This window comes from Dipodomys spectabilis, unplaced genomic scaffold (assembly GCF_019054845.1).
Source record: "Dipodomys spectabilis isolate Male_0828 unplaced genomic scaffold, ASM1905484v1 ptg000436l, whole genome shotgun sequence".
Lineage (NCBI taxonomy): Eukaryota > Metazoa > Chordata > Mammalia > Rodentia > Heteromyidae > Dipodomys > Dipodomys spectabilis.
This window is the reverse complement of record NW_024871113.1, coordinates 238669-341345: the sequence shown is the minus strand read 5'-3', so window position 1 is coordinate 341345 and position 102677 is coordinate 238669. Positions and strand designations below refer to the sequence as shown.

The 102677-nt window shown below is 41.3% G+C and overlaps 1 protein-coding gene and 1 non-coding gene across 2 annotated transcripts; one reads left to right on the top strand and one right to left on the bottom strand.

The window, feature by feature from the left end:
* The first annotated feature begins 26601 nt into the window (after window positions 1-26601).
* Window positions 26602-69262, top strand: Hpse (heparanase). Its single transcript, XM_042668465.1, has 12 exons — window positions 26602-26925; window positions 34593-34738; window positions 37321-37446; window positions 46727-46900; window positions 48077-48245; window positions 48776-48823; window positions 49577-49670; window positions 50198-50304; window positions 52108-52222; window positions 54739-54857; window positions 56202-56348; window positions 68913-69262. The coding sequence occupies exons 1-12, from the start codon at window positions 26696-26698 to the stop codon at window positions 69070-69072; spliced, it is 1635 nt and encodes a 544-aa protein (XP_042524399.1). The 5' UTR covers window positions 26602-26695; the 3' UTR covers window positions 69073-69262.
* A 19962-nt stretch (window positions 69263-89224) lies between these two features.
* Window positions 89225-89289, bottom strand: Trnaa-ugc. Its single transcript has one exon. It is a non-coding gene; the product is annotated as a tRNA-Ala (tRNA).
* Window positions 89290-102677: the final 13388 nt, after the last annotated feature.

The following is a 102677-nucleotide window of genomic DNA, read 5'->3' as shown; positions in this document are numbered from 1 at the left end:
CCTGAGTTCTTGAGCATCTGGCGAGAAGCTGGTTATTTAATGATTCAATTTCTGACTTTGCCAATAGTTTTCCATTTTCCTTTTTTAACTAGGTGGATTCCTGTGTTCTGCAGTGATTTCATGGCCAACTCGGTAGATGTGAGACAGCCGTGCTGTTCTGCTGGTGTGGGGTAGCACAGGAAGGTCTTGCCAGTGTCTTCCCACTCAGTACCATAGGCTACGCTGCACTTGTTGCACTTAACGCTTCTTCTCAGCATGCATCTTGGTAAAGTGCTATTGTCCAAGAGAAAATTGAGAACATCCTTCAACTAGACAGCAATAGAATTTTGGTACAGTATTCAATTGACTATGAATTGACTATGGCATCCCTGGCATCCTTCAGACAGTGGTTCTTGACCAGGTCAGGTGCATGTTGAGCACAGGACTGCTGAGCAGGTTCTTACTGCAGCCGTGCACGGTGCACAGGATGTTGATCCACATGGGACAGCCCCTCACGGCTGGATCAGCTCCTGGTTCATGGGCAGCAGCCTCTCAGTCATGGCCCTTCGGACAGTCAGGCCACCATGGCTCCTCCATGGCTCCATACTTACTATTTCTTTCTTTTTTTTTTTTTTTTTTTGGTTGGTCGTGGGGCTTGAACTCTAGGCCTGGGAACTGTCCCTCAGCTCTTCAGCTCAAGGCAACTGTTCTACCACTTGAGTCATAGCACCACTTCCGGTTTTCTAGTGGTTTATTGGAGATAAGAGTTTCATGGACTTTCCTGCCCAGGCTAGCTTTGAACCTGGATCCTCAGATCTCAGCCTCCTGAGTAGCTAGGATTACAGTCGTGAGCCACCAGCACCAGGCTTCCATACCTACTTTTTCTGTTTGCAATATTTTTGTTTTGTTTATGTGTCAATCTTGGGCATGAACTCAGAGACTGGATGCTGTTCCTGGACTTTTTTTGCTTAAAGCTAACACTCTACCACTTGAGCCACAGGTCCATTTCAGGCTTTTTGATGGTTAATTGGAGATAAGAGTCACACTGAGTTTCCTAGCTTCAAACCCCAATCCTCAGATCTCATCCTCCTAAGTAGCTAGGATTATAGGCATAAACCACCAAAGCCCTGCTTGTTCACAATATTTTAAATTGATCTTATATCTAATGAGATTTTTTTCTCTTATCCTGTCAATGACAGGAAGTTCCTCATTAATTAAAACAAGAAGAAGAAAGATGCAACTACCTCCAACAGTTGGACATTTTCTCAAGCCTTAACTCTTGAAAATGGCAGCAAATACATTCTTACAATAAAGTTATGAAACTAGGCTCACAGCAACTTAAGTGTAAAATAGATATAATGCTATATGCTAAATGCTTTCCTTTTGTGGTAAGATATGATGTTAAGATCAGACAAAATTAGGAACAAATCCACAGGCAATTGACTATTCATTCTGTGCCAAATGTCATAATACTAGCTTGACTATGTATAAATTCCTAGGAGTTATTGTCTGCCCTAGAAATAAGGTGTTCAACATCATTTTGTAGAAATTTGTCAAGGCTATTTGGAAACTCGGTGAAAATATTTAGGTGCATTTTACTGACTCATTTCAATATTTTTAGCCTGATGCCAGGTACTGGTGGTAAATAAAGTGAAATATCCTTATTTCCTGTAGGAACAGTAAAGTACAAATACAGGAACTATGAGCCACTGATAAAATGTGACATGAAGAATGAAATATGAGTGCTCTGGGCACCAAGTGAGAGAAGCAGAAGAGTCTGAGGGGAACTGTGAGAGGTAGATGTTGAAGGACAAGAGAATCAGGCATGTTAAGGATGATAAAACATTTGCAGGAGATGGGCATGGGTGCTCTTTCAGCAAAGAATACAAAGGCAACCATGAGACACACCATCTGTACACTGGAATTCTTAGAGCAACAAGAAGCCACAAAGGCACACAGTTTGCATGGAGCCATCTCTGCTTTCTCATCTGGTGTCCCCTGTGATCAAGGAAAGGCATTTATGACATGGGTGTACTGATGTGATGGTAACATGGACACCGTCATATGAAATTTAAGCTCCCAATCTTTTTCCCCAGTCGCTCTGTGGTCCATTTATTATGCTGAGACAAATAGAAAGTGCATCTCATCTCTGCCCAAGGTAAAGTTCAATGCCAGTGTAAAGCATGAAAAATAGTTTGTTCTGTAATAACCCTGAGCTTTTTTTTGGGGGGGGGGGGGAGGGAAGGGTTGGTCGTGGGGCTTGAACCCTGGGCCTGGGCACTGTCTCTCAGCTCTTCAGCTCAAGGCAAGTGCTCTACCACTTGAGCCACAGCGCCACTTCCAGTTTTCTGATAATTAATTGGAGGTAAAAGTCTCATGGACTTTCCTGCCCGGGCTAGCTTTAAACCATGATCCTCAGAACTCAGCCTCCTGAATAGCAAGGATTACAGGCATGAGCCACCAGCGCCCAGCTTAACCTTGTGGAGGGAAGAGGTCTGGTATAAACTGAGCTCAGGTTCCATTTGTGCTGGGGCAGCTGGATGAGGAACAAGTGGAAAGACTAAATTTGTTAATTGGTGCTTATCTGGAGGAGATGCAAACTTCCTGCACTTAATGACAGGAGGTCAGTTAGAGAAAGGTGTCCAGGCTGAGAACAGATGTCATTTCCCTGAATGTTTGCATCCCAAAAGTCTCTCAGGTCTTTGACAGTTCTGTGTGGTAGAAGATCCACATCTCAAAGGGGAAGAGCAAGGATCTACAATTGCAAGCTTTTGCGCACTCTTTTATGTCTGAGGAAAGGTCAGAGACTTGTCACTAAATTTGACTGGAAATCTAGTAGCACCAAGCTTTCTCAGGAAGACTCTGGAAGAGAATTTGGAGTAATCCTAAGGGTTGATTCTTAGACTCATATTAGTGTCATTCATTCTAGTCTTTTAGCTGGAGTTGTGTGGAAGTGAGCAAAATCATTTGTGACAAGGGTTTGTGCCAGGCCTGGGACTTAAACCCAGGGCCTAGGTGCTGTCCCTGAGTTAATTTGCTCAAGACTAGTGCTTTACCACTTGAGCCATACCTCCACTTCTGGATTTTTCTGGTAGTTAATTGGTAATAAAAGTCTCACAAACTCCCCAGCTGGCTTTGAACCATGACCCTAACAAATTCAGTAATATAAAGCTAATCCTAATCAGAATAGTACAAAGTACTGCTAAGAAGTTTGTTCTTTTCTCCCTCCTGAGGGGCTAACTTCACAAGTTTAAATGAGCTCTATTGACTCATGGGTTTTTTTAGCTCCAAGCCATGGTTGATGTCAAACACATTATTTAAAATTGACTTTGGAGGTGAAACCAGTCTGACAAGGAAAGGTGAGAAAACATATGGGACTTCACACAGCCTCTTCATCTCCTGGGGTTACTGTGATTGTGAGTTCTTTTTTTATTATTTTATTTTTATTTATTTTATTTTTTTATTTTTTGGCAGTTGTGGGGCCTGAACTCTGGGCCTGGGTGCTGTCCCTCAGCTCTTCAGTTCAAGGCTAGTGCTCTACCACTTGAGCTACAGCGCCACTTCCAGCTTTTTCTGCTTATCTGGTGCCGAGGAATCAAACCCAAGGCCTCATGCATACAAAGCAAGCACTCTACCACTGAGCCACCTTTCCAGCCCGTGAATTCTTTTTATGATCATGGAAAAAATATTTGGAAAAGAGGATATGAATCTACTTTCTTTGGGTCATATTTTTAAATTTTTTTTCCCCAATATCACAGGAGACCTGAGTAGAAAGATCAGTTTGCAAAACTTGTCCTAGCTCTTGGCAGAGCTCTTAGGTATGTGTTTTGGGCTCCTGCAGCAGAGACACAACTTTAGGAACTCTAGTAACCTTGAAAAACTTCCTTGGGCCCTCACCTGGGCCTGAGCAGGTGCTGTTCAGAATGACCTCCAGAGGAGTTGAACTTTCATGGGCAACAGCCTGTACTTTAGTTGTCCGGGCCTGTGCAGACATACTAAATCTAAATTAAATGTTAATGATGGTGGCGTCTGTGTCATTCTGCTGGGGAAGCTAAAACACAGAGAAACGAGGCTCTAACAGCTGTCAGTAATCAGGTCACTGCCTTCCCTTGAGCCCTGGCTGCCAAGATTTATACTAACATCTACTATCATTAATGGTCCTGCTGCCCAAAATGCCCTCCTTTGCCAAGATGTTAGGCTAGAGAAACGTGATCTTTCAGACGTCCTTGAGAGAAACAAGAAAAGAGGGCACGAGTCCACACAGAAAGAAAAATAGACTGATCCCAAGTGAATACTGCCACAGGCAGAAAAGCAGGCTCAACAGCTCCTACAGCTGCCCTTCTGCTAGGTGGGCAGCTTGTACTTCAGGGGAGCCTGGTTCCCCTCAGACTTATGTGGTGGTGTTGTTGTCTGTCTCTGAGACAGGAGAAGATTCTAACCTGTTAACCCTTCTTGTCAATTCAACAATGAGGAAGAGTCTTTTCCCATTACTTATTCCCATTATGTAACTGGCAGCTTACAGATTTTTAATGGCTGGTGGTTTCATTCATAAATAATGGTTGATTGGAATTCAATGTCTGACACCAAGCACTGAGAAAGCTAAAACCACAAAAACCCATTCTAGATTGCCATTTTTCCATTGTGAACTTGGAGGTCTTTCCTGAATCAGAAGGTTGGGGCCTTGAGGCCCTAGCTGTTCTGTAGGTAATTGCAATGAAATTGTTCCACAGGTAACTCAAGTGGCTGAGAAGGAGATGAGCTCCACTCCATATTCCACTGACCAATTAGATCACTAGTTTCACATGTGGAAGTCTCAGATAAAAAGCTCTTCACGCTACTTAGACAATACCTTTAAGTCAGCAAGTTAAACAGGAGTGAACCGTTGGACTTGACATTTGAGGAGCAGGCATTGCTCCCCTCACAATGGAATGCTATGTAAGAGGTACATGAGAAAACCATGTCATGGTTGATCATGGAAAAAGAGAATAGTTGGGTACCAGTGGCTCACATCTGTAATCCTAACTACTCAGGAGGCTGAGAGCTGAGGATCACAAATTAAAGCTAGCCCACCAGGAAAGTGCATAAGACTTATTTCCAATTAACCACCAAAAAGCCAGAAGTGGGGTTGTGGCTCAAGTGACAGAGCATCAGACTTGAGTGGGAAAATAAAAAGGATCAGTGTACAGGCCTTGAGTTCAAGCCCCAGTAGTGACACAATAAATAATAAATAAGGTAAAGGGATGGGCTGCTTGTTTGCCTGCTCATTCTTAGGCGCATTCTCTGTTCCTGTCTTCTCTAAATTACATGGCCTAGTTTGGACATTGGCATTTTTCAGGCTCCATTGCCCACCAGGCACTCAGGTTTAGCCTATGAGGATCTCCACCACCCCCCCGCCCCCAACCCCGGGAGCTGCAGAGCCAGTCCTGAGGCTTGAACTCAGGGCCTGGGCTCTGTCCCTGAGCCTCTCTGTACTCAATGCTAGCACTCTACCACTTGAGCCACAGCACCACTTCCCACTTTTTCTGTTTATGTGGTACTGAGGAATTGAACTCAGGGCTTCATGCATGCTAAGCAAGTACTCTACCACTAAGTCATATTCCCAGCTCACGGATTATTTTAAATAAAAGCCCTTTGAGATTCTACAGATGCAGAAAGCATCATCTCTGGGAGCTTCTCTTACTGGATGAAAAATGGAAACTTAAGAAATGAAGTTGCCATACATCTCTTTGGAGAAAGTCTACTAGAAAGACGAGTTGAAAATCTCCACCAATTCCCTTTCAGAGAGAGTCATGACTAGGAAGATGACAGAAAGACAGTCATACCTGTGTCACAAACATCTCCAACTTTTTTGTTTTCCATTTATTCCCCTAAAATCCCAATTGTCTTTATTAAACCTTTTTGTCCTTAGTCCATCTATCTGGAAATCGATCATTGCAGATACAGGCAGTTAAGCTGGACACTGGAGAGAGTAGGCCTCACACCCAGCATCACAGTTACCCTTTTAACAGTCAGAGATGGGGCTGGGCACCACTTGCCTAGCATGCAGGAGGCCCTGGGTTCCTTGCCCAGCACCTCACTGGGGTGATGTGTCTACAAAATATAGATGGTCTCTCTGATTTCAGACTTCTAGTCTCTGGGATTGTGAGACTAAGTTTCTGTTGTTTTAAGCTCCACAGGGTGTGGTATATCCTTTCAGTTCAGCAGACATTCTTTGCAAGCTAATTTGATGGCATTGGCTGGGTTCTTCCCCACCCCCTCTTCTCAGAGGGGGTGATGCCCCTGCCTATCTCCATCTAACTCTGCTCCTCCCCACAGAGGAGGGAACTGAGACAGATGGTATTGGGACAAGAAGCAAAGCCCTCTTTGCCAGCTGTGTTTTCTCGACTTTCCTCTGAGATGCTCCTGTCTTGGGGGAACCTCTTCGATTCAGCTCTGCCATGGGATCAGGTGAGGTAGGAGCAGAACCTGGCAGAATTGTGCTCTGGCATGCTGGAAAAGGGGCCTAGGGCAAGCTCTCCAGAGACGCAGGGAGGGCAACTGGATGGGTCTCAGTGGAAGCTTATCCTCAGGCTGACCCAAGGGAGCTGTTCTAGAATATAAGCTTCAACGGTGTTCGCCCTCTGCAGAGGGGAGGACCAGCCTCTGTCCCTCCACCATTAGTCCGGTGTGGGATCACCAGAGGCAGGTAAAAGAAAGCACAGCCAAGTCCCTTGCTATTCTCCAGCACAGGAGCAGCCATGACATCAATCAATGCTCAGCAACAGAACAAGGACCAGCAAAGGCCAGGCAGCTCTGGGCCTGCACACCGCCACCTCAAGGAGCCTTACAGCTTGGCTCCACTCTGGGTGGATGGATAATGGAAGAACTGGAATTAGAAGTCCCTTCATCCTCAAGTGTCTTTCCAGCACCCTCTGCTGGAAAGGGCCAGTCCATTTTCACAGAGCATACGATAAAGGGTATTTTTCAATCTGAGTAGTCATAAACTGTAACCTGCTGCACCCACTAAGATCACATCTAGACACTAGACTGTTGTTGCCCTTGAGAATTTTTAATAATTATCAACACCTTAGCCCTGTCCTGACTCACTTTTTAGCTCAAGCCTGCAGTGCTGGCAAAATGCACAAAGTCAAGGTCTCATGGCCAGGACAAAACTCTGTAGAAAGCAGCGGTCCTGGGGTGGCACAAACAAGGAACACATTTCTATACAGTGCTTAAACCTGAGCCCTGAGGAGGCATTTGTGAGCACTCTTGATTTGTGCTGAGAAATGTAAGGGTCAACGCCAAATATGAAAGTACCACAAAGATCTGTTCAGGCAGTGAAAGCTACTCAATGTAGCTATGCAAACCATGGTGGTTGGATTTGGTCACAGTGGTCATGCTGGTGGTAACATTCCTGGAGTTCATGTTAAGATTGTCGAAGTCGTCAGTGTGTTTCTGTTGCCTTATACAAAAACAAGAATAAAAAACTAAATCCTAAATTTGGTGGATGCAAATATGATGTTAATAAATTTGCATGAAACCTATCTACCTTTCTGTATTCTGCTTTACATATTTTAAATATTAGAAAAAGTAGAGTGTGGCCCTCAGAGAGACCAAAGCAAGGAAGAGCACTGATCACAAAAGATCACTATAAGCACCTGCAGGAGGCCTGAAAACACAAACCAAAGGTGATGCAGGTTTCTCTGCCAACAGCTCAACCTGTAGAAAAGTCAAGCATAAAACAACAGGTAAGTCACAATGTCAATCATCACATGTCAAGTGAAAAGGGCACAATTAAAAGATGATGTAGGAGTAATTAAAAACTAAATTAGAGTTGAAAATGAAACAAAAGCTGTTTAGTTGGGTGCCCTGCCTTTAAAAAGTCATATGTGGAAGCCCAAACCCTCCTATTATATTTGAAGATGACAGTCTTTAAAAGCATAATCAATGTAAAATGAAGTCATTAGATTGAGTGCCAATGCAATATGACTGGTGTTTTGTTTTTTTGTTTTTAAAGAGAGATGAGAAAAGGCCACATGAGGACACAGGTAGAAGCCTTGGAGAAAACATCCCACCTGACTCGTCCATCTTGGATTTCTAGCCTCTAAGTGTGTGAAGAGTTCCTAGGTTAAGCCCCACAAGTATGGCAGCTATAGAAAAGACACAGATATTTATCAGTAGAGAATGCAATGAATAAATGAAAGTATTCAAACCAAAGGTGACAGTTGAGTCCATTGAATTTGTAATTATTATTCAAGAACAGTTTTTTTTCTATTTGTTATTATTGTTTTTCTTCTTGTCCCTTTGTAGGCAAGGCTCACCTTTAACTCCTTCTTTAAATGATAGGTAATACTAGGGATTGAACTCAGGAATTAGTGCTTTCTGGCGGGCTCTCTACCATTTGAACCATGTCTCTAGCCCTGCCCTTGAATTTTTTTATTTTTGCTTTTAATGCCAGTCTCAGGGCTTGAACTCAAGGACTGGCACTGTCCCTGAGCTTTTTTTCCTCAAGGCTAGCATTCTACCACTTGAACCACAGTTTCACTTATTGTTGTTGTTGTTGTTGTTATTATTATTATATTTGGCTGTTTAACTGGAGATAGGCGTCTCATGGCCTTTCCTGCCCAGGCTGGCTTTCTACTTTGATCCTGAGAGCTTAGCTTCCAGAGTATCTAGGATTACAGGCATGAGCCACTGGTACCCAGCTGGCCTTGAACTCTTGCTCTTCTAGCCTCAGCCTTCTAGTGATAGAGTTATAGGTATGTGCCTCCATGCCAAGTTTGTAACATTTTTATTTATAAAATGAACACCGATTTCAACTTCATTCAAACAGAAATGTGTATTCGCTACTAATCTAAATGTCATCTGTATTGCTTTGATAGGGTTTGGTGGTGAGCTAATCTTAGGGTGGAAGATGACAAGCAGATTAGATGCTCTGGATGATCTCTGAGGCACTGTGACATCATTGTCCTGGTGAGCATGGGCCTTCGAGTTATGGATGGAGATGATGAGCAGCCAACTACACAGCTACCACAACAAACAAACACACTGCTTCCCAGAATACCTTGCAGTTGGGTTCTAGACATGCAATGGCCTGATACTCAGGAGATGGATGAATGATTCTTATGCTACTTTTCACCCTTGTGACCTTGTACTTAAATCTCTCCTCATCTTAGTTTCCTTGCCTATAAAATGGGGATAATGACAGCATCTGATAGGAATGTTTTGTGTTTGTGTATGGGCTGTACGGGGCTTGAATTCAGAAGCTTTTGCTCTTAGTTAGCTTTTTTTTTTTTTTTTTGACAGTCCTGGGGCTTGAACTCAGGGCCTGGAAGCTGTCCCTGAGCCTCTATGTGTTCAAGGTTAGTGCTCTACACTTGAGCCACAGCACCCCTTCCAACTTTTTCTGAGTTGCTTTTGGAGATAAGGGTCTTACGGACTTTCCTGTCTGGGCTGGCTTAGAACTGTGCTCCTCAGATCTCAGCCTCCTGAGTAGCTAGGATTACAGGTGTAAGCCAACAGTGCCCAGTTTATTTGACTTTTTTTTTTTGCTCAAGGCTTGTGCTCTACCTGTTGAGCCATATCCTCACTTCTATCATCATCATCATCATCATCATCATCATCATCATCATCGGCAGTGCTGGGATTTGAACTTAAAGACTAGCACTTTCTAGGCAGGCACCTTGCCACTTGAGCCATGTCTTCAGTCCTGGGATTTTATAAACTAAGTGATATGAATGGCTTTAGGTGGTCTATGGTATCTGTAAGTGTTGAGGTGATGGTGGTTGTTGTGAAGATCAAGAGGGACCTTTCTTGTGATGTCCCCTAGATCCACTGGGGTTTTCTTTTTCCTTTTTTTTTTTTTAATTTTGAAGATGCTGTAGAGGAATTTCCATTGAGATGTCATGGTATTTATGGTGTTGGATCAAGGTTAAGAACATGTGTCTTTATGTCCATTACCCCAGGGAGATTCCCTGGGCAACAAATCGGCCACACATCTGGAGAACCACTAGAGGCTGAGCTTACAGGCCTCTCTTCAAGACCCCTCAGCAATTTTGTAGCTGCCTAATTAATGTTACAAAAATTTTCCCTCTGCTTCAAAACCTGTGAGGTGGTAGCCATTTCCCATGGCTGATTGCTCTGTGAGCTTCTGTGAGCTTCTTTCTGAGTTTCCCCATGTCCGTTGCAGACTCATGAAAATACACTGAGACATTTGTTTAGAAACAAGCTTCTGCAAGCAAGATAGGAGAGCTCTGTAAGTGTTGGCAAAGCCCAACCTAAAGACCAGGTAAATCTTCCTCAATTCAGTACTTTCTGTTAACTCAGACTCCAAGGGATATAGCCTGTCCTCACCTACTGGTCCTGTCATCCATCAGCAAAGAAAGAAGAGGGAAGGAACTTACAGTTCATTCACTGCTTTAGTCCATTCAGGCTATTATATAAATAACAAAGGGCTATAGGCCTGGAGGATTATAAACAACAGATATATATAGAGCTGGACATAGCTAATACAGTAAAAGCCCAACTGTTTGGATATGATTCGTTTAAAATTACCATTGCATTTTTTATCTTAAAAAGGTGTTTTTTTTAATGAAAGATTCTATGAGTAATATTTTGTAAATGGTTTTTACTGAATAGAAGTCGATTGGTTTACAAGCAAGAGACAGGCCTTGTGGTAGGATGAAAGAGGTTTCTATGTAAACTTAGTATACATATCGGATTCCAAGGTCAGAGGTATACCCATGTCACAGGGACAAAGCCTGAAGCAGGAACTGCCAGAAAGCAGCTGCTGTGTCTGCCATGCCTCTTAACCCTTTTCTGCCTTTGCTTTGCTGGGCATGGCTACTCCACCTTCCCTGTTTGGCAGGAGGGTTCACCAGCCAGTTGCAGTACACCAGTCCATCAGCCTCACACTCTCCTTAAAAGGACCTGGTGTTTCTATACCAGCAACCAACCTTCCTCGGGCTAAGTCCCATTTCCCAGAAGCAGTGATCAAACTTCAATGAGCAAGCTGTGCGCTGGTGGCTCACACCTGAAATCCTAGCTACTCAGGTAGCTGAGATCTGAGGATTGCCGTTTGAAGCCGGCCTGGGCACAAAAGTGCATGAGACTCTTATTTCCAACTAATCACCCCAAAGCAGAAGTGGAGCTGTGGCTCAAAGTGGCAGAGCACTAGCTTTGAGCACAAAAGCTCCCCTGAGTGCAAGCCCCATTACCACCAAAAAATTAAAATACTAAACTTAAGTTAGATTTCTTTTCTCGGTCAATTGATGGTGGCCAGGAAACAATACCCATCATACAGTACAAACTGACTGCACAGAACTAAATCTGAATGGGTCATGCAATAGTTCTTGGAGGCAGTGTAGGCAAACACATTCATGGAACACGGAAAATAGCATTAACTTCACATTTAAGAAATGACACCCTTTTAGTGAGGAAGCTAAGATCTGAGGATTGCAGTTCAAAACTAGACTGAGCAAGAAAACCTGTGAGATTCTTATCTCAAAAAAATGAAAAGAGCCAGAAGTGGAGCTCTGGCTCAAATGGTAGAACCGTAGCTAGTAGAACACTAGCTTTGAATCCAAAAGCTTAACAGCACCTGGGCCCTGAGTTCAAACTCCAGGACCAGCACCAAAAACAACAACAACAACAAAATGACACTCTTTGCATATGACATTGAAATGTTTCACAGTAGTTCAATGTTTTTAGTGTTTTCCAAGCAACATGATATAATGTCTCTGAGATTAGTTAGCAAAGCAACTAGAAAGTAAATTAAGGAGATAAAAACTGAAAACTAGATGTCTCTGGGAGATTAAATGATGCTCAGGATGCAATTGAACACTTTGAGGGGCTGGGAGGGTGGCTCAGTGGTAGAGCGCTTGCCTTGCATGCCTGAGGCCCTGGGTTCAATTCCTCAGCACCACATAAACAAAAAGAAAAAAGCCGGAAGTGGCGCTGTGGCTCAAGTGGTAGAGCACTAGCCTTGAGCTAAAGAGCTGAGGGACAGCGCCCAGGCCCAGAGTTCAGGCCCCAGGACCGGACCCAAAAAAAAAAAAAAATGAATACTTTGAAAGGTGTGTTCTTTATTTGAGCTGCCAGGGTACCACTTAAGGAATTCTCATTCTGGGAAATAACAGTATATAGGGGCCTAATGATGGAAAAATCACTAGGCTGCTTCCAAAAGTTCTGATTTACACCCAGGAAGTCCACAGAAGAATCTGGGTAGAACAAATAGCCAGATGAATAATGCAAAGAGGAGGAATTCATATCTGAGATATCCAGGGCTGGTGGTGAGTTTTAAAGTGTGCTTAGAGAATATGATAATAGCAAATTGATGGTACAAGCTCCTAACATGGTAGTGTCAGGATCTAGGGCTTCTGTGTCATATGAATTCACAGACGTAGTCATAGCTCAAGTTATGTTAGAACTTACAATGGCGAGCAAAGAAAAAAAGGCAAATAAGAAGCTTGGGTAAGAGGAACCAGTTCTTCCTATTTCTATTCTTCCTATTTCTATTTCACATACCTGTGCTCTCTGCTCTTTTGAGGCAAATGTCTTCCTCTGTCCCACATAGTCAGCAAAAAAGGCTTTTCTACATCTTCACAGGTGGCTTTTGTGCTTTCTTGCCTTTAAAAACTAGCATTCAAACAAGGTAAAAGTAGCTCACACCCATGAGACTGTGATCTGGCAGATGACTGTTCAAGGCTAGCCAAAACAGATGAAGTCTTCAAGACTATCTCCACTTAACCAGTGAAAAGCTGGGCTGGAGGTTGTGGCTGGAGTGATCGAGTGTCATCTGTGAGCAAGCACACAGAGCAAGCTAGCAGAGCAAACTTGAGGCCTTCAGTTCTTCAAGTCAATATCAGAAAATAATAGTAATAAGAAGCATTCAAATTCTTTAACAAATCTAATAATTTCTTAAGAAATTAGTCTTTTTAAGGCATGTAATTTGACTTGTAATGCTAAGCAATTTAAAAACTTACAATTTAATTCACCATAAATTCCTTTAAATATTTCAACTAGGGGCTGGGAAGGTGGCTCAGTGGTAGAGCGCTTGCCTTGCATGTCTGAGGCCCTGGGTTCGATTCCTCAGCACCCTATAAGCAAAAAGAAAAAAGTCGGGAGTGGTGCTGTGGCTCAAGTGGTAGAGCGCTAGCCTTGAGCTGAAGAGCTGAGGGACAGCGCCCAGGCCCAGAGTTCAGGCCCCACGACCGGACCAAAAAATATATATATATATATTTCAACTATAGCCATTTAAATAGTTTAAGTGTTTTAAGTAACTTAAATAATATTAATTATCTATTAATGAAGAAAATATATTTTAATAATAAAGTATATCTAATAAATCAATACAATTAATACATAAAATGATATATAATATAACATATTACTTTATATAGTAATTTGAATAAAGTAATAGTTGTAATTTGAATATAGCAGTAATTTAGTAATTTGAATAACTTACTGGTGCTCATGCCTGTAATCTTGGCTACTCAGGAGGTTGAGATCAGACCTGTAGGATCTGGGCAAAATTGTCTGGGAGAATTCATCTCCAGTTAACCAGCAATATGCCAAGGTGTGGTTCAAGTGATAGACTGCCAGCCATGAGCAAGAAAGCCAAGTAGGAGTGTGAGGCCCTGAGTTCAAGCCCTGGGTACCGGCACAGGAAAAAAAATCTAATAAATGCAACTTAAAACACTTGAATGTAAAATTATAAACTAAATCAATTGCTCAATTACACACATAATTGGGAATTACAAAGCTAAAATAGTGTGCTATGGGCCAAATTCTTTATAATGGTTTCATATCAAATATATACAGTTCCTTTAGCTCCAAAATATTTACGTACAGATGTGCTTTTTTAAATTTTTGTTTTTTGCTGTTATTATAAAGGTGATGTAGAGTTACATAAGTCAAGTAAAGAGTGCATTTCTTTTTGCACAATGTTAACTCTTCCCTCACCCTTTCCCAGTTTTTCCCTCCCGTCTTCACCCACAAGTTGCATAGTGAGTACCACTGCTGCATTTGTACACCCATTGTCTCTCCATTTCTGGGCCCCTTCTAACCCTCCCAAGACAGATAAATTAACAAACAAGATGGGAAAAAAAACAAAATCAGAAACAACAAAGAAAAAAAAAAAACCTTTTGGTTCCATTTCCTGGAGTTCATTCCGATACACGTATGATTCTTTTAACTATTCTGTATTTATTCTTTTCTGAGGTAGGGAGACTTTGCCCACCAGGGAAAAGAGTACCTTGCACCCTAGTCTTTGGGGCTGTTTCATAGATGTGTCAGGTTCCAGCCAGAACATCAGTCCCCAACTTCAGACCTTGAGGACAGCTTTCCTCACAACCCTGACCCAGATTGCATTCCTTTCTTTAATTACAATACTTCTGAATTACAATAGTTCTTAATGGTGTACCTTGGTGTCACTTCTAGGGCTGACTTATCCTTTGAGTGCCAATAAATAGGTTTTAATTTTTAATTTCTTTTATAATCAGAAGAAAATTTTAATACAATGAGCAAATAATACCAAATATAGCTTAGGTTATATTCATCTGAATATCAATTCAGTGGTAAGATATAGTCTCTGACACTTTTTTTCCCCACAAAGACAAAATTTCCCTGGGCCCAGGAAAGCCATCATATAACCCTGGTCCCCAGTGCCCACACCTCTAAGTGGGAGTCCATCAGGATCTAATTCTCAAAGCATCTTGCACAACTCTGACACCCACTAGACTGGTCCAAAATGCAAGGAAGACTGGTCCAAAATGCAAGGAATGCATTTACATTCCTTTGCTTTTCAGATGTTTATGTATCTGTATTTACAGAAGGCTGGGGGGTGGGGGTGCGTATTCTGGTGCTTGAACTCAGGGAGGGCCTTACCTCTTGCTTAGCTGTTTTTTAACTCAAGGCTGGTACCCATCACTTGGGCAATACCTCACCCGTCCACTTCTGCTTTTTGCTTGTTAGTTGGAGATAAGAGTTCCTCAGATTTTGTCTGCCCAGCCTAGCATTAAATTTCAATCCTCAGATCACATCCTCCTTAGTAGATAGGATTATTAGCATGAGCATGAGACAAACTACATTCTTTTGAAAATTTTGTTTTACCATCTTTAAGGGCATGCAGTCTTTACAGATGTTAAAGTACCATCCAATGAGAAAACTTTGGAGTCATTTTGTAAAGAAACATATTTCAGAGGCCAAATAAGCATATAAAAATCCTTCACTGGCTGGGAAGGTGGCTCAGTGGTAGAGCGCTTGCCTCGCATGCATGAGGCCCTGGGTTTGATTCCTCAGCATCACATAAGCAGAAAAAGCTGAAGTGGCACTGAGGCTCAAGTGGTAGAGGGCTATCCTTGAGCTGAAGAGCTGACAGACTGTGCCCTCCCACAGGAAAATATTTTTAGAGCTCTTTTTTTTTTTTAATTTAATTTTATTTTATTTGTGAACATACTGTACTATTTTTAAAAATGATGACTTGCTGAAGGTTCAGGTGATCATTAGCCTTTCTTCTAGCCTAGGCACTGTCCCCAAGCTTTTTTGCTTAAAGCTAGCATTCTACCATTGAGCCACAGTTCCACTTCTGACTTCTTTTTTGGTAGTTTGTTGGAAATCAGAGTCACAAGGTTTTCTTGCCTGGGCTGGCTTTAAATCTTGATCCTCAGATCTCAGCCTAGTGAAGCTAGGATTACAGGTGTGAGCCACCAGCACCTGGCTAACCATAACTTTTATAAATACTGGAAAAACAAAAAAAATGTGTGACTTTTATTGCAATCGGTACGTCTGACACTGAGCTACAATATTTCCAAGGCATGCCTGGACAGTGTTTAAAATAAATTATTTGTAAGGTACAGGTGACTCACATCTCTAATCCTAGCTACTCAGCAAGCTGAGATCTGGGGATTGCAATTCAAAGCCAACTTGAATAGGACAATCCAGAGACTCTTATCTTCAATTAACTACAAAAAGCTGGAAGTAGAGTTGTGGCTAAAGTAGTAGAGTGCCTTGAGTAGAAAAGCTAAGAGACAGTGCCCAGGCCCAGTGTTTGAGCCCTAGTACCAGCACCAAATAAAATAAAATAAAATAAATAAAAATAAAATAAATTATTTATCTTTATAATGTTGGCTGTATACCAGCTGAACTTTAGGGTGTTTTGTAGATTTTTAGTTTTTGCATATTTTTATAACTTACAAAAAAGTGGTGCATAAGGAATTAGAGAATAGATTACATGTTCACGGTTAACATAGTTTCCTATATTTTGGAGTTCTTAAGTGAAGAGGAAATGGTTCTGACATTTTAATAAACATGATTTCTTGTTGAATTAAATTTGACATAATGCATGACCACCTCAGATCCCATTAAAAAACAACAGAGGGTTGTCACCAGTGACTCACTCTTATAATTTGTCTGGGAATGTGGCTCAATGGTAGAGTGCTTGCCTAGCATGCATGAAGCCCTGGGTTTGATTCCTCAGTACCACATACACAGAAAAAAGCCTGAAGTGGCACTGTGGCTCAAGTGGTAGAGAACTTTGAGCTTTGAGCCACAGGAGGCTCAGAGACAGTGTCCAGGCCTTGAGTGCAATCCCCATGACAACCAAAAAAAAAAAAAAGGAAAAAAAGAAATAGAAAGAAAGAAAGAAGGAAGGAAAACAAGAAAGAAAGAAAAAGAAAGAAAGAAAGAAAGAAAGAAAGAAAGAAAGAAAGAAAGAAAGAAAGAAAGAAGGAAAGAAAGAAAGAAAGAAAGGGAAAAAAGATACTTAGGAGATTGAGATTGGGAGTATGTGATTCAAGACCAACAATAGCTGGTACTCAGGTGTGTGGCTTAATTTCAGCTGTGCAAAAACATAAATAGGAGGATCATGGTCCAGGCTGCCCTGGGCAAAAAAACAAGAACCTATCTCAAATATAACCAGAAAAAGCAGGACTGGAAGCATGTCTCAAAACAGTAGAGCATCTACCTAGCAAGCACGAAGTCTTGAGTTTAAACCAAGTACCCAGGCCCCGAGTTTAAGCACAAGTCATGATGCACACACACACACACACACACACACACACACACACACACACACACACACACACACACGCACACACACACACAAACGCATGTATGGTACAACTACAACCACTTTAAATAAATGTATTGCCAGTTTCATATCAACCCCATGATCCAGCAATCACACTCCTGACCATTTATTTGCCCCATAAAAGCATAAGCCTATAAAAAGACCCAGATAAGCTTGTTCTTAGCAACTTCCTTCCTAACAGCCCAAACAGGCAGCAGCCTCAAATGCTCCGTAATAGGAAAATGGATCTGCAAGCTAGTGTATGTTCATACAATAGAAACTACTTTGGAAAAAAATTGAACCCCAATACACACACACACACTGACTGAATTTCAAAAATATTATGTTGAGGAATATGTATTATGTATAGTATGCATTACATATTGTTTTTCTTTAAGTTCTAAAGCCAGATAAAGTAATTCTTGATGATAAATTCAGGAATGATTGCCTCAGAGGTAGGAGTCAGGGATTTACTAAGAAAATACTTGAAGGAAATTTCTGGAATGATGTTTAGGTTTTGGTATTGTTGTATTTAAGATTTGTGCATTTCAGGGGCTGGGAAGGTGGCTCAGTGGTAGAGCACTTGCCTTGCATGCCTGAGGCCCTGAGTTCGATTCCTCAGCACCACATAAGCAAAAAGAAAAAAGCCAGAAGTGGTGCTGTGGCTCAAGTGGTAGAGTGCTAGCCTTGAGCTGAAGAGCTGAGGGACAGCGCCCAAGCCCAGAGTTCAAGTCCCACGACCGGACCCCCCAAAAAATAAGAAATAAATAAAAAAAGATTTGTGCATTTCGCTGTGTATAAATTTTGCCTACAAAAAATGAATCACAAATGCCAGTCAATAATATATAAATATTGAAGTCCTAAAGGGTAGAGAATATTGACGTGTACCGTTTATAATGAAACGTTTCAAAAATCAAGCTAGTGGCCAAAGGATTTAAATAGATACTTCTTCATAGAAGATGATAGGTCTATGAAAATGTTGAGCATGAGAGAAATGCGAATTGAAAGCACAATGAGCTTTCATTTACCAATACTAGGAGATAAAGGGGTTCAAGACATGACACCCTCAAAAATACGGCTCTTGCATATACAGTATTTTCAGCCTAAGGCACTTGAGAAGAAACAGAGGCAGTAAAGACCTGCCCTCTTTTTCCTACCCAGAAACAGGTCACAAGAAGATATTGTCCTTGTTTAAGGAAAAAATGAAGCTTCTATCACCAAAGGCTGCTGCCAGCTCAGCTCCCTTCACTTGGTCCATCTTGGTTGTGTCAAAAGGTAGATACACTTTGGGGACTCATTACTTCTTTGGGTACATGTCTCATCTGGAGGACTCCCATATATAAAAGAAAATGTTATGTATGCTTTTCCCTGTTGCTCCATCTTCTAGTAGTTTAATTCTTAGGTCCAGCTCAGACAGCCAGAGACCACCATGGGGACAAGTGGTGAAATTAGTTCTCAGGCCTTAATCCATAACCTATTACCCATTAGAAGTACACTCCCTTTGCTGGGTGCTTTGATTCATGCTCTAATCCCAGCTAGTCAGGAGGCTGAGATCAGAGAAGTAGTTTGAAGCCAATCAAGGCATCCATGAGACTCTCATCTCCAATTAATCAGCAAAAGAAACAAAAGTGGAAATGTGGTTAAAGTAGTAGAGCACCAGCCTTAGGGAAAAGTCTAAGGAAAATATGAGGCCCTGAGTTCAAGAGTGTGTTTGTGTGTATATATGTGTGTGTGTACATGCAAGCATGCGTGTGCATGCACATGTGCACACATGTATGGAGCATGCCTTTCCTTCTCTTGTCAAAGGATCCAGATCAACTACGCACCATAATGACCCAGGTTGTGTGCCATGATATCTCTAAGGATAAACAGGCTGCTGCTCTGTGTGTTACATAGGAATACATTTCAGAAAAATGTCATATCCATGGCCACTGGATAATTACGAGCTCCAAGTATACCCCACCAATGGGATAAAAGGCCTACCCCTTCAGGGACAGCTTTCTCTAGGAGTGCCTTATTCTTGAAGAAAAGCTCCCACAAATCTTTGTCTGTGTGTGTAGGCTCACAGAACCTACAAGAACAGAAGGAAGTTGCCTCTTTTCCAATGGCCACATTGAAATAGTCACACAATAACAAGTGTTGGTAAAGATGTGGAGAAAGTTGAACCCTCCCATATTCCTGATGAAAATCTAAAATATGGTACAGACACTCTTTGAAACACTTTGGAAATTCCTCAATGTATTAAACACAGAGTTTTCCCACAACTCCCCAGTTTCTCTCCTAGGTCTATGCTCAAAAGAATGGAATATATGTTTCCATACAAAAACATGTCTATGAACATTTACATGAGCATTGTACTTAATAGCCCCAAAGAAGAAACAGCACAAGCACCCATCAACTAATAATGGACAAATACAAGGGACATATCCATATAAGGGAGTATTAGGAAGCTATAATGACTAATGAAGTAGCCATTTATACTGCAATACAGATGAATCTTAAAAACCTTGTGCTGAGTTAAAGAATCTGACACCAAAGGCTACATAGTCTAGGATTCCTTTTGTGTAAAAGATCCAGAATAGGCAGAAGTGGATGGCAATGGAGAGTGATTGTTTAATGAGTCCGGGGTTTCTTTGTGCTGTGATGAAAAAATGTGGACTGAGAAAGTAGTGATGGTAGCACATCTTGTGAATAACTAAAACAAACAACAAGAAACATAGGCCAGGTACCGGTAGCTCACGCCGGTAATCCTAACTACACAGGAGGCTGAGATCTGAGGATCTCGGTTCAAAGCCAGCCCCCGCAGGAAAGTCCGTGAGACTCTTATCTCCAATTAACCACCAGAAAACCAGAAGTGGCACTGTGGCTCAAGTGGTAGAGTGCTAGCCTTGAGCTGAAGAGCTGAGTGCCCAGGCCCAGAGTTGAGGGACAGTGCCCAGGCCCAGAGTTCAAGCCCCATGACCAATGAAAAAGAAAGACAGACAGAGAAAGGAGGGAGGGAGGGAAGGAGGGAGAGAGGGAGGGAGAGAAAAGAAGGAAAGGAAGAAAGAAAGAGAGAGAAAGAAAGAGAGAAAGAAAAATAAAGAAAGAAAAAGAAGGAAAGAAAGAAAGGAAGTAAGTTGGTGTTTTCATTTTAGAAGGGTAAATGTAAGGCAAGAGAGTTGTGTCTTTAGAAAAATGGAGGCAGGAGCTGGTGGCTCCTGCCTGTAATCCTAGCTACTCAGGAGCTGAGATCTGTGGATCACTGAAGCCAATATGGGCAGGAAAATCGTGGGACTCTTATCTCCAATTAACTAACAAAATGCCAGAAATGGAGCTGTGGCTGTAATGGAAGAGTGCTAGTCTTGAGTGAAAAAGCTAAGGGATGGTGCTCAGTCTTGCCCTGAGTTCCAGCTCCAGGACTGGCACAAAAACAATTCCATTGTTTGATGAATGGATATAAAGATATGGATTGACGGAACTGATGAATTGATTAATGGATTGATGAATGGATAAAAAGATATTTGAGTGAATGAACAAACAGAAAATAGTATAAAACATAAGTGGTGGTTATATGGGTGTCTGTTACAGAATTTGTTCTTTTAATTTTTTATATGTTTATAATTTTTGTAATAAAATGAAGAAAATGACTAATTATACAACTTTTAATATTATTTTACTGATATATCAGTAAATATATCAAAGTATATATATATATATCAAAATATATATATACTTTGATATATACAAAATATATCAAAGTATATATTTGTTTTAAAATAAAAAACAAGAAGATATCTAGACAGACAGTTAATACATACATGTCACTCTGCAAGACAGCTTGAGAGACCTAATCTATGGTTGTAAGTTCCCAGATTGGACATTGTGAGAGAAATTTCGGAAAAGCAAGTCTCAGAGAATCAGATGACAGCTGCATAATTCTTTATGGACTGGCATCCATGGTCACATGTGTCATTTTAGTTATACTCTTAATTAAACCACTATGAGCCTGACAAATATCCATGTGGAGGGAGGATAGATCACCTTTTTTCTACAGGAGTATGAAAAATAATACCTGCTTCCAGCATTTCATAATTAATCTGTGATAAGCCTTTTGCATTTGTCTTCCTGGGATAACTTTTAATCATCATCCTTAGTTTGCAGCATCCTGAGTAGGTAGGATTATAGGTGTGAAACACCAGTGCTCAGCTGCATTTCAAAAAAAATTTTAAAGTATTTTCATTATTAAATATTAAACATTTTAAAGAAAAAGTTTCTAAGAAACTTAAAAATATGTTTTTGAAAAAAATCTTTTAGGCTGGGTATGATAGCTCATGACTATAATCCTAGCTTGTGGAAAACAGGGGTAAGAGGATAATACTTTGAGGAAAGGCTCAGATACAGTGCAAAATTCTACCAGAAAAATTAATACAAATAGGGATGGGGCTATGGGTCAAGTGGTAGATGAAGGATTTGCCTCTCCCCTCTTGGCCCATTTTTTCCATGGGAATAAAAAGGATTGACCCCCACCCTGTTTTCCCAAGTGCGTACAGACATCAGACAAGCCACCAAAGATACATGGAGACTGCCTGCCCGACCTAAGCCTGGTTGTAAACATTCCATTGTGAGCCCAACTTCTCTAGACCTAAAGCTTTTTCATTTACTTCTGCCTCCTTGCTCAGATCTCATAAAACCCAACTCCCATCCTACCTCTTTGCAAAGTCTCCAAGCCCATGGGAAGGCTGTGCTATCTTAATAAACAGTCCTGGCCTGTGGAAGATCAAGTCCGGCCTGTTTCCTTCCTATCTCCTCCATTTTCCTAACAGTAGAGTACCGGCCTAGCAAGCAGGTGGCTCTGAGACCAGTCCCCAGCAGTGCCAAATAGTCATTCAATAATTTAATCAAAAACGTAAAACTACCTTCTACTTCCCCAGTAGAACTCCAAAGCACAAGAGCCATTCCTGCTTGCTGCTTCCAGTTACTTGGGTTGGCATCGTCCCCAAGAAAACTTTGAGTGGCTAGAGAAAGAAGTGATTTTGTGAGCGCCCTTTGGTAGCAGCACTTGGTAGATATTAGCTTCTCTTTTGCTTTTCTCTTGTCTTTCTTTCAGAGCAGTGAGTTTTTCTTGTTTTTCTTTTTCTTTGTCCCTTTTTCTTTCTTCTTCCTTTTTGCTTCTTTCTGTCTGTCTCTCTCTCTCTAATTTTTTTTTTTGATGTTGGTCATGGGCCTTAAATTCTGGGCTTGGGCTCTGTCCCTCAGCTCTTCAGCTCAAGGTGAGCACTCTACACTTGAACCACAGCACCACTTCCAGTTTTCTGGTGGTTAATTGGAGATAAAAGCCTGATGGATGTTCCTGCCCGGGCCAGCTTTGAACCATGGTCCTCAGATCTCAGTCTCCTGAGTAGCTAGGATTACAGGGGTGAGCCATTGTTGCTTGGCTTTTTTCTCTATTTTTTAAAGACAGCATTTCATTATGTACCCAGAATTACCTCTGACTCTTGCTCTTCCTGCCTCAGTCTCCAAAGTGAGATTACAGGCTTTCAGTACCACACTCAGCTTCTAGAGTACTGTTCAATCACCAAATAATGAAAACTTAAGTTGCCTTTAGTGAATCATAACCCAATAACGTAAAAAAAATGTAAAATTATTTACAAAACTATCAGTAATCATAGATGCCTAAAAGTTCAGCTCCCACCCCCCACTTAAGAAATTTCTACATTAGGAAAACTTTAATTTTTTAGACAAAGAAATGCAAAGATTATTTTTTTCTGGAAACTTTCAGAAATCAGTCTGTTGTTTTACAAAACCTTTATATGAATCAAGTGCCTATGGTTCATATCTGCAATCCTAGTTACTCAAGATCTTGAGATCTGAGGATTGAGGTTAGAAATCAGCCCTAGTACTAAGCATTCACACACACACACACACACACATACACACACACACACACACACACACACCCTTTGCATGAATTTCTTTTTTTTAATGATACCTTTCATCTTTATTTCATGAACACAGTATTTGCAATAGTTTTCACAGCCTCCAATTTCACTGTTGACTTAGCAACAAAATATCAATAGATATTTTGATATCAATAGATACTGTGAGATCAGTAGAGTATTTCTTCATGTAAGTTGAAGGAGTATATATACATTGAATAACAAACACTCCAGAAATCTATACATATGTACATTATCTACATATTAATTATATTGTAAATAGAAATGTTTTATAAGGAAAAAAATAAGAAAATGAGAAATCACAGTCTAATGCCACTACTGAAAACTTATCAGAGCTCCAGGTGGCAAGGTATCACATTATCTTTGATAAATTATTTACATGGACGGTCTTAATTCATCTGAAAACTTTTATATTTAAGTCATTTTCATCACCAATTTGTAAGTCACCCAAGCAGAATGGTACAGTAGAAAATCTCTGAACTTGGAATTAGAAAACTGTATTTATCTAATTATGATGATTAAATAGGGTAAAATATTTTTTTTTTTTGTCAGTCATGGGGCTTGAACTCTGGGCCTGGGCGCTGTCCCTGAGCTTTTCAGCTCAAGGTGAGCGTTCTACTGCTTGAGCCATAGCACCACTGTTGCTTTTCTAGTGGTTTATTGGAGCCAAGAGTCTCACAGACTTTCCTGCCTAGGCTGGCTTTGAACTGCAATCCTCAGATCTCGACCTCCTGAGTAGCTAGGATTACAGGCATGAGCCATGGACGCCCAGCTTAAAAACTTTTTAGTATCAGTTGATGATATATTTTGCATTGTACATGGAGTTAAGAGTGCCACATGTTCTATGTTAGCTAATTAAAAAATATAAAATATTTGTTGTTACCTCCACTTTACAGATAGAGAGACTAAAAGCTCTTTGGAGCTGACAAATGGGCCCAAGAGCCAAGACCCAAGGCTTATTAAGCATTATGATGCTAGGGAAAAGGTTTAACTTGATACATGGTAAGCTGTAACTTGCTGTAAAATGTAAAATATCCTATCATAAAGCGTCTCTAGATTTGGGCACCAGGGGCTCATGCTTGTAATCACAGCTACTTGGCCATACGTGGGAGACCTCTTCTCCTACAGTGGTGCACAACTGTCATGGGAAATGTAAATAGGTGGGTCATGATCAAGGGTGCTTGTTGAGACAAGAAGCAAGCCCTTTTCTCAAAAATAACCAATGCAAAAAAAAACAGTATTGAAGCATGGCTCAGCAGTAGTGTACCTTCATTCAAATCTCAGTATTATCTAAAAGTGTCCTTGAAATAACTATTTCTAGCCAAGTTCCTATATACTCTTCGCAGCTGTATGACTATAAAGTGCTTTTGCCCAACATAGTGGGTCAAACTTTAAGTCAGGAGCCAGAAAATTCTGGTCTCAGCTGAGAGCTGTTGCTCAACATGTGAGCAATTTATTTTTCTTTGCTTCCTCATTTAGGTTTCCCAGTTATCATATGAGTAATAGAATATAGACCATACTGGTCCACATTTCACAATATTTACAAATATTAAACTTAGAAAACTTACCGTGATTCAGTTTTAAAATCATCTAGATATTCCAAAGACATTGCCCTGATTTTTGTCCCATGAGAATTAGAGACAGGATATAAGATAGATGTACAATCCATGTCCTGAAAAGTTAAAAAAAAAAGTGCTTTGTCTTCTGTTTTCCTCTTCTACTCTGCTGCCTTATATTTGTGCTGTGTGTGTGTGTGTGTGAGAGAGAGAGAGACAGAGACAGAGACAGAGAAAGAGAAAGAGAGAGGTTGTATATCATTATTGCAAGATAGAAATCTGATACAAGTTGCAAAATTATGCATTTAATTTTAAGTTGCTTACAGACAGATTGATGCAAATTAAATTTTTCAAAACAATCCATTTTTTGTTTTATTGGTGGTGCAATCTAAGCATATGTGGGTCATTTGTTTACTCAACAGCTACTTATTGATGTCTTCTAAGTGCATAGTGTCAGACATGAGTTATGGCTAGCATTGTGCATAAGACAAACCCAACCTCCAGCAGTTGAGGCCAGTGCTGAGCAACATCACAACACTCACAAATGTGGTCAACCCTACTATGCTCAGTGTGTCTCCTGCCAGCAGGAGGTGCACAGAAAAGCTTCCTTCAGGAAATTGTCAGCAAGGACAGGCTGCCATCTGCTCGGGGATGTGCAAGTACATTCACATGTCAGTTCTGACACATGGACAAGTTATTGTCTCAAGACTTGGGGCTCTCTGTATGGAAGGAGGCAGCTCTGTACCTGACAGGGTTGCTGTGGAAATGAGATGGAGCACAGGTAAATGCCTGTCCCAGATGTGCATATATATATATATATATATATATATAGAGAGAGAGAGAGAGAGAGAGAGAGAGTACATATATGTACATATATGTATATAATGTGTCTGTCTGTATTTATATACACACACACATATATATGTATTAGGCACATATGTCCTCAGTTTTGATGTCCCAGGACTCAATACTCTAAGGCTCCACTAAGTACTGTTTTCAGGAGACACTGCTAAAGAATGTGTGTGTGTGTGTGTGTGTGTGTGTGTGTGTGTGTGTGAGTGTGTGTGTGTGTGTGTGAGTGCTGGTATTGGGACTGAAACTCAGGGCCTTGTGCTCTCCCTTAGCTTTTTCACTCAAGGCTGGTACTCTACCATTTGAGCTACAGCTCCACTTCTGGCTTTTTTGATGGTTAATTGGAGATCAGAATAGCTCGAATTTGTCTGCCCAGGTTTAACAACGGTCTCAGCTCCTTCTCCTTCTCCTTCTCCTCCTTCTCCTTCTCCTTCTCCTTCTCCTTCTTCTTCTTCTTCTTCTTCTTCCTTCTCCTCCTTCTCCCTTCTCCTCCTCCTCCTCCTTCTTCTCCTCCTCCTCCTCTTCTTCCTCCTCCTCCTTCTCCTTCTTCCTCTTCCTCCTCCTCCTCCTCTCCCTCCCCTTCCCCCTCCTCCTCCTCCTCCTTTTTTCTTCTTCTTCCCCACTCCCCCTGGGTAGCAGCACCACCTTCCCCCCCATCCTCTCCCCCCTCCTCCCCCCTCCCTAACCCCACTCCCCCACCGTAAAGTATTTTTTGGGGCGCTGATCTCTTTATAGCTGCAGTCTAAGCTACCTGACAACCACTTTCCCGGGCAGAGGGCTCAGGGTCCCCGCCCCGCCCCGCCCCTGCCCCCCCCCCCCCGGGGTTTTGACAGGCTCCTGTGACACAGTGTTTGAGGCCAGCTGCGAAGGGAAGCCCAGAACACTCCACCGGAGGCTTTCCTGCAGGGTCCGAACAGGCGTCTGGCGCCACCTAGACGGGACCGGGCCGAGGGTGGAACGCGCACCGCCGTGCGACCTGGGGGCGCGGAGACCGGAGCTGAGCGCGGCTCCCGGGGTGTCCGCGCCCCAGGCCTCCCGGGAGCTTGGACCTCGGCCACCTCCGCGCCCTTCGGAGGGGTGTGGACGTGACCGCCCCGCCGGGGAGGGGGAAGGCTGCGAGGAAATGGGAGTGACGCCAGGGGCAGGGCGGGGAGCGGGGAGGGGAGCGGAGGGGAGGGATGGAGGGCGCAACGGGAGGGGTGAGCGGGCGCCAGCCGCGGAGGACCGGACGGGAGGACAGGACCGGGGGACCGGAGGACGGGGCAGGAGGAAGTGCGGGATCTCCCCGGTGACCCGCGGGCGGAACCGCCAGGTGCGCCGGGATGCGTGTGTCCGCCCCGCCGGGGCTGCGGCTGCTGCTGCTCCTGGGTCCCCTGGGCCCGCTGGGTGCCCTCTGCGCCCCGGGCGCCCCGGCGGGACCCGCGCAGGCCGAGGACCTGGCGGAGCTGCAGTTCTCCACCGAGCGGCCGCTGCACCTGGTGAGCCCCGCGTTCCTGTCCTTCACCATCGACGCCAACCTGGCCACCGACCCGCGCTTCCTCACCTTCCTGGGGTAAGCTCGGGCCCCCGGGTCCCGTCCCCTCGCCGGTCCTCCCCACGCCGCGCCGGCCAGGCCGGCCACTCCTCCCTCTTCTGCACGGAGATAACTTTACCTCGAGTCTTAGGAGCCGCCACCTCCGGGCGCCCAGCCAGCCCTGCCCGAGCAGCCTTCCTCTTTCCCTGCCTCCATTCCAGCCCTCAGTGGCTGAGCTCCAACTTAGCACAGGTAGTAATACAAGGGATATTTGGAAAGGAGACCTGTCAACCCGCCTCAGCACTTCCTGAGGAGTAGGGGACCCGGGTAAGCCAAGGCTAGGACTTGCCTAAAATCGGGGATCAGGAGGATTTTACATTTATAAAGAAGAAGTATTATTCTTTTGCATATATATATATGTATATATATATATATATATATATATAGGACTTGCCTAAAATCATGGATCAGGAGGATTTTACATTTATAAAGAAGTATTATTCTTTTGTATATATATATATATATAGGACTTGCCTAAAATCGGGGATCAGGAGGATTTTACATTTATAAAGAAGTATTATTCTTTTGCGTATATATATATATGTATATATATGTGTATATATATATGTGTATATATATGTGTATATATATATATATACACACACACATATATATATATATATATATATATATATATATATATGTTGTGATTTAGGAGACTACAGCAGTAACTCACAGAACCCTAATAAAAAGATGTCTCCCAACTGGGTTATAATTTGTGTGTGTGTGTGTGTGTGTGTGTGTGTGTGTTAGAGAGACTCTAAGACTGACCAGGGGCTTCAGTACCAATCCCAGGTCATCGAGGCCACATAAACTTCCAAAGAGGATCATGTGTTTTGTTGTTTTAAGACAGGGTTTCATGATGCAGCCCAGGCTGGCCTTGAACTCTATCCTCCGGCTTCAGCACTCCAGTGCTGAGTGCTGGTATTACTGGTTTGTATCCCCATGTCCCACTGCTCTCCCACATCTGTACCAATCCATTACCCAGTGTCAGAGACCAGGACACCATCAAGTTCCCTTGCCAATTTCACAGGTAGCTTTATGGCAGTTAGACCCCCCCCTCCCCCACTTGACTCCTAAGGATGGTAAGCTGGGTGAGTTGGTTTTTACAGGCTGCGTGGCCACTCCAAGCCCTGGTGGAATAGGCTTCCTAGAACTTGCCACATTATGAGGACATGAGGGGATAATAAATACTTGGATAAATGTTCTACTTAGAATATTTGTGCTGATTTTCTTCCTGGGAAATGGTGTTTGCCAGTTTTCTGTTTCTTTCCACAGTAGCTAACTTTTCTCTTGTCTTCAGCCAGTGGCTGTCAAGAATTTCCTTGTAGGGAGGAGTCCTGTTTTTGCCTTTCCTAAGAAGCTGACTCCAGGCTTCAGCTGGCTGGGGGATGGGAAGACTGGTGACTTGTTGAACCACAAACCTCCAGATCTGAGAACCCCAGGGTAGGGCTGGGGCATAAGGGAAGTACATCACTAAAACCAGAAGGGTAAAGAAGAACTCAGAGGCCTCAAGTCCTCTGCATCAGCAGGCTGAGACTTACTCCCCACCCCCCTACCCCAAGGAGTAGTGGAGATTGCTCTTTAGAAAGACCCATCTCACAGAGAAACCCTGTGGTGTGACTTTCAGGGTCACCTGCTCAAGGAGCAGTCCTGCTCACCTCAATTAACTAGTACCCCCACACTGAACACACTGCCCTTCCTACATACCTACCTCACAGCTTTTGGTAGAGCTTTCAGTCATTTGTCCTTGCCTGTGGCAATGCGATAGATACACGGGAGTTTGATGAGGTTGGGTTTTTTGTTTTGTTGCTGCTGTTCATTTGTTCTCTGGTTTACAAAGCAATTCATTCTTTTACATACTGTTTCCTCCCCTCTGGGCTCTTCTGGTCCCTTCTGTAGAAGAGGCTGGCACCCTTTTCTGAGCTCAGACTCTACTCCCTCCTTAGGGTCTGAGGATCCCCTGTCCCCAGAGTGGTTATTGTCCTTCTCAGCATAGCCCAGCCATCTCCGACAATGATATTAACTAAAATGAATGTCTGTCCAGAGTAGAGAAGGGTAAGATGGGAGTTTTATCCCAGTTCCTCAAAAGTAGAGATGTGTGGGCTAGGATGGTAAGGGCTGAGTTGCTGAGCTTTGGAGTTTGGGACGATACAAACAGCTGGACCTTAAAGCCATGCCATTGCCAATCCTATCACAAGCTCCTTCCAGCTGGTGATTCCTCTAGGCCCTGCCACTATGGTCATCCTCATTTTAAGAGTGAAAACTAGCCAGGTTCTGGAGCCTCAGGCCTGTAATCCTAGTTACTCAGGAGGCTGAGATTTGAGGGTAAAGGTTCCAAGCCAGCCCAGGCAGGAAAGTCCACGAGACTCTTATTTCCAGTCTACAACAACAAAAGCCTGAAGTCAAGCTGTGGCAGAGTTCTAGCCTTGAGCAAAAAAACAAACTAAAACTCAGGGGCAGTGCCTAGGCCCAAAGTTCAAGCCCCAGATCATGTGTGCAACCTCCCCGCCCCCCAAGAGTGAAAAAACCCAAGCACCGGTGCAATTAAATAATTTGGCCATGGTCAAGCAGAAGCAGATCAAATTTTAATTACAGTGAAAACTGTACATGAAAAAGAAAAGAAAATTGGTATTTATTTATTTTTGTCGGTCGTGGGGCCTGAACTCTGGGCCTGGGTGTTGTCCTGAGCTCTTCAGCTCAAGGCTAGTGCTCTAACACTTGAGACACAGCACCACTTCCAGCCTTTTCTGTTTATGTGGTGCTGAGGAATCGAACCCAGGGCTTCATGCATGCAAGACAAGCACTCTACCACTGAGCCACCTTCCCAGCCCTGGTTTTTACTTTTTAAAGAAAATGGTGAAAAGCATATTAAGAAAGATTGTTGGAGAGCAAATTAAGAGACTGATATAATGAAGAGAACCATTCGTTTGAGGCAGGAAAACACAGCCCAAACCTATACAATAAGTCAAAGGAAGCTAAAGCAAATGTAACCAGAGCCTGGCTCTGGCTTCTCAGAATGTCAAACAGATTTATCACATGTTTGCAACCAGAGAACATAGGTGCACAAAACTTAAATGCCATTGATAGAACATTCTAGAACTGGAAAGAGCATTTTTTTTTTTTTTTGTCTGTCGTGGGGGCTGAACTCAGCCTGAGCGCTGTCCCTCAGCTCTTCAACTTAAGGCTAGCACCTTACCACTTGAGTCACAGTGTCACTTCCAGCTTTTTTTCTGCTTATGTGGTGCTGAGGAATCGAACCCAGAGCCTCATGCATGTGAGGCAAGCACTCTACCACTGAGCCAACTTGCCAGCCCCTGGAAAGAGCATCTTTTAAATTTCTCTTCCCAGACAGACTTAACAAACCAGTCAAAATACATTTTTAGCTGGCTTTATGCAGAACACCAAAGAGGCCCAAGTCCTAGAAATATTACATAAAAAAGAAATAAGATATGAGACTTATATGCAAGGCACTTGAATGTCCTAGAGGTCATATATTTACATAAAAAAGGTAAAACAAAATGGATGATAGTTAAAATATTTCATTTAACTCCATTTACCCAAAATATCATTTCATTTTGTAATCATCGTAAAAGCTTTAATGAGATATTTAAAGCTTCTATTTGCCTGGCTGGGAAGGTAGCTCAGTGGTAGAGTGATTGCCTGTCATGCATGAGGCCTTAGGTTTGATTCCTCAGCACCACATAAACAGAAAAAGCCAGAAGTGGCGCTGTGACTCAAGTGGTAGAGTGCTAGCCTTGAGCTGAAAATCGCAGGGACAGCACTCAGGTCCAGATTTCAGGCCCCACCACCAGCAAAAAAAAAAAAATTCTATTTCTCAAACCATGCCTCCAGAATCTGGTGTTTGGGATGCTCAGTTCAGATTGATTACTTCTCACATAGTCTGTGGTCACCTTGTTAGTGTGCAGCTCTGTGCTTGAGTTAAGGCATGCGCGCGCGCGCACACACACACACACACACACACATACACACAACCATAATTTACCCACACGAAGTAGAACAACACATTGAGAGTAGATAGAGACATTGTAAGTACTAAAGGGCAAAAAAGGAGCCAGACATCAATGGTTCATGCCTGTAATCCTAGCTATTCAGGAGACTGAGATCTGAGGATCACAGTTCAAAGCCAGCCCAAGCAGACAAATCCATGAGACTCTTGCCTCCAATTAGCTATCAAAAAGCCAGAAGTAGAACTAGCTCATGGTAGAGTGTTAACCTTGAGCAAAATATCTAAAGGAAAGTACCCAGATCTTGAGTTCAAGTCCTAGTACTGGGGCACTCTCTCTCTCTCTCTCTCTCACACACACACACACACACACACAGAGCAAAAATGATCTTGAAATTATCAGTATTAATAATATAGTTGTGCTTGCTTTTCCCAGGAATTTGCTTGCTTTTCTTCAGCAAAGTTCATTTCTTTTGGCCAGCATGAAAAATAATTATTAATAATAGCTTCCAATTATTAGATTCCCACATCTTCAGTGACAGTTACTTTTCATATTTTGCAAATGAAGATGTGTGTGTGTGTGAAAGAGAGAGACTTGAATTCAAGTCCTGTCCAACACTCTTGCTTAACTTTTTCCTTTAAGGCTAGCTATTCTGCCACCTGAGCCACACCTCCACTTTGCTATACATTTGGAAAAGCCCTTATTTTATTCATATTAAGGGCATGTGTTTTGTTTGTTGTTGCTAGTAGGATTTGAGCTCAGCGCCTTGAAGCAGGCACACTCTACCACTTGAGCCATGCCCTTGTCCTAAACATACAATTTGGTAACTGATGGTGTAAAGAGTCACACGTCTTCTACATGCCTACTTCTGGCAGAAATAACCTTGGCTGAAGAGAAACAGAGAACAGAACACTCACAAGTCTGACCCTTGAGGGGTGCTGCCCCCTCCTTTATTAAGTGCTCAGCAATTGCTTCCCTCCTTTCCACTGTACTCCCTGGAGTCTTTGGCTTGGTAGCCCTGCTCTGCCCCTTCGCAGAATATTCCTCCGCCCCCTCAATTTAGCTAAGCCCTTCTCTAAGACATCCCTGCTCTTATGGAACTTTTGGCTACAAGCTACACTTTCTTCCATTCCATTCCTTTCTCTGTTTCCCAGCACGCCTTCTAGACATTTGAATACAGATGGTCGCCATCTCCAGTTCTTCATCCCCACGTTATTTGGTCATCTGTAGTATGTTGTGATGGAGCTAGCGTGGACCAGATCATGAGTTGTGTGTGAATTTCTTCTTAATCTGTCCAGCAACATCATGCTAGGATCATGAAAAGAGATGTTGGGAATATTTACACCAGGGAAACTGGAAAACACTAAAATTCAGGGCCTTGTTCCTGGGAAGTGGTTCATTAGCATATGCTTTACTCCATCTTAGTCAGCTAAGGACATAAATATCTCCTCATTCTCTCTCCTCTCTCCTCTCTCTCTTTCTCTCTCTCTCCTTTTCTTTATCTTTAAGTACTGGTCCAAAAGGTTTCAATTAATAAATAATAAATCACCCTTTTCATTGCTCTCCCTCACCTTCCCTTCAAGTTACCTGATACCATTTTTAAATATTTGTCTGCACCCTCCCTCCTTGACCCCCAATTCTCTTGATCACAACTAACCTTCTGATATCTGAAAATTCAGATTCAATCCTCCCATTCTTGGAGCACAGCTTGCCCTGGCAGCTCCTTCGTTTCATGGGAGAAGCAAGTTCTCATCACAATTCTTGTCCTAAGGCTCTTCGCTGCATGGCCTCGTCCCCTCCCCACTTCTTCTGTATCTGATTTGGGTTTGTGGATTTATCACCCAAGTCCCTCCTGCTCTAATAACCCCAAGCCTCTGTCACGTTGTTATTCAAACTCCAACCCATAGTCTAACCATATTTTCTTCCTTTGAAATCTACAGGATGTCCCCCAAATGGAAATAACATTACTTCATGTTTACCCAAATTAATACACCATCCCTGCCTTTTGTGCCATAGATAAGCAACTTTCACACACAAAACATGAAAACACCTGCAGATTATTATTACTTTTTTTTCTCTAACAAACTGGAAATGGTTTTTGCTGCAGCTGCTATTATGCATTCTTTTGTGGCTGTAGGTATTTTCCCCTTTTCTTTTTTCTGTGTCTGACTGAAATACTGCCTTTGGTCAATTTTGTTTTTATAGAAAGTTTTACAGCTGTATTAAATCTGGCTTTTGTCAGAGGACATCAATATTGTAGTCTCACAACACAAAAATATTCCACTGCAAAAGACACAAACAAAAAGATCCTTAAAACCAAAACTTGGAAACACATGATTGCTTTTATGCAGCAGCAACCATAGCATGAAGTCTTAATTTGATTTTGTTCAGAAAACAATTCTTGTCTGACCTCCACTTGCCCTTTTATCAAGCTGGCCTCCCTAATCATTCACTTAACAACAAGTATTTATTACAGACGATCTGTATGCCAGGCATTTGTCTGAAGTAATGGAGAGTGTCCTATAAGTCACACAAGATTTGGATCTCGTGAAGGCTACATCAAGGGTGGTAATGGCTGGAACAGATAAACCAAGGAAGCTGACTTCAGAGAGGGGTGAATGCTCTCTCTGTAGGAAATAAACCAGGAGATTCAGAAGTGGTGGAGCCACTGGAGGTGATGGTGCTACTGGAGGTGATAATCTGTATCTCTAGCACCAGGCTATGGTCCTCAGGTACCTGACCCAGGCCATCTTTCAATGCTATAGTAACTTTTCCATGTATGATTCCCTTTTCTTGAGGAACATCAATCTCTTGCTTACAGTGACTAGCTACACAAATCTAAACAACTGTCCTCTATCATCAAACGTAAGTGAGATGCCAAGGACCAGAGTGCCGGCCAGCCAAAAGCAAGGAACAGGACCGGGCCTGAGTGACTCTCTGAGGAAGTTCCTCATGTCTGCTTTGGGGCAAGGTCTTAGGACCTATGGCGACTTACTCACTTTATATTCAGGATCCCCTAGTCTAGCTGTGTCGTCTGAGTTCCACACACACAGGGCCAAGGGCTGGGTGGAGACATCATCTTTGGTGTACTATTAGCATCTCACACTCTACAATGTTTAATTCCTTCTCCTCCTCTTTCATCCTTATCTGCAATGCATCACCTGTTCTTCATTTCAGTAAGTGATGTTACTATCTTCTAAGGTACTTCCTAAGTCTAACACTTGACTCCTTCTCCACATAGAATTATTTACCAAACCAATTTTTTCCACATGTTTTCCCATCCTTTCTAAGCAAGATAACTAAAAGTTAAGAGATACATTTACTTAAGAGAGGAGGTGCATTCCTGTAATCATATCCTTTGAGATTGTCATTTCAAGACCAATCTGAGCTATAAGATGAAACCTTGTTTCAAAAAACTGAAAATCGGGGCTGGGAAGGTGGCTCAGTGGTAGAGCACTTGCCTTGCATGCATGAGGCCCTGGGTTCAATTCCTCAGCACCACATAAGCAAAAAGAAAAAAAAAAGCCGGAAGTGGCTCTGTGGTTCAAGTGGTAGAGTGCTAGCCTTGAGCTGAAGAGCTGAGGGACAGCGCCCAGGCCCAGAGTTCAGGCCCCATGACTGGACCCAAAAAATTGAAAATCAATAATAGTGGTACATTCTATCTTGTCTTCCAAACAGTTCTCCAAAGCTTCGCACTTTGGCCAGAGGTTTGTCTCCTGCATACTTGAGATTTGGTGGCACCAAAACAGACTTTCTCATTTTTGATCCTAAGAAAGAACCAACCTTTGAAGAGAGAAGTTACTGGAAGTCTCAAGTCAACCAGGGTAAAACTTTTTAAAGATCATATTTTTTAGTTACTAGTGTCAATCTTAAAGGTTATAGATCATGCACACAATTAATAAGAGATAAAGGATTACCTCCCCCCCTCCCCCAACCCTTAAGCTGACTTGTGGAGAAGACCAAACAAAAAGAAGAAACTGTGGGCAGGTTTCCTTATTGATTTTTTTTATGACCATGAGACTTCACAGAAAAGCATGTTTGGCAGAAATGGAGTTATAAATAAATACAACAGAGGTTAGTGCTGAAGGACAGAGCTGCCAGGAAGGAGCATGTGGGTAGATAGACATCAAACTGAAGGGAGTATTTCTAGTTTCTGAGACTTTACTCATTATGCATATCACCTGAGGGAAGTTGGAATATTTCGGTCCCTAGACTCACCCTACCTTCTGACTTTAGCACGCTTGTCAGATGATTCTGATATTTGAAGTCTATGGGGGGCTGGAAATAGGGCTCAAGTTGGCCCAACTGCAAAGGCCTGAGTTCAAATTCTTAGGCCCCAAATTCAAATTCCCTTACCACCAAAGAAAAGTCTCTGAGCTTCATCTGAGAAACCTGTTCTTTGGTGTCAAGAGTATTTGTCCTAAAACTTTCAGGAATGTTAACAGACATTAAATAGTTAAATCAATAGCCAGACAATTATTAAATACACTGTAACATTGTTGACCTATAATGATAATTATATAATATGCATATTAACTGTAGGAATTATTTCCTCTATTATATATTTTCTTTTTATTTATTTTCTTCCGTTAGAAAGTACAGCAGCTACTCAGATGTTGGGCTGGAATTAGCAGAGTAGTAATTAGGAAATTTGGAAACAGGCAAGAGGGTTCTCTTTGAATAATACTTGGAATAGTTCATTACCACTTGGCATTTCCTCACTCATTGTATACTTCAAAATGTCTCTTGAGTTCCAACAGGAAATGGTCCTTTCCACATTTTTATTCATTATCCCGGTGGGGAGTGGAGGGTGGGGGGGAGGGACACTGGGATTAGCCCAGCTCCTCTGAAACATCCTTTGTTAGCACAGGGATGGAAGAGGCACTTGCCTGGTAGGGCCCTGCTTCCCAGGAAGGAAGTCATTGGCCAGTCAGCTGGCTTTGGCAGCCAGGGCCTGGATGCCCTGCTGCCTTGTGATAAGGAAATGCATACTTCCTGACAGGATAGTGGTGGGGTTTTCTAAGTGCACATTCTGTGGTCCCTCAATCCTGGATACTTCTGAATTTAAATACAGAAAAGCTAGCTAAGTGTGGTGGCTCAAGCCTACCTATTCAGGAAGTGAAGACCTGCAGGAAGAAAACCTTGAACAAGGTTCAAGGTCAGCCCAGGCAATAAGTTCATGAAACTTCATCTCAACCAATTAAAGAAAAAAGCTTTGCTCAGTGCTATCCTATCATCCCAGTGATGCAGAAAACAGAAACTGGAGGATCACAGTCTGGGCTCACCTGACACAAATGCAAGACCCTGTTTATAAAAAAAAAAATCATTAAATCATATGAGTAGTAGGGAATTGGGGTAAAATGGGAGATGATTGAGGATGAGCATGGTACAAGTAGTTTGCATGTATGAAAACAGAGCCTCTTGAAATTGTTTTAGGAAAGGAGAAAAGTTGTTTTAGCTAAGGAAAGTATAGAGGGGGTGAGATTGTTCTAGGTACTTCATATCCATATGTGGAAAGATAGCAATGAATCCCCCATTGTACCACTAATGTACATTAATAAAAATATTTTGAATTTAAGGAAAGAAAGATAGCAAGCAAAAAGGGCTAAAGGCATGGTTCTAGTGATACAGCAGTCCTGAGTTCGAACCCCAGTACCATAAAAATAAATAAAAAGAGAGGAGAGGAGAAGAGGAGGAGAAGGAGATGGAGATGGAAGAGAAGGAGGAGGAAAAGGAGGAGGAGAGGAAGAAGATTCTTGCCTGATCCTCATTTCAGTGAGAGAAAATCACCACAAGGCAGATATGATCTATCACACCCGTGTTGGCATTTGGGGATGTTGTTTTGTTTGCTAAATAGCCAAATTAGGCCTTGAACACACAATCTTCCTGTTTTATCCTCCCAAGTGCTGGGATTATAGGAAGGTACCACCTGACCCAGCTGTATTTTGAAAATAGACCATAAAAGAGCTGAACTGTTTCTTTCTTTCTGAATTACTAAATAAATGAAAATCATGGGGAGGGAAAGCGGGAGAAAACGAGGAAGAGGGTAATACTGTTCAACAAGAAATGTACTCATTTCCTTAGGTAACTGTAACCCCTCTGTACATCACCTTTACAATCAAATTTAAAAATTAATGAAAGTCGTGTCTGATATCCCACATCTGGTATATGGCCAATATTTCTTAGGAGAAAAACGACCTGCACTTTGATTTTTGGGGTGAGTGATTAGCTAAGCTTAGCACATGGAACAGAATAAATCTTTCTCTGACCTCATACTTAATAATCAGAACCTTACTTATTCTGCTTTGACCACATAGTAACTAAGCAAATGCGTTAAGTAAATATGTGTACAGGATTTCAGCTTCCTTGCTGTAGAAATGTTTTCACTTCTCTTTTCCACTTGCAGATATTTGTAAATTTGGATCCCTCCCCTATGAGGTGGAGAAAAGGCTACAGTTGGAGTGGCCCTTCCAGGAGCAGAGGCTGCTCAGAGAACAGTACCAGAAAGAGTTCAAGAACAGCACCTACTCAAGTAAGGAATGGGGCTGCCACAGGCCTTCCAGTCACAAAGAGCCTTGGGTTAGCTACACTTGGAGTGTACCTTGAGGCAGTTGTGCAAAACTCTCCAATGCAATATTGTCAGGAGTTCATGGGGGTGCTAAGAGAGGCCGAGGTACAGCTCAGTGGTAGAGCACACAGGTGTAGGCCTTGGGTTCAATAACCAGCATGGTAAAAAGAAGAGTAACTAGGAAATCTTGAGCACAGATCTTCTAGATTTTTCCATGTTTTCTAACTTTGCCTATTAGTTTCAGAATAAACATCTTCTAGAACTTGGCCTCTTAGTTTCAGAGTAAGCTGCAGCCATCAATCAATTATAAATGAGTGCTGGCCTTTACTACTCTCAAGAACTAGAGAGTCAAGCAGGAAGATATTCCTCATGTAAAAAGTCATTTGTACTTTGTCCATCCCCCCCCCAGAAGTAACTCAGAAAATCCCAGATTTGAAATCCTACCAAATCCAATTATGTGTTCATCAGATTAGGGATGTTTAGTTGGTAATGTCTGTGTAAATATACCAAAGTTTAAAGAACTCTGAAATCTGAAATGCACCTGATCCTAAGCATTTCAGATAAGAGCGAGTCATACTGTAAGTTGACAAACAGCCTTGGTCAGGGCAGCCTAAGTCATACCAGACAATTAGGAGGTAGAAATTAGGCCAGTTCATAACCTTGCAATGACCTGTGAATATTCAGATCTTGGCCACCAGGCACTTTTTCTTTCCTCTTTGGTTTTTACCAGGACTCACTCAACCAAGACATTTATTTCCACTCACCGAAAGATTTCCAGTCTTCCAAACAGAATGACATGTCCTACAGGGCTTTAATGCAAATGAAACAAGCATTCTAGAACTTTGAATTACATTTTTCTTTAAATGCTGATGTTTTATGACATTGCTCAGGGTCCCTGTTAAGGGAATGCTTGCTCAGATACTCTGAAACTGTCTTCTTTCATATGCTAGAAAAGACATTATCTTGACTTGGCTTATTTAGGTTAGTTTGTGTGTGTGTGTGTGTGTGTGTGTGTGTGTGTGTGTGTGTGGCTCTAGTATGGGGTTTGATCTCAGGGTGGGGTCCTGTCCCTTAACTTTGCTGCTCAGAGTTGGCACTCTCTATCACTAGAGCCACAGCTCCACTTCCAGCTATTTGGTGGCTAACTAAAGATCACAATCTCATGGACATTCCTGCTCAGGCTGGCTTTGAACTGCAATCCTCAGAACTCAATCCCCAAGTAGCTAGGATTAGGTGTGAGCCACCAGTACCTAGCTATAGTATAAGCGTACTTTATCATGCCCTGCTTTACTGAACTCCACAGGTATCAGCAATTTTTCCAAATTAAAGGTTTATTGTAACTCTGCATCAAACAAGTTTTCCAGCACCATTTTTTCAAGAATGTGTACTACTTGTGTTGCATTTTGGTTGTGTGTGTGTGTGTGTGTGTGTGTGTGTGTTCTGGTACTAGGACTTGAACTCAGGGCCTTGCACTATTGCTTGACTTTTTCACTCAAGGCCTGCACTCTACCATTTGAGCCATACATACCTCTACCTCTGGCTTTTTTCTGGTTAATTGGAGATAAGGATCTTTTAAATATATTTGCCCAGCTGGCTTTAAGCCATAATTCTCAGATCTCAACCTCCTGAGTAAGATTATAGCTGTGAATGAGCTACCAATGTCCTGTTACAGTTTGGTGATTCTTGAAATACATCAACTCTTTCATTATTCTACCAGTTGTGGTAATCTGTGATCATCTCTTTGATGTTACTATTATATTGGGGGAACTATTAAACTATAAACCATAGCAAACTTGGGGACTGGGAATGTGGCTTAGTGATAGACTACTTGCCTAGCTTGCATGAACATCTAAGACATTCATAGCTGAAGAGGGAAAGTCAGTGACTGCTTTCAAAAGTTCTCTTGTTAGGGATTAATGCAGGTAACTTTTAAGTTGAAGCCAATGTTCAGCCAGCCCTCGAGAATCTATTCTGACCATTTTGTAAGCAGAACAACTAAGTCTGGATGACAGCACATCCACTCTAGAAAGGTTCGAAAACAAAATTCTTTCAAAATATTGTTGCTTATTGACAGCATATCTGGTCACCCAAGAGGCTCTGATGCAAATGCATAATGAGATAATGTAGTTTTGGGGCCTGCTAACTTAGGATTCATTCTAAGCACTGCTAACAATATTCTTGACCAATGGGAGGGCATCAACAGTAAGTTGGGCACCTGTGGTTCCTAGTAATCCTAGCTGCCCAGGAGGCTGAGATTTGAAGAATGGCAGTTTAAGGCCAGCTTGGACAGAAAAGTCCACTATACTTCATGTAAAAGTTAACCTGCAGAAAGCAGGGCTGGAGGTATGACCCAAGTGGTAGATTGCCAGCTAACCAGCAAACTTGAATCCAAACCTCATTACTGACTCCTCAACCCCTAAAATATCAATATAGCATAAGAATTTAGAAGAAGTTGACTCCAACTGTCATGGAATACATGGAGGGAATTAAGACTTCAGTGAAAGAAATAAATGAAGATGTGGTAGAAATAGCAAGAGAAGCAGAAATAGCAGAGGTGACTGAATTGCTGTGGTTACACGATAAAACATAAATGGATGAAGAATTGTGTCTATGGAAGAGCAAAGAAAGTTGATTTCTTGAGATGGAATCTACTCTTAGTGAAGATGCTGTAATGACTATTGACATGACAGGGATAAATTTAGACTATTACATAAACTTAGTTGATAAAACAGCCTCAGGGGTTCAGAGGATATATTCCAATTATGGAAGAGGCTCCTTTCTGGGTAAAGTGCTGTCAAACAGCATTGCATGCTACAGAGAAATCTGTCTCCAATGGAAGAGTCAATTGATGAAGTCAGCTTTATTGTTTTATTTTAAGAAATTACCATAGTCTCTCAACCATATCCTGATTGGTCCACAGCCATCAACATCTCAGAAAGCCCTCCGACAGGAAAATATTTTTAAAAATGATGACTTGCTGAAGGTTCAGGTGATCATTAGCCTTTCTTCTAGCCTGGGCACTGTCCCCAAGCTTTTTTGCTTAAAGCTAGCATTCTACCATTGAGCCACAGTTCCACTTCTGACGACTTTTTTGGTAGTTTGTTGGAAATCAGAGTCACAAGGTTTTCTTGCCTGGGCTGGCTTTAAACCTTGATCCTCAGATCTCAGCCTAGTGAAGCTAGGATTACAGGTGTGAGCCACCAGCACCTGGCTAACCATAACTTTTATAAATACTGGAAAAACAAAAAAAAAAATGTGTGACTTTTATTGCAATCAGTACGTCTGACACTGAGCTACAATATTTCCAAGGCATGCCTGGACAGTGATTAAAATAAATTATTTGTAAGGTACAGGTGACTCACATCTCTAATCCTAGCTACTCAGCAAGCTGAGATCTGGGGATTGCAATTCAAAGCCAACTTGAATAGGACAATCCAGAGACTCTTATCTTCAATTAACTACAAAAAGCTGGAAGTAGAGTTGTGGCTAAAGTAGTAGAGTGCCTTGAGTACAAAAGCTAAGCCCAGTGTTTGAGCCCTAGTACCAGCACCAAAATAAAATAAAATAAAAATCAAATAAATTATTTATCTTTGTAATGTTGGCTGTATACCAGCTGAACTTTAGTGTATTTTGTAGATTTTTAGTTTTTGCATATTTTTATAACTTACAAAAAAGTGGTGCATAAGGAATTAGAGAATAGATTACATGTTCACGGTTAACATAGTTTCCTATATTTTGGAGTTCTTAAGTGAAGAGGAAATGGTTCTGACATTTAATAAACATGATTTCTTGTTGAATTAAATTTGACATAATGCATGACCACTTCAGATCCCATTAAAAAATAACAGAGGGTTGTCACCAGTGACTCACTCTTATAATTTGTCTGGGAATGTGGCTCAATGGAAGAGTGCTTGCCTAGCATGCATGAAGCCCTGGGTTTGATTCCTCAGTACCACATACACAGAAAAAAGCCTGAAGTGGCACTGTGGCTCAAGTGGTAGAGAACTTTGAGTTTTGAGCCACAGGAGCTCAGAGACAGTGTCCAGGCTTGAGTGCAATCCCCATGACAAGCAAAAAAAAAAAAAGGAAAAAAAGAAAAAGAAAGAAAGAATGAAAGAAAGAAAGAAAGAAGGAAAACAAGAGAGAAAGAAAAAGAAAGAAAGAAAGAAAGAAAGAAAGAAAGAAAGAAAGAAAGAAAGAAAGAAAGCAAGAAAGCAAGCAAGCAAGCAAGCAAGCAAGCAAGCAAGCAAGAAAGAAAGAAAGAAAGAAAGAAAGAAAGAAAGAAAAAGGAAGGAAGGAAGAAAGAAAGGGGAAAAAAGATACTTAGGAGATTGAGATTGGGAGTATGTGATTCAAGACCAACAATAGCTGGTACTCAAGTGTGTGGCTTAATTTCAGCTGTGCAAAAACATAAATAGGAGGATCATGGTCCAGGCTGCCCTGGGCAAAAAAACAAGAACCTATCTCCAATATAACCAGAAAAAGCAGGACTGGAAGCATGTCTCAAAACAGTAGAGCATCTACCTAGCAAGCACGAAGTCTTGAGTTTAAACCAAGTACCACAAAAAGTAAATGAAGTAAAAATGCAGAAATGACAAGAAGTATGAGAGATCTACAGTAGTAAGTTTTTATTTGTTATAATTTGTTAGGAGAAGATCCTCTAATATTAGATAATCAATGGATTCCTGATTTTGGGAGGGATGGAGTCATAGTCAACATTTTACTAGTTTATCTTCAGTTTCTACCTTATATGATCTTCTTGTTACCAGTATAGTAGGTTTCCAACAATTTTACTGGCCTCTGTTACTTAGACCTTCCTAGTTCCTACAGCAGGGAATGCTCTTCCTTTGCCAATAGTGCTCCTGGGTGATTTATAACTCCAGTCACTCCACTGGCAATGCTACAGTGTATAACAAATACAGATGTTTTCTTTATATTGGGAAACGTTTGATCTCTTGTTTTTGAAGTTCTCAGTTTCAATCTGTTTGAAAAGGAAACATAGTTAGAAATCTACCATGTTCAACCTGAGTACTTAGTCATTATAGATGACAAATGCTTAAGAAGTTAGTAAGTGCTTCCCTTGTAGTTCTGATCTGTGGCTAAGGTAGGGATGGCTGTGTCTTGGGGAGTATCATTCAGTGGAAAAGAGAATGAGAAAGAGAGACAGACAGATAGGCAAAGTCTTCTATAGCAAGAATGTGTTCAGTGCTTGGTTAGTGGCTTGTCTGCCTTCACACAGCGTCCTGGAAGATACAGGCAAGTTTTCTAATCCCAAGTTCTGTTGGGTGTTATGTTCTACTTGAGTAGAAGATGACAAAACCAGTTGTCCTGAGAACATACTCACACCATAAACCCGTTTGGGCAGGAAACAAAGTAAAATTACAGGTGTCATTCTGGATGTCACCGTGGACAATAGTGTTCCCTTATTAAACTATAATTATATCTAATAAGCTAATGCCATGCTTTCCTTTCTTCTACCTCTTTCTCATTACTCCTCCCCAACACTCAGTCCTTCTGGATACTAGAGCTTCTTCTAGGGAAAGAGTCTCTCCTATTTTATAAATTGCTATCTGGGTTATTTTCATGCCACGGATCTTTACTGGTGAGCAGTCAGAAAATAATTAAGAATAGGATAGCTGTGAGTTTCCTTAGTTTCTCCTACTTGGAGGAGAATGTAGGTTGGGTAGGTTTTCTTCTTAGTTTTATTTTATTTTGTGCCAGTGCTGGAAATTGAAACTAGGCCTTGGGCGCTGTCCCTTAACTTTTTGCTCAAGGCTAGTAGCACTCTACCAACTTGAGCCACATGTCCACTTCTGGCTTTTTGCTGGTTAATTGGAGAGGAGAGTCTCACAGACTGTCCTGCCCAGGCTGGCTTCGAATGGCAATCCTCACATCTCAGCCTCCTGAGTAGCGAGGATAGTAGATGTGAGCCATCCAAACAAGGCTTATTTTTATTTTTAAGAGTAGATTCAACTTCTGGGTAACATGGTGCACAGCTAGAATCTCAGCTTCTTAGGAGGCAGAGATAGGGGATAATGGTTTGAAGTCAGTCCAGGTAAAACTTAGAGATCTTATCTTAAAAAAAAAGTAGAGTTTGGGAAAGATGGGGGAGAATGTTGGAAGAGGTAGCTTTGATTAAGAGGCCTTATACTCATAATATGACTTGTCGAATTGAAACTTTTTTGGATAATATGTTAAATATTTTAAAAAGTTGGTTTGAACTCAGAAATACTTAGTTTTTATTCTTAGAGATGTTACTGTTTAAATTATGTTACAGGGTATGGATAATAGAATTTCAAGGTACATAAGTTCCAGTGCATTTGGAAGAATAAAAAATAGAGGAATAACGGAGGTGGAATTGTCTATATTGTCTAATATGCAAGCATTCTAGGCTTTCTGAAAATGCCACCATCTTTCCAAAAGGCTAGTATAACATCTGGAAGGGTTTTCATGGTGTACAACTGGTTTTTCCTTGTGTTCTTTCCACCTTAGTTTTCTGGGATAGATAAGTGCTTGCGCTCCTTCAACATTTTATCCATTGCTAGGGCCCTGTAGGGCTAAGGTGGTAGCTTGTAGTTGGGTGAGCTGGAGCCAGGGCTCAGGTGAGAACTTCCTGATCCAGGAAGCTTCTGCATGATTTTGTAGTGTTTAAGCTTATGACACTGTGTGACTAGGTAGCTGAATTACCACTTTATAATAAGCTCTGCTGATAACACTCTGATCAGAAGGCTGTGGCCTTAGTTTAAGCCTTTGCCTTACTGGGAATTTGTTTCCTCACAGGTGGGGGTTTGCAGTAGGCTCAGATACCTCCCAAGGCTATGTTGTTCTAAATTGTGGCTTTAAGACCCAAGCTTCTCAGACCCTGATGTGTGTCACTCCTGATGATTGGCCACAGCTCTGTGGAAGTGACACAGCAAAAGTCACATACAACACCTGAAGCAGCTTGCTGGGTGGTGCCGCTTCAGGAGGCTCTGTTGCCTGTTCTGAATCCGCCCTTCACTGCTGCAATCCTCCCGGGAATTTAGGCCAAAGTTAGAAACAAAACTGGAGCAAGCTTTCCAGATCAGTACAGTTTTGGGTTTATTTTGTACCTAGAAGCATTTGGGAGTGAATTTCAGTTTCACAAATGACTCTGAAATACACATGAAAATCATAGAGACTTACTATGCATAAGATTAGTGATTTAATCGTTATTTATTTATTTTGCCAGTCCTGGTGCTTGAACTCAGGGCCTAAGCACTGTTCCTGAGCTTCATTTGCTCAAGGCTAGCACTTTATCACTTGAGTCACAGTGCCACTTCAGCCTTTTCTGTTTATGTGGTACTGAGGAATCGAACCCAGGGCTTCATGCATGCTAGGCAAGCACTCTACCACTAAGCCACATTCCCAGCCCAAGATTTAAACACCACACTTAAAATTCTGTTGTTGCCACTGTGATCACAGACCAGCTTATGATTCGAAATCTGGGTACAGGCATTCCCAAACTTGTATCGTACTTAGTGTCACTGTAATTTATTTGTTCGTCTGTTTTGTGACAATGATGGGGCTTGTTCTCAGAGCTTGGGCACTGTCCCTTTGCTTTTTCACTCAAGGCTCATGCTCTACTCCTTGAGGCACTTCTCTACTTCCAGCTTTTTAGTAGTTAATTTGAGTCCCATGGACTTTCCTGTTCCAGCTGGCTTCCAACTGCTCCTTAGACCTCAGCCTCCTGAGTAGCTAGAATTGCAGCAGTAAGCTACCAGCGCCCAGCTAGTAATTTTATTTTTCACAGAATACTTGGATTAAAAGAAATATCTGAAGCTTGATTATTAAAACATTAGGTTTAAACAAATTAATAGTAATAGTCTTATCAAGCTCAACAGATGTGGATGTTTTCCCCTGGCAAACTTAAAAGGCCGTGAGATGCCCTATGAGTAGGATGGCCCTGTTAGATGTCAGATGAATACTTCTTCTGCATACTTCTGCATACTTCTTTGAGTATGCCGTATTCTCAACTATTAAGAATGCTATCCTGTCAAGACGTATTGTATTCATAAGCTGCTTTGTTGAATGGCAACTCCTTTGCATAACTACTTACAGATAATATTCAAAAAAGAATGCTCTCATGTCAAATACTGTATACACATACATATGCACATTATATGTACACTATACACACACGTATATGTATATATACATATACATATATATATATACATATATATATATGTATATATATATATGGCTTGAGCATTGTCCCTGTACTGTTTTTTGCTCAAAGCTAGTGCTGTACAACTTTGAACCAGAGCTCCACTTCCAGTTTTTAAGTGGTTAATTGGAAGATAAGAGTCTCACAGACTTTCCTGCCTAGGCTACCTTCAAACTACAATCCTCAGATCTGAGCCTCCTGAGTAGCTAGAGCTGCAGGCACGAGCCATTGCATTGGCTTACTATCTTGTGTGTTTATTTGCTAACCCTACAAGAATGACCAAAAATTCACTGTGGCGCCCTAGGATACCCTGGTAGTAGTTTAAAAACCACAGGCCTATAGCTCTAGGCCAGTGTTTAAATGTAAGATTGTATTTATTTTAACACATTACATGGGAATTTTTTTTTTTATTTCTTTGTTTTTTCCGGTCGTGGGGCCTGAACTCTGGGCCTGGGCACTGTCTTTCAGCTCTTCAGCTCAAGGCTAGTGCTCTACCACTTGAGCCACAGCGCCACTTCCGGCTTTTTTCTTTTTTTGCTTATGTGGTACTGAGGAATCGAACCCAGGGTCTCAGGCATGCAAGGCAAGCGCTCTACCATTGAACCACCTTCCCAGCCCCTACACGGGAATTTTTAAAAAATCTTATTAAATATAATTTGAGTTACCTTTGTATTTTATAATTGAGTGAGTAGAGTTATTTAGATTATAAAAGGTAAGATATATGCTAATTAATGACCATCTGCTTTGAATATTGAACACTGAGCCATAAACTGTGGTTTCCTGATTTACCTTCAGTCACCTGAGTAAAACCAGAGTCCCAGACTTGATTTTCTTGTACTTAGCAAGGAGCTTCTAACAGCTAAAGCAAATGAGGTAAAAAATGTTTCAATTTTGTTTATCCAATTTTGTCATCACTTAGACATACAGACAGTCACTTACTTGGGCTAGAATTGCTTTGATTTAACAAAAGAAATGGTAAGCCATCTTAAAAGCAAGGCTGAGATGTTCTTCAGTGTAGTGCAGACCTGAGCACGGAGTGTTACATTTCTCTTCTAGGGAGCTCAGTGGACATGTTGTATGCTTTTGCAAATTGCTCTGGATTGGACTTGATTTTTGGACTAAATGCTTTACTGAGGAATGCAGATATGCATTGGAACAGCTCGAATGCTAAGCTGCTTCTGGACTATTGCTCATCCAAGGGATACAACATTTCCTGGGAACTGGGCAATGGTAAGCACTCCTGCGAACATTTCACTAATAAGGGGATTCCCCATTGACATGTTTATTCCTATTTATGATATTGTTCTAAAAATATGTATAAGATACATATTAATTGAACCAAATAAGAGTTTTCATTGACATATTGTGACTTAAAAATATTAGTAAATAATTCTTCCATGTTCTCAGCAATGAAACTATTGACATGGTATATGGTAAAACACCCTTATATGCCTAGAAGCTATTGCTAATTCCAGCTTATTTATTGTTATTCTCATGATTATTGTTATTATTGTATCAGGCCCTTCCCACTTTAAAAATGTTTATTTTGAGGCAGGGTTTCTAAGTTTTCCTTGCTGGCATTGAACTTGCTTTCCTCCTGTTCAAGCTTTTCAATAGTTGAAATTATAGGTGTGTGCCTCCAGGCCCAGTTTATGTTATTTTTTGAGATGAGAAAAACTACTGGAGCCAGCAACTTCCCTAGCTCCCAGGTTCCCTTGAGATTTTCAGTCTCTTAAGCCCATTATGTTTGGCAGACTGGGCTCAGCAAAACTGGAGTAATTAATTTGATTTTACTCCTCACTTCCTCTTTCTTTCTCAAGTTGTCAGTTAACTCAACAACCCCATGTCAACCTAGCTCAAGCTAGCAGAAAGTTTCCAGTCTAGAATCTCACCTGGCTCAAGCTCCTGGGGGTCTCCCGCTTCACACCTATTTTGCAAAGAATTAAGCCACGTTTATTCAAAATATTAAATTGCCATTCTATATATCAGCCAAGAAAACTGAATATAAAGTGGGAAAATGAAATTCAGTAATTTAATAAGTACATACAACATCTTCCAAGTACTGTTCTGAGCATTCCATGATTAAATATTTTTTTTTCTGAATATTGTTTTTTTTTAAAGTAAATTAGGTTACTAAATACTAGATATAGGCTATTTCCCAACCGTCCACTGGTTTAATATACTGATTATTAACTTCACCTTGGTAAATGTTCCTCTTCACACCAAGGTACATAATTAAAATTCTCAGTTTTTTCTGGAGTATCTTCTTTGTAACTGAGGATTTTTTCCTGACTGGATGACTAAGTTTTTATAATTTGGAAAATGTTTGTAACCTGTTTGCTTTTAAATAATACTTTTTTAAGATTGTGTAGGTACATGATGAGTGTGAGAATTGCTGTCTTTCAGAACCTAACAGTTTCTGGAAGAAGTCTGGTATTTTCATCGATGGATTACAGTTAGGAGAAGATTTTATTGAGTTGCATAAACTTCTAGGGAAGTCCACTTTCAAAAATGCGAAACTTTATGGTCCTGATGTTGGTCAGCCACGGGGAAAGACAGTTAAGTTGCTAAGGAGGTAAGAGCTAGAGGATGCAGAATCACATGTCTTGAATGTTCCTGGCTAGGTGCTGGTGGCTTACTTCTGTAATCCTAGCTACTCAGGAGGATGAGACCTGCAGAACTGAGGTCTGAAGCCAGTCCAAGAAACTTCATGTCTATGTAACTAGCAAAATGCTAGACTGGTGCCCAAGTGATAGAGCACCAGTCATGAGCAAGAAAGCTGAGCACAATTCCCTGAGTTCAAACCCCAGTACCAGCACATAAATAAATGAATAAACAAATAAATTAACAAACAAATATTTCTCTGGTGGAGAGTCTCCGGCAGTTCACCTATTATTAAACACATTGCTTCCTGACTATGTGGTTTAACAAAGAGAGCGCACAGGCTCAGAAAAGTAGGGATTCTGGGGCTGAGGGCATCTGTGATTAGTGTGTTTGTGTGATCTTAACACAATAACCAGCCATTTCTAGGGGAAAGTCTTGTATAAATGTTGTTCTTGACTATGAAGATTGCATGATAGCATTAATGGATTTTTTTTTTTTTAGTTTCCTGAAAGCTGGTGGAGAAGTGATTGATTCAGTCACTTGGCATCAGTAAGTATATTGCTGGTTCTTTAAGCCTTGTTGCCAGCTTTTAAAAAAGTTATTCCTCTTAACTATTAGATTTATAGTTCAAGTAAGAAATGGGTAGTATCTCAAGCATCATTATACTCAGATTTTAATATTAACAGAATAAAAATTTAATGTTATTTTAAGTAATGGGGAAGTTTCCATAAAGATCAAAGTACACTGCCAATTAACTTATGGAATGTAAAAGTACATAAAGACTGCTTGCTGAAGAGCCAGGAGTGTCTGTACTTAGGGATGCCTTTTATTTTGTGTGTGTGTGTGTGTGTGCCAGTACTGGGGCTTGAACTCAGATCCTCAAGCTCTCCTTTAGCTCTATTGCTCAAGACTGTCACTGTATCGCTTGAGCCATGCCTCCATTTCTAGCTTTTTGATGATTAATTGGAGACAAGAATCTCATGGACTTCTATGCCTAGGCTGGCTTCAAACCACAATCCTCAACCCCCCACAATCCACAGTGGCTAGGATCACAGGTATGAGCCACCAGCACTCGGCATGCTGTCTCTTCTTAAGGCAGAGAATTGCCTTCTAGTTATGTGGGCAATACTGTCTTTTCCCATATCTCTCTTCTATCATTGGTCCCTCCCTAGTAGCACTTCTGCTTTTTATTATTATTGTTGTTATTCCTAATAAGGGCGAGAAAGTTAAGAAGGAGAACAGAGTTAGTGATTGATTGACAATCAGAAAGTAAACGTGATTATTTTTTTCTGAATAACTTAGCTACTATCTGAATGGACGCATTGCTACCAAAGAAGATTTCATAAACCCTGATGTTCTGGATACTTTTATTTTATCTGTACAAAAAATTTTCCAGGTAATGATCTTCAAAATTTTTTCATGTAAAAAAAAATCTTTATTTTATAGTTTAGTTAGTTCTATGTTATATATATACACACACACATATATATATACACAATAGTTCTAAGTTATATTTCATATATAATTGGCATATCATATATAGTATGAATATCATATGAAACATGTATATCGTATATAATATATCATGTATATTATATAATTTTGAAGAACAAGCACTGTCTTATTCTCCCTTGGTTTTCTCCTCAGCATTGGATATTATCCATGTATGTTGAGTAGAAATTTAAAGTTCTTCCATTAGACTTGCAGTAGAATTAACTGTCACAGACCATGGTGTTAGATTTATTTATATTCCTTCTGTGCCTTCGCATTTTGATTTAACACAACTAGCCTAAGATCTAACTAACAGTGAACAGTGTTTATAAAGTAGAAGATGGGAACATGTGGATTCGAATGCGGTGGGTCTTCCCCAGCACAGCCAGTCAGCATGTTTGCAGTTACCATGGCAACTTTCCTGGTCCACAGGTGGTTGAGGAGACCAGACCCAGCAAGAAGGTCTGGTTAGGAGAAACCAGCTCTGCATATGGGGGCGGAGCACCGTTGCTGTCCAACACCTTTGCAGCTGGCTTCATGTGAGTCACATGGGCCTGGCCCTGGGCTCAGATGTCCCTCTTTTCCATTTCTTTGTCAGTCTCATGACCACACACTCACCTTACCCTTTGTGTCAAAAACTAGATCAATGACAGTTTTGATGGCTGAGCCCAAAACTTGGTGCCAGATTTTGCCAAAAAATAAAGTTCCAAAGTCTCTTAGACATATTTAAGAAGTTTTTGTTTGTTAGTTGGGGCCTCTAAGAATGCCACCTACTCTGCATTAGTCAGCTTTCTGTCCTCTGAGGAGCTCATTGTTAGTCAGGCATGGTGGTGTACACCTATAATCCCAGTACTTGAGAGGCAGAAGCAGAATTTCAGGCCAGCCTAGGATCTCTATCTCATTATCTATCAATCTATCTATCTATCTATCTATCTATCTATCTATCTATCTATCTATCTATCTATCTATCTCTATCTATCTGTCCGTCTGTCTGTCTACCTACCTACCTACCTACGAATCTGTCTATCTAGATATAGATATATCTCCTAGGCTAGCTTGGAATTCATAGTTATACATACATGGATATATATATATATACATATATATATATATATATATATCTAGATAGAGAAAAGGGACATTGTTATACCTTTGGCAAGAGATCTATCTATTCTCTTTAGCTTGAGATCTGTCTATCTCTAGCTAGAGATCTCTGGCCTGGTAAATGAGGCGGGAAAGAAGGAAGGAGGAAGAAAGGAAAGAAGGAAGGAAGAGGGCTGGGAAGGTAGCTCAGTGGTAAAGTGCTTGCCTTACATGCATGAGGCACTAGATTCGATTCCTCAGCACCACATAAGCAGAAAAAGCCAAAAGTGGCACTGTGGCTCAAGTGGTAGAGCGCTAGCCTTGAGCTGAAGAGCTGAAGGACAGCGCCCAGGCCCAGAGTTCAGGGCACACAACCGGCAAAAAAAAAAAAGGAAGAAAGAAGAGAGGAAAAGAAGAAAGGAGGAAGGGAGGAAGAGAAGAAGGAAGGAAGGGGCAGGCTTTGGATCTGAGGATACTTGTGTATGTAGCTGTATTATAGATTCCCAAGAAGTTTGAAGCCTAAAGTATATTAGGTCACACCAGAGCAGCTTACCAATAAAGTTAAAGATTTACTAAATCACCTCATTACTCTTTGATTGCATTGACTTGATGGCTTTAAACTACTGGTTTACTTAAGTCAGTACTCGATTTTCTTAGTACTTTTAATCCATAGATTTTTCTCCTCAATTTGTGTTGAGATTATCTTCTTTCCTCTCCTGTTCTCATTGTCTCCCCACCATCCTTAGTGCCATAAATTTAGACTAAAGCAGCAATCCTTTATGCTCATGGGGGTATGAGAAATAGATATTTTACTATTGATCGACATAGCAAGGGGAGAAAGCAAAAGGGAAAATGATTTAATTGTGGTTCTATTTAGTTCACATTTTGACTCTGTTGACTGCAACCTTCTTTTACACAGAGCGTGTGTGTCGGGGGTGGGGGTGGTGGTATGGAGAGGGCAAACTGGAGGATTAAGAATTGTCTATGAGGGTGGGGATTTGTCTACTTAGCTTTGTATAGTTGCCCTGAAAGGAACTCCTAGATTAAGAGTCTTCTAGGACTTCTTACTTTACCAAAATGTAGAAAGATGTAGAGGCATGGGGCATTGTGCACAGGTCACCATTTCATTTAGACTGCTTATTCATAATGAATCCTAACTTCCTGTCAAGTCCTTCCACACAGACAAACGCGTTTATGTATAAGTAGAACTGAGTGACTGTTGCTTTCAAATCTGAACAGCTGGTATCATTGTGTCACAGGTGGCTGGATAAATTGGGCCTGTCAGGCCAAATGGGCATAGAGGTGGTGATGAGGCAGGTGCTCTTTGGAGCTGGAAACTACCACTTGGTGGATGAAAACTTCAAACCACTACCTGTAAGTGACCATTCTTTTTCTGTTTCTGTGACTAGCTGAAAGGAAGCTTAGGACCCCTCCTACAAGCAGGTCATGCCTCTCTATAGAGAGCTCAATCTTGGAAGTCAACAGGGCCCTTAGAGATCAGCATTTTTGTATTTTAAGAGAAAAAAATAGCCAGGGATAACCTTCATAATATAGCCCATTTGAGCCAGGCACTGGTAGCTCACACCTGTAATCCTAGCTACTTAGGAGCCTAAGATCTGAGGATCACAGTTCAAAGCCAGCCTGGGCAGGAAACTCTGTGAAACTCTTATCTCAAGTAAACCACCAGAAAGCTAGAAGTGAAAATGTGGTTCTAGTAACTAGCCTTGAGCAAAACAATCTCAGGAACAGCTCCCAGGCTATCCCGGGACCAAAACACACACACACACACACACACACACACACACACACACACAATATATATATATATATAGTCCATTTGGAGCATGGTGTAAATTTTTTTAAAAGGGATAATTTGAAATTTTGTGACTCATTTTACAAGATTACAAACAAAATGTTCTACAAAGAAAATCTGAATTAAAATTGCACTTGGGTGCAGTGGTGCATGCCTATAGTTACAGCACTTGGAGAATGAATCAGGATAGAGTTTATGGCTCATTTAGACAAAGTAGCAAGTTTTGAGGCCAGTCTGGGGTACATAGCAAGACCTTGTCTAAAATACAAAAGCTAAAGTTGCTGCTGTTATATCTAAAGCTTCAAACATTTTATATCATGAAACTGTAATGTTTTTTGTTTTTTATGTTTCACAATAAAATCTCACTGTGTAGCCCAGGCTGGTCTGGAATTTTCTGTTTTATTATTTTTTTTGTAACAAAATCTCACTATGTAATCCAGCTTGATCTACAACCAGCAGTCAGGCTGGCTTTGAACTTTCAGGTCTCATACCTCCTCCTTGAGTTCTGGAGTAGGCATATGCCACAACACTAGTTAGGAAATGATCATTTATTTAACTTTACAACAAGCCAGTACCATCTAAGCTTTTTCTTTGTTGTTGGTGGTGGTGTTTTTGTTTTGTTTTGTTTTTTTGTCGGTCATGAGGCCTGAACTCTGAGCCTGGGCACTGTCCCTCAACTCTTCAGCTCAAGGCTAGCCCTCTACTACTTGAGCCACAGCGCCACTTCCAGCTTTTTCTGCTTATGTGGTGCTGAGGAATCAAACCCAGGGCCTCATGCATGTGAAGCAAGCACTCTACCATTGAGCCACCTTCCCAGCCCTCATCTATGTTTTTTTTAATCACCATAAGAATGACTATTTTGTCAATAATATTAAAAGTATTTATGAAGCAAATCTCATATCTTCCCCATCTCCTACCTTTGGTAATAAACTTTTTACTCAAAATGCCACCTGAAAGATACATAAGTCTAAAAATTTAAGGTATAGATGGAGCCCTAAGAAGTATGAGCTTATAGTCTAAAGAGTACTTGAAGATATCTGTTCAAACAATAACTCTTAAAGAAATCACTTGAGTATAGTCAATGTTTTTCATTTCCTCATTGTTTGAAATATCATTATAGTTGATCATTCAAATTAGAATTTGATCTGTCTCCTAAGTATGCTCACTTTAAAATTCATCTCCCTTTATTCATTTATAAAAACAGGTATTTTTCTATGTTGTTTCCCATAGTCTAGAATTTACTAGATTTATTCCTACTGTATCATTTGTCAGGATCCTCTATCCACTGTGTTTCTTGTGACTAGCAGTTAGAAATTTTGGGGGGGGGTTGTCAATAATTTTTCACAGATGATACACTCTGTGTTCTATCAAAACACATAGTATATTTTTGTCTCAGTTTTTGAACTTTTGTTTTCAGTTCAAAATGTCAAGTTCATCTTGGTCAGTGCCACCTCTTCCATTATTCTTCTCTCCTTCTATGCCAGTCCTACCCAGCCTTCTCAAGTTACCTGGCTCCATTTTCATATATGTATATTTATTATGACTGTATTTGTCCACCCTTCCTCTCTCCATTATTCTGTTCCTGCTATCCTTAAGCTCTACCCCTCAGTCTTCTTTTTTTAATCTTGATAGCTAGTGATGAGGGTCACCTCATTCATTACTTTGAGAAAACTATAAGGAAGTTGTTTCTTAGGTAGAAATTTAATTTCAAAAGTTGTTTTTGTGTGTGTGGGTAAGTGCATGTGTCTTAAAAGTTCTGCTTTAAGTTTTGCTTTGAATCCTTCGATTAAAGAACACTGAGCATATTTAAACCCTCTGAGCAGTGGCTGGATCTTAAAATCTACCTTCTAGTGGCTAGGGCCCTCTGAATCACAGAAAAAGGGTCCTCTGGGCATAAAAAGCAGCAAACAAGATACTTCCCTCAGATTCATGAAGATCACATGCATAAAGCAATTTAATTCCCCTATAAGTAACAGTCACACTATTTGTATAGCCATTATTTACCAGGTGTGTTTATAAAATAATAAGGAATAAGTAAAGACCTGTTTTTCCCTCCCCTTCTCAACTACCACAATAGGATTATTGGCTGTCTCTTCTGTTCAAGCAACTGGTGGGCACCAAGGTATTCATGGCAAGTGTGAAAGGCAAAGACAAGAGCAAACTACGAGTGTACCTTCACTGCACAAATACCAACCAGTGAGTACCAGGGGCACCCTGGCCAGCCAGCCAGCTTTGGTCTGGAAGCGCATGGCGACCTATCTGAATGGCATGACACCCTGCTGCTGTCTGTCTATACACTGGGCCTCAGCGGAGGCAATGTTCATTTTCCTTTTTGTATTCATTTCGTATTTATTATAATATAATATAAGACTCTAACTTCAAAAAACACTGCTTAAATAATGGCATTTGCAGTCCAACAACATGTTTATATAGTGTTGTAGTTGTCATAATCAAGGATAGGAACATATCCTGAGTTTTAGTAAATAAGATGGGTTACCACATGACAGAAACAGCTATATTTGAATAGTTAATTCATCAAAGGACCGTGAGTAAATGTAAAAATGAATGAGTTACTATGAATAAACAATGATAAGATATGAGACTTTTTTTGGGGGGGGTCGGTCATGGGGCCTGAACTCTAGATCTGGGCGTTGTCCCTCAGCTCTTCAGCTCAAGGCTAGCGCTCTACCACTTGAGTCACAGCACCACTTCCAGCTTGTTCTGCTTATGTGGTGCTGAGGAATGGAAACCAGGGCCTCATGCATGCAAGGGAAGCACTCTACCACTGAGCCACCTTCCCAGCCCTTATAAGACTATTTTTATCTCCTTGTATCATATGTGATAAATTTATTAAAGGAAAAGAAAAAAAAATCAGAGCATTCTAGTTTTTAGAATGGAGAGACCAGCATTTTGCAGCTCTGCCCTTTGGCTTTAGGTACCAGAACAACTTCTTATACTTCATGGAGTTTCTCTCCTTCTTAGTTTGAATTTGTCATTCCTGATACGGTGACACTAAAATACTATTCCTACCTAAAAAGCCACCTAGCGTTCCCTACTTCTGGGGCCTGAAAATTCTTAATAGGGACCCCCACCCAAGGGTAGGAGAATGTTTTGAATGGATAAATTCTGAAATGTGTCAGTATATATTTTTGTTGTTGTTGTTTCAGTCTTTTTATGAGACTAACAATAGCTCCTGCTTCATGATTTATAACTTGAATTTCCCTCAGTCCACAAATTTTACTTTTTACCATTAAGACTTCTTAAACTTAAAAATAGATGGTCTAGCTGGCTTCTAGGAACTCTGCCTGGCAAAACAGCAAAGAGCTCAGAGCTCTGGCTCTGATGGTGTGAAGAGCAGCTTTCTATTGTTTTCAAAATAGGAGTGCTGAATATTTAAAAAGAAAGGTATTAATAGGATCTATTATTATTATTATTATGGATATCAACATTTAATATCTAGGACTGCACTCACTCACCTTTAAGCACTTCATTTCTCTAACTGCAGAAACAGTTTGATTTAATTAATCTTTTTTCTTGTAGCCCTAGGTATCGAGAAGGAGATTTAACTCTCTATGCCCTAAATCTCTACAATGTCACCAAGCGCTTACAGCTACCAGATCAGTTATTTAACAAACAAGTGGATAAGTACCTTTTCAAACCTTCAGGACCTGACGGATTACTTTCCAAGTGAGTCTTTTGCATTAGCACGTGTGTGTGTGTGTGTGTGTGTGTGTGGTGTGTGTGTGGTGTGTGTGTGTGTGTGTGCATGTGCACACGGATGTGCATTTTAAATGTCTGAGAGATTTATTGGTGTTTTTTATGATAGAGACTTTTTCAAAAAGGGAGGCAAAGAAACAACAACCCACAAACAAAAAAGCAACTATTTCAAGTTCTAATCAATTTAACACCCAGGAAATATATTTATACATACTTATTAATTCAAATATAATGAGTTGAGAGTCCAAAGCACAGTCTGTCCATTATCTTAAAAGATATCCTACCTTTTAAAATAACTTATAGAACAGAGTCCACTTACATTTAGATGATTTTTCTTGGAAAAGACAATAGTTCTTAGTAATACAGTCACCAAATCAAAGCATCATCATACATAATTGCTAATAAGGGCATGGTAATACAATACCATTGGAGGTAAACTGGGTGTGAGTCTCTTACAGTAACTGAAGTCATATTTTGTTGTTGTTGTTGTTGTTGGGCGTGGAGCTTGAACTCTGGACTTGGGTATTGTTCTTGAGCTCTTCTACCACTTAAGCCACTGCACCACTTCTGGTTTTCTGGTGGTTATTTGGAGATCAGAGTCTCATGGATTTTCCTTCCCAGGCTGGCTTTGAACTGTGATCCTCAGATAGCCTCCTGAGTAGCTAGGATTATAGGTGTGAGCCACTGGTGCCTGTCTTGAGTCATATTGTTGTATTTTTTTGTTTGTTTTACTGTTGCATTAGTGGTGAAATACAATGGAGTCACATTTACATTCATCAGGTAAATAAGTACATTTCTTTCACAGAGTGTCAGCTGTTCCTTCATTCTCTCCCATTCCCCCCTTCTCATCTCCACCCACGAGTTGCACAGTTCACTTTCACCAATGTCCAGTGTGCGCCTCTGCTGCACTCCTTCAGCCTTTGCCCTCGGATTCTGTGTCCTTCCCCCACTGTCCCACCGATATGCACGTGAATATCACTGTATATCAGGTAAAGAATACAGTCATCAGAAAAAGAAAAAACAAATGAAGAAAAAAAGTCCTTTGTTTCCATCTTTGGAGTTCATTTCAGAATGCATACTATTCTATATACATATGGAGAGGTACTTGGGTTTGCATCTTTGTGATTCTCTCCTAAGACTTGTATGTGAGAATGTAGAATCCTGTGTCATTTATTATATCCCAGTGCATTTTAGCTCTAACTTCCACATCTCAGAGAGAACATGCACCATTTGTCTCTGATCAAATCCCTTAATGTGATTAGTTCTAGTTCTATCCATTTCCCTGCAAATGACATTATTTTATTCTTTCTAGTGGATGTATAGAATTCCATTGTATATAGGTACCACATTTTTTCGATCCATTCATCTATTGTGGGGCACCTGGGTTGTTTCCATATCTTACCTATTATGAATAGTGCGTCAATTAACATGGACATGCAGGTGTCCTGATTATATCCTGGCTCATGATGCTCAGGGTGGTTGCCAAGGAGTGGTATGACTGAGTCGTAGGGAGGGTCTGTGTTTAGTTTTGAGGAACGTCCAGAGTGGTTTACATTCTTACCAGCAGTGCAGTAGGGTTCCTGTTTCCTACATCCCTGCCCACATTTGTTGTTGTCCTAATTCATTATAGTCAACCTAAGCGGGGGTAAGATGGTATCTCAGGGTTGTTTTGATTTGCATTTCCTTTATGGCCAGGGATGATGAGCATTTCTTTATGTGACTCTTTGTCATTCTTACTTCTGAGAAGTCTCTTCTTAGCTCCCTTGCCCATTTAACAATTGGTGTATTAAGTTTGGAAGGGTTTAGTTTCTTGAGCTCCTTGTATATAGTGGGTAGTGGTCTTTGTCTGATGTATTGTTGGTAAATACCTTTCCCCAATTAGTTGGCTGTCTTCCTAGTTTGGAAGCTATGTCCTCAGCTATGCAGAAACTTTTTATTTTAATGTAGTCCCACCTGTTGAGTTTCTCTTCTATTTGCTGTGCCCCTGGACTCTATTTAGGAAGTTCCCTTCTATACCTATAAGTTCTAATGCTTCTCCTACTCTCTCTTGCAGTAGTTTCAGAGTTTCAGGTCTGACATTGAGGTCTTTGATCTACTTTGAATTCATGTTAGTGCAAGGTGATAAGCAGGGATCCACTTTTAGTTTTCTGCATATAGCTGCCCAGTTTTTCCAATACCATTAATTGAAGAGACTTTTTTTTTTTTTACAATTATGTCTTTGGCTCCTTTGTCAAATATCAGATGATTTTAAGTATGTGTTTTTATTTCTGAGTCTTCTAATCTGTTCCATTGGTCTTTGGTTCTATTTTTGAGTCAATACCAAACTGTTTTTGTAATTATGGCTCTGTAGTAGAGTTTGAAATCTAGCATTGTGATACCATCCGCATTGCTTCTTTTACCTAGAATTGCTGTGGCTATTCTAGGTCTTTTGTTATTTCATATGAATTTGTGGATTGTTTCTCTATCTCAGTAAAGAACGTCATTGGGATTTTGATGAGGGTTGCACTGAATTTGTTTATATCGCTTTTGCACTATGACTATTTTCACAATATTGATTCTACCTATCCATGAACATGGAAGATATTTCCATTTCCTGGTGTCCTCTTTGATTTATTTCCTTAGATTTTAATAGGTTTCTCTACAAAGATCTTTCACATCTTTGGTTAGGTTAATTCATAGTTTTTGTTTTGTTTTTATATTTGTTTGATTTCCCTTTTTGCTTGTGCATGGTTGGCATACAGAAAGGATACTGCTTTTTATGGGTTAATTTTATATCCTGCTACTTTGCTGAAGTGGTCGATCAACTCTAGGAGTTTGGGGGTGGAGTTTTATTTTTATCTTTGATGTATAAGTCATGTCATTTGCAAATAGGGATAGTTTAATTTCTTCTTTCCCTATGTGAATCCCTTTTGTGTCCTTTTCTTGCCTTATTACTCTGGCTAATAATTCCAGAACTGTATTGAAAAGGAGTGGAGAGAGTGGACATCCTTCCCTTTTTCCTAATTTTAGGGTAATTGGTTTTAGTTTTTCCCCATTTAGTATTGGACTGTTGGTCTGTCACATATAAACTTTATTGTTTTTAGTAATGTTCTCTCTATTTCTAGTTCTCCAAAACTTAATATGGATGTTGCATTTTGTCAAAGGCTTTTTCTGCATCTATTGAGATGATCATATGGTTCTTGTTCTTGGCTTTGTTGATGTGGTGAATGCAAATGCATATGTTAAACCAGCCTTGCATCTGAGGGAATGAAGCCTACTTGTTCATAATGTATGATTTTTTATTTGTTTTTGGATTCTGTCAGCTAATATTTTACTGAAGAGCCTTGCATCTATGTTCATCAGAGAAATTGGTCTGCAGGTTTTTGTTGGATTCTTACCTGGTTTTGGAACAGATGTGATATTGGTTTCACAGAATGAGTTTGGAATTTCTCCCTCTTCTATTTCATGGAAAAGCTTGAGGAGTATTAGTATTAGTTCATCTTTAAAAGTCTTCTGGAATTTAGGGGTGAATCCATCTGGCCTGGACCTTTCCTTATTGGAAGACTTCCAATTCCTTCTTCTAGCTTGTGGGTTAGTGGGTCATTTAGCTGGTTTGTATTTTCTTGGTTCAGTTTAGGTAGTTTGTATGTTTCTAAATATTCATCCATTTCTGCTAGTTTTTCCTTCTTTTGTGAGTATAGGTTTTGAAAATAGTCCTTTATAATCATTTGAATTTCTTGGATGTTTGTTAATGTTTCCTGTGGCATCTATGATCTTATTGATTTGAATTTCCAGTCTTCGTTTTTTTTTTATTAACCTCACAAGTGCTCTGCCAATTTTATTAATTTTTCAAAAAACCATTTTTTTCATTGATTTTATGTATAGTTTTTTTAGTTTCTATTTTGTTGATTTCTGCCCTAATCTTTGCTATCTCTCTTCATCTAGTAGTTTTAGATTTGATTTGCTCTTGTATTTTTGGCAGTTTTAATTGCATTATGAGGTTATTTACTTGAGCTGTTACTGGTTTTTTGTTTTTTTTTTTTGTCGGTTGTGGGGCTTGCACTCTGGGCTTGGGTGTTGTCCCTCAGCTCTTCAGCTCAAGGTGAGTGCTCTACCGCTTGAGCCACAACACCACTTCCTGTTATTGTTTTCTTTATGTGCTTAGAGCTATAAACCTTCTCTCAGCACTCTTTTTGCTTTATCCCAGAGGTTTTCTTGTGATGTACTTTCATTAAATTGTAAAAATTTTCTAATTTCTTTCTTAGTTTCTTCTGTGGTGTGTGTTTTATTCAGAAATGTGTATTCAGCCTCCATGTGTTTGAGTAATTTCTACAGTATGTTTTGTTGTTGAGAGCTAGTTTGATTCCACGTGGCCAGATAGGATGCAAGGAATGATGCCAATTCTCTTGTATCTGCTTACATTCTTCGTGTGAACTATGATACAATCTAATTTGGAGAATGTTCCTTGGGCTGCTGAGAAGAATGTGAATTGGGTGATTGTTGGGTGGAATACTCTGTAGGTGTCTGTTATGTCCAGTTGGGTTATGGTGTCATTTAGTTCAGAGGCTTCTTTGCTTATCTTTTGTTTGGTTGACCTGTCCTCCTTTGGTGAGAGAAGAGTATTAAAATCTCCCATTATGATTGTGTTTGGGTCTATCTTGTTCTTTAAGTCCAAAAGTATTTGTTTAACACATTTAGGTGCTTCATTATTTGGTGCATAAATATTGACCACTGTGATTTCCTTTTAGCGGATCACTTCCTTTGTTACTATGTAGTGACTTTCCTTGTATCTTTGTACTGATTTTAATGAAAAGTTTATTTTATCAGATATCAATATGATTACTTCTGCCTTCTTGCAGGATACATTTATATGTTAGATCATTTTCCATCCCTTTACTTGGAGTTTGTTTTCTTCTTTGGCTGTGAGATGGGTCTCTGGAGACAACAAATGGACAGATCTTGTTTTATGATCCAGTCTGCTGTTCTTTTCCTTTTGACTGGGGAATTGAGTCTGTTAATGTTTAGAATTATTGTAGAGTGATGTGTCATGTTTCCTGCCATTTTCTTTTTATTTATTTATTTATTTAGTTAGTTTTGGTCGGTCGTGGGGCTTGAATTCTGGGCTTGGATGCTGTCCCTGTGCTCTTCAGCTCAAGGCGAATGCTCTACCAGTTGAGCCACCGCACCACTTCTGGTTATCTAGTGGTTTTTATTGGAGATAAGAGTCTCATGGACTTTCCTGCCCGTGCTGGCTTTGAACCGCCATCCTCAGATCTCAGCCTCCAGAATAGCTAGGATTACAGATGTGAGCCACAGGCACCCGGCTGCCATTTTCTTTATTTCCTGTATTTTGCTACTTTCTCTTCCTATGCTTACTAAATTGGTCTTCTAGTGATTTTTTTCTAATGTGTGTCCTTGATTTTTATTGCTTTTGTCGGATTGTATACTTTACTGTATATATTCCTTTGAAATGTTTGTTTAGTGTGCATGAGTTTTTTACTTTTTGTCATAGTTTCACTATCAAATGTAAATAAATGATAGCTTCATTGGGTACACCAGTTTTGGTCAGCAGTTGTTGATCTTCAGGGCTTGGACTGAACCATTCCAGGATCTCCTTCCTTTGAGAGTTTGTGTGGAGAGATCTGCAGTGATTTTGATTTTTTTTCCATTGTAATATAGCTCCTTCTTTGATTTTGCTTCATTTTTAAATCAAGTCCTTGCTTTTCAGGTCTAATGTTTTTACTATGTTTCTTTTTGGATCCTGTCCACTGGGGGTTCTGTATGCTTCTGTCAGGTGGTTGAGATTTTCTTTCTTAATATTGGGGAAGTTCTCTGTTATTATCTTACTGAATAGGTTTCCATGCCTTTAATATTGGATTCTTCCCCTTCATCAATCCTAACTAAATTTGATCTCTTTGTTGAGTCTGCCAATTCTTGGGTTTCTCTTTGATAGGTTCTAAGTGTTTGTTTCATACCTTTGACTTTTAGTTCTAGGTCCTCTGTTTTACCCTTGACTCTTGATATTCTTCATTTCACTTATTCTGTTACCGAGGTCTTCCATTGTGGTTTGCAATGTAGAAATTGAACCTTTTATGCTCCAAGATCAGTTCTAATAGAGTTAATTTTATCTTTTAATGAGGGTTACAGTGTTTCTATTTTTATCTCCATATTTTTTGGGAGTCCTGGATATTCTTTGTCATTTCTTCTTTGTACTCTTGAAATTGTTCTTGAATCTCCCCTTTTATTTTACTTGCTAATTCTGTCATTTCTTTAATAGTTCTTTTGTCCTTTATCGTCTCTTTATTCTCACTGGGATCCTTTCCTGCACTGTTGTTGGCTTTTGTATTTGGTTTGTTGTCTTGATTGTTCATGGATCTTGTAATCTTTTGTTGTGATTTACACATTTGGGTTCAACGATTGTCAGGGTCCTGGCCCAGGCTTGACCTGCTTGCACCCAACAGGTGTCAGCCCATACATGGCCCAGGCTAGCTCACACTGGGTGAAGGAGCTCACGCATAGCCCCTGGATCAGCAAGTGCTTGTGCACATGCTTGCCCCCTGGCCAGCAAGGTGGGTCTGGACTATGTCAGGGACTAGGAAGGCTGAATTCCTCCCTCCGAGATGGGCATGTGCTTCAGAAGGGGCAGGCTCCTGCAGGTGCACAGGATTTTGTCTGTTGCTTTAAAACAGGTTAGGTTCCCCTGTGGATAGTCAGGGGTATGGAGGACACAGGGTCCTAGGACCCACCCAGTGTGAGTACTGGTAGTCTCCCACTGGAAGCCCACAGATGGGATGAGGGGGATGAGGAGGATGAGGAAGGGCTCTGGCCTCGTTGTCCTCTTCAAGTGTAGTGCCCTTTCTTGGGTGGGAGGTTGCGGTCCAGGCAAAGCTCTGTGTGTCACCACCAGTGCTGGTCTCCTGTGGGGGAGAGAGGGGTTCCCAGTAGGGTGCTCACTGACCCTAGAGTTAGTGTGGTCTGACAGGTGGTGCTATGTAAGTTCTCTGCATCTGGATGCCGCCATCTCATGTTGCTGGTCTGTGTCTCTGTTTGCACTGTCCAAGTTTGGCTCTGTGGAAGCTTTCTGTGACTGAACACTGCAGTCTCTCTGGTTGGGTCCCAAAGTCTTGGGCAGGCACAGGGCTGGTCTCGTGGCTTAGCCATGTCTTTTTGTGGGCTGACTGAGCGCACTATGGCAGATCTCTGGGTCTGGATGTCACTGTCTCATGTTGCTGGTCTGTGATGCTGCCTATACTGGCCAGTCTTGGCACTGTGGGAGTTTTCTATGTGTGAATGCTTAGTCTCCCTGGTTGGTCCCAGAGTCCTAGGCAGCTGCAGGGCTATTCTCACAGCTTATCTATGCTGCCAACACAGGATGGAAGGATTGAGGAGGACTCTTGCGGTTTTCCATTCTCACGTATACAAGCTATGAGATTTTTCCCGTTTCTGTGATTCTCTATTTGTTTATATATTTGTTGTTATCTCTTGGGGAGAAATGTGTGGTAGGACTCTAAATCTCTGTTTGATTAAAGAGAGCCTGGGTGATTCCCTATTGTTTCACCACCATCTTCTGAAGTGGTTGTTTTTTGTTAAAAAATTGATTAGAATAAGGAGGGAAAAAAGTCAGGATGTGTTTGTAGGCGGGTTATTTGAAGTTGATTCTAATTGTGTTTGGGTTTTAAAACCCAGTTATTGAGTATATCTTATAAAAGCACAAAGAATGATGGCATCTTGCAGAACTGAGCATGCGCACTTTTACGGTTAGAAGGAGCTCTTTTCATGATTGTTCTCATAGTGGAGTATCAAAGATGAAGAGTACAAAATTCAGTCAGGAGCTGGTAGCTCCTGCATATAAGCCTAGCTACTCACAAGGCTGAGATCTGAGGCTCACAGTGCAAAGTCTCCCTGAGCCGCAAAGTCCAAGAGACTTTTATCTCCAAACCTGGAACTAGAGATGTAACTCAAGTGGTTAGTGCAACAACATGGAGCAAAAAAGATAAGGGACAGCATCCAGGTCCAGAGTTCAAGTTCTAGTACCAGCATGTGCATGAGCACACACACACACACACACACACAAACATACAATTCTCACCATTTTCCTCCATCTTTGCAACTGGTACACATGTGATGTTTTTGGTGACTATTAACATTGACATGTGAGAGAATACAGTAACATGCTTTCTTCCAAGTTTTGTCTTCCACACACAAGCATTATTAACATGGAGTACTATGTAGCCCAGTCTGGCCTCAAACTCACCATCCTGCTTTGGCCTTCTGAGAGCTGGCATTTATAGGTATATACTACCCCACCTAGCTCAGATAATTTTTAAAATTATAACTACAATTATGTTACCTCTAATGGGAAGGACAAGGATGTACACATTTTAGCTACTCCTTTTCTACGTAACCTTCACAGGTATTTTTGTGATGTGTATGTGCTTGTCCTGGGGCATTAACTCATGGCCAGGACACTGTCCCTGAACTTCTTTTGCTTAGGCTAGTGTACTTGCAGCTTTTTGGTAACTCATTGACTGGCTGGATTAGAACCACAATCCTCAAATCTCAGCCTTGCAAGTAGCTAGGATATAGGCACAATCCATCATGCCTGCCTCTTTGTAAATATTTTTGATAGGCTACATGTTTGATCAAATATGGTAGATTACTTAACTATTTCCTTTTATTTGATTTTTTAAAATTACTGGTACAAATAATGCATCTTTGGGTAACATTTTTCTCTCTTTAGGGTATGAAGCTTTTTGAAATGAATATATATTTAGTGTATTCATGTCTGAAACCACTAAGGAAAAAAGCTTTGGGGAAGTAAATGAGTGGCAGTTGTGGAGTTGGAAGTGTCTTAACAAGTGTCCAGCCACTTGTTCGAGGCCATTCAGTTGGGTTTGGCTCTTCCTTTGTGGGTTCCTGGCATCTTGAGGACACTGAAATTTCTAGCAAGGAGCCAAGAACCTCTCCATTTCTGTTCTTATATCTGTTCTCTAGGGCAGAGATTAAAAAACTATACCTCATGCCTAGCAACAAATTGATTTGGAGGATTTGCCTCAATTTATTTATTTATATTTTTTTTTTGGCAGGGGAGGTTGGTGTGCACTCTGTGGTAATTTTTGTTTAAAAATAATTACAAGCATTTACCAGTTGACGATGACTAAAATGTCTGGATGTCTAGCTTCTTTTTATTTTCCAATGCTAGTGATCAAATCCTTGTGCAACCTATACACATGCTCTACCTCGACCTCTGATCTGTACCCCTTGTCCCTCTAGCTAAAATAGGTACACTGGCAATTCCAGATCCACGTGTTCCCTTAGCGGGAACTGGATTGAGGCTCAGGGAGGTTGCTGAGCTTTCTAGTTCTGTCCGTTCCTGACCCCATAGTCCTATACCTGCCCTTCTGCGTTTGCACATGGCACTTCCCTATTGTCATGATCGTGAGCACCTCATTGTCCCCAGGCTAACTCTTGTATATTTGAAGGACCATTGGATTATCTTCTTCCCAGGTTGGCTATGCCCAATTCCTCTTCTTTTTGAGTTCTTGGCCAGGCTCCAACCTATTCTGATAATAGATTTCATTTCTATAATTTCGGCGAAATTATAGAAAATGTGTCATTCTCCTAAGTACTCCTCAATAAGCACATATCAGCTTTGCTTTTCTTTCTATATTTTGCAAAAAAGTATCCCAGATCAGTCTGATTGTTACACAGTCTGTACATTTTTCTCATATTAATAACCTCAGAGAGTTTAACAATGGTCACTGTAAAATTTTTTTCTATGTGTGCTGGTCCTGAGCCTTGAACTCATGACTAAAATTTTTTCTGTGTGTGTTGGTCCTGAGACTTGAACTCATGGCCTGGATGCTATCCCTGAGCTTTGTTGCTCAAAGTTATCACTCTACCTCTTGATCCACAGCTCTACCTCCTAAAAATAAGTTTTTAAACAACCTTTGTATAGTGCCTAAAAAGATGCTGAGTAGTAAGTGCTCAATGAATATTTACAGGAAATATTTTTAATAGGAAAGCAGTAATTTACCTCAGATAAATGTTGCCCGGTACTCACAATTCTGCCAAACTCTGTTCCTTGCTAATTCCTTAACACTTTATTTCATCTGAAGTTAGCCAAATCTGTCTTCTATTTCCTTATCTTCATGTACTGTCTTCAAAATAAAACAAGCAGTTGCATTCATTGAAAACTCTACTATCACCGCCCAGCTTGCCATGAAATGCCCAGCATGTATTGTATTGTGTGTGCTAGGTAAACTTACAGCCACATGATACATAATCTTACTATGTTACTTACCTTACCCACAGCAGTGTTCATTCACAGCCAGACTTACTTTTAAATCAAGGTAGCAAAATATCCTCCCTCAAAGCATTACTGGAGCTTTCATGCCTTTACAAAGTTTCTAATTTCATGCAAAACACTTTGTGACTACCATTGTGTAGAGATGTTTTCAAGACCTATTTTGGGTTGTGGTTTCCTGATGATGGTCATGACATTTCCTCCTATACCCCACCTAAAACTTGATGTGATATGAGCAATAAAACAAGAACTGACACCTGTGGGCCAAGTCCTGCTGTAAAGCAGGCTTGTTTGGCGCAGTCATGGGTGTGTTATTGATGTTTTCAGTTACCAGACCCCGAGCTGAGCATCTAACTGAGGTTAAATAAAAATCAGCTTTCCTTTTCACAAATCTCTAATAAGAACATGGGTTGAGAACTCTTTCAATTTGAAAAATACATTGTAAGGCTAAGTGAAAACAAAATAACAGTAGAAGATTAAATGAATAAACTAAGATACTCATAGCATAGAATCCTCTGCATCAGTTAAAATAATGCAATGGACCAATGTAAAATCATGTAAACAAATAAGTAGAATATCTTAAAGCAAAAGAGTCAAGTTGCAAGAAAATATGTATATTATAATTGTATCTGTTTAAGTAAGAATGTGTATATACATATAGAAAAAAGTGGAATAAATATACCTCAAAATATTAAAAAGTTTGAATATTTAACAGATTCTTTTAGTTGTATTTAGTTATATGAATAATATGACGATGCCACTTAGTTCTTCCGTAGTGCTTACTGGCTGAAAGGCAGTTATAAGTGTTTTACATATATTGTATGTATTACGAATATGAATGTAACTGACATTAAATCTAAATTTTCAACAATAAAGGCTGTTACCTTTTTATAGTACAAAGAAGCTTTGAGAAAATGATAGCCATACTCATAATTTAGGATTGAGGAAGCAACTGTCAGTAGAATTAAAGCTTTAATTCATAAAGCTCTTCATAAACTCTTGTCTAAATTGGATTTGTTCCCGAGTGCACATTCATTTTATTTAAATAGCAATGTGTGCAAGAAATAACACGTCTTTTTTTTTTATTATTATTTTTGAACTCAGTTTTGAATTTTACTTCCAACACTAAATACACAGAAGGCATGTTTTTATTCTGTGTGGTTTAGTCAAACAAAATTATTTTTGTTTCACCATAACAGAATACAGTCTACCAAAGCACTTCACCAATACCAGGCCAGGAGGACGTGTTTTGGGGAAAGAGGTTATTAGACAGTTTAGGGACATTGTTGCAAGTGGAAATTTCCATATTTTGAGTTAAAAAGTTTACCTTCTATTATATATATGTATATATGTTTATCTTTTTTTTTTTTTTGTCGGTTGTGGGGCTTGAACTCTGGGCCTGGGCGCTGTCCCTCAGCTCTTCAGCTCAAGGCGAGCGCTCTACCACTTGAGCTACAGCGCCACTTCCGGTTTTCTGGTGGTTTATTGGAGATAGGAGTCTCACGGTCTCTCCTGCCGGGGCTGGCTTTGAACCACGATTCTCAGATCTCAGCCTCCTGAGTAGCTAGGATTACAGGCGTGAACCACCAGCGCCCGGCGTATATATGTTTATCTTATAAAATATTTTCAATTATTTTCCATCAAGTAAAATTTCTACAATTTCAGAAGTTGCCACTTTTTCCCTTTTTATACATACATCATTTTGCCTCCTGTGGATTGTGCATGCTTTTTTTCTGTAAGTAGGGTAGGCTTTGGCCAACCACATTGGCTCAAGTCTGTAAATCCCACCCACTCCAGGAAGCAGAAATTGGGAGGATTTCAGTTTGCATACCTAAGTCTCAGGCAAAAAGTTAGTGAGACTCAATCTCAGCTAAAGAAAAGCTGGATGCAATGGCACTTGCCTGTCATCCCAGTGGCGTGGGAGGCCATTGGTAGGAGAATCATGGTACAAGGCTGGCCCCCCAACAAAAACCTAAACCCTATCTGAAAAATTAACTAAAGCAAAAAACAGGGCTAGGGTCATGGGCCAAAGGGTAGTGCAACTGCTAGACACATCAGAAGTCCTGACTTCTAAGTACCACCAATATATATTTATATCAATTGTATATATTTTGGTCTTTACAGGACACATGATCTCTGGGTTTTTGCTGTTGTTGTTGTTGGTGGTGGTCTAAGAAACATTCCACAAGTTTTGTAGAAGTCGTGGTCCATGTACTTGACTTACCCAGGGGTGTTTTTCATCTTTGCAGATCTGTCCAACTCAACGGTCAAACTCTAAAGATGGTGGATGATCAAACCCTGCCAGCTTTGACAGAAAAACCTCTCCGTCCAGGAAGCTCACTAGGCTTACCAGCTTTCTCTTATGGTTTTTTTGTGATAAAAAATGCCAAGGTGACTGCTTGTATATGAAGTCCTACACTAGTCCAGAGATTAAGTATTTCCAGCATATTGTAAAGAGATAAACAAAATAAAGCTATAGGAAAGAAAGGACATTTGGTTCAAATCAACTAGCAGGAGCTGCAGAAACATTGCAACAGTGCAGCATTAGCATGGTATTTTGATCTCTAATAAACACTGCTAATAATGACCATTAATAATACCATGTGGGGGTTGGAAAGGTGGCTCAGTGGTAGAGTGCTTGCCTTGCATGCATGAGGCCTTGGGCTTGATTCCTCAGCACCACATAAGCAAAAAGAAAAAAAGCCGGAAGTGGCGCTGTGGCTCAAGTGGTAGAGCACTAGCCTTGAGCTGAAGAGCTGAGGGACAGTGCCCAGGCCCAGAGTTCAGGCCCCCGGACCAGACTGAAAAAAAAAAAAATACCATGTGTTACACATAGCACGTTGCATGCACCATTTTTAAGGCTATTAAAAAGATCCAGTAATGTTCTCAATATGGCCGGAAGGCAAATCAGTGAAGGACTAATTGTAAAAAGCACTTCCTTGCTTTTATTTTTTGAAAATCACCAGCCAGTTGTCTGATGATTTCCTGAAAGTGCCAGCTCTACAGACTTCTATGGGGAAAAATTTCCTTCCACATCCTCAAAATTGGATGTCAAACAGGAACCACCTGTGTGCAGTGTAACAGGAGATAGAGTCTAGACTTGGCAGCTTCTCTCTTGTTTCTTTCCGCAATAGTGCCTGAGAGAACGGAAATTTACATGTGATAGTGTCAAAAATGGTGATGATATTGCAGAGGAAAGAGATCATGTAAACATCAAAGGAAGTTTTAAAATGACTGGATATTGAATTGGTTTCTTAAGAGGGGAAATTCGAGAAACCATCAATATATCCCAACCACCTGCTAATGTTTACTTTTCTCTACCATATTCTTTTAGTCTTTTTCACTTTGGGAAGTGTTGAGCTATGAATAACAGAAAACCGTCATTCATTCAGAGCCAATAAGAACATTTACAACCCTCCATTACAAGAGGGTCATGTAGGACAGGGTCCAGTTGCTGTCTCTGTCAGCAGAGGTGCAGATTCTTTTCTGTCCTGGGACCTGCCATTATTAGCACGAGCTATCCTTCTTGGGCTGATGACCAGGGATATTCTTCATACCCATTCAGAGATGGTAGCAATCATAAGAAGTAGATGGAAATATTTTTCTGTCCCCTTCAGAGACTTGAATTCCTTCAGAAGTTCCCGCAACAAACCTCCTCCTGTCTCCTCCAGTCTTATTGGCCAGGAATAAGTCATGTGACTCATAACTGTGAGATGCTTACATTGTCTTCCAGGAATCCACCTTTGGAGTGGAGGTTTCATTGAGTCCACATACTGGACATTACAGCTTTGTGCTCCATCAGAGACAAAAACAATGACTATTTCTCTCACATTTTAAGGATTGTCATTATATATGCCTCCTATAAATACCTTCCCAAGTAAAAATTAGTACATTTTGAAAGCTAAAGGCAAGTTTGGATGCTACATGCCCTTAAATTTTATATGTAAGTAGTGTTTATATTTTCACATTTGAAAACAGTGATTTTCATAAGCTTAGTATCACATGGTTATTCTTTTAATAAACTCTACAATTCTTGGATTTGATGGCCTGTTTTTTCTAGTTTGGGGTTGTGGCTTGGGAGTAGAATCATGCCATGCTATGATTCTTAGTTTGATCCTCAGCACTGAAAATTAAAAAAAAAAGCCTTGCCTTCTGTACCTTCACAACTTTCTTGACACATTCCACCATGGTCCTTTAGCCTCCTTAACACCAAAGTATTTGAAGAAAAGGGGTCCACAGTCACAAACGCTTTCCTACTTCATCATATAGATTCAGCCCCAAAGTCTTGTCTTCTCCATTTTTTAATTTTCCTGTCCCCTTTTCCACTTAGAATAATTCAAGGTCTAATTTCTCACCATGACTTTGCTAAAGATTCTTACGGTCACAGCCTGGCACCACCTTTCTCTTCAGCCTGGTCCCTATCACTTTCCCTGTTACCAAATACGCGTGGATTGGAAAGTTGCAACATGGGACTTTGTATTTACAATGGCATTTATGATCAGTTTTCAATGTGTCCGTAAGTCTGTCTCATTTGACTTGGAAGTTTACAAGAAATGGGTACAGTATCTTAAGTCACTTGTTTTCAGTGCATAGCATATTGTCTGGCACACTGTAATCAGTCAAACATCTTTTTCATGACATAGAAGAGAGCATTCAAACTGAAGCTAGGCTGATATGTTTTTATTTGAAATATTTGCCTCCAAAATGTAGGGCCTCCAACTTGCTTTACTTGTTTGCTCAGGGCTAATGCTCTATCACTTGATCCAAGTCTTCCACTGGCTTTTTGCTGGTTATTTGGCAGATGGAATCTCAAAGACCTTTCTGTCTGGGCTAGCCTCAAACCATGATTATCTGGATCTCAGCCTTCTGAGTAGCTAGGATTACAGAAATGTGCCACCAGTGCCCAGACAAAAAAAAATTAATAATATTTGAGATCAGAGAAGTTGTCTGCTACCAAGTATCTTTTCAGAGTTATTTTCAGCATTTTTAGTGGTAGATGGTGATGTAAAGATCTAAGAGCATGCTTATGTAAAGGAATGCTTATAGTTATATATTAATGAATACTAAATGTAATAATATTGGATGGATGTTTTGTTCCATGGCTGCAAACCCAGCATTCAGAAGGCTGAGACAGGAGGAGCTCAAATTTGAGGCTTGGGCTACCAAGTGAATTCAAGGCCAAGCTGGGCCACACAGTAAGACCCCCATCTTACAACAAAACCTGTAGTAACATTGAAGCTTGCTTAAACTTTCTTAGAACAAGCACTTACCTGTCATGTCTTTGAGACTCTATGTTAGCATTTAATCAGTAGAATACTTGGATTTTCTACATAATGGATTATATTGCTCAAAACTATTTGTTTTTGGCCCTTTTGGTTCACTTTATCTCCATGTAAAAAAGTTTCCCAGACCAGGTATGAAAGTTGTGTCGTTAGGGCTTGCTACTATTCTAGTTATACTCACTGGATACTGTGTAAAGAATGAGCTCTGGGCATTCCTATCTAGTTTGTGCTGGGCTAAACCGACTATTGATTTTACCATCTCCCGATTTTAAAAATAGTTATCTTTGTAGCTTTCTTTTCTTTTTTCTTTTTGTCAGTCCTGGGGCTTGAACTCTGGGCCTAGGTGCTGTCCCTTAGCAATTCAGCTCAGGGCTAGTGCTCTACCACATGAGCCACAACACCACTTCTGATTTTCTGGTGGTTTATGGGAGATAAGAGTCTCATGGACTTTGCTGCCCCTGCTAGCTTTGAACTGATAGCCTCAGATCTCAGCTTCCTGAGTAGCTGGGATTACAGTTGTGAGCCACTGGTGCCCGGCTATCTTTGTAGCTTTCTTGTGCTACTTTGAATGCTTTTGACAAGGCACCATGGCTCAGGGGTTCTTTTTTTATTAGAACATTTTACTTTTATTCTCTAGTTCCAATCAGAAGTTTTAAGGTGAGAGAATAGAAGTAATAAGACGTGTTTCTTCTAGGCAAATTTTAGATTCATAAAGCCAGCTTTACTCAACTTTGGTAGAGTATGTATAATTTCCCTTATTTTCTTTTCATTTTTTACTGTTATTATAAAGGTGATATACAGAGGGTTTACAGTTACATAAGTCAAGTAATGAGGACATTTCATTTTGGACAATGTCATCCCTTCCCTTGCTCCCTCCCAGTTTTTCCCTCCCATCCCCACCCACAAGTTGTATAGTTCATTTTCAACATAGTCTCTAGTGTGTACCATTGCTGCATTTGTTCACCTTGGTCCCCCCATTTCTGTGCCCCTTTGACCCTCCCAGAGGCATATAAATGAACATACAGAACAAAAAGGAAAGAAAATAAAAACAAACGAAGAAAAAACCTATTGTTTTCATTTCCTAGAGTTCATTTTGATAAATATTATTTTTGATAAATGTTTGTATTTATCAAAATGCACATGGGCATTGTGCCTTTCTGTTCCTCTCCTATAAGCATCCTCTTCTGGTCTCATTGTGTGTGAATGCCTAGCAATCTGTATAATTTATTATGTCCTGGTATTTTAGATGTAGCTTCTACATAAGAGAGAAAACATGCGCCACCCATCTCCCTGAGCTAGGTTAACCTCACTGAACATGATTTGTTCTAGGTCATCCATTTAGGCTTAGGGCATTCTGAAAGCTTTAAGGAAACTGCTACATCATTGTATAACGCAAGAACTCTGATACTAGTTCTAGGAAGTAATGTAGCTGAAAAGTTACCTATAAATATAATCCAAAAAAGTAGTGAAGGTTGAAAAATCCTGTAAATGCCTGAGAGAAAAGTAGAAAGAAAACTAGCTTGTATCGACTGAGACACAGTTTTCCTTATATGCAAGCGCTCTACAATTGGAGCCACATCCTTAGTCCTGCTTTTAGTTTGTGTGTTTAGTCTTATTATTTTTTGCTCAGGCCACCTTGAACCATAACCCTACTTCTACCTTTCCAGTAGCTTGCCCATCCTATTTTTGATTTTTTATCTTTTTTTAAATTTTTTTATTGTAAAGATACTACACAGAGGGTTACAGTTACATGAGCAAGGTAATGAGTATACTTCCTATTGAGCATTGTTACCCCCTCCATTGTTTTCCCCTTCCCATCGCTTCCCTCCCTACCTTCCCCGACGTTCTTTTTTTTTCATTGTGATTAAGTGATTACATAATTTCCCAAATTTCTCAGTATTCTGGCATAATGATGCTCATTTAAAGTCACAAGTTCATTCTAACTTTCCTGGAGCAAATTGTCTATCACAGTCTGTAACATATAACGGTGTTCACATGTTATACACCATACATGTGATCAGCAGCATGGGGTTATTTAGTAGTGATTCGACCAGATGAGTGGAAGTTCTTTGTTTCTTAAGTCCTGTTAGTTTTGTCATATCACCTAACATTTTGGATTTAGCATCCACTTATCAGGGAGACCATGTACCGTTTGTCTCTTTGCTCTTGGCTTACCTCGCTCAACATGATTCCTTCTAGCTCCATCCATTTCCCTGAAAATGCCATTATTTTGTCATTTCTAATGGCTGCATAATATTCCATTGTGTATAGATACCACAATTTTTGGATCCATTCATCTGTGGTGGGGCATCTGGGTTGTTTCCATATCCTAGCTATTGTGAACAGTGCTGCAATAAACATGGAGGTGCACGTGTCCTTGTATATTGGTTCCTGTTGTTCAGGGTAGATGCCTAGAAGTGGTATGACTGGGTCGTAAGGGAGGTCAATCTTTAGCTTTCTGAGGACCCTCCAGACTGCTTTCCAAAGTGGTTGTATAAGTGTACATTCCCACCAGTGGTGTAATAGGGTTTCTCTTTCTCCACATCCCCTCCAGCATTTGTCGTTGGCTGATTTGTGGATGTGGGACATTCTGACTGGGGTAAGGTGGTATCTCAGGGTTGTCTTTATTTGCATTTCCTTCACCACCAGGGATGATGAACATTTCCTCATGTGTTTCTTTGCCATTTTTATTTCTTCATCTGAGAAGTCCCTCTTTAGTTCCCTTGCCCATTTAGTAATTAGTTTGTTAGGTTTGGGAGGGATTAGTTTCTTGAGTTCCTTGTATATACTGGATGTTAACCCCTTGTCTGATATATTGCTGGTAAATATTTTTTCCCAATTAGTTGGTTGTCTTTCTAGCTTAGTTGCGATAGATTTAGCTGTGCAGAAGCTTTTTATTTTAAGGTAGTCCCATTTGTCGAGTCTCTCTCCAATTTGTTGTGACCCTGGGACTCTGTTCAGGAAGTTCCTTCCTGTGCCTATTAGTTCAAGTGTCTCTCCTTGTTTGATTGTTTTTTTAATGTGCCTAGAGCTGGTGGCCAATACCTCTGATCATAGCTACTGAGCCAAGTGAGAGTGTGAGGTCCTGAGTTCAAGATTCTGTATTTGCACAGACAAAAAAACCATAAACATTTTCCATTTTACACTATCAGTGACATTTGTTTGGCTCATGCATACTCAGCCCCTGACTTAGTGCTAAACACAGGGCCCAATCAAGAGCTCTAGGCCCCTGTGGTCTCTTGCTACAGGTCCTGCTGGAGGAAGGATTTCTGGGCTGGGGAGGGCTGGCAAGTTCCAGAGTGAGGCTGCACTGATGACCTGGAGCAGCAGGACCAAGTCAGAGCCCTCTGTACAGCCAACACTTGATTGGTTGGACATAGAAAGGAATGGAAACCAATCAAGAAAGATGACCTTTAGTGGAACAAAGCAATTTGTAGCAGCTACAGAGATCAAGCACTTTTTTTTTTTATGTTGGACTCACATCAAGCTTATTAATGTCAATAAGAAAGAAATGGAGCTTGTCTTTTGTTGTGCGTCTAATGAAGCCTTTGCTGGCTGCACTCAGTTTTTCCTTTTGGTTTTCTTCTCTTTGCCTTGTTCTGTTTCCGTTTATTTCATGTTCATTTTGGCAGTGGTTCTTTCCCTCTCTGCATTTTTCAAACAAGGGAGAGGAGAGAGAGAAAGGAGGGTAGTTTAAAAACCAAGGCAACATTGCAACAATGAGATGTACAAGACGCTATGTAGAGAAACGAATTTTAGAGTTTAGGCAGGGATTGGGGGGAGTGTAGTTGTGGAGGTGGGAGGGAAGGGATAGTAGGGGAAAAACAAAGGAGGAGGCAACAATGCTTGATAAGAAATGTACTCATTACCTTGCCCATGTAACTGTAACCCCTCTGTACAGTATTTTCACAATAAAAAAACTTACTAAAAAAGGGGAGGGGGGCAAATTTGGTTTTCCTTGAAAGGTAGTGGTTATTCTCTCCGGCCGGCTGTACTTAGGTCTTTCCATAACCAAGTATGGAGAAATTCTGCTTCAGATTGGTGGGGGAGGGTGCTGAGGCAGGGTACAGTCATAGAATGGGTCAGAATCCATGTCAGGAGGGGCCCTATTGCTACCACCTCATGGACAATCAATGCAAAAGTCAGGTTTGTTTATCTGCTTATTTAATTTTGCTGTGTGTGCTGGAGATCAAACCTTGGGCTCCACATTTACTCTAAACACTTTTATTTATTTTTAATTGGCATCAACCAGTTATACAGTAGTTTCATTTTAACATGTGCCAGTAGCTTGAATTCAGAGGCTTGAACTCAAGACTTGAATGCTGTCCCTTAGCCCTTTTGCACAAGGCTGATGCTCTACCACTTGAACCACAGCTCCATTTCTAGGGTTTGGATGGTTAATTGGAGATTAAATGTCTCACAAACTTTTCTACTTGAGCTGGCTTCAAACCACAATCTTCAGATCTCAGCCTCCTGAGTAGCTAGGAGTACAGGAGTGAGCCTCTGGTACATGGTTTGAATCCATTTTTAAGTTGATTCTTGTCTGTGGTTTAAGATAAGGGTTTAATTTCATTCTTTTGCATATGAACATTCTGTTTTCTTCCAGTTCCTTGTTGGAGAGGCTGTCTGGCCGGATTGTATATATTTGACACCTTTGTTGCGGGCCAGTGGATGATAGGTAGATAGATGTACTTCTAGATTCTCTATTCTGTTCCATTGGTCTGTCTTTGTGTATGTACAGTTTTAATAGGTGTATCTTTGTATTTGCAAATCAGGAAATGTGATGTTGCCAGCTTTGTTCAATTTGGCTATGCATGTGTTTTTGCAGATATATAGAATTTATTGTTCATTCTGTGTGCAAAAGTTGTTACTGTATAATCTTTTTTTTTCTGGGCCTGGTCTCATGCCCAAGGCCTTGCAAATGCTAGGTCCATAATTCACTGAGCTACATACATCTCAGCCCTTTTAATTTCTTGAGTTAGGACTTTGAGGCCAGGTTGGAAGTAGTGAAAGAAGTGGTGAAAGTGAGTATCCTTGCTGGTTTGTGAGGAAAAGCTTTTAGTTTTCTACATCGAGTACAATGTTAGCTGTGGACTTTGCAGACAGATTTTATTCTGTTGAAGTAGTTTTCTTCTAGTACTAATTTCTTGAAAGTCTTTATCAAGGAAAGGCACTGGATATGTTGAAAGGCTTTTTCTGCATCTATGGAGATGGTTACTTCATTTTTATTCTTTTTTTTTTTTTTTTTTTTCGGTCGTGGAGCTTGAACTCTGGGCTTGGGCGCTGTCCCTCAGCTCTTCAGCTCAAGGCGAGTGCTCTACCACTTGAGCTACAGCGCCACTTCCGGTTTTCTGGTGGATTATTGGAGATAAGAGTCTCACGGTCTCTCCTGCCCGGGCTGGCTTTGAACCGTGATCCTCAGATCTCAGCCTCCTGAGTAGCTAGGATTACAGGCGTGAGCCACCAGCGGCCGGCTCATTTTTATTCTTTATCCTGTTATTTCAGTCTATCACATGAATTGATATCCTTGCATCCAGGGGTAAATTTCACTTAGTCATGGAGTAAATAGTACTTTTACTATGCTGTTGTATTTCATTTGTTAGTATTTGTGAAGGAATTTTAGATTAATATTTATTGAGTATTGGCTGATAGTTTACTTGTGTCTTAGGCTTTAGCATCAGAGTACTACTGACTTTATAAAATAAGCTCAATTTTTTTAAGTTTGAAAAAGATTGGTTTTAATTAATTAATTATTATATCAGTACTGGGGCTTGAATTCAGGGCCTGGCACTTTACTTGTTGAGCTACACCTCCATTTCTGGCTTTTAGCTGGTTAATTGAAAATAAGAGTTTTATGAACTTTCCTGCCCAGGCTGGCTTAGAAGCATGATCTTCAGATCTCAGCCTCCTAAGTTACTAGGGTTACAGGCATGTGGCACCAGCCACACTCCTTGGAGCTAGAAGCTTGGCCTTAATTCTTTAAAAGTTTGGTAGAATTGACCTGAAAGCCAGTTGGTCTTGGGCTTTTCCTTGTTGATAAAGTTTTGATTACTGATTCAATTTTTTTCTTTTTCTTTTTCTGTTTTTTGCTGGTCCTGGGGCTTGACCTCTGGGCCTAGACACTATCCTTAATGTTTTTGTGCTCAAGGCTAGTGCTTTACCACTTGAGCCATGGCTCTATTTCAGGTTTTTTGTGTTTAGTTGGAGATACTAGTCTCACAGACTTTTCTGTCCAGGCTGACTTCAAACTGTGATCCTCAGATCTCAGCCTCCTGAGTAGCTAGGATTATAGACATGAGCCAGCAAATGATTTAATTTCAGTAGTAATAGTTATAGGTATGCTTTGATCCAAAGGAAATGCCTATTTGCTTAACAAATGAAGTAACCAAATCAAGTCAGTAAGATCAGAAAAAAACAAGTTATTTGCCAAAACAAAATAAATTTGGTGGCAAAAATAATTAACAACCTTAGTGAACAAAAAGTTTACTATCACAAACATTCACAGTATCAGAAGTATAAGTCTAAACAATCCTTTAGACTATTATAACAAATCTTCAGCATTACAGGACAGATTTTTGCCATTCCTGGTAAATATTCTTAGAAACTCAGTTTTGCATAGGTGTGATGAGTGTATCTTTTCCTTCAATTTTAAGATGAACTGTATGTAAATGTTCACCCAGCTTTCCTCCACTCTAACAAGATGGAATGTCTAGTTGAATACTTGATCTCCTCAAAGCTCTCATTCAGTAGCCTTGTAGTTCTTTACAAGGATCCTCACTCATTTGTCTTCATAAAATCTGACACAGCAGACAATATTTCAATATTAATTCAGTATCTTGAGTAAATAAAAGGAAGGAAATCAGAAAGCCACATTGTATAACGGGATGAGATAGTGAAGCCTTGTTAATAAAAGGGCAAGCCTTTGATTTAGTTGGAAGAGAGAAGGATAGCTAGGTAGACAAATAATCAGCTGCAGTAGTGCACTGAGCTTCTAGATTAATAGATGTATTTACCCAAACAGGTCAGCTCCCATTTGTCAAGGCATTAATGAGACTTCTTTCCTTCTGAGGAAAGCAATTCTACTTCCTGACGGCAGGTGGCAGCATTGCTTTCCACAAGTCCTGCTCAATTGTGGTTAGCTGAGTGTCTGTGATACATGCACTCAGACAGAAGCGCTTGATGCACTGCGGGGAAACAGTAGCCTTTTAGAATTTCATGAGGAAGAGAAATGCCACTGTTATGATAATACAGTGATTTTTATATTTTCGATCTGTCTCTAGAGCAAGCAAATACTGTAACTGGGTTAAAAATACCTGGGTCAGGGCCCATGGGAAACAATTCAGCCAAGAAACCATGGGATAAACATGTAAGAAAAGAACTGAATACTTTTCCTTGTCCTCATTTGTTACAAAAAAATTAAAACAACATGAAAGAAAAATTTTTTAAAAAATGAGTGATCCATAATCACCCATTGTTACACAGCTGTGGTTTTCACTGTTGTGTATTGACTTTCAGTTATGTCCTTGTGTCTATATATTTACATAGCTCTAAGTCAGAGTTGCCATTTTATAATGTGTTAGATGAAGGAAGCGGAATGCTAAATGTTTTCCTGTATTTCTTCTTCATGTCGTTCCTTATTTTAAGGGCTAGATAATATTCACATACTAGAATGAGAAACAACTCTATTGTGTAACCTTTAGTTCTTACCCGCTTTTGTAGCCTTCTTGGCTGTATCCTGTGTAGGAGGGATGGAGAGAAACTTATTACTTCTAAACTTCAGAATACTGACATAAACACAAGGGTCTTCCTACCATAGCTTTACTTTACATCACTTGACAACTTTTGGATGAAGAAGCAAAGTCATGGAAAAGTAAGGGACAACTCCAGGACTTAAACTCATACTTCTGACTCATCATCTAGTGAACTCCTATTGACCCATCACTGTCTCATGACTTTTTCATTATGAATCCCTTCCCCATAGGATAAAATATTTCCTTTCCTTCATTGCTTGCATTTGTGTGTGTATGCCAGTAGTGGGGCTTGAACACAGCACTGTACACTAGCCCTTAGCTCAAGACTAGCACTCTACCACTTGAACCACACCTGCACTTCTTGCATTTTTAGAGCTAAGAGTCTCATGGACTTTCTGGTCTGAGCTGGCTTTGAACTGCAATCCTCAGATCTCAGCCTCGTGAGTAGTTAGGACTATTAGCTTGAGTCACTAGCACTCAGTCCTCCATTGCTTGTAATAAGTGGTGGTAAGATAAACAACAAAGTTAACCATATTAATAATTTTTTGGTGCAACTCCTGGGATTTGAACTTAGGGCCTGGCCATTGTTCCTGAGCTTTTTTTTGGCTCAAGACTAGCACTCTACTACTTGACTGCTTCTTGCTTTTGTGTGAGTGCACACATGCATGCATGTGTTTGTGTGTGTGTGTGTGAAGATAAGAGTCTCTGGACTTTTCAAACCAGGCTGGCTTGAGTAGCTAGGATTATAGACATGAGCCACCAGTGCCCAGTTCATTCTCATAATTTTGAGTATACAGTTCATTGACAGTATAGTCTCCTGTTGTATAACCATAACCACCATTCTAGAACCTTTCAACATTTCAAAATTATACTGCCAACATCACACACACACACACACACACACACACACACACACACACACATGCAAGCACAAAAAAGCAACATAAGACCAAAACTGAACACTGTACCCATTAAAAAACAAATGTCCATTCTTCCTTCCAACTTCTTTCTATCCTTATAAATTCATTTATTGTGATTATGGGTACCTCATGTAAGGGAAAACTTCCATGTCTACATGATGTGTTCAAGTTTTCTTCTTGTAGTGTGGATCATATTTTCTTCCTTTTCTTTTAAGGCTGATTTAAAATATATATGCATCTTGCTTTTGTTTATCTGTTTATGGACAGCTGAACTGTGTCCATCTTTTGCCTGTTGGGAATGTGGATATACAAGTGTTTGAGTCTCTGCTTCCAGTTCTCATGGTTATATTCCTAGAAAGAATGAGTGGTATTGAAGTAAGGAGACTGGGTCTAGGACACATACCTTGTCCTTACAGCCATCTTGGTGCCTTGCTGGGTGGAGGGGCTCTCCACCCAGCTCTGAAAAACTCTAGAGGTGATAAAGGACGTTCTTTGGATTGCAAATGTGTCCTGAGTTGTTAAGATCCTGGAAAGTCTTGCTTCCTCTAGATAATTGGCCCTTGATTTTCCTTGATTATCTCTTTTCATGATTTATTATTTTTTTTTGTGGGGCCTGAACACTAGGCCTGGGCACTGTCCCTCAGCTCTTTAGCTCAAGGCTAGCACTCTACCACTTGAGCCACAGTGCCACTTCCGGCTTTTTCTGCCTATGTGGTGTTGAGGAATCGAACCAGGGCCTCATGCATGCAAGGCAAGCGCTCTACCACTGAGCCACCTTTCCAGCCCCATGATTTACTTTTATTTAACACTTTTATTAGGTTTAAGTGGCCTCATTGGTTTGCTTTGCTTATGTATAACATTTTTATTAGATTTAAGTGTTGCCATTTGTTTTGCTTATGCATAACACTTTTGTTAGGTTCAATTCCTCATACCTTATGTGGTCGGCCTATATAAGCTTTGTGCTAGCTGCATTTGGGCTGCTGGTCTTTGAGCTAGGAGTCTACCATGCAGATGCCAGCTCTTTAAAAAAGACTCCCGATTTGACCTCTCCAAATGTCTTCTCTGTATCTCACCTACTGAGTTGGCCTTATAACAAAATGACAAATGTGTATGCAACTTTAAGAGAAGCCCCCAAAGTGTTTCCAAAATGATTGCATCGTCTTTTATTCCTCATCAGCAATTAATGAAGCTTCCAATTTCTCCATAATCTCACCAACACTTGTACTTGGTATCAGCCAGCCCAATGTTTGTAGGGTAGTAGCTTTTTCTTCTTTCTTTCTTTCTTTTTTTTTCTTTTTTCTTTTTTCTTTTTTTTTGTGTGTGTGGCCTGAAATTGGGACTTGAATGCGTTCAGTCATTGACTAGTGTTCTACCAACTGAGCCATACCTCCAACCCCTCTTATTCTTTTTCTTTCCTGTATGCTGGTTCTGCAGCTTGAACACAGGCCCTGGGTGCTGTCCCTAAGCTTCTTTGTTCAAGGCTAGCACTCTACCACTTGTGCCACAGTTCCACTTCTGTTTATGTGGTTTTTTGTTTTGCTTTCTGGGTTTTTTTGGTGTTTAGTTGGAGATTAGAATCTCATGGACTTTTCTGCCCAGCTGGTTTTGAACTGTGATCCTCAGATCTCAGACTTCTCTATAGCTAGGATTACAGACGTGAACCACTGGTGCTCAACTAGGATATCTTTTCAACACCTATTAGACATGGTTGTATCTTCTCCCCCCTCCTCTTGTTGGTGGTAGTCTAATCAGTTTCTGCCCCTACTACAAAACACCAGGGACAGTTCTAAGAATAAAGGTTTATTTAGCTCATACTGTAAGGGATTCTAGACCATGAGAGAGGTGCCCCCACTCCTTTGGGTCTCTGATGAAGCAGGACTTCATGGCAGAAGTGCATAACAGATAAAATGATAACATCATAAGCGAGGTAGAGAAACATGTAATTCTAGCTATTCAGAAGGCTGAGATCTGATGATTGCAGTTTGAAGCAGGCCAGGGCACACAAATTGGAGAGACTTTGATATCCAATTAACAAGCAAAAAAGGTGGAAATGGAGGTGTGGCTAAATGATAGAGCACCAGCCTTGAGCAAGACAGCTAAGGGAAGATGGGCGGCCCTGAGTTCAAGCCCTAGTACTGACACAAGAAAACAAAAGGAAAGGAAAAAGGAAAAGGGAAGAGACTAAGTCTTACATTCTCCTCCAGTGGCATGTACCCAGTGACCTAAGGACCTATCCACCCACCAAGTGTTTTTCCACCTATCAACAGCACTACCTTGATGACCGAGCCTGTAACATGTAAATCTTTGGAAGGCATGAAGTCTTGACTTACATCATGGGATTTGTGCACCTGAATTCTGTGATACACTTGAAGTGTATGAAGTGGGGGAGACTGTATCTCCTCCCTTTGCCACAGGGCCAAATAACACATAGGTACCTAACTCATGTTAATTGATTTCTGACTGTGCACAGTCTCCCAATTTTGAGTTACTCGCTGCTGTTCTTGGTCAAAAGTGTTCTTTTCTTGTTTTGGTGCTCTGTGGTGAAATGACAATAGAAAAGAGTTTATTTCCCTTAAGAGTCAGCACAGAAGAACCATGTCAGGTATAATTTGGCCTTTTCATTTCATCAGAGCTATGGAGAGACTCACAACAAGCGTTTCCCATGATTTTTATTTAAGAAAGGATTTTAAGACAACTCTTATATGATAGATAATGGGTTGGTGCTAAGGATCTGAACTTGAACAGAAAAGAGTTCCTACACTGAGAAATGTGTGGCTTGTTAAGGAACTGCATATAACCAGAGCAATGCAGCAGTGTAGAAAGGGAAACTTGCGTCCTATGTGTTACTATGGAATACTGAGGAAGTGGGCTCTGATCATGGAGGGGAGCAGGAGCAGTCTTCCAGGTATTATCTGATTTGTCTCTTAAAGTCTGAGTGCATCCCAGAAAGGTAGATTGGCCCTACCTGTGCAAAACCAGGGAGGGAGATGACAATGAGCATCTTAGAGCAACAGGACATTAGGTAAGATTGTGAACCAATGGGAACCCACTTTTATTTGTTTTTAATTTTTTTTATTGTTATCACCAAGGTGATATACAGAGAGGTTACAGTTACATAAGTCTGGTATAGAGCAATTTCTTTTTGAGACATCCCTTGCTGTCTCCCAAGTTTATCCCTCCCATCCCCATCCACAAGTTCATTTTCAACATGGTGCCTAGTAAGTACCACTGCTGCATTTGTTCACCCTGTGTCCTTCCATTTCTGTGTCCTCTTCCCTCACCTTACCAAAGGCAGATACATGGCCAGGCACCAGTAGCTCATGCCTGTAATCCTAGCTACTTAGGAGGCTGAGATCTGAGGATCATGGTTTCCTGCCAGCCTGGGCAGGAAAGTCCGTGAGACTCTTATCTCCAATAAAGCACTAGAACCCCAGAAGTGGTGCTGTGGCTCAAGCGGTAGAGAGCTCACCTTGAGCTGAAGAGTGCAAGGACAGCACCCAGGCCGAGTTCAAGCCTCACAACCAACAACAACAACAAAAAGACAGATACATGAGCAAACAAGACAAGAAGGAAATGAAGACGGCAACAATGGAAAGAACTCTCAAAAAAAAAAAAAAAAGGAAAAAGGAAAAACACGTGTTCCCATTTCTTTTTCTTTTTCTTTTTCTCCCAGGGCTGAGGACCGAACCCAGGGCCTTGCGCGTGCCGGGCGGGCACCCTTCCGCTGGGCTAAACCCCCAGCCCCGTGTTCCCACTTCTATAGATATGATTTTGTATGATCAGATGTACATAGGCATTGTGTCTTTGTGTTCTTCTCCTAAAAGTATCCTCCTTTGGTCTCACTGTGTGTGAATGTCTAGAGTCCTGTGCAATTTATCATGCCCCAATGTATTTTAGATCTAGCTTGAACATATGAGAGAAAACACGCACCATTTTTGTTTCTGAGCTTGGCTCACCTCACTTAACATGATTTGTTCTAGGTCCATCCATTTCCCTGCAAATGACATAATATTATGCTAATGGCTGTGTAAAATTTCATAGGGTAAAGGTACCATGTTTTATGGATCCACTCATCTATTGTAGAGCATCTGGGTTGTTTCCACAGGAATCTGCTTTGAGAGGAGGGAATGAAGTGGGGATTTGGGGCTGAATGGGCAGCAAGTGGACATTGTTAAGGTCTTTTCATGTATAGTCTTAAAGAGAAAGCTGAGAGCCCCGGGCACATCATTGGTAGCAGGAATAGAGAGTCAGTAAAGGGTGCTACAGGTGCTTCTAAGGTAGGAAGTGGGTGGGAATAGTGACTAATTTGATATTGGAGATGAAAGAGGAGGAAGGAATCAAGTAGATAATGCCAAACTTCTACATAGAGGGACTCTTTTCTATTCCTTAATGCTTCAGAGTATTTTTAACTTAAAATTTGTGCTAAATCCTTTACTAGACTAGAATTGTGTGGCTCAAAAATAGCAAAAGTACACATAACATTTTTTAATTTAATTCTGGATTCTTCAGAGCTAAATGTCCCCATACTTTGACTCATCTTTATTGACCTATTGTCATATATTTCTATATCCAGTTTTCAGAGACTATTCTGTGCCTAGTGCTTTCCCTGCGGTAGGGAAGGAATTGTACTGCTAGGAGGAAGAGAGTTTTGAGCGTGAGAAACAATGGAATTTTCCAGAACTGGAGTCTAGGGCATGATCAGGTAGTAATATTCCATACACTGCATTTGAACCAGAGAAGTTAGTGTAAATTATTGAGAAGGCATTTTTTCAAGTTATTCTTTAATCAGTTATTTTTTTTTCTTTTAGTGGCCATTCTGGGGCTTTAATTCAGGGGCTACTGCTTGGGCTCAGCTTTTTTGTTCACCACTTGAGCCATGCCTCCATTTCCAGCTTTTTTTCTTTTTTTGGTGGGCTGGTTAATTGGAGATAAGAGTCACAAAAATGTGTCTGCTGGTGCTGACTTTGAGTCTTGATCTTCACATCTCAGTCTCCTGAGTAACTAGGATTCCTGGCACCAGCCACTGGTACCCAGCTGCTGCTTGTTTTAACCTATTCGCTTTAGCTGTTTTCCCTGACCCTGGATAAAAATTCAGGCATTCTCTGGAATATTTTGGCCATTATTACCTAATATAAAATCCAATAATTAAATCACTAATATAGTCAAGATTAAGAAAATAGGCCAACTACCCTAAAATAATTAGACACCAACTCTATCTCACTATAGATTTCTCCCATGACTTCCAGCCCTGGCTAGGAGCAGAAGTGGAGGAAGAGGGGCGTGGTCAGCCACTGCTCTCACTAGCTCTTATTTCTGACTCTTCCAGGCTGGAGATGAGAAGGCAGATGGAGGAGCAGGGGACAGAATGTTATTTACAGGACACTGATAGAACCTGTGCATAGCTTCTTTCTGTCTTAGGCTGCTCTGGGTTGCTTCTTTGGAGAGTCTTTACTGCTTCAATGTTGGAGGCAGCTCACTAGAGGCATTTTTTAATATATTTTTATTGTAAGGATACTGTACAGAGGGGTTACAGTTACATGAGCAAGGTAATGAGTCCATTTCCCATAGAGCATTGTTACCCCCTCCTTTGTTTTTCCCCTACTATCCTTTCCTCCTCACCTACCAAACTCTTCCCCCTACCCTGCAAAGTTGTAAAGTTCATTTTCAACATAACGTCTTGTACATCTCATTGTTACAATGGGTCATCCTGTATCCTTATTTCAACATGTTTTTATTTCCCTTCCCTTCCCCAAATTAGAAAAATGTATATACAAGATGCAGGACACCGGAATCAAATACAGTGGAAACAGGGGGAAGAACATACAAAGAAAAAAAGAATCACATGGTACATTATAAGTACATTACAAGCAACAGCAAGAAAGATAAAATCTCTGTGTCCCTATCTTGGGGTTCATTTCACTTAGCATCAACCTATATGGTCATATGTACATAGCTTTTGACCTTTTCTGCTTTTCTAAACATATATTAGTTATTGCAGATAAGGAAAACCACTTAATATAAATTTTTCCAAGTCTTTCCATTTCCTAACAAATGGGGTGGTGTCATTTTTTTCTGATGGAGGCACAGAATTCCATTGTGTGTGTGTGTGTGTGTGTGTGTGAGAGAGAGAGAGAGAGAGAGAGAGAGAGAGAGAGAGAGAGAGAGAGAGAGTGTTGTGTGTGTGTACAAATCACCTTTTCTTGATCTATTCATCTACTGAGGGCATCTGGGTTGGTTCCATATCTTAGCTATGGTAAATAATGCTGCAATAAACATAGTTGTGCTGGTAGCTTTACTATGGTCTTGTTTGTGATCATTTCGGTAAATGCCCAAAAGTAGGATTGCTGGGTCATGTGGAGTCTTTTTGAGGAACCTCAAAGTGGTTGAACAAGTTTATGCTCCCACCAACAATGCAGTAGGGTTCCCTTTTGGCCATACCCCTTCTAGCATCTGTTATTAGATTACTAGAGGCATTTATGTCTGGCTACTTTTTCCCTAGCCTTCAGGAATTCAGTAATACCTGCAGTCACTGTTTTTATAGTCTTGTAGTTCTCAATGGAGTAAGTTTGTCTCCCAGGAGACATTTGGCAATGTCTAAAGATATGTATATTGTCAGCTGGGCACTGTGTCTCAAGCCTATACCACTGGCTATTCAAGAGGCTGAAATTAAGAATCATGGTTCAAAGCCAGCCCAGGCAGCAAGTCTGTGAGACTCATCTCCAATTAACCATCAGAAAGACAGAAGTGGAGCTGTGGTTCAATAGTATAGCACTAACCTTGGGCAAAACAAAACAGAAACAAAAGCAGAAGTCCAAGGACAGCGCCTAGGCCCTGAGTTCAAATTTCAGGCCTAGCATAAACCAAACAAAACATATTCCTGTTGTCACAACTGGGAAGTGCTAATGGTAGGCTACTGAGGCCTACCAGACTGCACAGAACAATTTCCTACAGCAGAGACTTCTCTAAGGACTCCTAAGGAAGTGTGAGGCAACTGTCAGGAAGGGTTGGGTAAGAGGGCATTTGGGTGGGTGGATAACAAAGCAAGATATATATGCATGTATGGAAATGTTAAGTGATAACTATTAATATGTACATTTAATATACCTTAGTAATTCTAATTTAAAAAGCACTATAAAATAATTCTCTATGTCAGTAGTGTCCAAGCTGAACAAGCCCACACTAGAATGTGGAAAATTCTCATACATCTTCTGTCATAACAAATTCTGGGCTTTCAGGGAATGGATGTATAGTATTGTATATCACTGTAACCTAAATCTTTCAGTTTACCTGTCAACAGGTAAATTGTGTACATAAGCCTGTCTGTAGCTCTCAAATTGCAGCTATCTGTGTGGTTCTGCTGATCTCTCTCTCTCTCTCTCTCTCTGTGTTTAGGGAGGGGACACAAACTACAATTCCAGAGAAATTATACTCATAAATCTCTCCATCTCTCCTGTAGCTCCCCTGCTTTTGTTTGTGTGTGTGTGTGTGTGCACGCGCGTGCACGCATGCCTGCTACTAGGACTTGAACTTGTGCTTGCTAGGTGCTTTACTACTTGAGCCACATTTTCAACTCCCTTTTTTTTTTGCTTTAGTTTGTTTTTTAGATAGGGTCTTACTTTTCTCAGGACTGGCTTTGAACCATGATCCTTGTACTTCTGTCTTCCAAATTAGCTGGGATTACAGGCATGTGCCACCATTTTGCTACTTTCATTCCCTCTACTTGAGTGATAGGCTTCATCCTTAATTATTGTCAGATTTATGAGCCATTTATTGTTACAATAATTTTTTTGGGTTGGTCATGGGGCTTGAACTCTGGGCTCCAGTGCTGTCCCTGAGCTTTTCAGCTCAAGGCAAGTGCTCTACCGCTTGAACCACAGCGCCACTTCCAGTTTTCTAGTGGTTTTTTTGGAGATAAGAGTCTCACGGACTTTCCTGCCCAGGCTGGCTTTGAACCGAGATCCTCAGATCTCAGCCTCCTGAGTAGCTAGGATTACAGGCATGAGCCACCGACACATGAGCCACCGGCGCCTGGCTACAATAAATCTTTTGACATACAAGCAAACCTCTGTGGCATACTTTGTATGCATTTGTTGTTATACACACAGATATTTGACTGGGGTTTTTGTCTGAGATTGCTCAGATGTCAGTGTGTGGGGGTAGGTTGGTCAGGGAGAGTCATCTAGCCAATTCTTGATCCAACCTGATTCTGATTTTGGTTGTGTTATTGTGACATGCATTTTATCCTCCAGAAAGTCTGCTTGGGTGCAAGATCAACTGAGTAAAGTAGTGAAATGATTGTCTAAGCATGCAAAAGGTCCTGGTTCCATCCCCACCACTACATCCCTTTCCCACAAAAATTATGTACATGTTTTACACTCTGCTTGTGTCATGATTGTGACATGTTTACTATTATCCCACTCACCAAAGAAAGTTGCACTGTGAGGTGCCAAAGTACTAAGTAGGAGTAGCATGGCATTTTCTTTTCTTTTTCTTTGGGTGGGGCCTGAACTCTGGGCCTGGGTGCTGTCCCTCAGCTCTTCAGCTCAAGGCTAGAGCTCTACCACTTGAGCCACAGCACCACTTCTGGCTTTTTTTCTTTTTGCTTATGTGGTGCTTGGGAATCGAACCCAGGGCCTCATGCATGCAAGGCAAGCGCTCTACCACTGAGCCACCTTCCCAGCCCTTAGCATGGCATTTTCTATAGAGAAGGCGTAAGAACTTGCTCCTGGATGTAAAGATTGCTATTCCACTTGCTTTGAAATTTCCATGAATTATTCACTTATGAATGTGGTATGTCTTAACTTTGAGCTCCACCTGAACATAAGCAAGAAGATCCTCATATTAACATATGATGAACACATAGCTGTTTATCTAACACATTGTAGGATATATAGTTGGCCTGTAACATAACTGTTGTCTTTGTGGTTAAAATAAAAGAAGAATATAAATGACTGAAGGGATAGGTAGAAAAATTGGATGGAGAACAACATCTGGAAAGACATATTTGAAATGGGAATCTGTGGTGTTAGCAACTAAGTGGCTCTAGCCTGTTTCCATTCACAGCCCATCGCCAACCTTAAAATTACAAATCTTCCTCAGGAAAATCTGAGGCAGAAGCTCTTCTGGAAAAAGCAAGAAATTTCTAAAGTGCTATACAAGTGTTAGGAAACTAGTTCTCTTTGAATTCATATAGACAGCAAAAAACTCAGCAAGGTGCGTTGGGGTTTTCTCACTAGTATGTGCCCTTTGATTCTTTCCCTAACATGTAATGTTGATATCTGTATTGGGAGCCTGCATTGTGAAAGGCACTGACTCAAATGCCTTAGGATCTTTCTTTTCTTACAGCTCATAGAGGCTTACATGATCCATTTGCTCTTGGGAAAACTGAGACTTAAAGAAAGGTTAAGTACTTGTTTAGTGACACGGAGATGGTAACTAGTAAAATAAAAACACATTCAATTCTAGTTTGCATTTAATCTCTGCATTGTACTGCCCATACTTCAAGTTTGAGTTTGAAATAAAACTCCTCAAACAGGTTTAATCTTCTTTCCTTCCCTCCTTCCCTATATTTTCATAGAGAACTTGGTAATTTCTTTGAAGCACTGGGAAAATGCTATCCCTTCAAACATTAGTGCTCTACCTCATAGCTGGACCACTCAGAAATGTGTTTTCTTTGCTCCCTCTGAACCATTAAATTGCACTCTCTCTTCTGGAGGGGGAAAGATGATATGTAATTATTTTCATGATTAACACTCCTATGCAGCTAATTGTAATTATGCCTAGTAATCACATCTATGTGATTGTCAATTCCTGCCTCAGTTGAATGTTTTTCCTTAGTCTAGCTTCACAAAGTTGATGGGGCTTTTATGCCAGTTTCTGAGCATGCACACACACACACACACACACACACACACACACACACACACACACACACACTAATTAATTAATTAATTAATTAACTTATTTGCTGGTACTGGGGCATGAACTTAGGGTCTGGGCACTATCTCTTAGCATTTTTGCTCAAGGATAGTACTCTACCACTTGAACCATAGCTTTACTTCTAGCTTTTTGGTAGTTAATTGGAGGTAAGTGTCTCACAGACTTTCCTTGTGAGCTGGCTTTGAACCATGACCCTCAGATCTCAGCCTCTTGAGTAGTTAGGATTACAGGCCTGTGCCACTAGTGCCTACTTATATACAGATTTTTCAAGTGATATTGATCCCTGATATTAAAGCTTATTAAAAGTAGAGCTCTCAGTCTTTTTATATCAAAATGGCCTCCAAGTTCTGGTAAGACTCTGTATGATTCTGGATGTAGAGGAAGAAAAGCAGTAAAATGAAAAAGAATTCAAAGTGACTCCAATGGACACTGAAGTGACTGGGCTATTGAACACTTGGCTGTGTGGATGGTCTATGGAGTTTGTCCATTTATCACAGATACAACCTGCCAGGAGGAAATTAATTCAAAGTTCACCTCCCTCCCAGATCTGCTCAAGATAATCAAAATGTGAGAAGGTTTACAGAAAGAGAATCAAAATAATTGTTGATAATCCCTAGATAATCTTTTTGGTTTCTACTCATCCAATAACTTATACTACTTTACCAACTGGAGTTTTGAATGAAGGAAAGAAGTAAACTATTCCTAATGTATACTAGTTCATAGGCCTTAATTCATGGTTTTCACATAGAAAGAGCAAGTCAGAACCAGTAGCTTCACTGTTCACAATAGCTAGGATATGGAAACAACCCAGATGCCCCACCACAGATGAATGGATCCAAAAATTGTGGTATCTATACACAATGGAATATTATGCAGCCATTAGAAATGACAAAATAATGGCATTTGCAGGGAAATGGAAGGAATCATGTTGAGCGAGGTAAGCCAAGAGCGAAGAGACAAACGGTACATGGTCTCCCTGATAAGTGGATGCTAAATCCAAAATGTTAGGTGATATGACAAAACTAACAGGACTTAAGAAACAAAGAACTCCCACTCATCTGGTTGAACCACTACTAAATATCCCCATGCTGCTGATCATATGTATGGTGTATAACATGTGAACACCGTTATATGTTACAGACTGTGATAGACAATTTGCTCCAGGAAAGTTAGAATAAAAAAAAAAAAAAAAAGAACCTCGGGGAAGGTAGGGAGGGAGGGGATGGTAGGGGAAAACAATAGAGGGGGTAACAATGTTCAAGAGGAAGTGTACTCATTACCTCACTCATGTAACTGTAACCCTCTGTATAGTATCTTTACAATAAAAAAAAAAACAAAAACAAAAAACCAGTAGCTTCTTCTATCAGTAGATCAAGGAGGGGAGCGTGGCTTTTCTAATGGGATTGAGTTTGTATTATTGGTCAAACACTTCTTCTGCTCGTTAACTGTGTATACTTGGAAAAAATTTCTACCACTGAACCTTCTCCCTCAGCAATGGAAATGCTCATGCCTGCATTTCAGGTTGGTAAAAGTATGACAGAGAGATTGCTAGCCAAGTTTTCTCCAGATTGTCACAAAGCTATCTCCTTTAGCTTATTCAGGGTCATCGCAAAGCCGTCTCTCTTAGCATCCACCTAAACTGCCCTCCAATCAGTCTTGACATTTATCTTACCTGCTTTAGAGATCATCTAGATGTTTTGCTTGTGAATGTGCTGATTCTATACTTCCCCTGCAACTTTTATATCCATGAGCAAGTTTTTACCCCTTCTCTATAGAAAATGCCATGCTACTCCAACTCAGTACTTTGGCACCTGACAGTGCAACTTGCTTTGGTGAATGGGATAATAGTAAACATGCCTCAGGAATGACACAAGCAGAGACCTAAAGAATACTTAAATAATTTCGTGGGATGGCAGGGATGGAACCAGGAACTTTTGCATGCTTAGTTCCCCTTATACTTCACCTGGGAAGTATAGACTGATCTGGCTCTGTCTCCAGCTCTTATAATGATGACTGACAACACATAGGACTTCATATAAATGTCTCTTGATTAAGTGACTGATACAAGCAATGTGCCCAACATAGATTCTAAACTATAGAAGAAATTCAGAACTTTAACCCAATTATCTCTTTTTTTGATATTCTTTTGGAAATGATATTGCCTATATGGTGAATATCTTTACTTGGATTTTAAAGATATATAAAGCTAGCCGGGTATGGGTGGCTCACACCTATAATCCAACCTAGTCAGGAGGCTGAGATCTGAGGATAGCTGTTCAAAGCCAGCCTGGGCAGAAAAGTCCGTGAGACCTCATCTCCAATAAACCACCAGAAAACCGGAAGTAGAGCTGTGGCTCAAGCGGTAGAGCGCTCACTCTGAGCTGAAGAGTGCAGGGACAGCGTCCAAGCCTAGAGTTCAAGCCCCACAATTGACAAAAAACCCACAAACAAACATAAAGCTGATATAATTGTTTTAGTGTGTTTTGACAGCTGTATCTCATCTTCAGCTACTCAAGAGACTGAGACCCAGAAGACTGAAGTTTAAAGTCAGTCAAAAGATTCACTAGACTTAATCTCTAATTTACCTGCCAAAAGCTAGACTGGATGAGATTTCTTATTATCATTCAAGGAAACCCCTACATTACTGGGCCAATAGGACATCATGATGTTTCTAGTTTAAATGGGAACCTCAGAAATAAATGACAGGAGCTTTCTAAAACCTCAGTTTGGGCTAATTTTCAGTTTCAGAGTTTTCTACATGCAAGTTCTTAAATGGTTGAAAAGGAGAAAAACAAAAATACATCATAGGGAGTCACTAAATTAAGCTTTTTTTTGGGGGGGGGGAGTCCAGCCATGGGGCCTGAACTCTGGGCCTGGGCACTGTCCCTCAGCTCTTCAGTTCAAGGCTAGTGTTCTAGCACTTGAGCCACAGCGCCACTTCTGGGTTCTTTCTTTTTGCTTATGTGGTGCTGAAGAATTGAATCCAGGGCCTCATGCATACAAGCCCTCTACCGCTGAGCCACTTTCCCAGCACACTAAATTAAGCTTTTTAAAAGAAACAGTATAAAAAAATCTAAAGATTAAAATAAGATGTACTTCTACAAAGGAAAGAATTTTAAGTGAAAGTCACCATGGAAACCAGGAAATAATGGATTAACATCGTACGAGAATGAAACTACAATGAAAACGATAAAGAAGAAATTAAAGAGAATGGAAAGATTACATGTCCTTGAATCCGTGGAGCTAATAATGTGAAAATAGCTATATTATTGATATGAATCTATATATTAATGCAATTTACATTAAAATTCTTCTCTACAGTAGAAAAATAACACACCTAAAATTCATAAAAAAGCACAGAAGACTTCTAATAGGCAAAGCAGTGCTAATGAAAAGCAGAGCCATATGAAAAAAAAAAGCCAGCATAGTATTGGCACAAACATTGATATGCAAGCAGCTAGATTCAAGCAGAAAACCTAGAGGAAAAAAGCCAACACAGGTATATAGGTGCCAAAAAGTTAGTTGCCTTCACCCAAAGGCCAACTTCAACAAAAATGGTTCTAAGAAAAGATTTCCCATCCTGCTTTGAAATCAAATCAAAGTGGACCTAAGACCAAAATGTAAATCCTGAAACTTTGAGCTCCTACTGAAAACCATTGTGAAAACACTGAGTGATCCGAGGATACAAAAGAATGTCCTAAATAGAATCAATAGCTTAACAAATAACAGAGATTTACAAGAAAGAAAGAAAAGCAAAGAGTACCTGGCTCAGTTGCAGTCAGCACCACCCCATTTCCTGCCACCTGGCACACAACATCATAGAATTTTTTTTCATGAATTTTTTTCCTTACTTAAAATATCTGGCACACATACAATTATCTGTCCCGTCCTGGAGTATAACTGAAATGCTGAATCTTACTTCTAGATGAGAGTTCTCATAGAAACTGCTTGAATAGACACACTTCCCCATTCCAGGCCATTGTTCACAGAATTCTCTGAGATCCTGAGCTGAGATCCTAGGAGAGAGCGCAGGCTCGTGCCAGAGCTCGGATAGCTAGGGTTTTGTGACTGTATTTGTGAGAGTGTTTGAGATAGAAACGATCTTTCCATAGAGCCAGTCACCGCCTACTATCGCCAAGACCGAGGTTCAGGAAGAGCCTCTCCCTGGTCCCCCAGGGGCGGGCCAGGGCAATGGGGCCTGAAGGGCAGGGAAGGGGCACGTCCAGCACCACCAGGAGCATGAGTGAGTCCAGTGCCCCCAGAGGTGAAGGGCAGGCCACCAGGCCTCCTCCTGCTGGGCCTCCCTCCACGCCTGAGGAGGTGACCCCGCGCCCTGCCTCCTCCAGCCTTGCCACCCACAGGAAGCACGTCTCCATCTGCTCCCCAGTAGTGGACGGCAGGACCACCAGATCGCCATCTTCTGGTGGGTCCTCCACCACCCAGGAGGAGACCCGAGTGTGCAGGCCCTCCCCAGCCATTGCCCAGAGCCCCGGGGCTATGGAGGGTGGGGGCCCCCGACTGACCCTTCGTGGGGTCTCCTGTGCTGCCAAGGAGGCGAAACAGCCCAGGGCCTCCAGTTTGACGCACAGTGCAGATCGAGCCTCCTCTGCCAAGCGGGAGGAGCGGGGAGGCCTGCAAAGATCAACGTCCACACGCAAGGACGAGGAGGTCGACCTGGGCCGCATCTCCTCCAACGCCAAGACTGAGCCTTCCCGAACCATCTGCCTGCAGGCAGCCGAGGGCCCGGCCACCAGGCCCCCATCCTCCAGGCCCGCGTCCCCCACCGAGGAGGGCCCGGGAGTGCACAGGGCCCTCCCAACCATGACCCAGACTGTGCAGCTCCCCGCGATCCCCCCAAAGGGAGAGGCCCTCTGCCGACCACCCACCGGGGGCACCTGCAGACTGGAGGAAGTCAACCAGACCGTCTCGTTGACGCCCCTAAGCCAGGGTCCCCTCACTTGTCACGGGGGAGGGGACAGTGCCACCCCTAAACTCCTGGCTGCCAGGGCCAATCTGGCAGCAAATGACCGGCAAGAACGCAGGGTCCCCAACAGGGCGTTTACTGCACTGAGCCCCCTCCCTCTGGGGACTGGCGTTTTTGGTCAGGGCCCCAGGGCCAAGGCCGAAGCCCTGCAGGTCCAACTTCCCAGAATTGCCTGTAGCTTGGAGAGCTCCCGCGCCGTCCATCTGGTGGGAAGCCCCGGGGCTGCAGACCATCCGGATGGGGAGAATTCTGAGAGGGAAGATGGCAAAGTGGACAGGGCCGCCGTGAAGACATCCACCAGCTCGCAAGTCAGCGTGAGCGCGCACACCATCCACGGACGGCCCGTGAGGCAAACCACTGCCCTGACCAAACTGGCAGCAGACAAGGCAAAACAACGCAGGGAGGACTTGGTCAAGGCCTGCGACATTACCATTATCGGGGTCAGCCCCACTGACATCAAGAAAGAGACAGGGAAAGCGCACGATCTGCCCCAGCTTGAACTTGTTCAACATCTGCAACAACGCAGCGAGGACCTGGCCACGGCACAGGACGCGCATGACCCGAGGGTTGGCCAGGTCCACCCCAATGACATTCTGGGAGCCACAGGGAAAGTGCAATATTTTCCCCAACTTGCTTTCCCTCGGCGTCAGACCCCTGACACGTACCATCCTTCGGGGATGGTCATCTGCACTAAACTGCGCACATCGACAGATGAACACTCCTGCGCTGGCAACAGCCTCAGCAACTCCCCACCCCCATCACCAGATTCGGCTATTGAATGTATATCATTGCAGCCAGAGAAGTTACTGAAACATGAACCCAGTTTGAGGGCCAAAGCAGTCATGGCGCTAAGGAAGTCAGGCCAGCTCAAGAGGAAAACCCAAATGCACAGTGTGGACAAAGACATGTTATTTGTAAGAGGTGAAAACAAACTCACAATCAATGAAAGAATTGAGATGGAGAACCAGAATTGTGATGAGGAAAAAGGGAGAGAGCTGAAGGAGGAAGTATCGGCCCCCACAAACCCCCAACAAAGTGGGGACCAAGAACACCAGCCACCAATAGTCAAAAAAGTTCAGTTTCAGGAACCTAGGCCACCATTGCCTCTACAGGAGAAACTGTCTCGACAACTGCAGGTCACACAGGCCAGGAGGAACATGGAACTTGCCAAAACAGCCAGGGAATGGAAGGCTCACAGCCAGTTTATACGGCAAAAATCATTTTTGGAAAGACAAATCCCTAAACTGGATATTGTTAAAACAGGAAACAGCAAAGCAAGGGAACTTGCCATTGAGATGCAACCTAGTGAAGACAGAACCATCAAGGCCCACATTGATCTGTGCCTTAGCACTAAAATGGAAGATCAGCATTTACGTGACCAGCTTGATAAGCTGACAAAACAGTATGAAAAGTTGGAGATAACCAAAAGGGAATTTCTAAGGAGAAAAGAGTATTTAGAAAAGAAGTGGAACTTACAGATTTTATCCTCAGGGATACCCCGTTAGCCTAACAGCAATCAGAGAGTAAGACAAAGGATTCAACCTGTCAGTGGATACCAGAGACGCAAAGTCATCTTTAAACAGTCCTTGAAGAATGAACTCAAGGAGACACAAGGATTTGTAAAGATATGAGAAGTCTTCTGTTTGTAGATAATTTGTGGAACATTTCTGTTTTGTGAAGACTGATTTTCAAGTTTTTCATCCAATTTCTGAAATGCATATGGTTAATGCATTTCCTCTTAGAGGAGCAATGTTGAAGTGTGGCTTCTACTCCTTTACTAGTTTGTACATTCTAGAAAATGGAAAAATCTGGAAAACTATTTTTGAGGTTTTTTTTTCCATTACTTAAAATATCTGGAACACACACACTTAATTATCTTTCCCATCCTGGAGTATTTCCGAAACACTGAATCTTACTTCTACATGAGAGTTCCCAGACTCAAAATGACTGGCCATGTAGTCCTCTGTCATGAAAGCCAAAAATGTTATTTGTTTCATGACAGGTTGAGGCCAAACAAATCATTTGTGGGACCCAGAACTCCTGCTTTCTAATATATTATTATTATTAATAAAAATAACTTGAAACCTACCCATGATTCTAATTTTATAGTGAAGACGTTGCCTGACTGTGAGAGAGCATGAAGGGCTTGTGTGGGAGAATGTGCGGGAGGAATGGGATGCAGGGGAGAGGAGAGTCGGCCTAGTGGAGGGTCCAGTGGGACTGGAGCACAATAAGGATTGTTGGGGAATAAGACGTGTAAGAAAATGTGAGATGCATCAGGGCTTTCACAAGCTAGAGAAAGGCATAGAAGTGGGCTCACAAGTTTGCATTTTGGGGATGCAGTATAGAATTTATGCTAATCAGTTCATTGGTACAAGAAGTGCCTGAGAAAGTCACTTGAAGGACTCTCAGTTTTAGTCCATTATAGTAGGTGTGGGAAGAGAGGGGGTAAAGAGGAGAGAAGGACAAAAGGAGAGGTGAAAGAAGAGGAAAAACAGAGGAGAAAGGAGAGAGAGAACAGAGGTGGAAAGACAAATGAGAAAGGCGAGAAGGAAACGAAAACATAGGAGAAAAGAGAGAGGAGGTACAGGAAAAAAGGAGTAGAGAGTAGAGAAGGAGGATGACAAGAACATTCTTCTTACTGGCTCTTCCCCTTTGATTTCATCTGGGCCGCAGTCTATGGGATGGCTTCACTCCATCTGGGACAGGTCTTCCCAGCTTAGTTACTCCTCATTGGAAATGTCTTCATAGACATACCCATATGTGTGCTTTTTCAGTCTAGCACTTCTCAATCCAATCAACTTGACCAGATGACCCAGCACATTCTACCTTTTGTCAGCTATGTACCTGATCACATCTCATTTAACCTTAGGAGTCATTAGGCTTCTGTGTTTCAACCAAGTCTTATGGGGATCTCAATGAAGAATGTATTCAATTCATCTCCAGTCCTGACACTTACATACTTCCAGTGTAGAGTTTCTTCTGAGACTCAAGGCAAACTCTTAGTTTTGAGCCTCTGTAGAAATAAGCAAGTTATGTATGACAACATACATGTGTCCATAGGAAGGTGGCCATTTGAATGAAGAATTGTGACATAGGAGGGATGAAATGTAGCAGGGCAAACAGTAGCTACAATAGCAGCATAGCCATCATCCAGGGCTTGTGGCAGTGATGGAAGCTCCACAGGGCTTGGGCAGCTCTGTTCCCATGGCTTGCCTGCTGTAGCCACATGGTCTTTCTCTTCAGTTTGTGCTACTTAATGCCTGTGGTTCTCCTTGATAGATATTTTCCATTCCTAGCATCTGTGGCTTCTCAGAGTCCACTGAAACTTCAGATCTACCCTCACACATGACCTACTGGAGCACTACCTGCAGGTTTTCTGATTCTGTCACACATTGCCTGGTCTCCAGGCTTTCCTTTAAAGTCCACGTGGAAGTGGACACTAGTGGCTCACTGTAACCCTAGCTATTCAGGAGACTGATATATAACGATTGTAGATCATAGCCAGCCCAAACAGGGAATTCTATGAGACTCAATACCACTTTGTAAGGTTAGCTGAAAGGAGATTGGCACAGAGAAATTTATTTGGGATAACCAAACTACAGGCCCCCAGGAGATGGAGGCATGTAGAAGCCAACTCAGGGTGGGAATGAGGTTGTGTTGGAAGAGGGCAGGGAAAAGGAGTGGCCTCAGTAGATTTAGATGTGATCTCAGAGCCTGGGAACCTATCATGGTCTGAAGGAGGCATGACCAGGGTGGGTAAGTACCATGATCTCAGAGGACGAAGTGACTTCAGAATCTGGGCAACCTCCCACCCACTAACTACCCCCAGGTGCGCCAGTTACCTGGGCTACAGTCACTGGGTGGGGACTTGTAGGAAAGGGGCCACATGTGCATGTGGGAGAACAAAAGGAAGGAGCTATTCCCTCCCCACTCCCACTAGCCTTTTGATAATTGAAAAAAAGCGTTGATTCTCTGGCTACTTCCTGATGGCAAGGGGCATCGACTTTAGGAGTAGAAGGCAGAGATGTTTTCTGGTTCGGGAGAAGGCAGCAGTAGCTGTTGCTTGGTAGTGAATGGATTTACATGTCCTTGGATAAAGTCTGAAAGAAGTCTTATGAGACAGGGGTCTCATCTTCAGGGATGCGAGACAGCTGTACCTTGTTAGGACTGAGAGAAGAGAAGGTATACCTTGGAATCTGTTGGTATAGAAGGGGCAGGAGCATGAGGCTTTTTAATAAAATGACTATGGTTGTCCATTGAGCTTAAGTGTGGTGGGACTGGTCAGCAGGACCTGGACATCCTAAGGATGTAAAACAGGATTAGGGTTTTGTGAAAGACTTGATCTCCAGGCAAAATTTGTGGGGGTAGGGAAAAGGACTTGATGAGGCTGGGAGAGACATTTATCAGCATGTCGGCATAACATATGTCTAAGGAAAGTTAGGATAGGAAGACGATCTATTAGTGACGGCTTTGTATTGTTAGTAGGGAAATTTCCTAGGAGGAAAGCTCTTCCATACATTAATTCAAAGGGGCTAAGAAGTGTAGGGTTGGGGAAGGATGTACACTAGCGAGTATGAGAGGTGAACAGTGCTGGACAGGTTCCTGGAGTTCCGAAGAAAGTCTGGTAAGCTGTGTTTTAAGGAGAGCATTAGTTCTTTCATTGAAAGAGCTGCTACCTGTTGGGTCCCGCGATGAAGGCAGATCCACTGTCAGATTGAAGTGACCCTGGTAGGCCGAACCTAGGAATAATTTCTTTTAGTAAGACAGAAGTAATAGTGTCAGCAGTCTCGGATATTGTGGGATAGGCCTTGATCCATCTTGAAAAAGTATCTGCCATAGTTAAGAGGTATTTTTGTCGCTTACATGAAGGCATGTGAGTGAAGTCTGTCTGCCAGTCTTCCCCTGGGGTATGTCTCTGGACTTGGTGTGTGGGAAATGCAGCTGGGCAGAGGCCTCCCTGCAAGGAGGTAAAGGAACAAGTAGGGCAGGTTTGGGAAATCATTTTTAGTCAGGCTATTAGGCTAGGACAGTAAGTAAAGATTTAAGAAGGTGGGAGAGAGGCTTATATCCAGGGCCTGATGAACCTGGGAAAGAAAACTGTCTGCTTGTGTTTTGGGAAGAACAAGTCATCCTGGACTTCCTGGGAGGCTCTTTGGTGGGTAGATTCCTCGAGCTCCTGTGCAGTATAAGAATCGGAGGCAATACCAGAAGTAAGGGAGCTGGAACTTGTCTCTGGGCCACTAGCTTTGCCTCCTGGCCTGCCTTTGTGCTACCTCCTCTGATAACATCTGGTCGCATCTGATGTCCCTGACAATGAATGATGGCTGCCTGTTGAGGAAGGGGAGTCGCTTCCAGGAGCTGAAAAGTGGTGCATTAGTAATGTGGTTTTTTCCCCCCCCATAGACAGGAAGCCACACTCCTTCCAGATTGCTGCATGTGAATGAAGAATATGATAGGCCTATTTTGAATCTGTATAAATCGTAATCCACTGACTTCTGGCTAGAGGTATGGGAGGGGCTGGCCTACTTTGATGAGACAGGAGGGACAGTCAATTCCCGGTGTGGCAATTGTCCACACTTTGGGCAGGGTCCTGGTGGTGATTGCAGAGCAGCCTTCCTTGCCACCTGGTCTGGGTGCCTGTTCTTTGAGGAGTCCAGAGAGCTGGTAATTTTCCCTATCATAGGCAGTCTTATTGGCCTTCTCCTGTTCCTTTAATATTAGGAGCTGATTGGGAGATACAATGAGTGTTAAAAACAACCACACTCTCCTTTGACTCTGAGTCCAGCTTAGTTTATCACTGAAGCAGCACCATGAGGCAATTGAGAAATTCGGCTGGATTTTTAGTGGATCTCTGGACAACACTCCCTACTTTATCATAGTTGACCACATGATATGCAGCCTTCTTAAGGCCAACCACCAGGACTGGGAAGGTGGCTCAGGGGTAGAGTGCTTGCCTCACATGCATGAGGCCCTGGGATCAATTTCTCAGCACCCATAAGCAGAAAAAGCCAGAAATGATGCTGTGGCTCAAGTGGTAGAGCCCAAGCCTTAAGCTGAAGAGCTGAGGGACATCACCCAGGCCCAGAGTTCAGGCCAACCACAAGGCAAGTTATCATCCTATTGCTGTTCTCCTTTCTGGGAGCACCCTTTTGATAATTCCAACTGGGCTCTTCCCTGGGCACAGCTGCCACCTCTCCAGGGAAGGTGTTGTCTAGGCAGTGAGTCTTATTGGCATGTGCCTGGGCTGCAGTCCAAACCCTTTCCTTTTCCTGAGGGGTAAGAGTAGAGGTCAAGTCATGCCAGGTAAGCTCATAGGCCTGAACAAGGTATTTAAGCATAGCTATTAGGGTCTTGGAAGGATGATCCCAGCCACTTCTCAATCTGGGAGAGATCAGAAAGTGAAAAAGGGGCATGGATGAAAATGGCTCCCTCCACCTCTGCGACCTACTGCAGAGGGCAGAAGGAGTTTGGTAGAGGCTGCAAGAGGTGAGTAAAAAGGAGATGCAGAGGAAGAAGGGGCCAAAGATTGAGCAGGGAGAGGAAGAACAGAGTCCTCAATATCAAATAGGGAATCGGGCACTTCAGGCGCTGGAGGAGGAGGCTCCAGGCTCTCTGGTGACTGGGCAGAGACATGCCACAGGGATAGGGAACATTGGGCAGGACTGGCAGAGAGAAGGACTAGTACAGAGGACATAAAAGGCCCGAATGTATAGAACTTCGGACTATTTATCATTGCACAGCAGAAATTGCTCAAATCTCTGAGGAGATTATGATCAAAAGTCTCATTTTGGGGCCATTGAGTCTGATTATTTAGCCTATATTTTGGCCAGACCTGATTTCAGTAAAAAGAAGGCATTTTGGCTTTATAGAGTCTTTGAGTGAAAGGACATCTAGAGAGTATAGGAGGCACCCAAAGGAGTTCCCTGGCTCAGGAGGGACTGGTGGGATCCCATTGGAACAAGAAACATGGGGACAGAAACTGGTGAGTGTAGATGAAGAGGCTACAGATGGAAGGCATCCCGAGCCACTCGAAGTCTCTGAGAGTGAAAGTCAAATTCTTGATTCAGGCATCTCTGTAAAAAGAAATGACTAGGCCTAAAAAAGGTGAGGGTCTGCTGGGCACCGGTGGCTCACG

Excerpts from the sequence above, each read along its gene's own strand:
- Hpse (XM_042668465.1), top strand. The coding sequence starts at position 26,696 with ATGCGTGTGTCCGCCCCGCCGGGGCTGCGGCTGCTGCTGCTCCTGGGT. Across the intron at positions 46,901-48,076 it reads TTCCTGGGAACTGGGCAATG|AACCTAACAGTTTCTGGAAG; the intron begins GTAAGCACTCCT and ends GCTGTCTTTCAG. Across the intron at positions 54,858-56,201 it reads CACTGCACAAATACCAACCA|CCCTAGGTATCGAGAAGGAG; the intron begins GTGAGTACCAGG and ends TTTTTCTTGTAG.